General features: G+C 35.4%; 8 protein-coding genes and 1 long non-coding RNA gene across 16 annotated transcripts in view; 4 read left to right on the top strand and 5 right to left on the bottom strand.

Moving 5' to 3' along the window:
- The window catches only part of LOC132092236 (general transcription factor 3C polypeptide 2-like), a 19,778-nt gene extending 3,737 nt beyond the window's left edge, over positions 1-16,041 (top strand). For all 3 annotated transcript variants that reach the window (XM_059498399.1, XM_059498398.1, XM_059498397.1), the window contains exons 8-19: positions 211-438; positions 532-643; positions 811-922; positions 6,656-6,687; positions 7,357-7,486; positions 7,688-7,832; positions 11,463-11,624; positions 11,719-11,806; positions 11,887-12,006; positions 12,087-12,254; positions 14,197-14,304; positions 15,580-16,041. In XM_059498399.1, the coding sequence (XP_059354382.1) occupies positions 211-438; positions 532-643; positions 811-922; positions 6,656-6,687; positions 7,357-7,486; positions 7,688-7,832; positions 11,463-11,624; positions 11,719-11,806; positions 11,887-12,006; positions 12,087-12,254; positions 14,197-14,304; positions 15,580-15,738 (1,564 nt within the window). In that variant the 3' untranslated portion in view covers positions 15,739-16,041. The remainder of the gene's footprint in view (positions 1-210; positions 439-531; positions 644-810; positions 923-6,655; positions 6,688-7,356; positions 7,487-7,687; positions 7,833-11,462; positions 11,625-11,718; positions 11,807-11,886; positions 12,007-12,086; positions 12,255-14,196; positions 14,305-15,579) is intronic.
- A 3,736-nt stretch (positions 16,042-19,777) lies between these two features.
- Positions 19,778-30,616, bottom strand: LOC132091824 (proton-coupled zinc antiporter SLC30A2-like). Its single transcript, XM_059497927.1, has 8 exons — positions 30,311-30,616; positions 25,678-25,886; positions 24,398-24,544; positions 23,742-23,895; positions 23,087-23,306; positions 21,949-22,054; positions 21,647-21,781; positions 19,778-20,747 (listed from the first exon to the last, which is right to left on the bottom strand). Exons 1-8 carry the CDS (start codon positions 30,388-30,390, stop codon positions 20,602-20,604), a joined length of 1,197 nt encoding a protein of 398 aa, XP_059353910.1. The 5' UTR covers positions 30,391-30,616; the 3' UTR covers positions 19,778-20,601.
- A 5,537-nt stretch (positions 30,617-36,153) lies between these two features.
- On the top strand, positions 36,154-58,479 carry LOC132092235 (uridine-cytidine kinase-like 1). Of its 2 annotated transcripts, none has more exons than XM_059498395.1 (15): positions 36,154-36,312; positions 38,212-38,408; positions 39,544-39,650; positions 40,100-40,270; positions 41,713-41,784; positions 43,735-43,924; positions 44,246-44,307; positions 50,194-50,213; positions 53,682-53,780; positions 54,385-54,478; positions 54,712-54,774; positions 55,131-55,253; positions 56,316-56,423; positions 56,858-57,014; positions 57,581-58,479. In XM_059498395.1, the coding sequence occupies exons 1-15, from the start codon at positions 36,227-36,229 to the stop codon at positions 57,655-57,657; spliced, it is 1,626 nt and encodes a 541-aa protein (XP_059354378.1). In that variant the 5' UTR covers positions 36,154-36,226; the 3' UTR covers positions 57,658-58,479. The 2 variants fall into 2 exon arrangements, with proteins under 2 accessions (XP_059354378.1, XP_059354379.1); XM_059498396.1 differs by lacking the exon at positions 50,194-50,213 and adding an exon at positions 49,120-49,136.
- A 1,149-nt stretch (positions 58,480-59,628) lies between these two features.
- Positions 59,629-85,453, top strand: LOC132091823 (protein Mpv17-like). Of its 2 annotated transcripts, none has more exons than XM_059497925.1 (8): positions 59,629-59,771; positions 64,775-64,857; positions 76,721-76,836; positions 78,493-78,585; positions 80,301-80,396; positions 83,870-83,902; positions 83,994-84,046; positions 84,897-85,453. In XM_059497925.1, the coding sequence occupies exons 1-8, from the start codon at positions 59,746-59,748 to the stop codon at positions 84,964-84,966; spliced, it is 570 nt and encodes a 189-aa protein (XP_059353908.1). In that variant the 5' UTR covers positions 59,629-59,745; the 3' UTR covers positions 84,967-85,453. The 2 variants fall into 2 exon arrangements, with proteins under 2 accessions (XP_059353908.1, XP_059353909.1); XM_059497926.1 differs by lacking the exon at positions 59,629-59,771 and adding an exon at positions 60,191-60,435.
- A 5,838-nt stretch (positions 85,454-91,291) lies between these two features.
- On the top strand, positions 91,292-93,915 carry LOC132091822 (UI-like). The gene is made up of 2 exons (XM_059497924.1): positions 91,292-91,337; positions 92,206-93,915. The coding sequence occupies exon 2, from the start codon at positions 92,228-92,230 to the stop codon at positions 92,648-92,650; it is 423 nt and encodes a 140-aa protein (XP_059353907.1). The 5' UTR covers positions 91,292-91,337; positions 92,206-92,227; the 3' UTR covers positions 92,651-93,915.
- A 4,791-nt stretch (positions 93,916-98,706) lies between these two features.
- LOC132092864 (tripartite motif-containing protein 54-like) lies at positions 98,707-107,514 on the bottom strand. Its single transcript, XM_059499288.1, has 5 exons — positions 106,928-107,514; positions 104,327-104,502; positions 101,949-102,111; positions 99,769-99,864; positions 98,707-98,733 (listed from the first exon to the last, which is right to left on the bottom strand). Exons 1-5 carry the CDS (start codon positions 107,093-107,095, stop codon positions 98,707-98,709), a joined length of 630 nt encoding a protein of 209 aa, XP_059355271.1. The 5' UTR covers positions 107,096-107,514.
- Positions 107,515-109,338: 1,824 nt separating this feature from the next.
- Positions 109,339-111,006, bottom strand: LOC132091821 (uncharacterized). The gene is made up of 2 exons (XR_009422136.1): positions 109,622-111,006; positions 109,339-109,379 (listed from the first exon to the last, which is right to left on the bottom strand). It is a non-coding gene; the product is annotated as an uncharacterized LOC132091821 (long non-coding RNA).
- A 60-nt stretch (positions 111,007-111,066) lies between these two features.
- LOC132092234 (dnaJ homolog subfamily C member 5-like) lies at positions 111,067-120,962 on the bottom strand. Of its 4 annotated transcripts, XM_059498393.1 has the most exons (7): positions 120,587-120,962; positions 118,293-118,426; positions 117,443-117,656; positions 116,651-116,807; positions 115,046-115,128; positions 113,524-113,562; positions 111,067-111,766 (listed from the first exon to the last, which is right to left on the bottom strand). In XM_059498393.1, exons 2-5 carry the CDS (start codon positions 118,415-118,417, stop codon positions 115,049-115,051), a joined length of 576 nt encoding a protein of 191 aa, XP_059354376.1. In that variant the 5' UTR covers positions 118,418-118,426; positions 120,587-120,962; the 3' UTR covers positions 111,067-111,766; positions 113,524-113,562; positions 115,046-115,048. The 4 variants fall into 4 exon arrangements, with proteins under 4 accessions (XP_059354376.1, XP_059354375.1, XP_059354377.1 ...); XM_059498392.1 differs by lacking the exon at positions 113,524-113,562 and having other exon boundaries at positions 120,587-120,960; XM_059498394.1 differs by lacking the exon at positions 115,046-115,128 and having other exon boundaries at positions 120,587-120,959.
- A 920-nt stretch (positions 120,963-121,882) lies between these two features.
- Positions 121,883-143,490, bottom strand: LOC132092233 (CAD protein-like). Its single transcript, XM_059498390.1, has 43 exons — positions 143,054-143,490; positions 141,828-141,967; positions 141,575-141,704; positions 141,345-141,487; positions 141,112-141,253; positions 140,745-140,916; positions 139,735-139,920; positions 139,520-139,629; positions 139,238-139,380; positions 138,841-138,972; positions 138,463-138,696; positions 138,059-138,280; positions 137,738-137,926; positions 137,527-137,651; positions 137,283-137,416; positions 136,405-136,517; positions 135,901-136,151; positions 135,502-135,748; positions 135,301-135,399; positions 134,494-134,718; positions 134,224-134,406; positions 132,997-133,215; positions 132,744-132,911; positions 132,486-132,668; positions 131,795-131,899; positions 131,429-131,671; positions 129,708-129,789; positions 129,441-129,607; positions 129,179-129,343; positions 128,739-128,870; positions 128,414-128,615; positions 127,895-128,085; positions 127,666-127,806; positions 127,328-127,417; positions 127,005-127,161; positions 125,583-125,749; positions 125,421-125,495; positions 123,502-123,714; positions 123,014-123,139; positions 122,715-122,870; positions 122,500-122,601; positions 122,317-122,411; positions 121,883-122,196 (listed from the first exon to the last, which is right to left on the bottom strand). Exons 1-43 carry the CDS (start codon positions 143,145-143,147, stop codon positions 122,097-122,099), a joined length of 6,693 nt encoding a protein of 2,230 aa, XP_059354373.1. The 5' UTR covers positions 143,148-143,490; the 3' UTR covers positions 121,883-122,096.
- Positions 143,491-144,179: the final 689 nt, after the last annotated feature.

Raw genomic sequence — 144,179 nt, 5'->3', positions numbered from 1 at the left:
ATTATCCATGTCGAAAACAAATTGCACTATATCATATTTACGTGGAAACCGTGATACATTTTTTGTCAGGGTTTTTGGAATGTTCAAAAGAGCATTTATTTTAAATGGAAATCTAAATAATGCATAATAAAAAAGAAAGAACTGATCCCACATTTTTGAACAGTAGTGTATGTGTACTCCTATACTCCTATGTTTTATGCTAATCTGCAGGTTTGAATCATTGCCACATCATTCTGAGCGTTGGGATGCTCTTTTCTTTGTGGGGGGTCCTGTGCGGTCTTTGGAATGGTGCCCATGTCCTGACGGGGCGGCCACAAGACAGTATGCTGCCATCTACTGCCACAAAGGCATGGATGATGAACACAAAATCAACAAACTGCACACAGGCCCCGTCTTACTACAGCTGTGGGGAATTGGAGATCTTGAGTGTAAAAGCAGGTGACCCAGATAAGACACTTACAGATCGGCTTTAAGAGGAAATGTTTGGTTATACAATAAAATAGTAATTTTTGACTTCTCTCCCCACTTCAGGCCCTCGACTGCTCCTCATCTAGCATATGCTTTGGCGATAGATGACGGATGCATCTGGAATATAAGGTGGTGTCCTGCGGGAGTGTGGGAGCTGCCCTCTACCAGCAGAAAGGTAAGAAATGACATTAGACCAAAAAGTTCCAAAAAGAATATTCAAAGAGAGAAACATTTTATTAAACAACTGTATTAAAATTATGCAAAACAGAAAGTTTTTTTAATTTTATTTGTATTTTTTTTATACAGTGTACATTGGTGTAAATGTATTTTGGTTTTTCTCAGGCTCCACAGATGGCTAGATTAGGTGTTTTAGCAGCAGCTTTCTCTAATGGGAGCATTGGTGTCTACAGTCTTCCACACCCAGAAGCCCTTGCAGCACACCATCAGAGTAAAGGCGAGTAATTGGTGAAATGCATAACCTATGCTTCTTATTTCTTTAGTAAGGTTATATATATATATTAGCATTCTGGTCCACTTGAAATGGCTGTTCCAAAGAAAGTCAAACTTTAGTTTTTCCTTTACTATTTTTACTCTCTGTCTCTTTGACACTTGAGGCTGTTTTTTAGAACATAGATGTCCAATTCTGCTCCTGGAAAAGCCACATTCCTGCAGAGTTGAGCTCCCACCCTGATCAAACAAGCCTGAAGCAGCTAATCAAGGTGTTCAGAGTTTATTGATAATAACAGGCAGGTGTGTCTGAGCAGGGTTGGACCTGAAATCTGCAGGAGGGCAGCTCTGAGGGGTGGGGTTGAAGATCCCTGCTCTGCTGGAATATGGTCACTCATAATTTAGAAACTCCCAGTGAATTAATGTGCAATTTGATGGTCCTTCCAAAAGAGGGCAGCACAAGATAGAAGAGCCTCAAGCCGAGAACTGTAATGGATTTTCCCATTACCACTAAACAAATGCCAATCTGTCTAATTTTCACAAATATTGGAAAACAGTTTAAAACAGAACACATGCAATTTCCTAATTTTTTTTTAATTGAAGCTTAACCGTTAAACTGCTTTTATTTTATTTATTTATTAATAATAAAAAAGTGAAAGTGACATTCAGCCAAGTATGGTGACCCATACTCAGAATTCGTGCTCTGCATATAACCCATCCGAAGTGCACACACACACACACACTGTGAACACACACCCAGAGCAGTGGGCAGCCATTTATGCTGCAGCACCCGGGGAGCAGTTGGGGGTTCGGTGCCTTGCTCAAGGGCACCTAAGTCGTGGTATTGAGAGTGGAGAGAGAACTGTACATGCACTCCCCCCACCCACAATTCCTGCCAGCACAAGACTCGAACTCACAACCTTTCGCTTGCAAGTCCGACTCCCTAACCATTAGGCCAAGACTTCCCATGAAAGTCTGGAAGAAATTAATAATATTAATAATTAATTAATTAATAATAATATTTATTAATAATAAATATTATTATTATTATTATTATTAGTAGTAGTATTAAATTAATAAAAAGATTAATTGGTCAAATCAAATGTTTATATGAACAATAAAAATAATTGTTAATCATTCATTAATTTAAAAATAATAATAAGTAATGATCAGTAATATGTAGTTATTTGTACAAATGATATGATAATGATAATACAATAGTTATTTTATATATATATATATATATATATATATATATATATATATATATATATATATATATATATAATTATTGAATGAATGGATGAATTGATCAAATTATAATAAAAAGAACAATTATAATTAATTCCTTTAATAATAATATCTGTTTATTACTTAAATAATTAATATATTTTTATTATTGTTTATTATTATAATTAATTCGTTTAATAATAACAATATATGTCTATTTAAATACTTATTATTGTTGATATCGAAATAATAATTGTGTATTATTATTCATTCATTCATTCATTCATTTAATAATAATAATATATCTGTTTATTATTTAAATAATAATTAAATTTAAAACTAAAATAAAAAAATTTAATTAAATTTAAAATTAACTTTATGCATTTAGCAGATGCTTTTTTCCAAAGCGACTTATTACAGTGCATTCAGGCTATCAATTTTTACATATCTTGTGTTCCCGGGGAATCGAACCCCCAACCTTGCGCTTGATTATATATATATATATATATATATATAATATAATAATTATGGCCAGCATAGGCTGATTGTCCCATGGGAGCTCACAATGGCCTCTCCTCAGGGAGTGCTGGGAACAGACTGATGACCTGCCATCAGCTGCATCATTCCCTGTTTTCCTCTTTTCTTTCATTCTTTTAAAAACACATTATCTCTAGTGTGTGTGTGTGTGTTTTCAAAAGATTATCCTCCCAGGCCTTCTCATTCATCACAGTCACAGTGAGAGAGCTGGAAAAAAGAAGAGAGGGTCTAGTGCCTATTTGAGTTTCACTGCCTTCAGCCGTTTGATTAGCAGCCCCCCTTTTTCACAGCAGTGAAATGTCGCTTATCTGCAGTCATACTGATCTCTCCACCTAACTGAGTCTGCTTTATGAGCTGTTTACCATTCTGTAAGCAAAAAAGCATATTTTTCCAATGACCATTCAAACATATCTGTGTATTCTGACTAAATAAAATTATTTGCGAGAAACGTGAATAGCAAGCATTTTGTTATATTATGCTGCTTTTGATGTTGCAGAATTCAAATTACAGCCATTTCATGGGAGGTAGGTACCATAGACTTGGTCTAACTATAAAAACCCTTTTGACAATCACAAATGATGATGTAAGAAAGTGAGAGAGACACACTAGTGTGTGTGGCATTCTACCTCTAGTATTGATCTGCTACTACTGTGTTTACTGACTGTAGCCAGATGCCAGCCTTGGGTTAACATGATAAATGCACATCATAATTTAATTGATTGAACATACAGCCTACCAATCCATCATATCTCAAGAGCAGATAATATATTTATACTGAGTGATGTAGTCGGCTTGTTAAAGATCAAAGCTACTAATTGAAAGTTTGCAGGTTTGAACCTGGTAAGAAGCGAACCATTAACTCTTTCCATTATACCACTGAGACCTAATTTGTAACTCGTGTAGCAGTCTTGTTTAAACATGATGGAAACATTTCTTCTTTGTGTTGTGCCTAAGAGCACTCTTTACCTCCGGTGAAATCATTATTTTACAATATAATACATCGTTTCATGATACAGTAATGCAAAATTGTGTTTACTATATTCTTAATTGATTTGTTAATAATCTCAAATTCATATTAATATTTTATACTTTTTTTTTATACTATTTTATACATTTTTTATACTTTGAATAAAATGTTATATTTGAAAAACATTTCTGAAAATACAAATAATCTAAAGTTTGAGGTTTTTTTTGAGAGAGCTAAATTAGTACTTTTATTCAGCATTAAATTTATTGAAAGTAACAGAAAAGACATAATGCTAAAAAAATCTTTCTATTTCAAATAAATGCTGTTTCAAAATAAATAAATAAAATAAAAATAAAAAAGCAGCACAAGTGGCTTTATGGATTTATATAATTTAAATCTAAATATAAAATTTCTTTATCTAAATATAAAGAAAAAATAATTTAAATAACAAAAACTTACCATTTCAATAAATATTGTGTTTTTTCAAAATGTTTAATCAAAAATGGACATGTAAAACCTGAAAATTTCATGCAAGATTTTATATATATATATATATATATATATATATATATATATATATATATATATATATATATATATATAAACATAAACAATTAACTTTTTTTCAAATACAATGTCATGCACATCCTCATCCTCATAACACAGTAGGAGTAATAAACTTTCCCCTACCCTGAATATACTAGTAAGGCCGTTTCATTGCCATCCACACTATTTATCATTCAGACTGTCCTCTTTTGTACTAGATTTCTCTAGTTATTGAGTAATGATATGGTCCATCCTTCTGGTCCCTCTGGGGCCCTCTGTGAGGTAGACTCGGCCCCTGCTCCAGTAGAGATAAGAAACCAACTGCCCACGTTCATTAATGAACCATGTCTGTTTCTTCAGTGCTGCTAGTGTAGTATTCTCTCTGTTTGTGTGCTTCTAATTCATTGATCCTACTCTAAGCTTTAATGATTTCCTAATGACACTTTCCTGAGGCCACAAGGAGCAGTTCGGATGTGACAAATGGTTTCTTTAAAAATCTCTTTCTCAAAGGACTGAAGCTGTTAGCGTCGATTCTTAGTGGAGACTTAAGGGAATTTAAGAGAACGAAATCCTGGTTGAATGTGCATGAGTTTTTGAATGATAGAGTGGATATTGTCCAACTAAAAAAGTGCTGTATGACCTTTCAAAGGCTATTCTTTCTCTCGCTGCTCTTTTATTCCCCTTGTATTCTCCTGATATTACCACAGAAATTGCTTCTCACACTCCACCAGTTTAACATCTCCCCACTGGCCAGGGGATGAGCTCGGAAACTGTTTTCTGTTGACAGACTGTTTGTGGTTCTTGCTGGAATCACTCTTTGGTCAGTGACCCGGCAATGAGCTTTGGTCAAGAACTCTTTCCACCCACAGGGAACTAACCTTCATTACTGAATGTACAATCCTTCACACTGACCTCAGTCCTGCTCTTTGGCTTTTATAGCATGAGTGTTTTGCTTGTTCTCTATTTTGTTTTTGTTTTTTATTATTTTATTTTTTTGTGTGTTGTCTTATTTGTATTTGTTTCTTTTATGTATTTTTTAGTTTTGTCAATATTTATTGTGCATTTTGAATATAAAGGAACATGTTTTTTTTATCATTTAACTTTTTGTTTGTTTTATTAATTTTATCTTTAATTTAGCTTTTTTATCTTTTTGTTTATTAATTTGTATTGTTTCGTTTTTTTATTGCTTTTTTGTTCTTGTCTTTGTTTAATGTTCAGGTTTTTGTTAATTTGTTATTCTTCTAATTTTGTGCAAATCACTGTATTGTATAGAGCACATGTGCATTCATTTAAACATTTTTGTACTGTAGATTGATTATTGGTTTGTTTATTAATCGAAAAGAACCCACAGTAGCAATTATGGGAAGTTTAAAAAGACTAGAGATAAAATGGTTAACCACATTCCCGCTTCCTATTAAGTTCTCAGGTATGGAGGTTTTATGGTAGATAATTATAAATCGGTTTTATCTGAAGTGAAAGCGTGTCCCGTGAAGAGGTGACTAGAGAGACGCAGACTCCTAGATAATTTACTGGCTTTTTTTCATCAGGCAATGATCTATAATTGAAATGACAAAAAAGATGCATCGCAATGCAGTTGTTAGTGTTTGAGGTCATGAATTACAGCCGAATACCTGACTCCTGTTCCCTCTGGGCCTGTCAATCAAAAAGACCTTAGTCAGTCCAGAAAAAGGGCCCCTGGTCAGGGCTGTCTGCCATGCTGCCAGAATGAGTGGATCATAGGTAGGATGCTTTATCGACCTGATCGACCCGTCACCGCTCTGTACGGCTCCAACCTAAAGTCATGCAGCTATATATCACTTTTGCACTCTTATATACACACACAGTGCCTGTCCACAGTCACACACACTTTCATACACGTGACTCTATTCACCACCTCTAGGATTTCCCTTTTGTTTTAGATTGTCAGTTTATTAAGAATATGAATCCCTGTTTAAAGAACTTTGAAATTCTTTGTCTTGTTGTGATGTTGTGTTATTTAGCAGTGCTTTAACAGTTTGCACTCAAAAAAAAAACACTCTTATAAACCATATATATACACAGACATCTGTTTCAGACTTCCAGATTTTGTAGTTTTTAGGAAATTTAGAAAATAGGCAGTTTACACACAAGTCTTAAAGCAAAAGTAGCAAAAACAGCACATTTAATTCTAATGGTCCAAGAGACCAAGTGAAAAATTGTCATAAGCTAAATCATGGCTATTTGTGATGAAAATAATAATAAACTCTGGTATAAGATCAAATGTCCTTTGAATGACCCCTTTAAATGATGATATTAAGCTGAACTGCTGCTTGTTTACACTTCAGTTTATTTCAAATAAGCACGTCATTTTATCCTTGTCCCTTTGATTGTTTTTCTTGATTAAATGCAGTCATGTGTTGACTAGTAATGCTCCTATCTGTAAGTGCACACCATTGAATACATTTATGTGCTTTTCAATAGGTGAAACCAGCCAAGCACCGCTGATATGCCGGGTAGGTCAATATCCACTTCGCTAGCATGCCTCTTATTCTCACAGATAAGACTTCTGTCTTTGTTTCATTCAACACAGTGTTACACATTCATTGCATTAGACTGAAAGTATCTGACATGAATTGCACGAGATCATTGGAAGGTTTGCTCAAATCTGATGTGTAATTTTCACTGTAGCTTAATTTCACAGCTGAAGTGACTTTTCACTAAAACTGTTCTGGTTATGGCTCCTCTGGGCCGTTTTACGGGCAGTCTACATAACGGTTTCACACATCCAAGAGATGATATTAGGGAAATTAGCTGTCATGGTAGAAGGAGCCCCTCAAACGAAATGTTAAGTGCAGAGAGGAGGATTAATTCAAACTTTTTTGGACGATGGCAGAACTAAATAGCTATTTTTAAATTGTTATTATCATGAAATTGAATGAAATTACTTTATTAATTATATATTATAATTTGTGCATATAGATATAAATAGTGTGTGTATATGTATGTATGTATGTGTGTGTGTGTGTGTGTGTATGTGTGTATATATATATATATATATATATATATATATATATATATATATATATAATGCTTTACCCCATTAATTCTTTCATCTTTACAGATGGATTTTGTATTCTAGATCAGTGTTATATGATCTGTTTTATTGTGTTGTGTTTGTGCAGGTGAAGAAGGTTCTGACTTTGAAGATGGGCTCTAGCCAGGCAGATCATAAAGGTCAAAGTGGTCTGTGCTTTGCTATGGACTGGGTCCACGTCAAGCCACATAACCTCTTGGCTGCTGGCTTCTATGATGGTGATTTCATATATTTGGCCTATAGGACTCTTTGTTCATCTAAACAAAATGTCTAATTGTAAATACCTTGGTTTATATATATATATATATATATATATATATATATAGATAGAGATATATATATATATATATATATATATATATATATATATATATTGCAGTATTTTATGTTTGTGTTTCTGTTCACTTTCTCTTTTCCAGGTCTGGTTGGTTTGTGGGATCTTGCTAGTAAATCTATGCTACTGAAGGTCAGGTCTCCAGATGGTGGTGTGTCTCTCTACCCTTACCACTGTTTCCATGCTCATGATGAGAACATCAGGACCCTGTGCTGGTGCAGAGCCTCAAGGTAAGAATCATCAGTGTAGCATCATTTGTAAGATTAGACAGACTGAGGTTGGTTAATTTTTTTTTTTTTGATTGGTAGTATTTTAAGATTTTTCTATTGAACTTTCTGTTGATTAAAGAATCCTGGAACAAAGTGTCATGGTTTTCAGAGAAATATTAAGCAGAACAACTGTTTTCAACATCGATAATAGAAAGAAATGTTTCTTGAGCACCAAATCGGCATATTAGAATGATTTCTGAAAACTAGAGTAATTTCCAATGAAAATTCTGCTTTACAGTCACAGGAATAAATTACATATCAAAATATTTTCAAATAGAAAGTAGATTTTGATAATATTTTACAATATTACTGTTTTATCATATGAATGCAGCCCTGATTAGCATAAGAGAAAAACATTTAAAATCTTAATTGGTTTAAACGTTAGCATAAATTTGTTTAAAAAGGAGATTCTTGATATTACTAAAATATAAACTGTGAAAATATTGTTATGCTAACACCTTTTTAGTGGTTGACCACTAAAACCGATATTTGGCATTTTTCATCGGACGATACTACGTTTTTCTGCTTGGCTGATGTGTTTGAGGCGGGACTTTTATTTTGAAAGCGATGAGAAAGGCAGCGCCTGAGTGCACACAGTGCTCAAATTCTCTCTTGTTTACTGTCATTGTTAAGAGTTCTGTCTAATACAGTTAGAAGTATATCTACTAATCATAGAACTGTTACAAGGAATACATGTATACAAAAAGTATTATAACAGTTACTTTTTATATTATTAGTAATAGAAAGGCAAACATTACAATACAGCATTAAGCAAATATGCATTTATATAATTTAAACAAATCTTTGAATGGCTAATGAATATTTAATTTCACAAACCTTGCAAACTTCTATTCAAATCTAGCTGTGAGATCTTGTGAAGTGTGCATTTTTATCCAGCATGATCGCGTGTTCTCTGTGTGATGGTCAGTCTGTGTGAATTGAATGCTTTAAACTTTAAAAACTTGTGATTTCAAATTATGCTGCACTTTATGCATTTGCCCACTGTCATTTTCATGTTATTTTCCCTGTGTGCTGTATGTGAAATGAGTTACCCTGGCTTTATTTGAAAAATATGATTCCCAATGCACACAAACTTCCCAGAATATTGAGTGCCCTTTTGGTTACAGTGGTTACTTCCTTTTTATTTATATTTGTATTAAATATTTATTTATTTATTTATTTATTTGTGAAAAATACGTTGTCATCTAAAGTATAAGTATGTTTATATTACACATTTATTTTTTAATCCATTGTCAAATTATGTAAAATTTCTTAAATATTAATAATAATAATAAAAAAAAAAAATATATATATATATATATATACATATACATATTGGCTATCGACCCTGCTTTCCAAGATATCAGCATTCAAAAAAACAATATCGGTCGACCACTACACCTTTTGTAATGCCTGATATATTTGATTGTCGCATCCAGTGTTATTTATTTGATTGTTATTCATAGTGTATTTAAATCTTCATGTGTGACATTAGCTGAATGATATTCATGCTATGATACAGTCCACCCATTAAGTTTTCTCATTTAGTAACCGATAAGCAGTCTAGATCAAATACATTACCATTCCAATCAGGTTGTTTCAGCAGCCTGCTCTTAGCACTTACATTTAAAGCAGTGTGACCTTATAAGAGGCTCCTGTAAGTGGCATTAGAGAAGTTCATTTAGAAAATGACATCCTCTCCCACTCACCACAGGGGGCTCGTGAAATCAAGTGGAGATTTCTTGTGTTTGGATATTTTTTTCTTCTTCTTTATACTCTCAAAACGTGACCGCTTGTGTAGAATTCAGATATACCTCAACCTCAGAAAAAGCAGAAGAGTCTCTGTGTGTCATTTCCCTGAGGTGTTGCAATTTGTACACAATGCACAAAATTCCAAGCATTCAAGCAAGAGGGTTGGAGGTGTAGAGAAGTACACATGCTGAATTGACATCGTTTTCTTCCAGATAATCGACAGGACGCTAGCTCACAGCAGCCTTGATTCCTCTTCTTTTTTGGAATGGTGTGGTGTAGTGGTTAAGGCTTGCAACTAGAAGCTTACTAGTTTGATCTCTACATGTTGTAAGCACTTAACTTCAACCCAGCTCAAAGCATTAATAATGTCTAGTTTTTTAAATGTTTAAAAAACGTTAGAGACAACATTAAAGGGTTAGTTCACCAAAAATGTAAATTATGTCATTAATGACTCCCCCCTCATGTCGTTCTCGGGTCTGTTGTGAGTGCGACTGCTGTGACAGTTGACGTACGACACTGCTGACGTGTTATTTTTGTTATCCGGCGCACCAGAAAACACGTCAACAGCGTCTTGAACGCGCTCCCAACAGAACCGGGAGAGAAGACAATGCTGAATAAAGTAGTAATTTTTGGATCAAAATGTATTTTTGATGCTTCAACAAATTCTAACCGACCCTCTGATGTCACATGGACTACTTTGAAGATGTTTTAATACCCTTTCCGGACATGAACAGTATACCATACATAGGTTATCAATAGAGGGACTGAGAGCTCTCGGACTAAATCTAAAATATCTTAAAATATCTTATCTGTGTTCCGAAGATGAACGGAGGTCTTACGGGTTTGGAACGACATGAGGGTAAGTCATTAATGACATAATTTTCATTTTTCGGTGAACTAACCCTTTAAGGGAATGCTCCATTTTCATAACTGTACAAACGTTATGGGAATGTTATTTTTAAGTGTTAGTGCTAGTGAATTAGTACATTTTAAAAATGCTATGTTTTGAATGTTCAATTAAAATTGTTCATAATGTATAAATAATCTTGTGCTGACGTTTTGACAATGTTATTAAAGACAGATAACTTTGAACAAATATTCTGTTAGCTTTACTGGAAGAATTTTTGTTCACAACTTTGAGAGAATCGTGCAAGGACATTATCTAAAGTTCTCAGAATATTCTCAGTTATCTGAATAGTTGCTCCAGAGATAGTTCATGCCATACAAATCAGACAGTGTTCAAAAGTTTGGGTTCAACAGGATTTTCTTAAAGAATAAATACTTTTATTCCGCAAGGATGCATCAAAATGATCAAAATTGACAAAGACATTTATAATGTTACAAAAAATGTATATGTCAAATAAATGCTTTTTTTTCTCTTGTTTATCAAAGGAACCCTAAAAAAATGTCTCGGTTTCTACAACAATATTAAGCAGCACAATGTTTTCAGCCTTGATCAAGGAATATTTTTTCTTGAGTACCAACAGCATATTATAATGTTGGACAATGGACTGAAATTCAGCTTTGCCATCGCAGGAATAAATAAGTTTTCTGTCATTTGCAATATTCAAAATACATTTTTAAATCTATTCAAATAGAAAATTGATAAATATGTTTCAAAACACTGTTTTAACTTTTGAAATGTAGTGTAACTGTAGAGCATGTGGCTAGTTATATTAACAAGATCACTTGCATTTCTGAAGTGTGAATACTAGTAAAAAAAAAAATATATATATATATATATATATATGTGTGTGTGTATGTATATCTCTCTTTAATTGTGATGAGGTATAAAAAAAGCAGGAATTATATTATGTTTCTGTCTTCTGTTGTTGGCAGTAATTTGTTGGTGACAGTCGGAGATGACCGCATGGCAAAAATGTGGGATGTGAGAAAAACCTACGTGCCTCTTCTGGCAGTAAAGCGCTGCTTGTCCCCTGAAGTGTACTGGCCCCTCTTTTGGAGCGGCATCCTGATGGCTCCAGAGTGTTGCTTTGCTACGTCAGTCCACAAACATTTTGCTCTTCTGAATATACTGTATGAGGTTTTAAAATCATATTTTTACTAAATCATCATTTTCTGTTGCTATGTGTAGGTTTGGACAACATGGAGTTCACTATTTTGATTCAGGTTACTTTGGAATCAAGCCTTACTTTGTGGTTTCTAGAAAACCCACTATTTGGGTATGTAGACATTTCACAGTATCTCTATATGGTTTAGTATTGACAAAATGTTTTAATGATGACAAAACAACTTTTTTCAGAGCCTTTCGATGTCTGACTGGATAAATACTTTTGCCATTGCCGACAATGGAGGAGATTGTTTATTTAGTTTGCTTCCTGAAATGGACACCGATCCCAGCTGTATTAGACGACGGAGATATGTAAGTTTCTTTATCATTAATTAAATTCCCACATGTGCAAACCTTGAATTAACATTGACTACTTTGTTCAACCCACATAGTCCGTGTACAGGACTGACATGATCCAGTTTGAACCCGGTCAGAGGCCTGGAGATGAGGAACAGGAAGAGGAGGAAGTGGAAAATGCTGCAAGTAATCCTAGGAAGGAGCCATTGAGCTACAAAGGAGCAATCAGAAAGTACTATCTCCACTTTCATGACTTGGACCTGGTGAGAAACAAACACAAAAAAAAGACTTTTGTGCAGTCATTGTTTAATTCCATCATTGTCAAGGTCTCCGTGATTAGGAATTGATGTAGGAAATCAGATTATGGGAGTATAGATCTCAGATAATGCATTTGGTAGACACTGTTATCCAAAGCAAGTTATGCTTCATTTAAGGGCACACATTTACATTTTATAAGTTCTTGGTTTCCCTGGGAATCGAACACATACTATTGCCATGCTCTAAATTGTGAGCTACAGAAAATTAGGTTATTTTAATATTAATATTCATAGCTGTTTTATTGAAAAGCAGGCTGGTGCTGGCCATATTAGGTTTATCTGGAGGTGTCATTTTATGTGACTGGCTAAATTTTTGACACACAGTTCCCCCCAAAATTACAATTTTGGCATCATTTACTCACCCTCATGCCATTACAAACCCATAGCCTTTGGTTAACCTTCAAACCACAAATGAAAATATTTTTAATAAAACCTGATGAAGTTTCTGTCCCTCCAACGAAAAACCAGGTAAGCAAATCATAAAAGATCCAAAAAGTTCATAAAGGCGTTGAAAAATTAATCCATATCTTGCCATTTAATCCAAGTCTTCTGAAAAGATATGATTGCTTTATATAATTTTAGCTTTTATTAATGTGAAAGCACGCATACATAGATAAAAGCCTCAAATAAATCTGTTCACCATATAAAGGGATTGTATCTCTTCACAAAACCTGGATTAGACCGTCTTGATTCATATAGATTAGTTTTTTGACGCCTTTATGACCTTTTTGTGTCTTTTTTTTAGGTATTTTTATTTTTTTTACTTAGACTTTCAATGGAAGGACAAAAATTTCTCAGGTTTCGTAAAAAAATGTGTTTAGAAGATTAACTAAAGTCTTGTGGGTTTGGAACCTTTATAGTTCAGTAAAATGGGTGTAAATTGCTGAAAGTGGGAAGGACGTGCTGATATGAAAATATGCTTCTGATTTTCTGTATGTTTTTCATGTGTAAAATGTTGACTGCTATGTATGTGTTTGCAAGACCATGTAAAAATCCATTAGTGTCCTCTTTAATGTGTGAATATGATAGCAGCTCTTTATGTATGAGCTGTGTGTGATAGCGACTTTGTACTGCAGCCTGTTCCACAGATCATTACACACAGGCTGTGCAGGTGCCATGGCCAGATTGGATTTATTGGCTTAGCTATTTTCCCAGCACACCTGAGTGAGTGCAGGAGACCCCATGAGTGCAATCTGCATGTTACCATAGTGGCACCCCTCTCTCTCTTTTCCAGCATCATATGTTTAATATGTTGATTAAGTTCTGCACCCTTCATTAATTTAAAGTCATGCCTGCCTGGAGGCCTACCCCCCATCACATAGATGCTCCATCTGTTCTGCTATCTCATGCTCCAGCGCTCCACCCCCATCCGTCTGTCCATCCACGGCACACTGCACATGTCCACTTTAAGGCCACGGTCTGGAACAGGCCAGGGTTGCGTTTCTCAAAAAGCATTGTGAGCAAAGTTGATTGAACAAACCATTGGTGCCAATGGTTCTACGATCTATTTAGGCTTACCATGCTTTTCAAATATAGAGATTATGGTAAATTGTACTTATTTTGTCTTCTGGGAAATATGTAAGGATCTTCTGTAGCTCCTGAAGGGCAGCATTAAATGGAAAAAAGAAAAATGTATACACGTTCAACTTTACTTTTTGAATCAAACTGCGAGATGATAGATTGAAACTAGATGTGCTGGGTTTCAGTAGTGATCTAATTATGATATTGTGACATTTTGAATGTGACATGGATTGTAATGTGAAGTAGTCGGTGATACCCACTATAATAATCGTGGGAACAGTAAAGCTATGTCTACTTATCTAGTGGTCACTTAACTCTGGTGTGGGAGTTCACACCTTGTTTTTGTTTTTTACTCTCTCTATCTCAGGGGACCTTTGCTAAGAGTGAAACTAGGCCCATGATGAAGCACCTGCACCATCATGAGGTCAAAGGTGTTGCTAAAGTGGACCAGATGCCACTGAGCGCGCTCTACAAGGTGAGATTGCATTTATCTATACAGCAGCACACAAGCGCAGCTGAGGCATTCACTGACACCTACAGCACCCTATCAATGTAGAGCTGTGAAATAACCTGACAATCTGCATGCCAGATGCATTTAATGCATGCTTTATGTCAGGATAACGTCTGAAACCCAAGGAGAATTTTTAGCAGTAGTTGACAACCTACTAGACCACAGGGTCTGCCATAGACCAATCAAAATCAAGTATTCAAGAGCGCTATGTAAAAAAATTATAATAATAATTTATACTTTCACCATGTAATATAAGATTTTAGTTCTAAATATGTTCACCCTGTACAACAATCACCCTGTGTAGACTGAACCTGTATTAGCTGTATTGTTACTGGTTTTAGATAAGCAATAGTTATGTGTAGCAGTGTCAGTGCACTGCTGTATTTGCACAGCCCAGTGAAAGAGAAAGAAAGAGCGGCTGGTTTGCTGACAGTTAAGCCAGATGGACGGAAGCTAATGGCCTGTAAAGTTAAGTAAATGTCACTCTGGATCTAGAGTGGATGATGGGAGGAGAGCAGGAAAGCAGACTGTGTAGATTGAGAAGGGGAGTTTTTCTGAATAAGACTGCTCTACAAGGAATAGTTAGAAGGGTCATAATAAATGCCCAGTTGAATTTTATTGATGTAATGTTCACTCATAATGTTATGCTGATATTATAATTTGTAAAATATGAAAAATGAACTGGAAAGTGTTAATATAAAATTTTTAAATTTTTGTAATGCATATAATAAAATTGTAATAATGTATACAGTATACTAGTGCTGTCAAATCAACTAATGCATTTTCAACCATTCTGAGTTCTTAACACTGTTAAAGAGTTGGATTCTCATGCTAAACATGGCCAAAGTTTAGACCCTAACCCTAACTATTTGGATGTACGACGGAGTATTTCTATGCTAAATACACTCCTCCAGGGTTTGTATTTTGGTTGTGAAGGAAAGATAAAGATGTTCAGCTTCCCAAAGAACCCAGGATTATGGGAAGAGTGGACGCAAGTTCCCATAATTCTTTGCATTCTTATGACTCTTAGCTCCGCCCACGGTACGCCTCCAAGAGCTCGGCTGTTTTCACAGAGAATCATAAAGCTGTATCTGTCTTCTATAAATGAGATGAAACTAAAGAATCTTCGGTGCTATGAAGTATGCAATACTATGCTATAGGTACTCAAGATTAACATGAGATTGGCAGAAACTGTGCGTGTTATGTCCCCTTTAAGAAAATGTGTTTTTATTCTCTCAGGTCCGTTTTAACCCAAACATGGATGCATACAACTGGATCCTGTCAGGTGGGCAGTCAGGTTTGGTGCGTGTGAACTGTGCACGTGGACTGAGCAGCTCTTTGATGCTCAAGCAGTTGCGTGAAGCTCAAGCCCAGTTTAGTGCCATGTTCCAGTCTTAGGATCCCCCTGAATCTGCAACAGCTGTCCGTCACAGCACAGCGGATACAGTACAAGTGCACTAGTCTCCACCCTCACACCCTCTCAGCTTTATCCTGAAATGGACTGTGCTGTCTTAATAGGCTGAGAGACTTTTATTTTTAGAAGAGTGAATGCACACTTTTTATCCTTAACTTATATCGAAAGAAGGAAAACTATTTTGATAAGCCTCTGCATATTCCTGTTTTTATAATTTTGTGCATTTTGGTTTTTAGTACTGTACAAAGAGGAAAACCATTTGAACTTCTTTGCACCATTTTCAAGCTCAGATAGAAGGTCTGTTTGTGTTGTTAAGTTTAGTGTCTCAACACGTTGTTTTTTTCCAAAGTATGTTTGGAGAATGAAATCCTCCGCACTTATATACCCGTGTCAATTACAGGGAGCATTATTCTCCGTTTCCTCCTGTTCCAGGTCAGTGCTATATAATGATCAAACACATTCATCTTGACATTTAGTGTGAGAACGCTGGATTGAATCTTTGATATTTGCTAGCCTGTTCTCTTAGCTATCATATCAAGATGTTTTTTTCCCCCGTTACAGCTTAAGCTGTCTTACCCTGAATCTTAATTTTAAAGGAATAGTAACAAAAAAATTAAACACCGTCATCATCATGTCGTTCCAAACCTGACTTTATATCTTTTGTGGAACACGAAAACAAATGTTTTTTCATTCTATAAAAATGCTCATCTACATAAATTCAAATATCGGGCCTTTAGATACAGTATGTTAATTCTGATGTCAGTGCAAGTTGACCAATCATTGACGATTACATGTCCAAACACAGTGCAGCCTTGCCAATAAGGTGAGAAGATTATAATGAACCTAAATTTGGCTAAAGTACTGTAGTAAATTCATTAAGATCTTGTTATTTTCTGAACTTTTGGTCGTTTTGATGCTTTGGAAACCAGATCCCTAATCACTTTCTTTATATGGAAAAGAGTGGCCATTACATGTGTGAAAATGTCACCTTTTGTGCTCCACAGAATGAATAAAGTCAAACAGGTATGGAAAGACATGAGGGTAAGTAGTCAAAATGTTCATTTTTGGCAGAACCATTCCAGAGTTTTCTTGTCCATTATTGTTATTCCTACCCTACTATTTCAAGTCTTTATTACCTGTTTTCTGGCTTATACATTCTTCTTACTCAGGTCTAGCCAGAGTTGTAAGGGCATTATGGACTCTGCTGATAATTTCCTGCATATGAGTTAATGTTGTCCCTGAACCAATAGCACTCTGACGTTAAGACAGGAGCACTTTGATACCCGCCTCATAATTCATCACCTCAATTTTGTCTGAGTGAATGTAATTAACTCCAGTGATGAGAATCTGGAGAGGTGCCAGTCAGTTTAATGCTGCTTTGGTCTGTCAGATTAGATTAAATAAAATAAAATAGATAAAATTGCTTTGCATATTCAACACTAATTAATAGAACATGGTGTAATTATTCTTGTGAAAGACACTGCAAAAGTTTGATTTGCATGATTTTATTACAGATTACAAAGATCATACACATTATGTGACAGATAGAAAATTAATAGCATGTAAAAATTAAATATCTATCATTAGTTTCTGGTTATATAGTGGCTTTTTGTGGTCACATAAAGGATAAAACATTTACACACATGACTTTTATAGACACACGTTTATACAAGAAGCAAATTTATATACTGTACACATACACAAATCTGAGGCACAACAAAAATAATCATGTAAATTATTTCCAGTTTCCACAGAACAACACTATTTTCAGTTCATGAAACAAAATGCAGAATGTGTCAAAAACATGACAATGATGTACAATCTCACACTCTGCTATCGGTTTTGAAGCTTTCATTAGGTTAAGTGCACCTGCATCTGAAAATGATTTTTGATATGTCATAGTCATTTTACCTTGAGTTGTGATGCTGTGTGTGCGATTTTCAAAGCAAGTCTCCGACTTGTTCTAGCAAATAATACTAGGAGGGTTTTCATGTTGTGTGACTATGAAGCCTATGTATTTTACTTGAATTTAAGAATATCTTATTATTGATTGTTCCCCAGAGACGTAAGGTTAGATGAGCTATACAACCGTAGATGTTTAAAAATGCAAGTAGGAAGACATTTTCCTGGATTAAAATCTTTTGTTGGTCTTGCAACAACATTCAGATTAAAAACATTTCAAATCAGAAGTATATGAACACATGCAGGTTATTCCTGTTATGCAGTACATTTTCAGTACATGTGTTTTAATTCTATATATATATATTATGAAAGGTTGCTAATCCCTTTCATAGAAATGGTTAAATGTCCAGCATAACAGAAATGACTCTCTTAATCACAGTAAATTGTCACTGTGGTCCTTCTAAAAGTAAAAATTTTAATGCAGTTTTGGCACATCAACCCCAACATTATCAAAAATATATTACTTATGCATTGGTCCTTTCATAATATCATTTTGTTCACTCTTTCGGTTTTATAAATGGCTGTGATATTCATGTTTAAAATATAGATCCATTTTATTAAAACAAATAGCCAAAATATAGAATTGAATGAAATTTGAGTGAGATTGCGATGTCGTTGGGTTGATAATTTATGAATGATGATTGACCGTCACTTTAAAAAAAGAAAGAAATCATGCAAGCAAACCCTTAAAACTCTCTCACAATGCCACAACAGATCACAATGGCTACATTTTATAAGTACACGCAAGCTTTAAATCACAAAAATTATCAATTTATTGGTCTAAAATCATATTCGGGGTTTTATTTATATATAATGTTCACATGTAGTGTAAATGAAAAATTAGTGAACATTTATGGGCTCTTAAAATTAGAAATAAGAATGGAGAGGAAACCATGTTGTAAAAGGAAAATGTTTTTTAAAAGACATTCAGAAGTAATGTGCTTCATTACTGTATGTTGCTGCAATGACCTCAGTTTTGAACTGCAGAGATATGAGAAATGTTGCACCACTTGCTGGAATGTCATAGAGTCATTGCGGCAGTGTGGCGAGATCAGAGATGGAAATTCTGTGCAAAACGTGTGTGTTTGTGTCCAGAGGCAAAACTATTTTCCTATACCTCATCGCAGACCACAGCTGGACAGATCCTGAAGACAATGTATGGAGGGTGGGATGTCTGTAGAATGTAGCATGCTTGACTTCGACAAACAAGAGTGACCCACAACAGCATCCTAGCAAAGTGAAGTTTGTAATTTCTGTGCCAGTACTAACACGGTCTAATGTGACTGCAAAATTAATGATTGCTTCCAAACAGGTTTTTTCTTCCACTCCTTTTGTGTTGTTGTTTAAGCTTGGCTATATGTTTAGAATGGAATATTTAATACTGCTTTGCAGTATGCACTGTATATTCTAGGGTTTAATTAATTGGTATGTAAAAATGTCTTTACTTTCAACAGTTTCTTCAAGTAATGAGGCAAAAGGGAATTATAAAAATGATAGTTTATATTGCTACCGGTTTGTTCATCACAATGGATGGAATGCTGGGAAACTGCAGTGCTCTGTTGTATACTGCACATTTTGCAAATGTACTACATGAAGATATTCTATACATACAGAATTTTTTTAGTATGTTAGTACTACACTGTATGTATAAATCAAGAAGTGGCTTCCACTTATCTACATATGGTATAAAATTGCATTTTATATTACTTTTGACAGTCTAATACTCAAATAATGAGTCTGGGAAATGTTAAAATATCATATATATCAAGTACCCAACTAATTTTCTGCTGGGGTATAATCCACAAATTGTCAGCTATACTGTAAACCGATATTTGCATACTGCGTGAAGAAAATTTGGGGTTTGTAGAATGTGTGTGTGTGTGTGTATATATATGATTGAGTGTCACATGATCCTTCAGAAATCATTCTAGTATGCTCATTTGGTGCTATAATTTCTTCTTATTAACATTGTTTTTGCTTACTATTTTTGCGGCAATTGTGATTTTTTTTTCAGGATTGAAAAAAACTATTTGGTCCCTTTTAATCAATTACACATTCAAATTACACACTTCACCTTTAATATCACTCTTCGTTGTTTCCTTCATCAGCCATTTTATTTCCACTGTTCTTTAAAAACCACATGAAAACCACAACAGCACCTTCACTATCGCAGCCAGTGAGGAAGAATATAGTTAATCACTTGCCTGCTTTTGCAAATAGTATTGTACCATTAGACAAGACAGTAAGAGATTGCCAACAAAATCCATAATTACACTTGACCATAATCTCTTTTTAAGCCCTACAACATCATGCCGCAGTTTGGTGGACATTCACATTGATTAGAGAACCAAGCTGACAGCAGACGCAAGGCTGGATGGGGCATAATAAACCCCATTTAATTGTTTTTAAGGAAGTCACATCAATACCCATCTTTTACTCTCCCAAGACCATGGGCAATTACAGTACACTTCTGCTGTAATGTACGATGCCAACCGGCCAAGCATAACTTAAAGCAAAGTCACAATAAAAAGGCTCACAGTGATGCCTCCAGGCCTCATATTTATGTGCTGCCACTCAGTTCAGTTTATCTTTGCATACAGTATGTTAAGCTTAACATCACCACTTCATTTTAAAGCTATTCCTTCCATAAACCGATGCATTTTTGATGCTGAAGATGCACTTTTAAGATAGCACAGTGTGAAATATTTTTTCTTTTTTTTTTTGGTAATCAATAGAAATGCATTTGGCATGTACATATTCGTAATGATATGTAGATGATAGATTTGCACAGTGTTTCCATTTCTGGATTGGACCCTCAATGAAGCTTAATATGTGTGCATACATTTTATACAGGCATCCTCCTCTCACCGGTGCACTTGGACAACTCAGTCCATAGGGTCCTGGCACTGGCCGCAGTGGATCATGTCCTCACAATAAGGTTCCACTTGAATGGTTGTGCTGTTAAACCCAAATTTGGCCTGAAGGAGTTCAGTGGCTTCCTTTAAGACACTATGAGGGTCAGCATTCTCCTCTTGGGAGAAAAAAATGGTTATCTAAATAGATGATGCTGAGCTTCAATGTTCATATTTTTATGTCATATTAGTATGCAGATATTAGTATAATATTTCACTATGTCATTAGTAATATTTTGTATAAGAGTATTTGTATCATATTAGTATTAAAATGAATTGAAATGCAAAAGGATTTAGGGTCATTCCCAGGTCTCATTTGTTTGATTGGATTCTCTTTGTCAGCTTTCAGGACTTGATCGTTGGGTCAATGTTTATGAAGAAATATAGAAAATTCTATATAATTTTGTGATCTGTGTAAACTAATTTTGAAATACTGACCTTGATGCAAACATTACTAACCACAAATAATCATAATCAAACAGATGAATATTAAATTCCATTAAATTCCTCATTATTTATATTCTACTCCTACATAAATATGACTGTAAAAGTAAAACAAAATCTAGGTAAAATTACATTTGATTTAACCCATATAGAATGTAATGGTGATAAGTGGGGGGCTATACACATTTATATTTTACTAATATTCACAGAAAACAAACATAAAATATTTGAACAATAAGAATTCATTATAAAAAATATTTAAAATATATATATAATAAATATATAATACAAATATTTTTTAAAAAAATTATGTTTTATTTCACACTTGTAATAAAATAAAATAATGTACCAAATAAAATGTCCAGTAATTAATTCAGTAAGTGTTTTGGACACGCGACACTAAAAGGACACCTTTAACATAGCATTTAATATCCTTATCAATAAATAAATAAAAATAACAATACATTTAGATAACCTAAATTAATAATTTGCATAAAGAAGAATACCAATGAACAGTAAAAGAACTGTGACACTATAATTGTACTGTGAAGCAAATGTTATTAAATGAACTTACCAATAGCTATGTGAACAGACAGCAGACTCTGGCCAATGTTGAGAGCCCATATATTCAGGCTGTGCAAGGCCTTCACTGCTTTCAGAGATAGCAGCACCTCCTTCACTGAATTAAACTCTATTGCTTTGGGGGCCCCTGAACACAGGCAAATGACACTGAATTTACAAGGATAGAGGCAAGACGAGTATCATCACCTTTAAATAGAGAATATTAAACCACATGTATTATGTAACAATACATGCATATATTATGTAATTAAGAATAAGGTAACTGTAATTTAATTATTAAATGTGCAAATTTACCCTCCATGAGAATGCGGAAGACATCTCTCAGGATGGTAATGGTAGTGCCCAGGACGAACACAGAGAAGAGGAAAGTGCAAATGGGATCGGCTACTTTGTATTCTGGCTGCGTGAGAGAGAATAGAAGTTACTGATGCATTAAAGAACCAAATCAGATGGTTCTTTGCAAAGTGTCAAATTGAATTAGATGTCAGAAGAAACTCAGGTGCTTTTAGAGTCATGGAAGAATTCAGTTTCGTCTCCCTTTATAAAATAATGTAAATTGATTTCAAATAAATAAATAATCTAAAAGAAAGGGCAGGCTATATACACTGCTGTTCAAAAGTTGGGGGTCAGTACGATTTTTTAAAGGCTGCATTTATTTGATCGAAAATACAGTAAAAGAGCAATATTGTGAAATATTATTACAATTTAAAATAACTTTTCTATTTTATTATAGAATTTATTCCTGTAATGCTAAAGCTGAATATTCAGTGTCTCATGATTCTTCAGAAATCACTCAGAAATTTGGTGCTCAATTTCTTATTATCAACGTTGAAAAAGTTATGCTGCTGTCTGCTGTATATTTTTTATGGACTGTTAAACGTTCTAAAGAACAGCAATTAAGTATTTTATTTTTATATTAAAGACTTTAACGTATTTAATGCATTCTGCTGAATAAAGTAATGACTTACTGACTTTTAAACAGAAGTGTATTTTCTTTCTCAAAATAATGAACAATAATAATAATAATAATCATTCCTTACATTTATATAGTGCTTTTCTAGACACTCAAAGTGCTTTACATTGTCAGGGAGTATCTCCTCACCCACCACCATAAATATACAGTTAATATTCATGATTAAACTATTTGCATACCATTAAATTAGATTTTTCTAAAACAATATAATTGACCTTATTTGCCTTTAGAAATGACTTTTACTGTTCATGATTCATCAGTGAACACTAATCTAAAAGAAAAATGTATGTATTGCCTCCAAACGAAACAACTTTCACATCTATTATTTACACAAATTATTCTGATTCATTGGTAAATGGAAGTTAATTGGACTGAATTCCATTTTGTATTGGGTTTTAAGGGCTTAAAAGAGACAAGACACATTTTTTAGGATGATCCTTTATAGTAGTGTTCATTTACCCTGAAGTAGATTATGATGGCAGCCACCATCACTCCAAAGCTCTGTAAGAGATCCCCCAAAACATGAATAAATGCAGCTCTGACACTGGTGTTCCCATGATTACCCAGGAGGCTGTGGGAGTGGCCATGGCCCACAGGGCTCATCCCATTCTCATCAATCTTGTGGTAGCCTGAACCATGACTGTGGAAGGTCGTGGAATGGTGTAGAATATAGGCCATTCTGGAATAGAAACAATAATGCACACAAAAGCATATCAATTTATCCAAATTCTAATTTTTAAGTGTCCGTACATTCCACAATTTCTAATTAAATCTCTGAATTTTGACTGTATTTCTAATCAATTGGATTTTATATAAAAAGTAGATTGAAGTTTGATAACATATTTTGATGCTGGATTGAGAAAGCCTTGTTTTAAATAAACTTTGAATAGCTTGAGGTTTGAAGATTTTTCTCAGAGAAAGTCTATATTATGTTGCAAACCCGTTTGAAGCATGATTTATTTAGCATATCGCTAGCATGTTTTAGTGTGTTGCTAAAATTGGTCTCAAAAGAAGCAGCAGCAGCAACCTAAATAGTAGACTTGTCAAGCCAACATAATCATACCTAAACTATTACAACTTTAGCTTCTTATAATTCCAGCGTTCGTCTACTCACATGATGTTGACCACGACTGCACAACCTGAGGTGATGAGCATCACATGGCCTTCAATTTCATAATCATTTTTTACTATCCTCTCAGTGGCAAGGTACACCAACACCCCAGTTACGATCCAGATGGACATCACAGATATCAGGGCTCCCAGAATCTCTGTGAGATGTTCATTTGAGACAAATATGGTTTGACATCACGGCTGGATGTAGCAAAGTCTTAAAATCTGCTTTAAAGGAATAGTTTACATAAAAACAATGGCTTAAAGTTCAGTCAGCTTCTCATCAAAAGCTTTCCTATAACTTTAGAAGATGTAGAATATAGCACAACAATAATGTAATTATGTATTTTTATGCTGATTCTGGGGTTTGACAAACAAATGTGTTCACTATAAACGACTGTTGTATGGAAAAAAAAGTGATGTAATTAAATTATACTTAGTTACATGCATGGAAAACAACAGCATATGGATATGGAACAACATGAAGGTGAGCAAAAATTGTCTTTTTATTTTAAATATATATATATATTTCTATAATATTTCTGTGCAAAATATTTATTTCATTTATATGCATGATTTAGATTTCACATTTTCAGCATCAACAAGGTATGCCACATGTTATTTGATAAGATTGAGGTGGGAAGTCTGGGATGGACTTACCTGATCGGTGCCAGCCAAAGGTCATTATCTTGGTTGGTGGTCTTGAGGAGATCCACAAGGAAAAAAGACTGACCATCATACTGCCAAAATCAGTCAGAAGGTGGGCTGCATCAGTCATAATGGCCAGGCTATGTGCTAGATAACCACCTGCATCACAAGAACAGCAGCGAATTAGAAATAAGTAACTATTAGAGATATACACTCTTAAAAACAAAGGTTACAGTACATATGGGAGCTTTCACAGTGATGCCATAGAAGAACCATTTTTGGTTCCCCAAAGAAGCTTTCAGTGAACAGCTCTTAAAAGAACCATTCTTACCTCGTGTGGAGAACATTTAAAAAAATAAACCTTTTTCCACTATAAAGAACCATTTGAGAATTTGAGACCATTAAAGAATCCATGGATGTTAAAGGTTCTTCGTGGAACCATCAATGTCAATAATCTTTATTTTTTAGAGTGTAGACAAGAGATAATCTGCTGTTATAATCTACCATAGAGAATTAACTGTAAATGTCATTCATTCTGAAATGTCTATATTTTATATCATAAAGTGTTATAGAAATCTTTGTGAAGTGAGGCACAAATTGCTTTGAAGAAAGCTGACACAACATAAATCATTTGTAGTTTAAAAGAAAGAGTGACTCATTATTTTAAAGTGTACTTGGATTGTGAATACTGACTTGAATAAAAAGTGCTGTACAGGCTGAACAAAACAGAAAAGCCTGGTTATCACATTTAATAGATGAGTCAAGGACTGGACAAGTAATTTTGTGCTACAATGACAAATTGCTTAATCCATCATCATTTACTTGATTGTGAAATGCAATCCGAGCATTTATTGTATATAGTTTTGTACTGTTTTTATTTGTAAAAGGTGCTTGATCTGTGCATATTTCCTGATTCTGATGAGACAACTTTTCACTGGAGAAAGCAATAGAGAAAGCAGAGTAGTGTGGATCACTTGTGGATTATTGTGATGTTTATGTCAGCTGCAGGGGATTCATTGAGCAAGTGATGAAATGCTAAATTTCTCCAAATCTGTTCCGATGAAGAAACAGTCATCTACATTTGGATGGCCTGAGGGTGAATACATTTGCAGCTGATTTTCATTTTTGGGTGAACTACTCAATGGTAAAACATTGCCATAACTTTGATGTGCTTTTAATGTAGTATATTATATTTATGAGAAATAATGTTACATTCATGGTAATTATTCAAATATTCTGGCTTCATCATATTAGTAAACCCCATACTTTTTCCAAAAAGGCCCAGTTCTTACCTGTAACTTCTCCAATCATGAAAACCAGACAGACTATGGAGGCGATGAACAGTTTCTTCTTTGCTATGAGTTTCTCATGGCTCTCAATGAATGCTGCTTTTTTTCCATGGCAATGAGTTCCAATGGGCCTCTTCAGCTCGATAGCACCAGCCATGTCGCCATTTCCCAAAAGCAAGTTTGGACAACTTTCTTTGGAACCTGAGAATTCACTGTAAGGACAATGCATGGTGTGTGGTCACACCATTTTAATTTCTTAAAACTCTTACATGTAAATCGGCCAACAAAAAGATACCAACCGTTTTAGTTGCTAGCATATCAGGGAGTTATGCAAGGAATAAAAGATGCAAATTTTACAACATCATATCATGTAAATCGCCTGTAGCCTGAAAAACTAGGATAGGCTCTTATAATTAAATGCATGAACTACCAGTCAAAACCCACCAACTCAGCCTATATACTATATACATTAGTGCTGGGCAATGATTAAATTTTTCTAAATCGCGATTAATCGCATTATTGTCTGCGATTAGTTGCAATTAATCACATTGTTATGCACATAACTAATAATGCATTAAAAAGTAGTGTATTGTGCACTTTTTTCATTTAAAAGTGGGCTTACTGCTATATGAACAAAAGTCTAATAACATTTGTTTTGCAAACACTTTAAACAAATAAGATGCTTTTTACAGCAGTGTTCCTTTTACCTAGTAGGAGTTAAAATAATTATTGTAGCCTAAATCTCAATTTATAACATTAATGTGATTAAATGAAATATAAAACAAGCAACTTGTCACTGCCAGTACATTAACGTTTTTATATAAATATTTTATAGTTTGTTTTATAGAAAATATTTATAGAAAAACAAGTTATGCTCATAGTCCAGAGCCTCAATCATAACATTATATATAACAGGCACCTTCTTATTAGAGACCTGCACGTTCGCGGGACCCATCGCAGTGATGTGTGGCTAGAGACTCGTGTGTCTGGGATGCGGGAGAATAATTAGGGCGTGCTCACACTAGGCAATCTTAACAGTGCTGGAGCGCATTTGACCCCCAAATCCTGGTTCGTTTGATTAGTATGATCGTTCCGTTTAACAGACTCTGGCCGGTTGGAAGAGGTGGGCAAGAGCACGGTTCAGTTATATATAGATCAGTGAGTGTGAGGCTAACCGCACCGGTGTGCAGATCTGATACCTGCTGCATGATTGCTGAATATTTCTGAGCGGCAAAAGCGATAGATCTGTAAAGTAATATATTGTGAGAGGGACGTGTGTTACCGCGTCCCACATGACTCAAAATAATAAACCACAAAGTTAACAAAACAATTCACTCCACTGTGTTGAGCAAGAGCGCTTCTCTGCTGTCTTCACGTGCTATCGGAAACTTCCTATTTCCAACTTATTAAGTCATGATTAGGAGCTCCTTGCATTCTTTTCTGTTAAAAACAACAGTGAACAGTGGATCATTTGTAGAAGGGCTTTGTAGGGGAAAATACTGTGGGTAAATACAAATGCCATGAGGACCTAGAGGACCCCCGAGTTTAAATCTGCTGACATGGTCGTTTTTGCACCTTCTGTCTTGTGTGTTGATGAGAGAGACGCTATGATGGGGCTAATGGGGCGGAAAGCGCAAACACGGCGCGCATGAGATAACCAGAGTACTGCATCAGGCGCGCGCGAGCGCTGCTGCTTATAAAGGAGGCAGTCGACTGGAACACGGCGTCTGTTAAATCACCCCACCGGGACACAGACATGATACACAGGGTTTTTTTTTTTTTTTTTTTTTTTTTTTTTTTTTTTAAAGAGCCATATATGCCATTAAGCATACATACATACAAATCATATTATTTTCTGATCTCCTGACACTATGCAATTTTGTTATGAATTTGCAGCTTTTATTATTTTTTAAATATAATAATAGGTCTAATATAATTGTGCTTGAGAAGTGCATCTCACTGCGTTCAGATTAAATTGCATGTGAAATGTGAATGGGAACACGGTAATCAATTTAAGCTTTTCTTCTGTTCCCAGTTTAGAAAATGATATAAAAAAAAATCAGTTAACCTGACTGTATCTTGACAGTTTCAAAACAGCTCACTAAAATGTGGGTTTTGTAAACAATAATAATAGTAAAATCTTGTGAAAATTGGGTTTTTGCAAGTCAAAACACAAGCCACCTCATATTTTACAGATCATAGAATAATCACATTGATTAGCATATAGGCTACATTAAGTTACGTTTGTTATTATTTTTATTTATATACAGTAGTTTGTTTATTTATTTTTGTAACATTTTATGAGTTAGCCTATTTAGTTTTGCCAATGTGCATGGTGCTTTGTGTTTACTTTGTTAATATACATTAATTCCTGAATTAATAAGTTATTATAAACTGTAAGTTTGTGGTTTTCTAATGTATTATTATGATATTGGTTGACAACCAATAATTGTTGATATTTTCGATATTTCTAAAGTAGATTAGTAACCTTTAACATTTTTTTGTCGGGATAGCTGGCACAAATTGCTGCTTGAAACGTCGAAGTATTTTATAATTATTATAATTGAGATCATGAAACAAAATTAAAACAAAAAATTAAAACAAAATTTTCAAAATTAAATTGAAACAATGAATGTCTGGCAACCACGCCTGGCAGGTTTAATAGCACTTATAGTATATTTTAATAAGACAAAGTATGTACCTCCTCTAATCTAACACAATTACTTATAAAATGATCTTTTGTAGGACAAGGTGAATGTGGAGTTTGGCAGAAGGTTTTAGGCTGAAACATGCTGTCGATCCTGTGGAAATGCAGCAGAGCATGAAATCAGGGCCATGAGCACTTATACACGTCACTGGATCAAGACAAAGTGTGCAAAGTGTTGTGCTGTGATTTCCTGTAATTGATATAACAGTATTTGAAGACTGCAAAGCCTTTTTTTTCTTCTTAAGAATAACGTTCAAACTCTTTATTTAAATACATTTTTTTAACATTATACCCGGAGGATTGCTATAATAATAATAGTTAAAAATAGCGAACATTTATCACATATAGCGAGTCAATTTCCTAATTTTTCTTTTCTCTTAAAGACAATTTTGTTTTAAGCCCGGCATATTTTCAGTTCGAGAAAACATTGCATTACACAGAATACCTACTTCCTAAGTAGAATATTACAGCACCTATCTGGACAGCATCTACTTCTCAGGTGCCCTTGTTCCATGTCCTTCGAAATTTGTTCAGATGACCTGTTGATCTACCATCACCAGTGTACTATGTTTTGAAATTACCTTTTTGTTAATGTAACATGTCTCCAACCTAACTAGGTGATCCTTTATTTGTTTCAGCAGCTTTAGAAATCGCCTGCTCCATCTAAATTCATTTTCTTGAGCTCTCGCCATTTCTCACTCAAGAACACAATCCAACAGCAGGCTGTTCATTGCAATTCAGTGCACACTTGAAAATTATTTCTAAGGCAATATAACATTTGCACAATCGCCAACTATCGTCTGACTTTTACTAATTTTTATTGCACAGTTTTAAACATACAGTATGTTCAACTTAAGCATTTTAGATAGAATAGCTAATCGTACTGTTCCTCTACATCATCTTAAATTCCACAAAAATGCAAAAGCTCCTTTTTACAGCCTTTTTTTAAGGGTTTGTGGAAAATTGTGTGTGTTATGTCACACTTTTAACAAAGAGTGTTTCAACCCATATGCCTTCTGAATGAAAATATTTCAAACTTATTCTTACCATACATTTAAAACACATAATTGTTTTTTGTCAGATTTTCGTATTATTCTTATGATGATTTTTGTTACCTACCAGTAGCTAATCTAATTGATCTGTTATTTAGGTCTATGCCTAATAATGAGCCTAAATCCCGAGTAACATATTTCTTCCCTGACGAAAAAAAAGTATTTACTCTAGGAAGCTGCTTATAATTAGGAGTAGGAATAATATTGAAATTAATGTTTAAATATGTTTTAAATATGCATTGGTTATTATTTCTGAGTACGCGTTTGAATGAACTGTTGCTTTTTTAACAACTCATGTGAATCTGTCCATGCTGCTGAAACTGTTCTATCGCCTGCTTGCATTAGGCCATTGCTCAAACATGCTACTGTCCAAAATGAATTCAAGCACAGAAATTATTTTTTTTTTTTAAATTTAAACTATAAGCATCTCGTGCACTGGATGCTTGACAAATACGTGTAACGTAATTTTAATTACGTGTAGTTTTCAGAATAAACACGGGTGGCTTTCGAGAGGTAGATTGGCGCATATGGCTTTGGAAATACAGTGTCATATTATTAGTATGTATGAAAGTACCAAACGATTTAGACATCCTCAATAAGACCTAACTATTTTAAATCGCCATAGTATTATTATTATTATTATTATTATTATTATTATTATTATTATTATTATTATTATTATTAATGGTGTATTCTCCATAAAATGCAACACATACAGATACATTTTAATCATTCAGATCATTAATTGCGCACAGATTTACAGATCATGCATTTTCGAATAACATTTCTCCAAATTTCTATTAACAGTTATAATAAAATAATAATAACAAAAATATTAATAATAGATAAATAAAAAAACAGCTGAATGCAATTTTACCTGTTAAGTTTTAAGGAGTATACTTTGGCATTACTTTCGTTGATAAGATGCGATTTCTCTGAAGTCGGTGGAGGATCCATGGTCCTGTGCAGCTTCAGTGACCAGTGAAAAAACAAGTTACTAAAAACCGTACCGAATATTCAAATAGGCGTTTTTAATTAGACGGCAAAATAATAATTCTTCCAAGCCATCTTCGAAGGATTCAAGAAATGAGTGAAAGCACTCATTGCATCAGATCCAAAGAAAAGAGTCAACCAGCCTGCAGTCAGTAATTCCGATGCTGTATGCGGAGTCGGCAAACTTGGCTGTGGGTGAGATCAACTGGATCTGGTGCAGAAGATTCTGCAGTCCAGGCAACTCATTTACGAATCTTACTATGGTGAAGGCACGGCTATTAATATTTATGAGCTAAAGGCAGGCCTATGAGAGCAACGTCATCATTACAGATGTAATATTCAAGCACCAGTCGTTCGCCATTGGAAAGCTACCAAGCAACGTCGCCATGACATAAAAATAATAAAAATATGACGAGCCTAGCCTAAGCATTAGTAAGTTTCATAAAAGGCGAGAAGTCTTCGTCTGTTGGGAGTGAATGCTGCGCGATTTTGGCTGCAGTGCAAAGGGGTGTACATGCTTGTATAACAGAAATTGACAAGTTTTTACCATTCGAGCCTGCCAAAATGCCGAAAGGACGTCATGACGCAATCAGCACAGCAATCGAATTTGATTTATTTTAAATTATATTACGCCTAGCTATATATATATATATATATATATATATATATATATATATATATATATATATATATATATATATATATATTAGGGCTGGTTAGTAATTAAAATTTGTAATCTAATTAATTACATGATGTGGTGATTAATTAATCTAATTAATCGCACATCAGATTTGGAGAAATTACTCTGAAAAGATAATTTAGAGTCATTGTTGTGCAAAGCATCAAACGGAGATTACAAAAAGTAGGTTCAGCAAGAAATATTTTGATAAAATTGATTACATATACTCTTTTGGACCATGTGAGTAAATGATTGCTGAATTGTAATTTTTGGTCTGGTGAACTATAACTTTAATAATATAATTTCTTAATTTTATTATTATTACTACGAAAATATTAAATTATTTATTCAATAAAATTATACTCTACGTAATAAACTAAAACTGCCAGTAGGTGGTAGTAAATGTCTTAATGAAGTCATCGAGTCATATATTCGTTTGATTCGTTCAAAGGGCTGATTCATTCAGGAGTGAAGTAAATGGTTCTTTATGAATGGTTCATTGAATCATTAGGCTTGTTGGACTTGAAGCATAGACAGTAAAAGAAATGGACACAGCGACTCCATTGGAACTCAATTGAGACAAATGAAGCCCATTTTTAGCGTTTTTTAGCACTTCCGTTTCTGACGCGCAGACTCAAACTAAACTTGATGACGACAGCAACCTGTCTGACAGATGTAAATCTTCTAGTAGCTGTGCGTGCAAACTGCCATCGTTAATCTTGCAGAGACGGCGAGCTTGAGCAGGGAGTTCTTTGACGTGAGTGAGCAGGAGTAAGTATTCTGATTAATTATTTTTTATAGTATTTTAAAATGTAACGCCAGTATGCCATATTTAGTTAATTTCCTGCGAGCTTCTCCTCCTGTCTGTACGGTAATTTCTCTACTGTGCGACAGAGAGTCGAGTGGTTATGACGCAATCGTTAGCCTATTTTTACAAAAACTGTTTCTACGGGGCCATAATGTAACATAGAAGGTAATGGAGCCCTTTATACATTGTCGTGTATCTTAAAAAAAAAAAAATGGACAAATGGAGTCTTTAAACGCCTCAGATGTAAAGTTATTCGCTGTCAAAGTGACGCCAAAATGAATGGAAGTCAATGGGAATGCTAATGCAAGTGAAGTTCTGCTACAAGATGGCGGCACGCGGCCGACTTCAACTTCCGGTCGACTTCCTTGCTGCCTGACTTGAAGCGGATAATCACCATCAGACCGATCGGTGTGTGACATCAAAGTACCGCGAGAGCTTAGAGAGCAGACAACACCTTGTGCTTTTGAATAGCTCTCGCGGTACTTTGTTGTCATACACCTATTGGTCTGTGCAGTGCCAGTTCAAAGCCAACGTGACTATGGCCAATGGTTCAACGTGCCAAATGGTTCACCAAATTCGTTCAAAATGTTGATTAAGAAATGAAATGCCGCTGTGGGTTGCTCGGGGATGAACAGTTCTGATTTGTTTTTATATTTTGTTTGGCAAAATTGAGCAAAACAGACAACATTGTGTCTAAAATAACACAATATTAACTTCTTAATGAACTGTTAAGATGAGTATCACATTTGCACTATTGTGATATTGCATTTAGCCTACTGCTCATGTGAAATTACTTAACTATGTGATGTAAATATGAGACAAAATTCCAAACGGGCATTTTGCCCCATATCTTGAATTTTAGGGATATTCTCTAGGCTCCAACACGCAGTAACACGCAGTTGTTGCCCTGGCTCAGTCATCAATAGACTGTCTACACCTGTAAACCATAAATTTGTATGTCCACGTGCCCTCAACTTTAATTGCTTTTTTTCCTGCATACTATAAACTAACATATAATTAAATTCTACACAGTAAAAAAAAAACGGACAAATATAATAATATATTAGCAATATATAGCATTATATATAATAATATTTTATATTAAGGATCATGCTTTTTTACTACTCGCCAGGGGCCACAGTAGCTGCAGACCCGCAGTACCAGCAGTTTCAGAACCGCAGCCACAGAACCGGAAGTGAGGGGCGGAGTTATTGACATCGAGAGAGCACGTGAGTAGTCCATAATGTTTTTGCTATCATATGTTTAAAAATTATTGTATATATTACGTTAAACATTTATCTGCTAAGTACTTTATGTGTGCTTGGCTTTATTATCTTATATTGAAGCTCGAATTTGTTACTTTATAGTATATCACTTTTTTCTGTGGATGTTTCGATTAATTTTCAGATGCATGTTTTAAATGGGCCTTGCAGTGAAGTTTTGAAGACGTTTATTATTCATAAAAATAAATAGTTTGCTTTACTTTCCTCTATTATATGCATTGTTTGTGTGTTAATATTACCATATAGTTTAGTTATATTCATCCCATTTGTCATCATTGAGATAACTGTGTGTGGCTTCATCTCTTGTAGAGACATAAAAGGATTCAGAGAGGTGACACATTACCTGAGCTTCAGCAGTGCAACAAGTGTTACAGCAATTACCAGCAATTTTCTGCTTGACCAGCATGTTTAAACCAGCCCAACTGGTCAAATTAAAAAGTCATCTTCAAATCCACTTCAACAAGGCGGTTGCCTGTGAAGATATGATTATCTTGAGTTGTTTGTTTAATATATGTACTTACAATATATTATTGCATGATAGTTTACTTGTATAGTTATTTTTTTTTATTTTAGGCTATACTATACATTTTTGCAACAAGTTATTGGTGTGATTATTTAGTTGTTAAATAAGGAGCAAGGAAGGCTTTGTTTTTTTGTGTCATTTACAGGGAGAATATACTCTTTTTGTTGTTTTCCAGTACATCTATATCTATCTATTATACACACACACACACACACACACACACACACACACACACATTAATAAGAAATATTAAAGTTTCATTTTCCTTTAATATCCAGTAATAAAGGAGATCCCAGTAATCTCAGACAAATGTTGTGAAATGGCTCCATTACAATAGATATCTGCTCAGGGGCCAGTGGAAGAGCTTCTTTTCCTTATAATGGAGGAAGGGGACAAGGAAAAGGCCCTCGACAATTTCCTGGAACAAACAGACGATTCCAGAGTTCCCTTGATATTTCATCTTGTGTCCAGGGGAGTTATTTTTGTAGGATTTTCATAACAAAATGGACCTAAATTGTTCATTTTGTACATTTTCATGCAGGATTGTCATGACAAAATAGGCTTAATAATAAATTGTTCATTTTATAAACTTCAATTTGATTATTGTGTACCTTTTGATTGTTACTTTTAAAATTATGCTGCTGTTTGTTTGTGTGTGTGTTTTATTGAAATGTTCTAGTTTCCATATAGAAAAATGTATGATGCATGTGTTCTTGTAAACATTTATTTTGAATCTTGTGATTAAAGTATATTTCATATAAAATGCCCAGAAGTTTCAAACATTATTTTTAATATCACAGGAAATAACTTGCATAATACAATGAAACAAATAAATAACCGTATACAACTAAATTACATTAATTTTATTGATTAATTTTTTTAAAATTCTAAATATATCATTATAAAATGCATACATACATACATTATTATAATTTGTAATAAAAGCAAATTACCCCTTAAAACTGTAAAGTGGCACAACTCTGTTAACCCTCTGGGCTTCTTCGTAAATGGGTCACACTTAGCTCCCTCCCGCCCGAAAACGGGCGAAGACTTAAAATTGTACTTTACTTTTTCCCAGGATAACCAATCAAATATATTTTTGTTCTATAATGTTTTCTGATTATTATTTAGAATTTTTTGATTTTTTTATGATACTTTGCATTAATTATATAATTTTTATGAGCTATTTTTTCCATTAGAATTAATATATCATTTTTTATTTTATATTTATTTTTTTTTAAAAATTCAATAAATGCAGCATTTCACATCAAAATAGAGTGCTAGCCTAAAAAAAAAATGTTCCAGGAGAAGAACTTCATCTAGTGGCTTTAAAAAATAGCCACTTTTGTGTAATGTCCTGTACCAGCCTGTAGGCTGTCTATAGCTTCCTATATATCCTATGTAGAAAGGCTATTTGATTCCTTTTGTTGTTTTAGACATGATTTCTCTATCTTATTCGTTTTTTTTATTTAGATATACATTTAGATATTCTAAAAGATGATTACTTTATTTTCTTAACAAAAATGTTTAGATAAGTATCAGGTTTTGCATTATGATTACAATCAAACTATAGCATTTGGTTAGAAAGGGAACACAATGTGTGTGTGTGTGTGTGTGTGTATGTGTGAGTGAATGTGTGTGTGTGTGTGTGTGTGTGTGTGTGTGTGTGTGTTGCATTTGAGCGAGAGTCTCTTTTTGTATTTTTTATTTATTTATTTTTGCATATTCTCAAAATTTGCTGTTGCAGTCTTACCAGTCTCTCTCTTTCTCTCTCTCTCTCTCTCTCTCTCTCTCTCTCTCTCTCTCTGTGTGTGTGTGTGTGTGTGTGTGTGTGCATTTGAGCAAGTTTTTTTTTTTCATATATTGATTTTATGTGGAATATTCTACAAATTTGCTGTTGCAGTCGCCAGTTTATCTGTGTATGTGTGTGTGTGTTTGTGTGCGTGGGTGTGTGTGTGTGGGGGGGGGGGGGGATCTTATTTGCACTCTTGATGTTCTAGAGTGTCACCCCTTCATTGCTGTACACTTTTTTTCAGCACAGTTGCTGATCTGTAGCTTGTACCACCAAAAGTTTCTCTGAGTTTTCCTATTTTTTCATATTTCCCATTCATTTCCTATGTCGCCCGTTTTCGGGCGGGAGGAAGCTAAGTGTGACTTTTTTTTTTACGACCCTTTAACATATCAGAATCATCTCCTTGATTTTTTTGTGTGTTCATATAGGTAATACAACAAAAGTCACCAAGTTTCATCCCCATCCGATGAAGCAAAAAAATTAAACATTTAAAAACGTTCAAGTTTTCGCCCGTTTTCGGGCGAAGAAGCCCAGAGGGTTAAGAATGTAAGCTCCGCCCATCACTTCCGGTTCTGTGGCTGCGGTTCTGTGGTTGCGGTTCTGGAACTAACGTTACTGGTGGGTGCTGCGGGTCTGCAGCTGGATACTATGGGGAGAGAAAGCATGACGCAAACGCACTTCCGGACATGCGTTTTAGCACGTTAGCGGCACCAACATGGCGATGACAATGAGCCAAAATGATGTTCAGGTGCAACAGAAAGAAGGAGAGGAGGATGATCAGTCTATATCTAGATCTGACAGGTGAGTAGTTGAAGTGTCTATCGAGCTCAGCTATCGGTCGAGATCAATACGTCATCCAGTTGACAAATAAAGGGCAGTGTTGTGTTGATCAGCGGCGACAGTTCAGCGAGAGTCGAGAGTGTTTATTCAGTGTATGTGCTTTTGTTTCTCTTATTTTGGTTGGTGAGTGTCTAGAGCATAGATAATGAGCAGAACAGACGCGCTCGTGTTTGTGGAGCTGCTGGCGTGGCACATCTGAAGCACGCGTCAGAGGAAAAGGAGGCTAATCAAACTTAGTTGATATTTGTCAAAAGAAGTCATTAGAGTAATTGAGCATGTTTTAAGATGTGCGTGTGAGAGCGAGCGAGCGAGAGAGCGAGAGAATTTCTAGATTGTATACATTTTAGGTCAAAAGCTTGGAATAAAAAAAATTGTAAATGTTTTGTCTTCAACAAGGCTGCATTTATTTGATCAAAAATACAGTCTGTAATATTGTAAAATATTTTTACAATTTAAAATAACTTTTCTATTTGAATATAGTTTAAATTATAATTTATTCCTGTAATGAAAAGGCTGAATTTCCAGCAGCCATTACTCCAGTCTTTAGTGTCACACGATCTTTCAGAAATTATTATGCTAATTTGTTGCTCAGTAATTATCAATAATTATAGGTTCACTGTTATTAATAATTAAATGTTGAAAAGCGTTTTTGCTGCTTAATATTGAGTACATTTTTAAAGATTCTTTTTTTTTTTTTTTTTTAAATAGTAATCTTTAGTAGCCTATTATTGTCCTTTTTGAACCGTGTCCTTGCTGATAAAAGCTATTAATTTGTATCTTAATTATTTAATTTTTTTACTTACATAGAGTATTGAGCTTTTCCACAAAAACATTGTTGCAAAAGCTCTTTTTAATATTGTTATTAATTAAGAAATGTTTCCTGAGCACCAAAATCAGCATTTTAGAATGATATCTGAAGAATCATGTGACACTGAAAACTGGAATAATATCTGCTTAAAATTCAGCTTTTTGTCATCACAAGAAAGAAATGTATATTAAAATAGAAAATGCATATTTTAAATTGTAACAATATTTCAGGATATAACTGTTTTTACTGGATTTCTAATCAAATAAATGCAGCCTTGATGAGCATAAGATACGTCTTTGATAAACGTTTAAAAAGCATAATTTTTCCAAACTTGATGAGTAGTGTATATTAAGGAAAAATGCATCTTTCCATGACCGTTTCACAAAAAAAAAAAAATCGTATTCCTTCTATTCCTTTCAAAAAATCCAAAAGATCAGCAAAATGTGTAAAACACGTCACACTTCAGATAATAGAATTTCATGTGAACCATAATCCATGTAAGCCTAGTCTGTGAGTCAAAGCAAACATCCTCCTGACCTTTTCAGCACTGCCATTGTATAATGGACTGTACTTCACGTTGATGATTCATTAGCGTCAGTGAGTGTCCAGTGTCTGTCCATGTGATGAGAGCCTTACTCAAATGAGGCTCCAGGTTTGCCTGAGCAGATGTGTGGTTTCCTGGACAGGATATGAAGAAAGGTCTTAGTCCCTCTACCACACTAACAGAAACCTTCATGTGAGCAGCTCTTTCTGAGGGCATCATAAAGACCCAGATTCCCTCAAGCTCTCTGTGAAACAGTGTTTAATAGCAATGCTCAGGTCAGATGGGGCTGTTCATGATTTCAAAGGCATTTCTGATGGCAGTGTGGACACTCACACTTACCTTTCTCTCTGTTAATTGACAACTGATCAGTTTTTGATGACTGTTAATGAAGCCTGTGACATTATAAAAATATGAAATTACAAATGGCCATGGCCAAATACCATTGTGTTCAATGGAACATTTAGATTTTTTTAGCATTGTATATATTCATTTATTTTTTTGTTGGTAGTGGTGAGGATTCACTCGATGGCCTTATGAGCCACAGATGTCCCTTGACCCCTTCGCTGTCTCCACGTAAACGGACCACCAGCCAAAGCAAAACAGAGCCTCCACTTCTGAGGACGAATAAGAGGACAATCTACACTGCGGGGCGTCCACCTTGGTACAATGTTACTGGGACCACCTTTAAAGAAGCCTTTGTCATAGGTACCACAGATATGCATGCCTTCTATTCGATAATGACATATCAAGTCTTGTTATATAAAGTGCAGTGAATTATTACATTTGATAGAATCTTACGAAAACATCGCAAAATAATACATTTGTCTGGAACGTTAACTGGGTATAATTTAGGTTTCATAGTATTATTATTGCACTCATAAGAGATATATAATATAAAATGGAGTATGAATTAAAAACACTTGAGACTTTTTTCCTGTTTTCACTACATCGATGAGACATGAGCCATGCACTACTGTTCAAAAGTTTGGGGTCAGAAAGATTTTATTAAAATGTTTTTGAAAGAAGTCTTTTATGATCACCAAGGCTGCAGTGAATTCATTAAAAAATATGGAAAAACTGTAATATTACTGGAATATCATTACGATTAAAAAAACAAATCTGTTTTAATATATTTTTAAAATGTAATTTATTCCTGTGATGGCAAAGCTAAATTACTCCAGTCGTCAGTGTATCATTATCCTTCATAAATCATTCTAATCTGCTGATACTAATGTGCATTTCTTGTTATAAAGAAAGTCATAGCGACTGACCCAAATTTTTTGAACGCATCTTAAAGTGAGGTTTAAATATTTTGTGAAACTTTGCGGAATGCAGACCTGGAGGTTTACACTTTTGTGGTTTGTGAGAACACGAGTTCTGTCAGGACTGAGCTCTGAGGTCATTAGCATGCAATCCATTACTCACAAAGATCCTGTCGTACGGGCTACAATTTCACACTTGGATGTGCTCCAGTCAATTATTCTTAAAAAAAAAAAAGAAAAAAAGATGTGGTCTGGCTGTCGTCCCTGCTCACTCAGTCAGAGAGAAACTAATAAATCCACCAAAGTGGAATGATCTTCCCTTAACAAAGGTCAGAGGAACAGGGAGACGAGAGAGGACTTAAGAACACTGAGGTAGTTTTAAGTAACTTTAGTTCCTATAACAACAAGAAGCTTTTTGTTATTCCCACTGGTTGTGTATCTTTTTTTATGTGGTGTTTTTGTTATGGCCTTTTATTTTGGAGATCTATCTGATAGTTAAAACTTTAGTATCTGAAAATGTAGTGGTCCGCATAATGTCTATTTATTGGTCATAATCAATGCACTGTTGTGTCCTGCAGGTCTTTGTGGAGGAAGTGCTTCTGGGAAAACCACCGTGGCCAATAAGATCATAGAGGCTCTTGATGTTCCTTGGGTTGTTCTGCTCTCTATGGATTCTTTCTACAAGGTACTTCACAACTGTGTTAAAGAAGACCCAGCTATAATACTTCTGCTTTGAACTTCCTGTCCTTTTACACTGAGAAATTTCACTCCAAATCCAATGACATGTTTCATCAGTGGTGTTATTGCCCCTAGTTGCATTTGCAGACAACTGTGGCATTAAAGTGCTTTAAATTAAACTTCTTCATGTGTTATAACCATTGAAGCATTAATATAATTTGCTCTTGCCCCGTTGGGTGTGCTGAAACCCTAAAGGATCTGCTCATCAATCCTTATTTGATTTAATGGCATATCCTCCAGCTTATTACTGGTCTTAAGTGGTTCAATCAGTCAATCTGTTTCTCTCTCTATGGTGGGAAGTCTGCAGGAAAATTTCATTAAATAGTGTGCATCACTGAAAACAATATAATCTGTGCTGTTTTCTTATTTCAACTTTCTTCACTTGACATCTTGCAGGTTTTGAGTAAAGAGGAGCAGGAGTTGGCAGCTAGAAACGAGTACAACTTTGATCATCCTGATGCCTTTGATTTTGAACTGCTGGTAACTGTGTTGAGAAAACTAAAAAAGGGCAAAAGCATCAAAGTGCCAGTGTATGACTTTACCAGTCACAGTCGTCGCAAGGAGTGGGTAAGCCTGTGTGTGATTGTCTGGTTAGTATGCATGAGCCTGTATATATTGCTTATTATCTTTTCTCCTCCAGAATAACACCATGTAGTTTCTGCATCCCTAGCATTACCAAACAGAATTGCAAAAATAATTCTGCAATTTAAATAAACATTGTATCACAGGGGAAATAAACCTAGAAACAGTTTACTTACAGTTGCTGCATTAGGTTGGGATAGGAGAATGATTTTATTTATTTTTTTTTCCATAGAAAAATACTTTAGAGTAACACTATTTTATAGTATGCTTGTTACACATTACATGTACTTATGTAGTATTAGGACTTATGTAATAAAAGTATTTGTGTAATTACAGTAAATTATTCATAATTACATGCAACTAACCCTAAACCTTTTCCTAATCCAGTGGTATGTTTATGTTGTTAATTAAAATTACTCAATACTTAAGGCAAATTTAAAATAAAGTGTAACTACTTTATCTTTAAATGTGATGTAGCAATGCTAATGCAATAACAGTGCATGTTCTAATAATAATCTGTAATGCTTTTTTTTTGCCATATTATTAATTAAATAGACTGTTACACAATAAAGCAGAAGAATATTAACATCAGATTGCCATGTAATATAATTCAGAAATGGCAAACTTTACTGTGAATTAATGTTAATTTAGATTAATTTTACTTTCGAAACCTGATTAATATACAGTTATGTCTTTATAGATTTAATGTAACTCCAAAACCAAACACTCTTATAAAGCTGTCAAATTTCACCCTTTAATTGTTAACTGAAAACAATGTTTAAGTTTGCTTTTATTATTTACAGGCAACGTCATGCCTGATTGAAATAAAGCAGTAGCAGTAACTACGGTTACTTTAGACACACATTTATGATTCCTTAAGAGCTGCGTTGCTTTTTATCTTCCTAAAATTTAAGGTGCATGAGGTTTTTCTCTGTACGTACATGGGTTGTAATGTTAATGAGTGATAAAGTGAGATCTCTGGCTCTGTAGGGTATACAGACCACTTGTGCTGCTGATCAATACTGAATGAGTGGCCATTGATGGGAGGCCTCATGGTAGTGCATTAATGTCTTAATGGGATCATGACACCATCAGGGTTCCCCTCATTCTGAAGCAGGGGAGCATGGAGGAAATGCATCACCACACACTTCCACAGTTTCTCCCTACACTGCCTCAGTTTATTGACATCATATTTGAAGTTGAATTTTTTTAAAGCATTTTTCTGGGCATTTTCTGTACCTTATTTTTGTGTAATTTGATCAGTTAAGGTATAAACCAGAGTTTATATTTATATAAAATTCATTATATGCTGTAATTAATTCACTGACTATTTCATCAATAACTTGTACTTTTCAGTTTATTATATTATATATGATTAAGTTAGATTAGATTATAACAACATTTTCTGTTTATGTTCCTCTGTGCAGAAAACAGTCTATGGGGCCAACGTTGTGATATTTGAGGGAATCTTGGCTTTTGCCAACAAGGAGCTTTTAAAGGTAAGTCTCTTATTAAATTTGTCATACTGGACATTATATAAAAGTCTCAGCTATCACTTTAACTGTGGTTTGTGATATCACTAAGGGCTTTCAGTAAAAGATAGAAAAGAGAGGAAAAATAATGAAAAGATTCATAGCATGAAAAATGGAACGAAAGAGCATCATGGGAGTCATAAAGCAGAGAGGGAAAAATGGGGGTATAAAAGAAAAGGTCAAATGAAAAGAAAGATAGCTGTGTAATGAAAAAAAAAAGAGAGTTTTATATTCCCACAGATTAGTTATGGATACTCAATGACAATAGAACAAGAGGTATAGTCCGCTTATTTTTTCATTTGAATTTGGGGTGAAATGATCCTGGAAATTTCAATGTCTGGTGTGTCTGCTACTGAGTAATGGATCTCATTCCCACAACCCGACTGGGAAGATGAGATGCCCTGTCTATACCGTCTCCGTCTCTCTCTGCAGCTCTGCAGACCTACATATACATGAAAACCCATTAATGGTTAGCTAGATAAAGAGTTTTAGTTGTCTTTTCTATCATTTAAGGCAGTGGTTCCCAATCCTGGTCCTGGAGATCCCTCAACACTGCACATTTTTGGTGTTTCTCTTATCTGACACACACATTTGAGGTCTTTGAGACTTCACTAATGAGCTGATGAGTTGAATCAGGTGTGTTTGAATAGGCAGACATCTAAAATGTGCAGTGTTAGGGGTTCTCCAGGACCAGGATTGGGAACAGCTGCATCTCTGGATGAAGAATAGCTATATAATATCTTGTTTCTACTGAAACTCCACAAGAACTTTGTCCTCCCATTATGTTCTTTTCCTCCTGCATCCTGTTGTTTTCCTCAAACAAGGAAGATGACTGATTCTTCTGTCTCTCTAATGGTGAAGAGCGGTCACAGGAAGTGAATAGGCGGTGTTAATCTACGCCTGCGTTGATGGTTCCCATTGCCAGGTTTCGATTCTTCCTTGCACGTTGTGTCCGGAAATCTATACAAATTAAAATGGGAGTTATTGTGTACGCATTGGCAAAGCAGTTCATCCTGACGTGATTTATGAGCACCGTGCAGCAGATGTGCCGCAGAACGAATGAGACTCAACAAACGCTAGACGTCATTCGGCTAATGAATGGATCAGGGTTTTCAGTTAAACTCTTTCTCATCGCAGGCCTTTGTGAATACAGTGACAGCTCACCTCCATTTTCTTTTGAGAGATGTTCAGGAAGGAAGGATGAGCAATGACTTCCTGTCTTTTAAAACTTGATATACACTTGACCTTTCACTCCATTCATGTACATTTCTTGCACGCCTTATAAGTTATGCCTTGTCGTGTTGGCAGGGCTGCAGGAACTGCTGTTTAAGGGTGTTGGATTGTTTATCGTTACCTTGAAATTTAATGCCTTTGCCATATCATGTCGGTTCACTGAATGATATCCATTTTTAGTGTCAGTGTCAGCACCAGCGGTACATCTTGGCTAGTTGGCGTCACGCTGCACTACATTGCTTTGATTGATCCTGACTTTCCCTTTGCTGAGCAGCTTTTATAAAATTTCTTATCCATTCGCTCCATTGCAAGATCTCACATGTGTTTTCAGTAACAGGAACCATCGAGAAGGGGCGGTAGTGGACAGATTTTGTCTGCCTTGCATGATTTTGTCACTTTGGAGTTGAAAACAATGAGGGTTATTAATCAATGGTAAATGCATCTGTTGAAGTTGTAGGTTTTCTTTTTTTCTCTCCAAAAAAAGTCTTAGTTAAACAGCCAATACTGTTTAAAAGTTTAGGTCTGGTTATTTTATATAGAAATTTATAAATGTATTTTCTGTCACTTTTAAACAGTCGAATACATCCTCAGCTAAATATAAGCTGGAAGATGGAAGCTTTGTCTATAACACATTGTCAGTTTCTTGATGTTTGTGTTGTATTACTGTTTCTATGTGTCCTTCAGCTCCTAGACATGAAGGTATTTGTAGACACAGACTCTGACATCCGGCTAGTCAGGCGGCTAAAAAGGGACATCACGGACAGAGGACGTGACATTGTAGGTGTCATTAAACAGTACAACAAATTTGTCAAGCCAGCGTTCGAGCAGTACATCGAACCCACTGTGCAGGTTGCAGATATTGTGGTCCCAAGAGGTATGTGAAGCTGGAAAATGTTAAAACTGCCAAATATTTTTTCAAGATGTCAGACTATTAAGCATTTTTTACCAGACTGCCTGGTCTTTAATATTGCTAGGCAACATTTATATTCAGAAATTTCATAAAAAGGTGATTTAAAAATGTTTCACCTTGTATAAATATCGAACTGAAATAGGATATTCAGTTAGCCTTTGATGCTAATATGGTAATATATAATTACTGTGAAACCTTCCTAGTTTGTTCAGAACTCAAAATTATGGGAATTTGTATTTGTGAAAGTATAATGGAGATTATAAAAGTTCCCTGGTTGTTCCTCAGGTGGAGAAAACTTTGTAGCCTTGGATCTGATTGTTCAGCATGTTCACAGTCAGCTGGAAAAGGTATGTAGTAAATTGGCTCCTCATTCTCATCTGTTGGACACTGAGTGATAATGATTATTTGGTCTGTGCATAAAGTAGTGCTGAGAATGGCCAACATGCATGTTGTTATCCCTGCTAGATGGTCCACATGCTTCTAAAAACACACAAATATTGCATGCGTGTGCATATGAAGCCCATGCCATGGTATTCACCCTATTCCGCCCCGCCCACTTTTAATACTTCGCATTTCCGCATTTTGTCATTCGACTTCCGCTAAACTGATACGGCACGTCCGGTTACTAGTTCAGTAGTTGTAAGATTGTTTATAGCTAGCTGTAACTGTGGCGAAATGACAAAGAACGTTATGTTATAAATTGGGAGCACGATGAAAACGTCTTACGACGATCAAATGGTATCAAATTGTACCATCCATCGTCGCTGTTAACGTTGGTAATGTTAGACGAATGTTAGCGGTAACCTATATATTTAACTGCACTGTCAGAAGGAGTTGATGGAGCAGCAAGGAAAATTATTTTTTTTAAATGTACCCGAGGCTTACCAGTATTTACATAGTGAGACAGTGGGTCGTGTACTGTTACACAGTGAGGGTTTTATCGTATTTTTAAAATTGAACGTGCAACAACCAGCCAGTCGAGCAGTCTAAACCTCTCAGCATGGTGCTGGTTAGTTTTGTGTGTGTGATGTTAACATACACGAAGTTATAAATGTTTACAAGTATATTAACGTGTTTGATGACCATCATCAAACTAAGTATTTTGTCTAATAACTTAATTGTACAGTGGAGTGAATGTTTATCAATTACACATTAGAAAAGGAGGAGGCTGGAACTTGGAAGTGAAAAACGCCTTATATCCAGGTATGCATAATTATTAGGCAGATTTTCTTTTACAGATAAAACAAGCCAATAAAAGATTATATATCACTTATAAAAGATTAAATGCCAAATTAATAGTTAAGATTGATGTGGTTTGGAACGCACTTCATACGTTTCAAAGGCTTTTATCGACAATTACATGACATTTATGCAAAGAGTCAGTATTTGCAGTGTTGGCCCTTCTTTTTCAGGACCTCTGCAATTCGACTGGGCATGCTCTCAATCAACTTCTGGGTCAAATCCTGACTGATAGCAACCCATTCTTTCATAATCACTTCTTGGAGTTTGTCAGAATTAGTGGGTTTTTGTTTGTCCACCCGCCTCTTGAGGATTGACCACAAGTTCTCAATGGGATTAAGATCTGGGGAGTTTCCAGGCCTTGGACCCAAAATTTCAACATTCTGGTCCCCGAGCCACTTAGTTATCACTTTTGCCTTAAGGCATGGTGCTCCATCGTGCTGGAAAATACATTGTTCTTCACCAAACTGTTGTTGGATTGTTGGAAGAAGTTGCTGTTGAAGGGTGTTTTAGTACCATTCTTTATTCATGGCTGTGTTTTTGGGCAGAATTGTGAGTGAGCCCACTCCCTTGGATGAGAAGCAACCCCACACATGAATGGTGTCAGGATGCTTTACTGTTGGCATGACACAGGACTGATGGTAGCGCTCTCCTTTTCTTCTCCGGACAAGCCTTTTCCAGATGCCTCAAACAATCGGAAAGGGCTTCATCTGAGAATATGACTTTGCCCCAGTCCTCAGCAGTCCATTCACTATACTTTCTCAATCTCAAGATTAATCTGTCCCTGATGTTTTTTTTGGAGAGAAGTGGCTTCTTTGCTGCCCTTCTTGACACCAGGCCATCTTCCAAAAGTCTTGGCCTCACTGTGCGTGCAGATGCGCTCACACCTGCATGCTGCCATTCCTGAGCAAGCTCTGCACTGGTGGCACTCCGATCCCGCAGCTGAATCCTCTTTAGGAGACGATCCTGGCGCTTGCTGGACTTTCTTGGACGCCCTGAAGCCTTCTTTACAAGAATTGAACCTCTTTCCTTGAAGTTCTTGATGATCCTATAAATTCTTGATTTAGGTGCAATCTTAGTAGCCACAATATCCTTGCCTGTGAAGCCATTTTTATGCCACGCAATGATGGCTGCACGCGTTTCTTTGCAGGTCACCATGGTTAACAATGGAAGAACAATGATTTCAAGCATCACCCTCCTTTTAACATGTCAAGTCTGCCATTCTAACCCAATCAGCCTGACATAATGATCTCCAGCCTTGTGCTCGTCAACATTCTCACCTGAGTTAACAAGACGATTACTGAAATGATCTCAGCAGGTCCTTTAATGACAGCAATGAAATGCAGTGGAAAAGTTTTTTTGGGATTAAGTTCATTTTCATGGCAAAGAAGGACTATGCAATTCATCTGATCACTCTTCATAACATTCTGGAGTATATGCAAATTGCTATTATAAAAACTTAAGCAGCAACTTTTCCAATTTCCAATATTTATGTAATTCTCAAAACTTTTGGCCACGACTGTATATGCAAAAGCTAAGGTAAAGGTTTTGGTAGGTGTACATAAAGTCTAATCAATGAATAATGTAGGTAAACGTCAAGTGTAATAATAATGAATGATTCTGAAATAAGACAACTGTGAAAGCTTTAAAATGTATTTTAGGTTTGCCATGTTCTGTACAGGGCTGAGGAGCTGTAAGCTGCTCATCTGGGTTCCATCACAGCAAGTTACATGTGCCACACAATGAGCAATTCTGTGCCAAGACTGTAGCTAGACTACAAACCTTTTATTTTAAGTGTATGCTTCCTCGTGTCAGATGAGTTTCAGGCAGGCGACCTACTGCTTTCCAGAAGATACTTGCAGCTTTGTAAGCAAGCAGGAATGAGAATAATTAGGGTTAAGGATAGGATATTAGGTGATTGGGATGGGATGTAGAGGGTGATGGTGAAGACTGGAACTATATTAAGTTAGTTGTTTTAAATCAGTTGTGTTAAACAAGAGACAGACTGTGATTTGTTTTATAGAACATGGATAATTTAATATAAGTTCTATAAAATAATTTGTGATTTGTTGATCAGTGTTTGTTGTTTTCAGGAAGCAAGAGACACCTCCTACTGACCATCCTATAAAATTTCAACATTTAATTTCCATATGTAATAAACCAAGATGGAATTAACTTGCAAACTTGACATGACTTATTCCTTCAAATCAGAGATGAAAGATTAAAAAAAATCAAATTAAGATAAATAAATAAAAACTATTTACAGCAGGTAATGTCAGGTGACATTGTAAAGGTTCATAAAAATATCTATTACAGCAGGTAACTTCTGGTGACTTTCAGCAAGATCAGGGGCATGTGGATCTGATCACCCTCACAGTTGTCCACTGCATCACTGGCGCTCATCGATACATCTGTGGAAATAATTAAACATTTTTACATTAGTACTTACAATATATCATGAGTATTAATATATGATGGGACCCGAACTTAGAACTGTGTGTGTTTGTGTGTGTGTGAGAGAGAGAGAGATGCATTAGAAACAAAACCAAAACTCTTAATTGTAGTGTTCAAACGTTGGTTCGGTATCTGAATGAGAAATGTAGCTAGCTGGCCTGCTATCACCTGCAATCTCTGTAACAGGAATAATGTGAGCTATTGTAATGTACCATAATATCTTGTACTACCGTAAATATTAAATAAATAGGTGGACAATGCTAATCATGGAAAATTCGTTGTACTTCGTTAACTGCATAGAACGGACTTCATAAATCTAACGTTAGGCGAGCAAACACATACGTTACGTCAGGTCCCTCAGCCGGAAGTAAGATGACAAAACGAGAGCAATCATAGACTATGAGAGCAATGGCGGCACCATTGTTGCCATGGAAAATAAGGTGAATAAGCACAGTTTGCTCATGGTGTAAGTATAGTTTGCCCTCTGGTGGTCATATTGTACCTGTGACACAAGATATTTTGTTCTAAATAATCCATTAGTTAAAACAAGAGAAGGCGGGGCCAGTAATATTGGTCTTCATTTTACAGTCCATCTTCGCCTTTATAGTATTATAAAATTAATTTGCAAATGTAATTTCTGACACAATTTTCATTACAAATGATGACATTAGGAATTGATTGGATCTTGAAAAAATTGGGCATTTCATGCCATAATATTGTGAATTTGCTAGATCAGTGACTAAATAGCCTTTTGCCTGTTGGTTATCCACTCTTTTCTTTGGAATAGCATGCTCTACTGATTCAGACAATATGCTGAGAAACCAGGAGAAAAGAAAATGTGTAGACCGTTTTAAATTTATCTTGCTTTTAGGTGCCTACCAAGGTAATTATTAGAAAGATAAAGATGTTAACACTAATGAACGTTTGCTGAGTGATGTTCGTGTGCATATATTGATGACAGATGCATTACATAGAAAGGCTTTAGAGCCTTTAGAGAAGAATTTATTTCATTAAAGAATCACCCTTTTCCAAAAAAACAAAACCTGGTATAACCTCAAAGCAATTTAAAGTAAGTACAATGGAAAATGTGTTATAATGTGGTATAAATGTTTTATCTAATCAACCCTGTGATTCCACAGAAATATAGTAACACTTATAAAGATTAAATCAGCCTGAAACATTTTCTTTTCAGTGTTGAAATAGAAGCATAAATGTATATTGTAAATCTGCAAGAATGTGATTGTATCAGGTTAAATATAGAGTTTAAGAGTAGCTGATAGTGCCATGAAATATTTCCCAGTATACCATGGAGAGGGTGAGGGCTGACTGTTTGGAATGGCTTTTCAGAGTGAATATCTCATTTCATGAGTTTCTTTTTTTTCTTTTCTTTTTTTTCTTCTCCTCCCTGTGCGTGTTTGTAATGAAACACTTGCTAAACCCTCAACCGATTGCTCTAACCATCCCAGCGTGAAATCACAGTGAGGTATGGCTGCTTTTCCCATCATTCCCTTCCATCTCTCTTTTTCACACATTCTTTAAACCTGTGCTTCATCGCTCCATTCTTTTCCTTAAACCTGCAGAGATGCAAATGGAGACAAAAGGAAAAGCTTAGCTCTGGCTATGCACTATGCTAAACAAATTAAACGTTTAGCGTGGTTGAGGCTGCAGTATAAATGAATACCACATTAAAATCACACTGGTCCAAAATCATAGCTATAATAGAAATCGCTAATACACTACCATTCAAATGCATTAACTTGATGAAAAATACAGTAAAAGACTAAAAATATGAAATATTATAGTAATAATTATGAAATAAATTAATATAATAATAATATTATTCCTGTGATGGCAAATAAAAATTTTACATTACTCCAGTCTTCAGTGTCACATGATCCTTCAGAAATCATTCTAATACAATGATTTGGTGTTCAATAAAGTTTTTTTATTATCATTATTAATTTTGGAAGCAGTTTGGTGCTTTGGTCAATTTAATGTTTCCTTGCTGAATAAAAGTGTTAATTTCTTTGAACGGTAGTGCTTGTTTTGATTTTTACTTTCATATTTTGGCTAAAATGATCTATAAAAAAATGTTTAAGTGGAGACTGTATGCTAAGGACCTGAGTGAGTTGCACACATTTGATGTAAAGACAAAGAATATCATTATAAAGAAGCTTTATAAAAACCATAGCTGGGCTGTGTACCTTTTGTGTCCACCTCCACGATGTTCTTTTGATGCTGTTGCTAACACAGGAATGGGCCTATTTCAGTGGTTTTGCTCTTCAGATACAGTGCAGCCTGTGAAACCCATTGATAATGCATATGGTCTCATTACTGAGACGTCTGTTGTCATTTGATCAGTTTTATTCAGACTCAGTTGAAAAACCACTGACATAATACTCACACCTGCGCTCATCTTGGCTGTGATGTGCCTGTCTGTTCTGTATAGACTTTAATCAGGTCGTGTTCTTTTCTCCCTCTCTCTCTTTTCTCTGTCTCGTCATCATTGTCTCCCAATGAACATTTATTCCCTTCTTCAGAGGAAACTCCGCTGGGATATGTGAGGATAAATTCTTGCATCCTCTCGCCTTTCTTTTTTCTGTTGTTTTCTTCATTTTATTTTATTTTATTTTATTTTATCTGCAATATACTTCCTCATTTGATGAACACATGTTCTGCTCTTTTAGCACTTTTTTTTATATATATATATATATTCACACTGTCAGTCCATCACAGTGTCCTAACCAGCATTGACTGAAAAGCGACATTGTGGCATTGCCTAGGTAGAAGTCTATGGAGCCAAAAGAGTCTCAATAAAGATAAATGCACACACTACATTCACATATGCACACACAGGATCCATACATGCACACACATGATTCATAAATACAAACACAGGATACACAAATGCGCACAAAATTTACAAATGCACACACAAAATTTAAAAAGCACAGAAGATTCACAAATGCATACAAAATTCAGAAATGCGCACAAAATTCAGAAATACACACACAATTCAGAAATGCAAACAACATTTACAAATGCACTCAAGATTCACAAATGCACAGGACAAGATTCAGACATGTATTTCTGATGCACACACACATATATCTTGATTTACAAACTGCTTGCGGTCTGTGAACTTCACTGCATTTGTGTGTGAATTTTGAGACTCCCCTGACTTGGCTCGACACAAATGCCTTTTTTTAAACAAGGAATGATCTGCAACCAATCAGATATCTCCCTTCTTTTAGCGAATCACAAGAACGCACTCCACATGGGGGATTGTTTACTTATAAGCCAATCACATGAATGCGTTCACACAGCGTGATATGCCTATGGTGCGGCATATTATAGCCTACTTATTTATGAAATTGTATGAAAATACAGATGTTTAGATTACAATTCAGGTTTATTTTTTATAATTTTTTACAAAATATAAATTTAAAAATGTCTTAATACATATAGCCCAGTGACTGCAGAAAAAAAGTTAACCATGGATTCATAAATTTGCAATAGGCAATTATTTCATTTTATTGAAATATTTTAATGAAAGTAAAAAAAAATTTTTACACCTTTTTGAATATTTAAATATATCTAAATATTCTTTTGGATGCAATATAGAAGTCACTTTAATCATAAAAGTGTTATAGGGAAGTCGTGGCCTAATGGTTAGAGAGTCGGACTCCCAATCGAAAGGTTGTGAGTTCGAGTCCCGGGCCGGCAGGAATTGTGGGTGGGGGGAGTGCATGTACAGTTCTCTCTCCACCTTCAATACCACGACTTAGGTGCCCTTGAGCAAGGCATCGAACCCCCAACTGCTCCCCGGGCGCCGGTGTGTGTGTGTGTGTTCACTGCTCTGTGTGTGTGCATTTTGGATGGGTTAAATGCAGAGCACAAATTCTGAGTATGGGTCAGAATTCGCTGATTCGCTGTTCGCTGATTGGCTTATAAGGAAACAATCCCACACGTGGGGTGCATTCTTGTGATTGGCTAAAACAAGGGAGATATCTGATTGGTTGCAGATCATTCCTTGTTTAAAAAAAGGCATTTGTGTGTCGAGCCAAGTCAGGGGAGTCTCAAAATTCACACACAAATGCAGTGAAGTTCACAGACCGCAAGCAGTTTGTAAATCAAGATAAATGTGTGTGTGCATCAGAAATACATTTCTGAATCTAGTCCAGTGCATTTGTTAATCTTGAGTGCATTTGTAAATGTTGTTTGCATTTCTGAATTGTGTGTATTTCTGAATTTTGTGTGCATTTCTGAATTTTGTATGCATTTGTGAATCTTCTGTGCTTTTTAAATTTTGTGTGTGCATTTGTAAATTTTGTGCGCATTTGTGTACCCTGTGTGTGTATTTATGAATTATGTGTGTGCATGTATGAATCCTATGTGTGCATATGTGAATGTAGTGTGTGCATTTATCTTTATTTTGGATCCATAGAAATCTAATTGGTCTAATCTAATTGGTTTTTCTGAATGGGATTGTGGGCTGAAGTTTGGTGAAACTGTCAACCACAATGAAGAAAATTTAGCAGCTACATATAATAAATGTCTCAAATCAGTCATCAATGTGGGTTGTTGTGCACTGTAAAGGGCAGTGGTGGCTCTCTCTTTGCTAAGATTTTCACATTTAAAATAATGTAATTAAATGAACAGAATTCAGTCCAATACCATCTTATTGGTTATAAAGTGTCTCTATCATGCCATTTTTTTTTAAGGTTCCTACTATTGTTTTGGGAGTGTCCTACAAATTAGCAAATCATTACATTCACACAGCTAAATTAAACACAGCATGAAAGGCAATATTCGAAATGGCATAATAGGGGCACTTTAATATCACAGTATTTCACTGTTTGAAGAAATGGTTTACTCTAATTTTAAAACTGTCATTTACTCTATCTCAAGTATTGTGTCTTTTCTTTCTTTCATGATATACAAAAAGAGGTTATTACGATGTTAAAATAACAGCGTGAAAATCCTGTCTTTTTTGTAATCTGTGAAAGAAAGAAAGGCATATGTGTCTTGAACGAAACAAGTGAGTAAATGATCACAGTTGTACTGTTTCTTTAATGCCTGTTCATCAGATATTTGGTTGCAAAACCCTTACTTCTGTCTTCTAATTTGAAGGCCTGTTCACACCAAGTCTGATGGTTCACAATGATGATGTACATAGTAGGGATGGGACGATAACCGGTTTTATTGATAACCGTGATAAAATGTGCTGAAGGTTAGTAATATCGTTTAAAAATGAATTATCATTAAAACCGTGTTTGATTATCGCGGTTTTAATAACTCACTATTAAATCATGTCCAGCCAGCAACAGTCTGACGCAAGCGCAGCGCACAATGTTTTTTTTGTTTTTTTTTCGAGAAGGAATGGCGAAAGTCAGTGACTTTTCTATGCTTTTCTATGCTTCTACACTTTTCATTGTAAGGAAGGAAATGCCACAGAATTTAATCTTTCTTTAAATTAAGTGCATAGAGTTGCTTGTTTTATTAGTTGTTTGTTGATTATTAAATATAAAACTTGCTGAAATGTTTTCAGTGTGAGCATCAACTATTTTTGAACACTTTCAACTCGTTTCAACAAAACCGTGATAATATTGATAATCGTGATAATTTTAGTCACTATAATCGTGATATTAAATTTTCATACCGTCCCATCCCTAGTACATAGAAACCTGCGATATTAACAGTTTGTCAACACATAACCCAAGTCAATATCTTATTGGTCAGTGAGGTTTCTCTTTGTGGTGAAAGTGATTAATTCATGTAAAGTATGCAATTGTTTTATTTTAAAATGTATTCATAATTGAAAACTTGAAGTGAATGGGCCTTGACTTTACCTTGACCTATTACCATAACACTTCAAACTCACATCAGCTCTTCAACACCATATTCGCACTGGGGAAAAAAGTCAAATATTGTTATATTTGTCTATTTTCTGTTAACAAAAAGTGTGGTTTCTTTTTTTGTGTGCACCTTGTGGAATGTTTATGTCTCATATCTATGTGCTCTATAGATCAGCCTTGGCATCTGCCCATCAGGGTCAACCTCTACCTGAGACCCTGAGTGTCATGGAGAGCACCCCACAGGTCAGAGGAATGCACACTATTATCAGGTATTATCAGAACCTTATCATCACACTATTAAACAAACTTCTTATAAGATTCATTTGTTGTGAATTGTACTGCTTTAGAGCTGCATGCTTCATTTTACATGGACCTAATAGACATAACATAATAGAAAGACGTATTGGCATTTTTTTCACAGTTTGTATCAGAACATCAGCAAACTGCTAGCTCGCAGCTCAGATAATGCAGTAATTTCAATAACACCGTTATAGACTCATTAAAATTGGTCTGGATATAAAGTTTAGGTTCAAACTCCGGAATCATAACAATTGTACCCTGCACAATATACACCTTGTGTTACTCCAGTGTAGATGTACTTTGTCACATATAAATGAAGAACAGAATTTATCAGCTAAATGATTGATTGTGCATTAAAATGAGTTTGGCTTCAGCAGGCCAGCAACAGCTTGAGTTGTGTTTGTACGTTTCGGGCCACTGATTTGTAATTGGGTAATTAAAATAAAATAGGGATTGTTTTCTCACTTTATCTAAACTCTCAGACCCGTGGTTCCTGTATATAGTATCATAATTTCTTCCAAAACACAAATCATCTCTGTTGTGTATTACTGCCTGTGTCCCCTGTGCCCCCAGGAATAAAGAAACCAGTCGAGATGAATTTATTTTCTATTCAAAGAGATTAATGAGGCTTCTTATAGAGCACGCCCTGTCCTTTCTGCCTCTGAAGGTGAGTGGACCGCCATTAATGACCAACTACGAACTTTAAACTTGATGTTATGAGCTCTGGATATTGGTCATAATACAGTGATACATTCGAGTGTCAGGCAGCACCCCAATGGACAAATTACATTTTTATGGTGTGAAGTGAAGCAAGTCTTCATTCAAGATTAAAGCACTCGTTTATATAAATTTATTTTAAAAAAATCGATCACTGAATCTTATTTCGTCTTTTCTCTTTAGCCGGTGTCTGTTGAAACTCCTCAAGGAACTGTATATGAAGGGAAGAGGCTGAGCGGGAAAAGGGTTTGTTTATTTGAAAGATTAAAATGAGTTACATTCTTTTTTTTCTTTCTTTTTTTTTTAATTGCTCGGTCAAATAAGTTATCTTGGGTATTAATTTGTCAAATCATTTGGTTTCTATGGAAGCCTGTTTTCACCACAGAAAAAAATAAACGATAAATAAAAGTAACTGCAAACTTTTATTTCAGTTTAGACTTTTTCCTCTCAATTCTGCATTTGTATTTCACAAGTCAGAGTTTATATCACCCTATTCAGACTTAAAAAAAACAAAAAACAAATATTCAATGACAGAAACACGTTTCCATAGGTATTGCAATTATCTGTATGGAAGGACTTTATACCTGTGCTTTGTTTGATAGATCACTGGTGTGTCCATTTTACGGGCAGGAGAGACCATGGAACAGGCCTTGATGGCTGTTTGTAAGGACATTCGACTCGGAAAGATCCTCATTCAGACCAATCATGACACAGGAGAGCCTGAGGTATCACATCGTCACCCATCCAACTGACAGACACATCCTTAGACAACTTTTTAATCAGAGCTTGTTTGTGTTATCATGTGTCCTTGTGTTCTCAGCCTTGGTGAGATGGCACGGATGATTTACTCATAGCCTACTAGTCAGGTCATGGTCTGTTTCACTGCTGTGCTTAGTCAGATTTGATATCTATGCCTCTTCTCACCTGACATAGAACATGTGTCGTAATGCTGATGGATGTCAGTTTGCAGGTATTTTTTGTAAGAGTGTTGTGTAGCGCTCGCTCCAGCTGTATGTTCACTTTGCATTAAGAGGAGTCTTGTACTTCTTATGACCGGTGTTATTTTAGTATTATTTATATACTATTATAGAATTTATTAATATTTTGAATTTGATTTAGTTTCATATTTAAATTTTTAGGAATTTATATATACAATATAACATTTTGTTTTAGTTTTTTAGTGATTTTTATAGTATGTTTACAGTTTTTTTTTAGTCATTTGTTTCAGGAAAAAAAATAATATAACACTGTTTATGGCTTGAGTTTTTTTTATTGATATTCCTGATATATTTGTACAGAATCAGTGACGTTAGTTTGATTAATTTTATTTACTGAAATTAGTTCAGACTGTCCGTTTCAGTGAAATGGTTCAGACCTGAACCAAAAATATTATTTCAGTATTGTTTGCATCACTTTAAAATATTCCTGGAGGTCTCTGCATTTTACTGTAAAATTACTGTAAAATGTTTGTAAGAAACGGTTCTGTTTATTTATTTGCTTTATGGTGATATATTAAAGCATAGAAATTAAAATAATTGTACAATAAATTTTACGCTCATTTAGAAGAAAAAAAATCCTTGTTGCTTTGTATAGATAGATAGATAGATATGCTGTATCACTGATCCTCGATACTGTAGTGTTTTCAATAGGCATTTCTTTGATTTCAAAGCTTCTTAGATGTCCTTATTTAATTGCTTTAGAAGTTTCTTGTTTTTCATACATTAATGCCACAAGAATCATTGCTTAGTCTATAAATTTGTCTTATTACGGTCTAATTTCCTCCTCAGCTCCATTACCTTCGTCTTCCCAAGGACCTCAGTGAGGATTATGTTATCCTGATGGACAGCACTGTGTCAACAGGAGCGGCAGCTCTCATGGCTGTCAGAGTCTTACTTGTAAGTCACCTTAGCAGACAGGTCATATTTATTTATTTTTAAGTAAGTTTCCCAAATGTGCACAGATATGCTATATTTTTATGTTTCATGGGCATTGTGGAGTATTTTGGCTCCTTTTAAGATGTGTAAAATAAATATCAACATCTTATTATCCTGAATCTGTAAAGGAAGTGATAGGAGATCTGAGCCCTAGAACTGATGTTGTTATATTATATTATATTATATTATATTATTCATTTATTCCAAAAATGTGTCATTGCATTACAGACATCATTTTAGCTCGGCGATATAGTTTATATTTTATTGTTTTACATCTATTTATTGTGTACTTTTTGTTTTTATTTAGTTTGTTGTTTATCCAGAACTTGATATCCCCATTAGTTAGTGCTCAGTATAGTTTAAATCAGGGTTATTCACGAACTCATCTGTTCCAGGATCATGATGTCCAGGAGGATAAGATCTTCCTGATCTCTCTCCTCATGGCGGAGATGGGCGTTCACTCAGTGGCCTATGCCTTTCCCAAAGTGCGCATCATCACCACTGCTGTGGACAAGAATGTCAACGATGAGTTTCACATCATTCCAGGGATTGGTGAGAGCAGTTTGATTAAAGGAATAGTTCATACAAAAAAGAAAATGAACTCAACCTCAGACAATCCAAGATGTAGGTGATTTGGAGAAATTTTGCATTACATCACTTGCTCACAAAAGGATCCTCTGTAGTGAATGGGTGCCGTCAAAATGAGTGTTCAAACAGCTGATTAAAAACATCACAATAATCCAAAAGTCCCTTAAAAAGTCAATCCCCTGTTGTCCTTCACATGAAAATCCACTGGACATATTTCTGTAAAACTGTTTTCATGTGTAAACGACGTGCATATTTCTCTATTGACTCAGAGATGAAAAAAGCAACACTATGAATAAAGGAACAGTATTTTAGCCTGAAGCAATGGTATGAAGTTAAATCTGATGAACTGGAGTCATGTGGATTAAATGTGGATTATTGTAATGTTTTTAACAAATGTTTGGACTATCATTCTGGCGGCGTATCAAACTCAGTGTGAGTTTCAGCAAATTTTCAGTTTTGGGTGAACTGTTCCTTTAACAAAAATGAAGGAAGAAAAAAATGGATACATTGTAATTGTAGTTGTTTTGCAGGTAATTTTGGGGACCGTTATTTTGGGACTGATGCTCCTTCAGACTGGTATGAAAGTGATGATGGGATGGACTACTGAATTTCATCAAGACCTGTATGTGAGCAACTGTATCTGCACGCGTCAGAGAAGGGAACTTTTAAGCACTTAATCTCATATGATTGTGGACCCATTGCCCAGCCCTATATAAGCCTTAGTTGCAGGACTGCGTTCTACACATAAGTTGATTCTCAATAAAGGTTAAAGCAATAATGGACCCCCAAACATGAGAGATTACTGCTCAATCGCTTTCCTTGCAGTGCCCACATGACCATCACAATTTAAGAATTTTTCATTATTACTTGAACTTCGAAATAAGAGTGGAAAAATAAGGGCAAACCTTAGTTTCTTCATGGGAGTGTTTGAAATGGTATGCTACCAAACTACCTTGTACTGTTTTTCAGTAGTATGAGTAGACAGTATATACTGTGTAGAATACAGTATACTGTATGTAATTGATTGCAAACACCGCTCATACTTGGTGTTTGTTACATGATTTCATGTTGTCTTGACTTATCTTTCATTGGTATAGCATATATAGCATACATGTGCATTTGAAACGCTTGACCAAATTGACATTTCATAGTGAGCAAAACATGCCTGCTTCAATTTAACCTGCCTTTAATGTTGCAGCTTTTGCTAAAAATCTGCGTAAATGTTACTACCTTAAATAGTAACCCAAGCACAAATAGATATCATTTTTTGCTGCAATTCTGCTCATAAACCGTATATCTGTTGTTTAATTTACGTTAACATTGTTGTTTTGCCTTTTTTCCCCCCAATTGACTGGTGTCTTGAAGGCGATACTGATGTGAAGTGCCAATCAATATATCAGCCTACTTGATAGTGTGTGTGTGTGTGTGTGTGTGTGTAAAAATGTGGGCAATTCATGAAATATTGAAAAGGGACTTGTTAATAGAAATTTCAATTTTAAGTCCAAAGGAATAATTTTCCTCTCATCATTGGTTTTAGTATTTAGCACTACAGTGCCAATGATGGGGGGAAAATATCAGGTTTACAGTTTTCAGTTACATACTTGAATTTTAAATTGTAGATAATGTAAATTTATTTTTTCATTGGTTTATTTCCCATACTTGATTGCTGAGAGGCAACAACAAATAGATTTGCAATGACAGAAGTTGTGAAATAATTAGTGAAGAACATTTTGGGAGTCTTTTAGCAGAAATTAAACCAAAAGAAAGCAAAGCATGTGCTTCTCCTGAACAATTTTACTTATGTCATCTAACCCCCCCCCCCCCCCCCCCCCCCCCCCAATTACCTTATTAAACTAATAGTGCCAAAATGCACATACAGCAAACCAAGATGCACTTAAATTTATGTAAGCAAACAGTTTCATCACTTAAAGCGGAGTGTTGCACATTATTTCCGTGGCATTGATTAAGCATTTGTCTGTTTGGTCCCACTTGACATTATGTAATAATTTAAAATTATAAAAAATTATGTCTTTGTCTTTTCTTTTAATGTTTGTTTTCTAATTATACCTGCCATTTGGTTTGTTAAATTTTTTGTACAGTGAATTTATGGCTTGGTTATGTGGTATTCTAAATTAAATCTCAGTGATGGACTTGAGACTTAACTATATTGGCTGCATTATTATAAGGGTAAAATATTTATCTTTCTTATTTAAGTTTTCTTAATCCACAGATGTGTACTGTAATGTTTTTGTTGTGTAAGTCTGGTTTCCCTGGGTTATCTGTTTGCAAGCTTCAAACTGACCTCCAGTATTGTAAGCCATTCCACTTCTGTTGGAACATTTTTTTTTCTGTATGTATAAATAGCGCAATTAAAATTTTTGTGCCTAAGTTTGTCTTAATTTTTTTTTTTTTTTTTTTTTATATATAAGTATAACAAGTGTATGTCCTTTTTGTTTTATTAGTCTTAACCATAGGGTCTTAACCAAAAATAAATTCCAGATACACTTTGCAATAAATACAATTTAGAGGGTTTTAAACTGTGTTTAAAATCAGCACCAAAATATATGGTTGGGTTTTGAAGCGTTTGCTTGCTTCACACCACCTCGAGCATCACATGGTAAAATGAATTATGCATACAGTCTATGGATGTCAAACATCTCTCAGGTTGTCCTGAAACAAGTACAAACAAGACTGGATGAGTTCGTCGAGTGTGTTTAAACCGTAAGGAACATCTTCGCAAGTCTCTTCCCTTTCTCTTTAGATTCAGTGGTCTTTAAAAGCAACAGTCATACTGTTTAATTTCAGCAACACCAACATCTCTGAACACGTACTGTATCCCTTATGTTTGCGTGACAAGGTAGGACTAAGTTACACTTCTGTCTAACTTAAGTCTCCATACGGGATGAAACTGATATCTGAAATTTTAAGTTATAATATATTAGTTTTAATGCGCGTTGCGTAAGCTTTGTTACTAGGCACTTGAGAGACAAATTGTATTAAATTAAAATGTACAGTGGATTACACATTTTTGTATGCCAGGGTTTTTGTGAGAAATCTGGTTTCGTAAAATATAAAAACGTTTTGTTTTTAAGTTTGGAAATTCATCACTTTTTATGGCAGGCACACTGTACGTTGTTTTGAGCATAGACAGTAAAAGAAATGGACACAGCGACCCCATTGGAACTCAATTGAGACAAGTGAAGCCCATTTTTAGCGATTTTTAGCACTTCCGTTTCTGACGCGCAGACTCAAACTAAGCTTGATGACGTAAGCAACCTGTCTGACAGATGTAAATCTTCTAGTAGCTGTGCGTGCAAACTGCCATCGTTAATCTTGCAGAGACGGCGAGCTTGAGCGGGGAGTTCTTTGGCGTGAGTGAGCAGGAGTAAGTATTCTGATTAATTATTTTGTATAGTATTTTAAAATGTAACGCCAGGGCTTGTATCTATGGGCTTCTCTCTTGACGTCTTCCCGATTGCCTGAGAGCTTCTCCTCCTGTCTGTACGGTAATTTCTCTACTTTGCGACAGAGAGTCGAGTGGTTATGACGCAATCGTTAGCCTATTTAAAAAAAAAAAACTGTTTCTACGGGGCCATAATGTAACATAGAAGGTAATGGAGCCCTTTATACATTGTCGTGTATCTTTAGAAATAAATAATGGACAAATGGAGTCTTTAAACGCCTCAGATGTAAAATTATTCGTTGTCAAAGTGACGCCAAAATGAATGGGAGTCAATGGGATGCTAACGCAAGTGAAGTTCTGCTACAAGATGGCGGCACGCGGCCGACTTCGTTCCCGCCTGGTTTTGAGCCAAATAAGCCCCGTTCACACCGCCAGCGACTCTTCGCTGTGTGTCGCTAGACTCTGCTGTGAAGACGATTGTGGGCGTTTCTTCTGCTGCAGAGGTGGAGCCAGGATGGCCAGGGAGGGGCCAGCAAACAGTCTGGGGTGGCACCGAGATCTTCATTATTTCAATATAAAAATATGTTTGTTTATAATGTACTGGACTGTTTTAGTGCCTAAAACACAAATGAGTATAATTAATTTCTACTTAACTGTAATTGAGATATTGTAAATTAGATCAAGTAATAATGAGTGAATATGACAATTTTTTTTATTATTCCTCATCTCCAGGTATTTAAATAAAGGGGGCTTACTATAGCTTTGTTGCTCATTCAGTTTCTCAAAACTCCCAAATGCTTGCTCTCCAACATTGCATACTCATTGATGAGACATGCAGATAGTGACAAAAATGTGAAAAAGGCCGGAAGTCAACAGTAGACATAATAAGAATATAAAATTAATTATTTTATGCATTTAAATAGTTTCATTTTCGCATGAACACACGACACAAATTTACTACGATTTTACAAACTCTGACGTAAGCATTACGTTCACGCCATTCATAAAAATATTCCCAGACAGCAAGCAGTTTCATCCCAAATCTGGCCCAAATTTGTGGCAGCTATGGCTTGTGGCATCCAAAAGAAAAAGAAAAAGAAAGAAACAAAGACGTGGCAAAGACCACTCGAGTCTATTTCTGAATTTCTGCTAGTTTTGCCTGAAATACAACAGGTGTATTCATTCATAAACCTGAACGGCAAATTTGACACAATTCGGAATAACAACAACAACAACAAAAAAAGAGCTGTATAATTAACTTAAATTAGCTACTATATAGATTATTTATATACATAATATGTGGGTTTTGTGATCTTCTGATTGGTCAATTTCAGATGGATTGCCAAATCGTCTTGTTTAACCACGAATTTAAACCGACAGCGTCCGATTTTTTTTTTGACATGTTTGAAAATGATCAGGTGGTCGGGAGTTGCTCAACGTTCTCGGATCAGCCCATAATTATTCTCCCACAGTAGCTACTAGCCACGACTAGTGATGGCAAAATGAGGCTTCCTGAACCACTGAGACCTCGCAGCCCATTGCTTCACCAAAAGGTTCATTACTCGAAGCTTCATTCATTATTGCTCACTAGTGACACCTAGCTACTAAGCAGACACCTAGCAGACCAATAAAAAAATACTGAATCAATGACCTGAGCAGACATTTGTCCATTGCCTGGGTATCAAATAAAATATGTTTCTCTCTCTGTCTGAATTTACTTGTGCAGAGACAACTGTCACACACAGTCCATTCATTATTCATAAATTGTTTGGATAGTGACAGTAGGAACAACAAAAGTGATACTGTGTTGAGTGTAGTTCTTATGGTGGAGGGATTGTAATAACGCAAATTGCAACAGAAAAGTGTGGGGTGGGAAAGGTTAAGACATGTTTCTGGTGTGTTTTGTGCATTAAACTGTTACTAGTTTTAGTGCAGTGTTGTGCTTATGGGACTATGGATTTAGAGGAACAAACTGCAACACTGCAGTTTGGGGTGGGTGAAGGAAGGATCACACATTCTTTTTATTGAGGAACAGAATTTTTTCAAGTGTGTTGGGGCTTAGACGATTCCTCCTTTTGGACAGAATCTCTCCAGCCTCGGAAAAGATCCTTTCGCATGGAACAGATGAATGTCAGTGCCAGCTGGTATAAATGAGGATAGAGTTGTTTATGTTGAGCCCAATATACTAGTGGATCCTCAGATCTTGTGAGATTCACTTTGGATAAATATTGATTTGATTTGATTGATAAAGATTGTTAGTAGTCTGTGCAGTGCTCGATAATGCCTGAGCATGGAGGAGGTGTTATTGTTGTATGTCAGCTCTTTTAGGCACAGCAAGCATTTCACCTACAAAACATAAACGAATAGACATGAAATATAATACAGCCTTATAGTGAGTATTATTATTAGATCAGGACAGTAAAACAATAATAATACACATACCTTATTGTGACCCACCATTTAAAAAAACTCCCAGACAGGGGAGGATTTCCTCTTTCTTGCTGGCTCCATTACAAGGAAAAAGGAAGAGTTCACAAAAAGCAAACAAATCCAAAAGGGCAGTCCAAATCAAAAAGCAGTCCAGTCCAAATCCAAATAACCAAAGCAATCCAAAAAATCTTATCTAATTAATATAACAATACTATAGTATAACTACTTTAATTAATAATAACAATATACTATAACTAATATAACCTGATATAATCTAATAATATACAGCCCTAACACATATATGACACAATAACGATGACGACAAAACTATCTAACTCTAACTCTGACTCTACTACAACTGATTCATCTACTTCTGACAACACCCACAAGGTGGCGTGAGTTTCGAACCCCCTTTATCCAGAACCGACACTCAGACCGAACCGATGACGTGTCCACACCACTGTCTATGGTCCACACAAACCGAGGCCTCGTTTGTCGTCAGTCACGTGATTTCCATGTTAACAACACAAGCCTCGAATCGCGGCTTCGTCTGGCACGCCCCTTTTTTCTCGACACAAGCTCCAACACCTCGGTTCAAATGTCACATCACTAGCCACGACCATGCGAGCTCTGCTATTTTCTCCCGAGAGAAAAAAATCGTATAATATAATGCTATACTGTGTAGTCCAATTCCCGAATATATGACTCCCATGTGCCGATTCTTCTAATGAATCAAAAATGTACAACAAAATAAGTGTAGACTTTTATGAGCCTGTTGTTTTTCAGAGAATCAGAGATTATTTCACATTTTATTATTTTCAATTACTTTTATTATTTTTAATTTTTAATTTACAATTTTACTTGTAAATTAGTGCTGTCACACAATAATTTACATTCAAAATAAATGTTTTTGTTTACTTAATGTGTGTGTACTATGTATATTTATTATGTGTATAAAAATACACACGCAAAGAGTATATATTTTTAATGCATTATATATATTTATTATTTATATTCTTATATTTTGCATTTCTTATACATAAATATATTAAATATATAAACAACATATTTTTCATATATACATGCATGTGTTTGTATTTATATATACATAATACATATACACAGTACGGACACATACATTATGTAAACAAAATCTTTTATTTTGGATACAATTTAATAGTTTGTATATTCTTTAATGTAGCCTGCTTGTTTTTCACTTGTTCCTGTCGTCAAGACAAATTCCATGTGTGTGGTAAACAGGCGTGGCAAATCTCTTTCTGATTTTCTTTTCTTTGTTTTCATTTTTACAATGGGCGCAGAATGCTTTCACAATCTGAATGTAAAAACGTGCACGATGGGATCAATGGCAACAGCTCCCGCCAAAAAGACTTCCGCATACTACGGAATATGTAGCTGAATATGTGACAGCAGAAAAAAATGTAACAAAAACTTCAGGTATGACTGGAAAATGCGTGTCATCAATGCATCCAATCACACTGGAAATCCTGAAGAAAATTATTATTATTAGGTTACTTCCAGAGGTTACAGCAAGATGTTATCAAGTGAACTTCATTTTAAAGTGGTACCGCTCAAATAAATATGCATGTGGGTATGGCTAAATAAAATAAAGTAAAATAAATTCGTCTCCTGATGTAAATGTAACTCCCCACGAATGAATGAAGCCTCTTCATCTACAGGATCCCATGTAAAAAGACATGCCATTTTTGTTACATTTACAGTGTCTGCATGAAGAAAATGTTTCCCAGGAAATAAGATTAAATATTGTATGTATTTAATTTTTTTTATATAGAATAGAACTTTCAGCTATTTTTCGACTATCTCTGAAGCAGTTTTCATTGCAGTAATTTCAATAGTCCTGTGTTTTTCTTAGACTTTGTCAAATGGCGGGCCTTTGGAGATCTTATCAGGCATTGATGACCAAACATCCATGGACACTGCAGATTATAACTGCTGGTAAGTGCTACAAACTCTCCATCCTCGACTCCTCGACTTTTTTAGCCTGTAGTTGATGTTCCCAATTCCCTTTAGGTCAACTCAATTTCAGAAGCTACTGATAAAATATTTATCTTTCCTGTCTGCACAATCACATCTAAACAGCAAGATTGTTTTTGAGCATCAATAATAGATCAGCCATACAAACAATGAAAAGCCCTTCTCAACAACAGTCTGCTTAGCTGTTTGCTAGAACTTTGTGATTGTGGGTTTTACAGGGTTGGAGTATAGATAAAGGGGGAAAGTCTATTTCAAGATGTTGAACTGTTGTTTTAAATGTAAATGTTTTTTAGCTGAGCTAACACTGAACCAGGAATGCTCACTTTATGCATCACCTTGAGACATTTAGTTTTTATTTGGAAAATAAAATGAATTTTCACTGCAATTACATCATTCTACCAGAAGATGGAAGTACAAAACAATATTGTTGAAGTAATTTTTTGTCTTAACATAGATGATGATGTCTGGATTAAAGTGTTCATTTCACGATGAATCAAAATGCCCGTTACTTTTTGAGGTCATAGGTCATTGCACTGTGGAAACATAGTGAATCTTTTATATTGCAAGTTTCAATTATTGAAACCAAGCAGTTGGAGGAAAAGTTTTTCTGAATAATTTAACTTTCTTATTTTGTAGTTAAAACTGAGATTTAACAATATTTTTTCTGAGCAACAGCAGACGCAGGGAGTGTGTGAAGTCTATTAGCAAACGATCACTAATTTTACAGTTCTGGTTTTTGTGTTGCCAGGGGGGCTGAAATTACACACCTCAGCCTTTATTCTATGTGTGATTACTGTGCCTTAACTAATCAGACCCATTGGGAATCTTTTCACCTTGTTTAACAAATTGAGTGAATGTAAGTGCACTTTATTGTTATTCAATGAGCCTGCTTCAGCTGCTGGCTGTATTATGAGTCATTCAAACTGGAGTGTTAGGATTAATTGGTGCTAGACTGGCACTGACAACTAGGCCAAAATGCCTAAAATCATCAGTGGCCTCATGTTACTTAATGGTTGAGAATGTAAGTTTATGTAATCAAGATTACAGACATGAGCTATGATTCACTGCCTTTGTTTTCCTCAGGAGGGAGAGGACTTGAGTATTTATAGAAACTTTAGCCTTATGGGTATATGTTTAATATTAGACAGCAAGATGCTTAAAACATGATGGAAGTAGGGTTATTTCAAAATGAAATAATAACTGGATTTTTTCTCAGTTATGTGGCCCAGCGCTTATTCGCAGAGCAAGGGACGTGATCTTACCTTCAGTTAAATTGAATGCAATAAACTTGGCATTCTTGGGCAAGATAGAAAAACTTCAGTCATGTTATACTGGGTCTACTTTTTCATATGCCAGTTTAATATAAAGAGGCAAGTGTTTGTGGGTTTTTTGAGCATCCTAACCTGCCCAACCAATGGCGTGAGTTTAGGGCGGGGCTATCTATTTGTCCAACAAATGGTGGGCAGGGGAGTTTTCTGTTTGAAAACAGTTTTGAAAGAGTCTTTGTTATTTATATAATATGAAATATTTAATTAATATGATCTGTCATATCCAAAAGACCTAAACTGAGTGCTAAACATCTGTTGTGATGTTTAATTTATAAATAAATCTGTTTTAGATATATTAGATGTACAATACCATTCAAAAGTTTGGTGATTTTTTTATGTTTTGGAAATTAATCTCTTATGCTCACAAAGGCTGCATTTATTTAATCAAAATACAGTAAATTTAACAGTAATATTGTGAATTATTAAAATGTAAAATTATTGTTTTCTGCTTTAAAACATTTTAAAAGTCTTGTGTATCTGATAATGCACCATGTCACAAAGCTCAAATCATTTCAAATTGGTTTCTTGAACATGACAATGAGTTCACTGTACTAAAATGGCCCCCACAGTCACCAGATCTCAAACCAATAGAGCATCTTTGGGATGTGGTGGAACGGGAGCTTCGTGTCCTGGATGTGCATCCCACAAATCTCCATTAACTGCAAGATGCTATCCTATCAATATGGGCCAACATTTCTAATGAATGCTTTCAGCACCTTGTTGAATCAATGCCACGTAGAATTAAGGCAGTTCTGAAGGTGAAAGGGGGTCAAACACAGTATTAGTATGGTGTTCCTAATAATCCTTTAGGTGAGTGTATGTATATATATATATATATATACAGTACAGACCAAAAGTTTGGACACACCTTCTCATTCAAAGAAGTTTTCTTTATTTTCATGACTATGAAAATTGTAGATTCACACTGAAGGCATCAAAACTATTAATTAACACATGTGGAATTATATATGGAATTATATACATAACAAAAAAGTGTGAAACAACTGAAAATATGTCATTTTCTAGGTTCTTCAAAGTAGCCACCTTTTGCTTTGATTACTGCTTTGCACACTCTTGGCATTCTCTTGATGAGCTTCAAGAGGTAGTCACCTGAAATGGTCTTCCAACAGTCTTGAAGGAGTTCCCCGAGAGATGCTTAGCACTTGTTGGCCCTTTTGCCTTCTGTCTGTGGTCCAGCTCACCCCTAAACCATCTCGACTGGGTTCAGGTCCGGTGACTGTGGAGGCCAGGTCATCTGGCGCAGCACCCCATCACTCTCCTTCTTGGTCAAATAGCCCTTGATGCCTTCAGTGTGACTCTACAATTTTCATAGTCATGAAAATAAAGAAAACTCTTTGAATGAGAAGGTGTGTCCAAACTTTTGGTCTGTACTGTATATATATGCCTACATGTCATAATGGATAGTCATCACATGTATCAGAATTAGGCTATTTGCTCACACGCGAGCAGCTCCGTTTCATCTCGGAGACACGTTCTGGCTTTGCGCTTGTCAAATTCTGTCGTGTAAATAGCAAATCTGTCATGGCAAGAGCGCAACTGGCTCTTAAAGGGAATGGAAGATGAGACTCTGATTGGTTTATTGCACGTTTCACCCAAAAAACACCCATTACTCATTAAGAGAATAGGGACAACCCGTTTAGACCATGTGCCCGGTCGCGTCTACCGTTTTTCTGTCGTTAAAATAGCAAAATAGTATTTGGACACACCCTGAGTGCACCTGCGCCATGCGCTTTAAACTTTGCGTTTAGATCATTAAAATAGGGCCCCTAGACTTTGAAATATTTGCCCACTCTTCTTTGCAGAACTGCTCAAGTTAATTTGATGGTGACTGTTTTTGGACTGCAGTCCTCAAGTCATTCCACATATTTTCAGTGGGCTCTGTCTGGGCTCTGACTATAGGCCATGCAATAACATTCCCCTTTTTCTCCTTGAACCACTGTGTGGTCAGTTTTGCTGTGTGCTTTGGGTCCTTGTTATGTTGGAAGCTTAACCTTCTTCCCATTGATGACTTTCTGGTAGAGGGCAGCAGATTTTCCTCCAGAATTTGACAGTATTTTGTCTATTGTATTGAGACAGTATTGAGACAGTACATCTGCCTCAGAATCTTCAAGGTGTGTTTTGGCAAAGCTCAGTTATAACTGCATGTGACCTTTCTTGAGGAGTGGCTTTTTCCTTTGCAACCCTCCCATACAAGCCACATTTGAGGAGAATTTGTGATTTTGTTGTCACATGAACATTCTTTGTCATGAATTCCTGCAACTACTTCAGAGTTGCTGTAGGCCTCTTGGTCGCCTCTCTGACCAGTTTCTTAATGCACTTTCATCCAGTTTGGAGTGACGTCCTGAACCAGGGAGATCTGTGTTGTATCAAATACCTTCCACTTCGTAATAGTAGACTTCATTGTGCTTCTAGGTATTGATAAAGCCTTAGAATTTTTTTGTGTCCATCTCCTAACTTGTGCCTGTTCACAACTTTATCCCGGAGATCCTTTGATGGGTGACCCAAAGTTGATTGTTTGCTTCATTTGCACTACCAAGGACTAAAATGCTCCAGGAAAGCTCTTTTCATGCTGAGATAATCAAAATGACCACAGCTGATTACAGCTGAAAGTCATATTGTAACGACTGGGTGAAGGAGTGGCAGGAAGCAAGTGCGAGGTTAAACACAGTTTAATGGAGACAATGATACAAGACGATACTGAGACACAAAGATGACGATGAGAGGAATACACAGTCCAGGTTGGTGCCGATGGGTGAAGTATCCGGAATGCGGACACAGGAACTGCGGGGAAGCAAGCCGAAGGTAAGTGATATTGCTTGGTGGTGGTATGCGTAGAGTGGACGGGGTTCTGGGGAGACACGGACATCCAACGCAGAAACACACAAGAAAGCAAACATAGGTCACAAACACGAAACAACGCTCTCACGAACACAAGACGCTAGACAAGCCAATATATAGGGATGAGTAATGAGTGACAGCTGTTGCTGATGACAATTAGCGGAGACGCCCACAAACAAATCGGTGCTGACGCGTAACACACAGACTTCACCCACAAAGTGCAAAACCCTGAGACACATATGGCTTGGTGTCCCATTGTGAAGGTGATTAGCTACACCTGATTGACTTCACAAATAATTTTAGGAGGGGGTTGATCAGTGATCTTGTTTTTTTTTCTTTTTCTTACATGTTGGTGTTATATCCTTCACTTGGATTGGAGTAAATACAGCTGGATGAAAAGCTGCAAAGCAACAGAATGTGATTATTTCAAAGGGGGTGATTCTTTTCTATACCCACTGTAGATGTACATTTAAATGAATGAATTCTCTATATTCACTTTGTAGGGTACTACAGGGTGATAAGAATGTACCCATTATTTCTGCAATTCCATTTTTTAGTGGCACAGAAATTACTCCGCTTTAACTGATGCACTTGTTTGAAGTGAGAAATGGATTTATTTATAATAGATACAGATGTGAAGAGGAAGAGATTAATTAACAAATTAATAAATTAATGAAAGGAGGGGATGAAGGTGCTACATTTCCGTTTTCAAGTAATTAGTTATGCATTAACCCCATAATCTGTGCTAAATGTAGAACCGAAAAAATCAATGTCATCCAAATAGGGCAAATCTGAACGTATGTGGCTTGAATGTGTTTACTGTACCCAGGGAACTACACTGCGACCAAAATGGTCGCATATGCGACCTTTTGAAATGACATTGCGACCCTTATTTTTATGACGTTCGCGTCCTCCTGCACCTGAATGAACAAATACAAATCGCAGTTTAAACAAACAGAAAAGGATGCGAAAGAGCTTAATTCAGCACGGCGGTGTTCTGGTGTTCAGGGCGCAAGTAGAGACGTGTCTCAAAGTCTTCTTGCTTTTGTACAGACAACAAATACATACAAAATATGTCAAAATACCTGTCTTGGAAAGTGTGTTCGAATAGTCTGTGGTTATGTCTTAAGTGAAAGTAAAGAGTTGGAAAGAAATCGGATGTGTATCATTATAATGGATGCACTGTCTCTTAAAGTGGCTGTCCTAAGAAGACCCTTTTACTGTTTCATTCATCTTTGGAATCAAAACCATGAAAACTGGTGGTTAAAAGTTATATTCTAGGTCTCTGATTACAATAACAACTACAATTTATTCATATGATGACAGCATTGAGTTGCCCAGCAATTAATGCTATCAATGCTGGAAACAATAAAAACAGAACTGCTATATTTTCCCCAATATGAAAATTTCCCGAGATGTTAAATGGTGTACTGGAGTCTTGTGGATTATTGTGATGTTTTTATCAGCTGTTTGGAATGCAGAGGATCCAATAGTTCTGATGAACTCACCAACATCTTGGATGGCTTTGGATGAGTACATTTTAAGATTTTGGATTTATTTTTTGGAACTACTCCTTTTTGGAGGGAAACCGTGATACAGGTTTTTTTTTCCAGGATACTCTGATTATTAGACAGTTTGAAAGAACACAATTTATTTGAAATAACAAATGATAATTTTTCTTTCATCTTTAGACCACCAACCATGACAAATAGGCGCTTAAAAGTTATATTCCAGGTCTCTGATTACAACGAACTAAAAACCATATATTTCAGAAGCAAAAAGGTCAATTTATCTATATTAACAAAGACGACCCCATCCAACCATAAACATGGTTGTTAGTCATTATGTTGTGCCAAATAAAATGCAATTTACCACACACTCAGGTGCAATCTGTCCTGTATCTTGTGCCAACTGGAGTATGTCACTCATCTATGCTAAATGCATCTTGAAATATGCTGATGTCAGCACAAACTTTTTTCACCGTCTGTCCTTGAGCGAGAGTCTCTAGGGAAGAACAGCCCTGATTGACGCATCTTAGGCTTGGTGAAATTATCTGGGATCAATTTGGCAGGGATATATTTGCAGCCAGCATGTTCTCCACAGGGACCAGCAGTGGGCTCTGGCAACCCTAGCCATTTAGCTGATGAGACCGGTGTGACATGGCTTACCTGTGGTACACAGGGAACTACACTAACTTTTTCCACTGGTGGCACTTGCGCGACTAACTTTTTCAGTTACTGGCGCAAAACATAATTTGGTCGCACAAATTTTTTTATAGTAAACCACTCTGGATAATAATGAAACTGTATTGCATACAGATGTGCTTTTTATTTTACTTGCCATCTTTTAAACCACATGTCTTCTTGTTTTATTTCTTACAGTACACACAGTGCATTGCTTCCGTCTTAGTACTCCAGTACACCATTTAACATCTTGGGAAATTTTCATATTGGGGCAAATTCAGCAGTTCTGTTTTAATTGTTTCCAGCATTGATAGCATTAATTGCTGGGCAACTCAATGCTGTCATCATATGAATAAATTGTAGTTGTTATTGTAATCAGAGACCTAGAATATAACTTTTAACCACCTGTTTTCATGGTTTTGATTCCAAAGATGAATGAAACAGTAAAAGGGTCTTCTTAGGACAGTCTATTATTAACAGATGTTTACTCTTCAGTGCTTATCAACCTTTTAACATCAAGTTGAACCAAAAAGTGGAAAACATAAGTGTTTATTATCACCTCACAACATTAGCTTTCACTCAGCCTTTGCCCTCCTGTCTGCCTGGTTCTGCCTACCATGATCAATAGGTGGGTGCTGTTTTGATAAGATGACCCAATAAAAGCATGGCAAAGGTTCCTACGCTTTTTCCAGTCCTACTATCCTGGATTATTAGTCTTTCCTTGACATTTTATGAAAAGGTTAGGTCACTTAAAAGGGGCTACGTTGCCTCGCAGGGCTCTATCGTTAATGCAGAATGTCCTTTGTAAACCATGATATTTGGGCAAGTGCGAGGAAGCAGCTGTCTTCTACTTTTAAAGGAAGTTGCATTTTTTTATTCATGGCTTTATTTCTCTTCCCTGGCAGTTCTGTATTTGACTGGAGAATCATTTTTTAAGGATCCTGCAATTTAGCCAGTCAAGGTGATGCATAATGAGTGGCAGACACTGCCTGTGTTTAGAAATCAGGGGGTATTGATGTAGAAACACTGCTGTCACCGTAAAAAGCTTGACTTTATATAGTTGTCATTATTTTTATAGTGTATACTGTAGTTAGGCTATAGTTATTCTGAAAATAACAATATTTATAATACAGCTGATAATTGATATGATGGTTCATTTTTATATATATATATTTTTAAATATATTATTTTTGTTATAAATTAAAAATCTTAAAAATAATATTTATATTATTCTGTTGTTCTTTTTACAATTATTATTTTCATTGTATTATACCTCTGTAGAGCTCAGAAGATCTTTATTATCTCAACTTCAAAGGTTTGCAAACTTGTGGCTTACTCAGGGTGTTCTGTGAACTCAGTTTTTTGTCTAAAGAGACCGATAATCTAGAAGCAGTGTTAGTCTCACAAACCCACTGCTGGTACCGTTAGTCCAGTGCCTGTGTACACTTAGTCATGTCATAACACTGAGTCACTATGTCAGTGTTTGTGGTGGAGCAAAAGGACGATGCTCATAAGTCATTGTAGTTTGTAAAATGCAATCGGAGATTCTTCAGAAAAGGCTTCATGTACTGTGTTTGTGTGGGGTTGAGTGAGAGCGTGACACAGTCTTTCTATTTGTGGATCCCCCCGCTGTGTCCGTTAACAACCTGCTGGAGAGAGACCAGAGTTCCCAGCATCCTCCTGTCCAAGGCATTTCATCTCACTGCTCTCCTGCTATGGCGTGCTGTGTACAATAGTGGTTTCTCTCCAGCTCGCTATGTGATTTGAACAATGACCTCACTTATCAGAAGTTGATCCACCAAGGTTCTATTGCATCAGAATAGTTTAGGATATCTTATGTTGTGCTATGTTTTGGAGTGCCTGTTGTTGCCCAATATATTTGTTTTAGTTTAGGTTTATCTTGTTTATTGTTTTTAAATTGTCTCCGTCTTTTGTTTTCCTGTTATTTTATTTTATATACTTTACTGTATTTATTTCGGTACTAAAATATGCCATTTCAGCACTACAAAATTCAGTATTATGATTTGCCAGTAGTGTATAATTATAGTATAATTAAATATACCATGCCCATTACTTTTTACTAACGAGATAAAGAGATTAAATTTTAAACCTATTTCAAATTTGCCTTTTATAGCAAAGATCCTTGAGAAAAATGTGCTACTGTTGTTACAGAGTTTCCTAGATGTGAATAGTAGTATCGAATGACATTTTACTATCTGATGACTCTCGGTCAGTTTAGTGATTTTAGACTTGAGTGCAGCTTGAACAGTACGTGGCCATCTATGGACGTTACTTTAGTTGGTTTAAATCTTTTCTTACAGACAGATCTTTTTCAGTTGGCATTGGAGGCTCTGTGTCATCTGTAGTTCCTATTACCTGTGGTGTTCCCCAAGGTTCCATTTTGGCCCCTTCTTTACATTTGATTATAGGAGGCATGGAGTGTCTTTTCACTTGTATGCAGATGACACTCAAATAATACCTTTGAAACATACTGACAGGAAAGGTTTAGAAACCTTTGCTTGATTGTCTAAACTTTTCTAAACAATATAAGTCCTTAATGCGAGTTTTCTTAAACCTTAATGCGAGTAAAATGGAAGCTATTGTGTCTGGGCCTTCTGTAGTTAAAGAAAAAACTACTGTTAATGTTGCCAGTCTGAAAATCAAAATGACTGTGAATTTTGGATTTGGATTCCTCTTTTAAGTATGACACATATGACACATATGAACACAGTACGTTACTTCAAGCTTTTTCACCTGAAACGTCTGTCTAGAGTAAAGTCTTTTCTATCCCCCACAGATCTTGAAAGAGTTACACATGCTTTCATTTTATCTCGCTTGGATTATTGTAATTATATGTTGGAATATCCCAGTCTTCTATTACAAGGCTTCAGATGGTTCAAAACAATGCAGTCTGATTTTTAACTGCAGTACTGCAAACCTTACGGTTGAACCACTGATGGCAGATGGACTATTCTGACAATGCTTTTCATACTTTTCTGGACCTTGACAGTATAATTTACTTGGCAGTCTATGGGACAGTCACAAGCCTCACAGTTAAATATCTAAAATTATGTTTTTCCCGAAGACGAACAAAGCTTTTACTGGTTTGGAATGACATGAGAGTAAGTGATTAATGACAAAATTTTCATTTTGGGGTGGAGTATCCCTTTAACTGATTGCCAGTGAGTAATAGAGTTGATTTCAGAATACAGTTTTTAAATCTCTAAATGGTCTTGCAGCCTCATACTTGTCTGATCGTGCATTTCCAGTTGTCGGACCTAGGCTCTGGAATAGCCTCCTCTTATCTCTTATCTCTGAGATCTGTGACCTCTGTACATGAGTTCTTCTTGCCCCGACATTTAACAAATCTTTATTATGTTTTCAATTCATTATGTGTTCCTGTTTTTTTTTTCTTTCTTTATCACATTTCTTAGTCTTATAGTTTGTAAAGCTCAGTAGTGTTGTGTTTTTGTGTTATTATACATTTGTACTGTATAAATAAATGAATGAAACAAACTTTTAGAACAATTTAGTATTAAAGTATTTTGTGTTAAAATTGTAATGAATAATTTTTGATTAACATTGAAATCAGTTATGATTATTTTACTCTTCAGGTTATTGTTGTTTTTCAAAAAAAAAAGTTTTTATGGTTTCTTCATTATCATCTCTGTGTGAATATAGATAAATTGACTTTTTTTTGGAAAATGCTGTTTTCTTCATAACTGAAATCAGAAAACTGGAATAACTTTAACATTCCTATTTTCATGGTTATGGCTCTAAAGATGAAAGCAAATGTAAAAAGGGTCTTCCCAGGACAGTAAAGAAAAAAAGGAAAGAAATCTTCTTTGTGGTGAGTTCCATTGGTTTTGGTTTCTTTTTTTGAGGTTTGTATTCATTTTGGGATCCCATACTGGTCAATATCCAGTGAGCTATCTGTTTATGCACACATGCATAATGCATGGCTCTATTTGCTGCCCTCATGGCTTTGACTGCAGGTGATCGAAATGTGTGTGAAGAGAAAGGAGACCTGTGACATTTTCAGGAGTTGGGAGGAAACCGCTCTGTCAATGTGATTGGCACACAGTCTGTGTTTCTTGTGTATGTGTGTGTACCTGTATGTGTGCAAGTGATGAATTGCAGTCTATCTAAAGCTTACCATCACTCATATTCAACAGCTTCTGTTCATTCGGTGTTTCCTCAAGGATGAATCGATAAAACTCTTCAAACTCAAACACTTTCAAGCTCTAGGGTGTTGGAAGGTCTCCCTTGGTTTAGTCGCTTACACTTTGAGATGAAGTTATACATGCTCATATACTCATAGTCTCAGTGGACAGTACTAAAGGATTTTCAAGTATGTCAGAGGGAGCGTGTTTAATTTTATTTTGAAATACCTTGCATCTTTGTCAGGGCAGATTGTGGAATTTTGATACTGGTTTTGATGAATAAATAAGAGTTTGGTTTTACTTTCTGCAATGGCTTAAATGTAGCCGTAGTGATCTCAGAAATATATTGCATGGCTCGTCTGACTAAACATGTTTTACAGGATGACATCTGTCCTTGCTATTAGGAAACAGCCCCCTTTGGTGTTCGTAAGGGGATCTTCATGCAATGTGAAATACACAATGTGACATTTAAAGGTCATTGTGGGGTGAATTTTTGGATTTCTTGAAGTCTTTGCACTGTTGTTTTACTATTATTATTAGTTTTTTTATACATTTAGTAATGAATACGTGTTTGAAACATTGTAGAAGAATAATTAAGGTTTAAAAAGTATTAACATGTAATTGGTAAACTGGCAAAAAACATTTTTTTTTTTACAAATCCAAACAAATTTTAGTATAATTTACAATAACTGCTTAATATATTTCAAAATGTATTCTGAATTGTCAGCAGCCATTACTCAGTCTTTAATGTCACATGATCCTTCAGATCTAATCATTTTAATCTATGCTGATTTAGTGCTCAAGAAACATTTTTGATTGTTATCTTTCTTATATATATCTTATATGTTGGAAACATATAATATTTTTCTATTTATATTTTTTCATTCCTTAATATTTCTTTGAAAAATATGAACTGCATTTATTTGAAATCGAAGTCTTTTGTGACATTATAAATGTATTTTTCTGTGTTCACTTGCATTTTTTTTTGCTAAATAATAGTTATAATATAAAAAAAGACCCCAATCTTTGGGAAGTTAGTGTGAATGATACCATAAAGCTCACAAAATCAAGATTTGTTATCTTTTGCAACTTAGTAGATCAACCAAAGACCTTGTATGGCAAATCTCATTTCTCAGTTAGTGAATGGGGTGGCAAAAATTTGAATGAGTGTTTAGTGTCAGTTGTCCTTGGCGTGGTTACCTGGGTGCGGGCTTTCACGCTGGGCAATGGGGGCAAAAAGATGGCACCCTCTCTCTCTCTCCCTCCCTCATTTTCACTCCCTCTCTTCCAGGCTCTCTGGTGGGTGTGGGTGATGTCATCTCCCAGCAGCTGATTGAGCGCCGTGGGCTGACCAATCACAGCATAAGACGCACCACCAAGATGATGAGCATCGGCTTCTTCTTTGTCGTAAGTCTCCTGTGATTCTGTTCCATTTGCATATGTGTTTCTCTTGAGATTCTCCAGCTTTGTTACTTTGCACTAATGTAAGTTAAATATAGGAGCAAGAGAACACAACTGAGCTTTGAAACTCTGCATGGGTGTCATTCTGTGAAAGTAAAATTTAAGATTTTAAGATTTGTAGATTTGTCTTCATTTGTTATAAAATTGTGATTTTTTTTGTTTGTTTTGTATTTTTTTTATATTCTTAAAAAAAAAGAAGAAAAAAAAAACGCTTTTAATGGAGAAAGATAATTTTTGGCCCAGAATGGTATACGGTATATATATTAAAAGGTATTTTTTTCTGTGATGGCAAAGCTGAATTATCAGCATTATTGCTCTAGTCCTTAGTGTCACATGATCCTTCAGAAATCATTCTAATATGCTGATGTGGTACTCAAAAACAGTATCTTATTTTTAACAAATTTTGAATACATTTTCCAGGGTGATGAATAGAAAGATAAAAAGAAAAGCATTTATTTCAAATCGAAATCTCTTGTAAATTATAAATGTCTTTTTGCTCATTATGATCCTGAATTAATGCATCCTGAATTTTAATATATTTTTATTTATTTATTTTTTATGGTGGTGTATACCACAATATTTATTTTTGTATAGTACATTTTGAATGATGACAGTGTAAAAGATTTAGGGCTACAATAACCTTGCAAACGTTTGGTCAAATTCTGAGATTTTTTCATTCTCCAAAGGGCTTGCTATTTCAACCTTATTTTTTTTTTTTTTTTTTTGCAGATGAAATCATATTTGATTTTATCAACTCCCTGGGGCAACAAGCAAACCATCGGCTCCTTGCTTTGAATAAAATAATAATACAGCTTCAAAAAGGCAAAAAAAAAAAAAAAAAAAATCTTGATGAACTCAAATGATTACAGATCTGTTATTTTATGACCATTACAGATAATATGTGTAGGGGTGTCATTTGTTGGAACAGGTAATGAAGTTGCAGATCGGAATGATTGGCATGCACACAGTTATTGATATTATTGGCAGTTTAGGGTTATAGGCTGTATCAATCAACCAAATTAAGCAGAAGCTCAGTATTAATCATTTTATGTCATATAGCATCATTTTTTCTTTTTTGCTAAAAGGAAGGGAAAGAATACAGAAAGACAATATATAGCTGCTGTATATTCACTTTACACTGTAAAAATTAAAAAATGTCTTCTCAAACAAAGTGCACAGCTGTCAGGGTATGCATTTGCATAATTTGCCATTGGTGGGTGATCTTACACTGATGCTGCTAAACTGCAAATTATAATTGCATTAAAAGAGAGATTTAGCAAAGAATTCAGTTGTCATTGTCACATTCAGTTGGCTAAAACACCCCCGGGAGACTTTGTTTGACACATTTATTGATCAGTTTGCTAATCAGTCCCAAGCTGAAACCACACTGGGAAACAAAAGAAAGCTCATTAATTAAAAGAAAGCTCATTAACAGAGGATTGGAGCTAATTACAGCCTGCTGTTTCATAATCACATCGTGAACAAATGAAACCACTGGCATGCCCTCAAGAATCTGAGCTCGTGTTTATGATTGTTTACTGAAGTGTTTAAAGTGCTACACATATGTGAGATGAGTTTGATGAAGTTTTCTGTGTCTTAAAGGGTCCAGTGGTTGGTGGATGGTATAAGGTGCTGGACAAACTGGTTACAGGTGGTACTAAAAGTGCAGCTCTGAAGAAAATGCTTGCTGACCAGGTAAGGCATGTGCTGTGTATTGCAGTAATGGTTTTGTGTGTGTGAACTACATGTTATTAATTTATTCATAATTACAATGGTACATATTTGTGTATTACAAGACAAAACATTGAAATCAATTCACCAAAGGAATACATTATTCCTCTGTAGATAGATAATCTGAGTTCAAATCTGGCATGTATCATTTTTTCATGCTGTTCTCCCTCTTCACCCCATCATTTCATCTTCTCTCTTCACTACAGTATTAATAAAATAAAGTCAGACCTCAACATTCGGTATATTACAAAATATCTTTGTTATAAATACACGCATGGAATGTTTTCCTTAGAACTGACTGTTGTGTTTTTTTTTTTTTGTGTGTGTTTTTTTGGGAGTATGCAGACACATGTAAAGTGCTTAGGAGCTTCTATTTATTGCTGTTGCTACGTGCTTTATCCCTTTTTGGTATCTCATCTGAGCTCTCCCTTCATGTATGTCAAGTAATCCATCCTCTGATAGGCAGGCAAACAGAGTGTTTGCATAAGTCAATGTTTCCATGATTGGTGGAATGAATGTACAGGATGAAGCGGACAAAGGCACACAAGACAGGCCGTCTCCCCATCACTGGATTACACCCAAACAACAGCGCTTCCAACGCCAGCCTGCTCGCCCACATTTATCCAGAAAAGAGATTCTAGGGCTATTTTTAGAGACCTATTTTCTAAATTTCTTAAAGCCTGTACGGCCAGCGAGAAGTTGTGTGTGTGGTTGCTTTCATCTGTAAAAATAAAATTGTGTTTATTGGGAGGGTTACAAAGGCTGATTAAACCTTAAAGTATTCTTCAGGTGTTATTGGATATTTCACATAGCTATTAAGAATGATTTATTCATAATATTTAAAAAACAAAAAAGACAAAGACTCCCACAGTCAGGTAGCAGGTACTGTCAACATGTTCACAGCTTTATTTAACTCCTTATAGCTCTCTACATGCATTCTGAATGTTTTGCTCAGTAACTTACACTGTTTCACAACAAAATTCCTAAAAATAAAAAAAATAATATATATACTATAAAATATATATATATATATTTTATAAACAAAATAATAATTATATACAGTATATATATATACAATTATTATTATTTTGTTTTTACAATGGGTTTGCTACACACTATACTTGCTATAGTAATAACAATAAATTATGCATAATAACATGTAACTAACCCTAAATCACAACCTCATCCTAACCCTAACCATATAGTTAGTACATGTAGTTAATTAGTATTACTCAGTACTTAAATGTATAATTTCACTCTAACAAAGTGAAAAAATAATATAAATGAATATTTCTACAAAAGGAATTGCAAACGGACTGTTTTCAGTCTGATTGGTTTCTGTAACAAATCTATTTGGGATGTCCTTTGGAAAACCAAACGGGAAAGAATTCCAGTGATCTAGTGTGCTAATAATAAATGGATGCATCAGTCTGTCATTGTGTCCTTGATAACTTTCAACATGTTCTATGCATATTTCATCAGATGTGAAAATGTGAGACAGTAGTCTATAAATTAACAATTAGGCTGGATTTGAAGTATAATGGTATTTATTATGAACATTTAACTTGATGAATCATGTACATTTATGTGTCATCTAAAAATGAATGTGAAGGCTTCTCTGAAGTAGATATAAGTGAGATAGAGATAAGTGTTCTAACCAGATCTTTGTATATCCACAGGTGGGCTTTGCTCCATGTTTCTTGGGTGCTTTTTTGGGAATTTCTGGAGCGCTCAGTGGACTGACCGTAAAAGAGAATGTGGTCAAACTCAAGAGGGTCAGTTGTCATCACAAACTTGAATTAAATACAAGTATTGTGACAACATGAAAGACTAGTATTAAAAATTAAACAACAAAAAAAGCTTTTTTCACAGAACCTAAAACTTTTGGATTGTTATTATATTAATTATTTGTATAATAATAACTTTAATATTTATTTTCTTCTAAATATAGAATAATATAACATATAAAATAAAATATTGGATAATATTCCTTAATAATATAAAACCACTATATACACCAGAACTGTGATTTAAGTTAAATCGACAATTAAAATGTTCTGGCGTAAAGGTGTTTTTTTTTATCCCAGAGTGCCCTCGCTGCCAGTGTACATGCATTGAAAAACCATCAGTGGCCCTTCATAATTAGAGGATATTTCTGCTGATGGGGATTGTGGGGATGGAGGGCCGCAAGGAGTGACTCATGGGCTTGTAGGAACAACAGATGATGCAGCATGGTCTCTTTGAGTGGTGCCATTAATTATTGATGTAGGAAAGGTGTCTGAGTTGAAATGAGGCTGAAAGGTCAGTCACCTAAATGTCAGAAAAGATGGAAATATAATGATAAATGCGCTCATTAACCCAAACGGGAGAAATGCGAGCTGAAAAACAATCACTAAAACACCTTTAGTGATGCTACTTTGTGACTCGTCTTAAAGAATAGCACTCCGATCCATTAAAACATGTTTCATTCCTGTTGGTTATTAGTAAGGCTGTTTTTGGTTTAAACAGGTCCTCTGGTGCTGATTAAAACTCATGGTGTGACGGTGTCCACCTTTGTTTCTAATGACTATAGTTCAGGCAATTGGGTGAACAAGAGTGACGGATCACTCAGATCACAGTTCGGATGATACTTGCAGTAGTGCCCTTTAAGGCAGAGCTAAATGACACTCTGATGCTGGAATGGCAGCTTTTGGTGCTCATTAGTCAGTAACTTAGTGGTTAAGGCTCTGGTGGAGTAATGGAAAGGTCATGAGTTTGATCTCAGGTTGGATGGCCTGTGAATTGGACAGTTCATGTGTGAACTGGTATTCTGATTGTGTCTAACTAAGGCACTTAAGCCAGATGGTGTCTTTAGGGAAACTGCTTCACTTAGTGAACTGAATGTCACTTTAGATCAAATGCACCTGCTAAATGAAAAGAAACCTTAACCTCATTTGTATTTTTCATTGGATGTTGCCATTATTCAATGATCAGTATAATGTCTTTTTCTTTCCTTTTTTTTCTTTTTCTTTCCTTTTTTGCTTCTTTTCCACTTTCATTTTGTTTCTTTTTATTCTTTTTTCTTTTTTTCAGTTTCTTTCTTTTCTTTTTACATCTCCTTTCTTATTCTTGTTCTTTTTTGCTTTTTCTCTTCTTTTTATTTTTCTCTTTTCCTTTCTTTTTTCTTTGTATTCTTTATTTCTGATTCTTTCTTTCCTTTTCCACCTGTTACTTTCTGTTTAAAATGTTCTTTCATTCATTGTTTCCGTTCACATTTTCTTTCTTTCTTTCTTTCTTTCTTTCTTTCTTTCTTTCTTTCTTTCTTTCTTTCTTTTATCTGTTCATTCATTCGTTAATTCCTCCATCCTTGCTTCCAAACTTTCAACTTTCAATCAAGAGTTCTTGGAAATATTCTGAAGTTAAACATTTAGCTATAAAACTGAAATAAAAATATTATGGACTGAATTAAAAATAAAAATTAAACAATTTTTGCCCTGTCAACAAAATGTATTCTAATAAACAGATGATCGAAAATAAATAATGCAATAATGTTTTTTTTAGGGTGAAGTGTGTAATTTTTGTGCCAATAGTGGCTCCAAATTAAACTGCAAAAAATAAACAATTTTTTTCCAATTAAAATAATTATAAAATTGTACACATCATCTTTAAGGAGAGAAAATTAAATGTTAGTCATTTAATTTAATTAAATTATTAGTATTCAACTTACATATTACATGTAAATTACATGAATAAAATACATTATATTTCATAAAAATACACAGCTAATCTCCATTTACTCAACATAACTCTACCTACACTTTACACCAGTGTACACAACTGGCTAAGACATAAAGTCACTACAACCATTTATGTTGCCTGCATAGTCTGTGGAGTCAGGTTAAATGCCATCTCCCCACTTATTACTTTAACCTACTTTAACAAAAAACAAAGTGGATGCAACACCATCATCGGGTGTTAGGCTAGAGAGTTGCCCCACTGTTTTTCTAGACGTCATTTTCATTGGTTATTGTTTATTTTCAAATGTATTCACTTCAGTTATCCTGATTATTTGAAACAATATTTAATCCCTTTTAGCTCCTCATATAGTTTATGTCATGCAGATCAAATATTTTTGCTGTCCCTAGAATTAATAAAGAAATTGGCAAATATTCATTTAAATATAAAGCACACTTTGACTGGAATAATTTGCCTGTTTCTATTCGATCCTCAACTTCACTCCATATGTTTAAAAATGCTCTTGTACATCACTTACAGAACATTTGTATTTGATTTCCTTTTACATATGTTTGTAAATTTTATTTCAGTGGAATGTCATTGTTACATTGTTGAATAATTATTGTAACATTAATAATGTGAAAGATACATACTGTTGTGGAGTTAGACAGCCCTCTGTGTGTATTGTGTGTGTGGGTGAATGACTGTGTTGTCAACAACTCACATGAAAATCATTGTTCTCTTCATGAGCCATTTGACGCTCTATAACCTGGTTCTATAACAGAGATCACTGTCATAATGAAGTGACAAGAATGCAGCACATTTGTGTCTTTGGGGTTGTTCTGAACAATTGCCAACAGCTTTCTATCAGTGGGCAGATTCCAGACCGTTCAGGCTGGTCTTTGATGTTGCTTACTTCTAAAGATACAGCATATTTTAGCATCCCTGCTGTTTTCTGTGTCTTTGTGTATTCCAAACGGTCCAAAAAAATGAAAAGCTCTCTGCTCCTGAGGGGCTAAAATCCTGTGATGTCAAGCTCAGGAGAAACAATATAATGACGTCTCGGCCCCGCGGTAGTTTCACCCCAGGTGGCCGGTTCCTTGTTCATTCTTAATTAGAAACTGTTAAGGCAAAGAGTACAAACAGAAAAAGCACAAGTTTCAAATACTGGCTTCTTTTACACACTCAGTCTCACTAAGTTGACCTTTCAAAAGATGGCACTAGAAGGGAAGGCCCCTCGCGTTCCAGATGACATGATGTTTATATGGCACCAGGGAAAGCAGGGTGTTGACTTGCGCTTGATGCAGTGGGACTGAATTATGGAGCTTTCAAAAAAACTATTTTTTGTCTGGATAACAGAAGATTCAAATGATAAGGAAAACAAGGCGTAATAACCACTCAGAGTGGTTTTATCTATTTTTTCGTCCTGACATATGGCCAATACAAAATAAAAATAATTAAATAATTATTATTATTTAAAATTAGTATTTTTGTCAGTTTATATATTTACTCTGCTTTTTCCAAATCCCAATAGGACTACATGGATGCTTTGATCTCCAATTACTATGTAAGTGTTTTCCTGCTGTGCTTGACACTCTTTTCTTTTGTTGTTCATTCAGTAATGTTCTATGTAATGCAACGTCTCTTCATTTATCCAGCTTTGGCCTCCGGTGCAGATTGCCAATTTTTATTTCATCCCCCTCCACCACAGGTAAAACCACCCTTTTTCACCTCAAAAGTCAAGTGATCATTAATAAAGAGAATGTGTCCATTGTAGCAGGGCACTAATCCAGCAGTGCTGGAGATTTAGGGGGTTAGTTCACCCAAAAATTCAAATTCTGTCATTAATTACTCAGCCTCATTTAGTTCTAAACCTGTAAGACCTCTGTTCATCTTTGAAACACAAATTAAGATATTTTGGATGAATTCTGAGAGCTCTCTGACCCTCTCATAGACAGCAATGTAATTATCACGATCAAGGTCCAGAAACATAGCAAGTAGATTGATTGGTAAAATAATCCATGTGACATCAGGGATTCAATCGTCATTTTACCAAGCTACAAGAATACTTTTTGTATGTAAAGAAAACAAAAATAATGACTTTATTCAACTATTTGTCTCCTCCATCACCCTGGTGCCATTTTGGAGAGTATCCACTGAATGCAAACTGCGTATTCTATTCTGTGTGACGCAGCTGACCTGAAGACGAATTGTTGAATAATGTCGTTATTATTTTTTTATTTTCTCGTAATCTTAGTTTTTTGTTGTTATAACTTGATACTTATTACTTGAATCTATGTAATTGTAAGTATGAGATTTTTTGTAAATAAAAGCTTATGTTAATTTTTTTATTTTCTCTCTCTTTCTCTGTGTATATATATATACACACACACACACACACACACACACACACACACACACAAATCCAGATGGTTTTTAGGTCTGTGTATTGTTTTCTGTATTAATGTTTTAAGACATGAATGTGATATTTGCATTTGGCCACATTCATTCTAAATAAACGAGTTCTAATACAGTTCTATGTTCATGCTTGTGTTTTTCAGACTGGCTGTTGTTCAGATCGTGGCTGTTGCCTGGAACGCTTACCTTTCCTGGAAAGCCAATAAGATTTAATGAAATGCCCGATATTGACCACTACCTCACACATGGGAACATTTTTGTTTGTAGTTTTTTAACAGTTGATTTTTATCAAATAAATGTGGTAGCCTATTCACACACAGGTGCAAAAAGCTTAAAGTTTTCTTAACACAGGTCAAAGTTGACAGTAACGTAATTCTGACCTCTGACATTGTATTAATATTTGAAATTAACACTTTTTTGTGTGTGTGTGATATAGATTCTGAATGTATATTAATTCAGCACATGTCCATTTTTTTTACCAGTGTTTTGATGGTGAATTGTGGTTTGTCAGTAAATAACAGCAGGCCTGTTTATTACAGGATGTGAATCCTTTTTGAGTCATTTTTTGTCTTCTGTGGTCACAATAATTAGGTTTAAGGAACATGTGATTGACAGACATGTAAAGTTATGGATGTTATGTCTTCTATTGAAGCATTGGATTTAGAAACACAATACAAAGCTGTGTATAAAATACATCTTTTATGTAAGCCAGAACATTAATTTCCTTTATTTCTAATGCATTTTACCACTACAGTATATAACTCAAAGTGCTAAAAAATCATGACAAATTCAAAGGACATAAACAATTATGCATCACATTACACACACCACATAACACATCAACACCCTAAATTAAAAGTCAAAGAATACAAATAGGTTTTTAACCAAGCTTCAAAACTAGATTTACTAGTGGTGACTAATTTCAGATGGCAAGCCAATTCATAACTTAGACCCTACATTCTTCATGAAAGTGTCACTCATACCAGAATCTGTTGAAAATATTTTGTGGGTAAAGCCCTTGACAAAGACAGTAAATCTATCAAATATGTCCTTTTTTTCAATTTCTGTGTCTGAATCTTGTTAACCCATTATTATCTCATCCTTATGTCATGTACTTTATCACATTTGTGGTCTCGGTGTAGATGGTCTATATTTCAAAGGAAACACCTGACATTGAATAATTGGCCTGAATTTACTGTAGGTTTTTTATCTTTTTTTTTTTTTCTAGCACAATTTTGACCCAATAGACCCTGTTCTGTGCTGCCCTTGACAATAGGATGCAATTCACATCTTCAGCCTGCAGATCAGCTCGTTGAGTTGACAAAGCTGTGACTGGATAACTCATTTATCTGTCATCTCTCCAAAAACAATAAATCACACCTATAAGAAATATACTGGCTCTCTGTATTTTTGTCTCTTCACACTGATCAGGAATGTAAAGCCATGTTTAGGATTTTCTTTCAAGAGCGTGTCAGGCTTATATATATATATATATATGTATATATATCTCAGCGTGTTCAGCTAATGTTTCATCTCTCCAGGGAATTGATGGGTAGCCAGAAACAATAGTCAACAGTGACTAAACCTCTGCATCTGGCTGATGAATACATTTTTCTCAGCCACTCACAAATGTTATATTTTACAGTCAGAAACCATTTTAATTCATGACTACATGGTGTATTTTTACAAATAATATTAATTTCAGTATTATTAAGCCCTAAGTCACAGGGCCCTATTGTTCTTCTAAGGATTATTAATATTATAAATATTTTATTACAAAGGTTTTTGGGGCCCTTAACATGGTCAAAAACTCTTGAAACTTTGAAACATCAGCAGTTTGTTTATCATATGAGGCCAATCACATAGATTTGACTATTAAGAGTCAAAGTTATAGTGCACCAACTGGCAGCAGTAAGTGTATCATTTTCAAAATGCTTTCAAAGTCAGCCTCTTATTTTTACTTGATTATCTTCAAGCTAAAGCAGAATATTTCAAAACACTGCAGATGTAAAACTCCAAAGGGATTCTTGATATCTTAAATACTGTTGCCATGTGAATACTGTGGCAGTGTGTCAAACTTAAATATTCTTTTCAGATGTTTTTAAGGCACTTTAAATGCTTAGACTTTCATGAAACTGGATACACAAATCAGTCTAAATGATAGACACTGACAAAATGCTCAACAATGGGTGTGGAGGAGGCACTCTATTGTGCCACCTTTTGAGAAAAGTGGGGGAGGGGTAGTTTTTCCTACTGTCACCAAACTCGGTACATATATTATTCTCATCAAGCCAGACAGCTTTCTGTTTTAGGGTGTATTCACACCAGGAAAGTTAACTAGTTCACTTGAAATGGTCTGGACCAAATACAATGTTGATTTTTTTGTTTGGTGTGGTTCGCTTTCACACTGCCCTTTTTGCAAGTGAACAAGAAATCGTAAACAAACCTACACTTGTGCTAAATTCATCCATTTATTGGACAGAAATTCTCAAGCAGGGAAAACAGGAAGTGCAAAAACAGGTATTCATGGAGATCTTTCGTTGTGCAAATTTTATTATTTTACTTATTTTGTGTCACGCAATATGAAGAGACTTACGTGCATCATATGAGACAATGTCATACGATATTTTAATAAGGACATGCCGAAAATAAAATCTATAAATATAAAATAGTTAATACTATTAAATGACAATGTTAGTTTAAAAATTTAACCTCGATAAATGTGCGCTATAAGTTGCATATCCAATCGTTTGCACAGAGGATGGAAGCTGAAGCATTCTTCAGGACATCAGTGGATGTCGCCGTCATTTTTTCTCATAAAGGTAAGAATAATACATTGTTTGGAACTGTAAAGGGTATTTTATTTTGTGCACTCATAACATCAACAAAATATTGTGCTTTTATAAAAAAAAAAAAAAATCCTTTTTTTTGGCAGCCCTTGCTGCCATGGTCTCGAGCAGGAGCGCTTCACAATAATAAACCCAAAATCAGCAAATATTTTCATTGAGAAATATATATATATATATATATATATATATATATATAAACTTTTAAATGAATACAAAACAAAAAAATTGAAATCCAAAACAAAAACTCTTTCATTATGTAATCTAAGATGCATTTCTTTCTAAAGGCACGTCCAATGATGAGATGGTGAGTCAGAATCATAAATTTCATCTTTGTGACACTGACTCAGAAAACACTAGTTTATTAATAAATAATTCAAATATCTCCTTACTATTTCCCCCAACATATACATTTGATTTTACTTTACTTGATTTAACAACATATAAAAGCTTTAGCCTATTTATTATGCTCACGTCACATTAGTGTTCGCCACGGTCATGAAAACTCATCATTTGCATGCATTTTTAAGCATTGTATTTTTAAACCAACCAATTGAAATGCAACAAACAGCACTTCAGACTACAAGCTGTCTTTTTCTGAGTGTGATTTCTGCAATGGGGTCGGATGGAGGTCGGGTCATATTCACACCTTAAATTAACCGTACAAGAGTTTGTTCGGAAGCGAACCGAGACCACCTCTTCAGATGGGTCTCTGTATGGTTGTTTGGTCTACATCCGAGTGCGACTGCTGTATTTACACCTCCCCCAAAGATCTGCACCAAAAGTGGAAATGAAACAAGAGTTCGATTCAATCGAACCAAACAAGACAGGTGTGAATACACCCTTACAGTCATTAGCTACGACCAACAGGAAGTCAGCTATTTTGGTTTGAATGTGGATCTTTGGAAAAATTTGGTTGTAAATTAATGCAGACTCCTCCAAGGAGAATCATGCAATTCACACCAAACTTTGTCTTGAACGGTGCTGCCATGGCGATTTATTAAAAATTAACAGCAAAAAAAAAAAGTTTACAGTAATTTTGTTGCACATAGCAATAATATGAATAAAAATATTTTAAAGAGCAGGTCATATGACATTTCAAAGTGTCCTAATATAGTTTTGGGAGTCCACTGCAACAGGTTTAAATGCATCTAAGGTCAGAAAACATTGTAATTTTTTCAGAATATACATTTAATATTAAAGTAATTTGCCAATGATTCCAAATTGAGTCATTCCTAGTAAGTTTGGAGCAAACCCCTCCCTTCCCCAAGTCTACTCTGCTCTGGTTGGTCAGCTGGCCAAGCCTGTTGTGATTGGCACAGAGATGAGTCCTTGAGCCAGCACTACCATTGACAAAGCACCTTTACATAAAACAATATAGTGCTCCAATCCGTTCTTATAATGACATAAGATACAAAAACACTTATGCAAGCGAATCGTGCCCACAGCTAAAGTTTAGCTGCTAAACTGTGAACACTTAAAACAGTAATAGTGGATAGCCTACGTTAGCCGAGTGCTAACATGACTAACAATACAGGCTAACAAGATGAAACAATACAGCTTGTAAACCAAAATATGTCTACTCTAATGTTTGAAGAATGACAGACAAAAGATGCTTTCTTAACTTTTAATCAGAACACAGAACAGCTGTATCGCATGCCACAAGCCTAACTCACCTGTCTCTCCCCCATTAACCCTATAACTGCCACTGCATCAAAACAAACAGCTATTTCACAATGATTATAAAGTCTGTGTGCTACACGACATTCTTTATTATTAAAGAAGTAATTAGAACAACATCAGTCTACAATAATCGACACATTCTTAGGAAACAGTGGGTTCACAGCGAATTATCAGAACTACTTCATTAAGACTAAGTAATATTGTGCTTTAGCTGGAAACCTAAAGGTGCACTAGGTATACATCACATATTAGCACAAAACTTGATATTTTGAGCACTCAATTGAACATGTACACAACATATCATTCGTATTTACAGAATGTGGTTCAGAGAGCTTGTTAGTCCACTTTAAGAAGATTAGAAGCCAATGAAGATAAAAGCCAAGATTAGAGAAGCAGTCATTGATAAAATGACAAGCACACAACAAAAGGTTTGAATTGTATTTCTGTGGTATCCTTGAACACAGAATTATCTCAACATGATGTAAACACACTAATAGTGGAAGTGATTGTGGTCAGGTCAGATTCTTTTGGTATTTCCCGGCAGGCAGGCACAATATCTTTATTTATCATGCACTTTTTTGCTAAACAACTTTGCAGACTGTTTTCATTTAAGGATAGCTATGAAATAAAATGCAAGAGAGATATTTTTCAAAAACCCATATGACCCTCTCTTTAAGCCTGATCTTGTTTAGCTCAGTCTCCATTTATTAGAATGACAAAGAAATGCATAGAATCAGTTGATATGTACTGTACTTTCGTATACTTTTACATAATTATATTATTATTATTATTTAATTACTATAATCATTAAAATCATTTTCAAAAAATCTTAAAGATGATTAAAATATTTATGTATCCTACCCTCTCTCACTCATAGGATAAGTAATATTTTAAGCCTCACTTACTGCTCAGTTCAGTAAGTTAGATTGGCAAACAAATACATAAAACAAGTGAATATGTACTGTACTGGTATAATATGGTTTTATATAATAAGTTCTCAAATGCTTATAGGTCATTAGAAGTTTTGGTTACACTTTACAATAACGTCTCATTTGTTAACATTAGTTAATGCATTAACATGAACTAACAATGAACAATATATTTTTACAGCATTTATTAATCTTTGTTAATGTTAGTTAAAAAAATTAAATTCACAGTTAATTCACAGTGCATAAATGTTAACAGGTAGAACTTAAAATTTTCATATTGTATTATTTTTAAACTTAACATTAACTAACATTAATATATGTTAATAAAAAATTAATAATATTGTCCTCATTTGTAAGTCGCTTTGGATAAAAGTGTCTGCTAAATTACTAAATGTAATATGTAAATGTATATGCTATATATATAATTATTGTTCATGTTAACTAATATAGTTAAGGTTAACAACTGAAACATTACTATAAAACGTTAGCACAGTTTTATATACAGCTTTATATAGTGATCATTAAAAGTTTTGATAACGCTTTGCAATAATATATTGTATATATGTATGAGCCAATAAATGAAGTCTGTCTGCGTCTTAAAAGAATTTCAGCACCTTGGACAGAGACGGAGCCTTTCTCGTCCCCGTAGAGCGCTTTTTCACTACTCCTGACCACAAATGAGCAGCCATGTAGAAATCCATCACGACAGCAGCTCCTTAGCTCACTTTGCTCAGGTGCATTAAATAATAATAATATTAATAATAATACATAAATAAAAAAACAAGTTATTTTAAACAAATTATTTTAGTCAAAGGACCAATAAAACCATTAACTGATCACCTGTATGTTACAATTTCGTATATATTGTCTTTGAAAGTTTATGACTTTGCAACAGCATCAAGACAAAGAAACGTCACACGTTGTCCTTCGGATCTACAGCTCCTTTACTCCACTCTTCGTTTCACTTCAGAATTGCCTCATTTACAAGCAGTTTGCAGCTCGACTGACGTCAATGGAGCGGTGTGTGATGTATATAACCATTGAGCTCCAGGAGATCCACTCCACTCCAGCCTATCTGCAAACACTCTTCCTTACAAGTACTTTTAAAGCAACAGAAGACAACAGAGTAAGTTACCATATTCGACTTGCTTCCAACTTCGTGACTGTGATGCCATTCCAGTTTAGGCGCGAGGATGAGATCTTAGTGTTGATACTGTTCAGGAATATCATTATTGTTCATTCTGTGATCTGATTGTTCGGTCAGGAGTACATGGTGTCTGATTTCAAGATTCGGTATCTGTAGCTAGTAGATAAGTATTAATTTTTTTTTTTTTACGCATTTTCATTTTAAACAAAATTATTTTTTATTTATTCCGATAGTGGCATGACTATCATAGTTTTTAAGCGTAGAACAGTGATTATGTTTGTGCTTTAGATTTATCCAATAATTAATTAGTTTTTATACAAATTTGCTTCATAAACGAGTTCAGATCCAAACTCTTTATCGATATTAGCTGATGCACGATTGATATTTTAATATATTAACATTTGTTTATAAATGTTATGTTTTTAAATTCTTTTACTAACTCAAATTTTGTTAAAATACAATAATTTATACTATTAATTTATCTGAATTTTTGTCATTTATATTAGCATTTTTAGTAATATTTACTTTAATATATCACTTTTAATATTCACTTTAAAATAAACATTTACTTTTTATTTATATACATGATAAAAAAACATTTACAAACTTTTACTTTACTTGATTTAACAAAAATATACGAAAATCGTTTCATAATCTTTAAGTTTTTCATTTATATTAGCACTATGTATATTCACTAAAATAAACTTTTACTTTTTTTAATATATTTTTTAAAGTTTTTGTATTTTGTATGAATACCTCACAGATGCTTCGGCTGTGTAGTTGTGTACTAAACTTTTGGTTTGGTTAGAAGGCGCGCCGCTGTAACACACCTGTCTGTTTTTCTCAGGAAGCGCGCTGCTGTGTCCAGCATGAAGCCCGTCCCTTTGGTCCTGCTCATTACTTCAGTTTTACTGACCACCCACGTCCCGCTGAGCACCTGTCGACCCCGCGATCTGAGCCTAATAAACAACCAGCTAGACGATGTGCTCTTAAACGGGGCTGGAGACGACGCCATGTACTACCTCCTTCTCTATTTGCAAAGAAATCTCGGAGTGCAGAAGGCAGCCGGTGTCCTGCATCTCCCGCGCATCTCCACGTCGCAGCTGCGCTCTCCTCACAGGGACCACAGCTTAGAGGAGCTCACGGAGTTTACCAAACGGAACGACAATCCTCCGATCTCCATCGACCTCACCTTCCATCTGCTGAGAAACATGATCGAAATTGCGCGGAACGAGAATCAAAGGGAACAGGCGGAACTAAACCGTAAATATCTAGATGAGGTTGGGAAGTAGCTCAATGATGATGCTTTCAATCGGCGAGTAAAGAACAAGCTCAATGCACTCTTTCACATCCCCAAACTCTCGCTAAACATGACTTTCACCAATGCCTCCTGCTCGAGTCACACTCTTAGAAATAAAGGTTCTTCAGTGGTTCCTTACCACTGCAAATAACCTCCTTCTCGTTCTGGAGTTGCATATGAAAAATATAGGTTCTTCAGATGATGCTATTGGTTTTTGAGTTCCTATAGAAAAATAAAAAAAAAAAAAAGTTCTTCAAAAAGGTCACTTGTGGCAACAATGTTATGTGGAACCTTTATTTTTAAGAGTGGCATCTATATGTTCACCTGAAGAGCTTTTGGTGACCTGCTGCTGTCTCCATCACTCCTGGAACATTTCAAAACCAGGAACCAAGAGCCACAACAGACCTACCAGGACCTCAAAACACTGCCCACAGCAAATTATCTGTCAGGCTGGTTCACTTAACCAAATCAAGAAACCAATCAAACTACAATTGACTGGTGCCCTTTAAGTGTTTACAGTTATTGGTCTCCTAATTAGAGTTACAAAACACTCTTAAAGGTTCTTAATTGGCATCTATGGTTCCATAAAAAAGCTTTTAACATCCATGGAAACTTTATACTGGTTCTTTAGATTATTAAAAAAAAATCGTCACACAAAGAATTACCAAATGGTTTCATTGAAAGGTTATTTGGGGAACCCAAAATGGTTCTTCTATGGCATTGCTGTGAAATCCCTCTTTTGGAAGGAGTTTTACTAAACCATTACAAATCCTGTTATTACTTGAGTAACCAGTCCATATATAATAGGGTTTGCATCAGTATTGCTCACTAGTCACTCGAATAAGAGCTATTCTCAATGAAGAACAATAAGGCAATTGCTAAGTGTAATTTCTGTTCAGGACGTTTGGTTGCACCCTCTGGCTTTGCCAATGGGAGTGCTTTCATTACATAAAATGCTACACTTGGTGATAACGCCAGTATTTACCACATGCATAATGCCAGATGCTCATTGTATACTAAGTGCAAAAGTATGTTCTCCTCAAATGCTTGGAAACAACGATCTGTAGCACTTCAACCAAGAGGCTTACCCACATTTTGTGACAATAACGTTGGACAAAACTACAAAGTGCTTGAGATATACTGTACATTGTATATTGCTTATCATTATGTAAATTACATATTATATTGCACCTAAATGCATAAATATGCCTTTGTATTTTGAACATGAATCTGCAAAAATAAATGAGATTACATGCCTTTTACAAGTAACTGCAAACATGTAAACCTCAATATCACCCATTAAAAGTGGTAATGATTATAGCAGACACAGGTTTATAGAAAGTCAGCATCACTGACATTTACACAAGCATTAACATCACACAGAACATAAGTTGAGTGGTGAGGAACAGGTGAGATGCCACTATAGAGATTGCTGTATTTTTTTTAAATGTTAAATGCATATAATGAACTGAAGGGCTGTAACAGTATTAATCCAAAAGCTTTCTTAGATGTGATAATACCAGCTGAACTAATCAATGATTTATATCATTATATATATATATATATATATATATATATATATATATATATAGAGAGAGAGAGAGAGAGAGAGAGATTTTTTTTTAAATAAGACATCTTAATGTTGAATGTATTTGTATAGCAATTCAAATTAAATTTTAAAATATATCAATATTTCACAATCTTACAGATTAACTGTATTTTTAATCATGTAAATGCAACCTGCAACATTTAAAAAAAAAATAACGGCCCCCTAATATACATATATATATTTTTAATTTATTTAATTTTTGGGAGGGGGGTCCTATGTTTTCCTCATTTTAAGATTAAAAAAAGACCAAAACAGTTTTAAACATCCAGTCTGTAGAAACTACAAATCATTTGTAATTCCTCTTACTGAACTAAGAGGAGTTTTAGGACCACAGAATACCAGATGAAAGAAACTCTTGCCATGTTGAAAGGATTAAATAAAACCTCCTCCTTACAGTCTCTCTTAAGTCTGCACAGGAAATACCCTAGAAATGAAAAATAAAATATTTGAGTTAGGTCTTCTATAATCTTCCACTTACACTGAGTCTATTTTAGTCATAAATGGGGCAAGTGGGAGAGGACAGTGTGTGCTTTGCATTGGCAAGGATATATGTTGACTGAACACTCATTGTGCAAAAAACTGCATGTTACGTAAACCGTTTGTTTTTCATATCTAAAGCCATTTAAGCATAAAATAAAAAAAGGAAACTCTAAATGATATATTAAGCTCAAGTAACTGTTAAACAAGTGGCATCTCATCCCACAGATTGGTTCTCCATCCTGCTCCTGACACCCAAAAAATCCTCTTATTCTAGGAAGAATTTGTAACTTTATATTACACGAAGGCCATTGCATCAGCTTGTGACGCACCACATCTTCAAAATAAAATCCATCCTCATCTTGAGTGGACACACTCCATGTCTGCAGTTGTTGAGCACATACTCAGACCGAATTCTGCTCTCTTTCCCTCATGAATTGATCAGTGGGCTGACAGCACGAGTGACAAGGTCAGCGTCTGTGAGCACATACATCCAGTCATATCTCTCCACTGCCATATATCCTAGCTGGTGGCACTGAGACGAGCGGTTATTAAGTAATGGGTGGATGTAGACTCACGGCTCAAGCACAGGTGGGGGCGGACGGACCGTCGGAAGCCGAGAGGAAAGATTCGGAGTGCCTGCCACTGTGATTTAGCCCTGTTCTCAACACTGCTCTTAGAGTAAAAGACCAGAGAGAGAGCTGCATGCTGTCCTGGCCCACGCTACCCTGATTAACTGAGGTTTCTGACCTTTACATTGAAGTAAATGAACGGTTATTTAAAGAAAGCATGCACTGGTGGGGATGGTTTGGTTAGAAGCAGGATGCCCACTGTTTAAAGAAGCAAATGCTATTTTATCAGTTGAGCCCTGTTTTTAGTATGGAGTTTAGAAACAACTTTTACACACTGGTTGGTAAGTTTTGTATGTTTACTCACCCACATGTTGCTGCAACCATGACTGACTTCATTACATAGAAAAAACAAATAATACAGTGAAGGTGAATGGCGATCAGGGGCTGTTGAGCTTCACAAATATCAATCAATCAAATCAATCAATAAATCAAAGATCTTCAGTGAATAATAACTTAAATTTTGGCCTGTTTTCTCATAAAGGAATCATTATAATATGCTTTTCAGATCTCTACATCCTTTGGTGACCTTTAGTGTCGGAATTTTATTTAAATACTTTTAGTTTTGAACTATCCACTATATATAGTTTTATAGTTTAAATTTTTATTTCTTAATAATATTTTGCTATATTTCTTTAAAATTATGTCCTATTGGCTTGAAATGTTGTTATATACAGCAAAGGCATACAGTGTACTTATATTTTTAAGTATGACTCAAGTGTCTCCATAAAGTATGTCCAAAGTATTTTGTGTCTATAAAAGAGAATAAACCAGATCTGAGTGTTTATGGTGGCCTTACAGAGGCTTTAGTCAGCGAATATTTAATAAGCTTTGCTGGGAGATGAGAAATGTACTCAACACAATGAGTGCCAATGTTGCCAAGAATCATCACGTCATCAGAATGGGACGTCTGCATGATCTGGCAGATTCACACTAATAGAGCAGAAACACTTTAACCCTGTAAAGTCTGACGCATAAAATAATCAAACTTTTTGAAGCCAAGCAGTTTTTTTTTTATTATTTTAATTAATTTAATTATTAAAGTTGGCATGTGTTTTTTGTTCAGTATCATACTTGATAGATCAGGCTTTTATGCCTCCTGTAATATGATATAGGAGAATATGGAGCTCATACTTGGATTTTTCATTTGATGCCCAAACGAAGCAAAAATACAGTTTGTTGCAGTTACTGATATTTATTTGGGTAAAAAGATAAGACAGCTTGTAAAGTAAATCAATGAGAAACCATGTTTTTATTTTTTTTTCGAAATGAATAATTAAAAAATGTGTGGATAATCAAGTAAACCTACTAATTTCAGTTCAGTAAGTGTTTATCTTAAAAATGTACTAACAATATGAAAGTTATTCTTACCTTTACTTTATAAAAATCAGTAGACTTCACAACAATATTTTACAGTAAAAAGACACGTGTACCACATCCTGAAGGTGGAACTTTTCAGAAAAATACTTATACTGTATAATTCTTTAAGTAAGCAATAGTTTACTTGCTAAAATGTAAAACAATCAGATGACAAAAGGCATGAAATAAATTGTGTATAAAGGTTTTCAGCAAAGTATGGATCATGTTAATAATTTAGAGGCCTTGTAAATGTGCATTTCAAATAAGATACAACAGTGTAAAAAGGCTAAATCTTTTAAAGGACTTGTTCTGACTTGCTTTCTTCTATGGAATTAAATGAAAACATTTTGAGAAATGGAAGGCAGTGGGCTTCAATGTTGTTTGATCTCAATGTTCTTCAAAATATCTTCATAATATTCAGCAGAAGAAAAAAGTCAAACATTTTTAGAAAGACATGGGGGTGAGTAAATGTCAGAAATCTCATTGTTGGGAGAACTGTTAAATTAAGGACCCATGATTGTATCTTTGAAACTAACCTTGGGTTTCAAAATAAGTTATAAGCGTCTCCCTGATTCGTCTGACCAGGTGAGGGGATCAGGTCTTCAGGGGCTTCATCACACTTGTTTGTCTAGCAGCATCAGTAGAAAACTTGCATTTACTGAAGGAAATACCTGTGATAAAGTTAATGCTGAAATTTCAACTTTCTAAACATATTTTCCCTTGTCAGGCTCAACGTAACCATAAAAACATAAAGATTTGTGCTCAACAAATAAGACTTCAATATCAGATTTTTCAGATATTATCACAAATCCTAAATAAAGTACGTGGCAATGTGGTGCCATGCAAACTACTGTAGTTATATATAGCTATACTTAGAATAGATAAATGTGCTTTAACAAATGACATTTATAATAAAATAATACTTTTATTATATTTTTTTCCCTACTTTTTAGGGTTGAATGTTTAGCCAAAATGGCTAATATAGACATGCAAATACTGCAACACACTACACACACATAATAAACATTAATTTCTGTTAATATTTTTCTACTTTGTGTTAAAAAAAATCTGCATTTTTTCCCCATAACAGATTTAAAATATTGCTTGACAAGGCCATGACAAGAGTAACCATTAACTAGTAAAGAGTGATATAATGAAAAGACTATAAGAGAAAAAGATTCTGTTCTAAAAAGGGTTAAATATGGCATAAAATCTTAAAAAGCCTAAGCCTGAGGGATTTTACTTTTCAGTCTTATAACTTCTTTTGACATGCACTACATTTAACCACACACACACACACACACACACACACACACACACACACACACACACACACACACACACACACTTATTTTGAAAGAAAGTAATACAATTACAAAAATAATAATTTTAATTTGTAATAAAATTTCACAATATAAATGTTTTTATTGTATTTTTTATAAAAATAAAAAAGCAAGTTGAGCATTAGAGACGTCTTTCTAAATGTCTTACTGACTCCATACTTTTTGTATGGCTGCGGAAGTTCTAAGCATTAAGTTTGTAAAAGGCAAAAAACACAGCATACCTAAGGTTAAAATTATTCAATTCAATACAATTATGAAATTATTCACAAAATAAGTTCAATGAGCAGAAAATTAATAAATGATAGAATAAGGGATTTCAATATGTACAGTACAAAATATTTCCCACAATATTGAGCCAGATGAAAGCTATGAACCAATGCATAATACAGTGGGTTGTTAGGGATTGGAGGCTTGTTGAGTCATTGTTAATCATGATTGTCTTTAGAAGGTATCAGTTATTAATGAAGCATACATTCTGAATATGGTTTAGCTTAAAGGGCCAGTTAACATAAAAATTCAACTTTTCTCATTAAGAAAGTCACACAGGTTTGGAATGACATGAAAATGAGAAAATTATTTTTGTGTGAACTATCCCTTTAAGACACTCCTAAACGCATCACTCATAGCTGACTTACTTCTGGAACACTTCCTTTGCGTTCTGTGAACACAGCAAAGAAGAACACTCATTTTAGGACTAGAGGATACAGCAGCTGATTAAATCATAAAACCTGCAGCCCTCTTCATCACAGTTTCACTGCATACACAAAAAAGGACACATACTAAATCACTGGCACTTGTTATGCAGCCTTTGACACTCTGTTTACACTGAGAAGTGTTAGTTAAAAAAAGAGCAGTGCTGCATCTGAGGCTGCCACTTTATAGTGAAATCTGTTTCAAAAAACAATTACACCTCTTACACTTCTTTGTTTAAAGTCTGTTTCCATGGACCACAGTTCTCATGGTGAAGTATTGACCATTTGAGCCACCAGTCAAAGGACAGGGGTCTCCAGCTGTATGAGGTTCTGCCAACACTGCACATACAAACCTTCTCTTTCCTCTTGACAAGACAGATTCTGACAGATGCTTATTTAAAACGTCTGTGTGAATAATGTGCTCTTTTTAGGACAGATTATCATATTAGTTGCATCGAAGACTTTTACATGCACCACCTGTTGTAAATGCCTTTAAAGTCAAAATTTCACAACAGCTCCCATTATAGTGATTCACCCCCCGGTTTTATTTTGATTATTTAAATAAAATTATTCTATGGCATCACTGCAAATAAACTTTTTTGGAACCTCTATTTTTAAGAGTGTAATTACCACCCTAGCATCATGTATATATATATATATTATTGACCCCAAACTTATCTAGTTGTGTTTCAGATAGTATGTATGGATATATTGTATGCATATTTAATTTGATTGATTTGATACTTGTATACTTCTTTCTCTTTTATACTATAGAGCGCTTTTAGACTTGATATAAATATTGATATATTTTGATATAGTCTATGTATTTGGTCTGAAATGGCTAAAAATTGTGAATCAGAGGATCCATCATTTTAACTTCACAACCATTGCAGCCAAGAAGATTCAACATGTTAAAGGCAATAATTAAATCATAATGAATATATTATGAATATATCACCCAATCATATTTGTTGTGGTTTACTGTACCATTTATTTCTCACCTTGACAGTCCTACAAATATCCTCAATCTGTGAGATCAGGGCCTGTGATCTGTCATTTCCAGCCACCAAGATGGCTATGGCATCACTTAGCTCTGTCTATGACAAAACAAAGCGGAATATAACCAAAAGTGACAGAACCTCAACAAAAAATTAAAGGAAGAAAACACATGACCAATGCGAAAAACATGTCATCTTTCACAAGAAAGCCATGTCAGACTTGGCTATGCAACTTGTGAGAACCACACTTACAAACAGAACAGCGTGTGAACTAAAGGCCGAGATTGTAAGAATGTTACCAGTCATGACTTATCAAACTTTGCTGATTTGCATTTCAAATGAGTTATTCAGTGTTTATTGTGGGCCATGACTAAAAGAGAAAATGTCATCATAGCCACCTGGCAGAAATGATGGCTCTTTGGGAGCTGGTTTGGGCATCAACAACCCCTATGACCCTTGAACGTTATATCATACAGTTACTGTACCTCAAAACCAAGAGCTACAGAAGTTGTATTTCCTACAATGAGAACTGACCTTCAGCATAGCAAAACTGCAAATAACAGATCAACATACGGTGTCCACCATGCACATGGTTTTCTATTTGGAAAGGCTGGTAGGTTTAGTCATTGTTCATCTGGTAGCTGCTAAAGGGAGCGAGAGAGCTGAGAAGAACAGGCACTTACAAAGGACTCAAACACAACAGGGAGGAGTGACTCATTTCTCAGGGCCAGTTGCACCCTGATACAAATACCTTCATTACTAGCCATACCACAAGAGATGGAGAAGGTCAAGACCTCAATACCATGTATGTCAAGAATGCATCGAAAAATGAGAAAATTGCTGCGATGTTGCATGTTTTTTTCTGTTCTGTAACATGCAATTTTTGGTGCTTGCTAAAGCTTATTGCAATTGCTTATACTAAGGGTTAGCGATGTGATCAAAACCTCTAACCTGTTGTAAACTTAAACACTGGATCATTTGTGCTACAGACATGAACGTAACCTCAAATTGTGTGGTTTGTTATTGTGTTATTAATACTGTAGTTTTTAAAGTGATTGGATTGGATTTCATAGAGAGGGGGAGGGCTCTTTTAAAGGAATAGTTCACCCAAAATGAAGATTTGCTAAAAATTTACTCAACCTTAGGCTATCCAAGATGTAAATTATTTTGTTTCTTCATCAGAACGGGGCTGGAGAAATGTAACATTACATCACTTGCCCATGCAGCCCTAGCAATGGATCCTCTGTAGTGAATGGTTGCCGTCAGAATGAGAGTCCAAACAGCTGATAAAAACATTGTATGAAACAAAATCAACAAAAGCGTTTCAACTTTTAACCATCGCCTCTGGTCAAAATACTGGTCCATAATCCATAAAAACACTTCCTCTAATGAAAAAGTTCATCCCATGCTGTCCTCTGTCAAAATACACTGAATTGTTTTAGACTGCTTTCATTTATAAACAATGCTTGATCTGCGTATATTTCGCTCCTGATTCAGATGAGATTAGTTTTTCACTGGAAAAAGCAGTATTATGGAGAGAAATATCTTAATGATGGATTTGATTCTTACAAACATGCAGCTTCACAAGTTTTTGGTTGGACTGAAGACATGTGGATTACTTGCACGTTATTGTGATGTTTTTGCCAGCTATCTGGACTCTCATTCTTACAGCACCCATTCACATTCAGGATCCACTGGTGAGCAAGTAACATAATCTGCTCCAAATCTGTTCCGGTGAAGAAACAAACTCATCTACAGATTGCCTGAGGTTGAGCAAATTTTCATTTTTGGTTGAACTATTCCTTTAAACTTGACTTTGAAAAATGTACATGAATAATCGCTTCTGAAATGCAAAATGCTTGTTTTATTAGAAAATTAGAGGCAGAAAAAAATCAGAAAAAGACGGATTGTTGGTTGAGGCAGGAGCCATGGCCACTGATGGTCTGTGAATGTGTGTTTCCATGTGGGTTGGTGTTGATGCTAGAGAAGTTAGGTGAGATCAAGCCCCTTGCAATGTGTGAAAACTGTTGGGCAGCGTGCTATACACACATCTGTCTGGTTCACAGCATCACACCACAGTCTTCATTTAATGTCTTCATTTAATTTCGTCATTTACACCAAACAAACAAAGTTAAACAATGTAAAAAAGCATTGTCTAGTTGACGAAGACACAAATCCTCTACCTTCTGTCTCTTGTAGTTGTCTGGCAGCGGGGCAACATCACAGCCGAACACTTTGCACATAGAAAATGTTGGTGTCTCACAGGTGAGGCAGTATATGTTGATCTTCTCCTCCTCATGCTGGTCACACATCAGCTGCTGTTGTTCTGTTTTGGGCAGTGGTGGTCTGTAGAGTCAAAACAGAAAAAGATTTATGGCATGACGTAAAGGTTAAAGATTTGCATTGGAAAATAAGACGTTGCAAATTGAGCTATGATTACTGTGCCCTTTTGCAAGGCTCTGACAAGAAGTTCAACAACAATCATAAGAGCATAATTATATATAAATACATTATATAAAAACTATATAAATAAATACACATTAATATAATTTATTTAATGACACCACTAACATGCTATTGGAGTTAAACCAAATTGTATTTTTTTCAGGGCAATAACAGCTTCTTACAATACCTTTTTTATAGCTATGACTTTAAGGTGTGTGTCTGTACAGAAACTGACTTTCATATACAGTATACAGTACAAACAAAAGGAAATATTATTTTCTTGACTGATAGAATAGTATATTTCCCTAAAAATGTGAAAAGCTCAATAGCATAAAACAATTTTAAAAGCAATCAAATTTTTTTTTTTTTGCCATACAGCACCACAAAATAAACAGCAGATTGTTTTAACATGGCTTTATAAAAATAGATAAGGGATCTCTTCTAAAACTACATAAAACTCATAGATTTTTTATTAACAATTAAATTTTGAGTTAGAATTCTGCGTCCTGTTTGCTACAATAATATAAAAAGACGATCTCAATTCAATTCGGAATTACGAATGACATTGATTGTTATATCCATCTAAATGTGTATGTAATAATAAACTACATACAACAAGCATACTTTCTTTGTGACAGAAGAGGTACAATATCACATTCCTTGGGGTGACTCACTATAATAGGAGCTGGTGTGAAATTTTGACTTTAAAGGCATTTACAACAGGTGCTGCATTTAAAAGTCATTGATGCAACTAATATGATAGTCTGTCCTAAAAAGAGCACATTACTCACACAGACGTTTTCAACAAGCATCTGTCTTAATCTGTCTTGTCAAGAGGAAAGAGAAGGTTTGTATGTGCAGTGTTGGCAGCAGGCCTGCTCAAAACAAAGTCTCTGTTTATAAAAGATTGCCATCCAGTGGATGTCTGCTGATAGAACAGTTATATAAAATGATATTAGGGTGGAAAGCGAGATCATAAATATAGGTTACAAAGCTATTTATACTTTTTGCCTTTATATTTGTCATTTTGTATGTGATCTAAAAACAAATTCTCAAACTATAGAATATATTTGAATAAGATTGTCTGAAAATTAAGTTGAGACATTCTCTGAATACCTAAGAAAATAAATAAAAATAAAACATTACACTTCCATAACATAATGTGATGTATTTCCGAGTGAATTTATAATAAATTCATGTATAATAGGAATTAATTGGCTGAACGAAAAAAAAAAAAAAAAAAGTGGAGATTTCATATTAGAATGGAGCCAGTTTATAATATTTGTGATTATTGACTGAAATCAGAAACCAATCAGAAAGCAAGTAATAAAGGGTTGTTTAACTTATTTAGATGAAAGATTGCAAACACAAACTATTTTTATTTTATTATACTATTTTTTATTTTAAGGAAATATAGTCACTTTTAATTTCAATATTATTTTCTTATAAAATCCAGTTTATTATAACACACACTTGATCTTTTGTGTCTTTGAAACAACCTCTACATTCTGGTGACCTGCTTTTTGTCAAAGACACTAATAAACATTTTACATTACGTATTCATGATAAGCACCTGAGCCTTTGTTACAAAAGACCTCAAAGTTCTTTTTATAATCTTATTATACCCAATTATGCATATTTTTCACAGGAGGTCTCATGACACATTGTTTATTGCCGCAGGGATTAAGCGTCCTAGTTATATTTAGTGTTTTGGCTATGGATTGGAGCAGTCACCAGAGCCTCAGGTCCCATGTCTCTGTTGCATTTACGTGACGTGGCAGAAAATCTCCCACAAGCGGGTAAATCACAAATTTGTGTCACTACACAGGGTTTAAGCCTCACTAATGAAACAGAACAAGTGTCGGGTAGTGGTGTGTCACAAGACTTTTGAAACACAATTAAAATCTGTTGGCATACAGTGTATTTTTGCTACACCGCTTGGGATATTGCTGGATCTCTATACAGAGAAGACTGCTTTGAAGAATGTACAACAAATAGCTTTCGTTCATAGCAGTGCTTCCAGAACAGAAATGTTTGTTCTTGGTGTATGGAACAGGTCTGAAAAAAAGAAAAGAAAGAAAGAGTGCTTTTGAGATGCATCAAACTTGAAACTGACCCAGTGGACTCATATTTGTAGATATCAATGATATTCTCCACTAGCAGGTTCCTCTGAAGGCCATATACACCGTGCCGGTCCAATACCACCTCATGACAAGATGGGCAGCAGAAACGTCCCCCTGTGACACAGTGGAGCCTCTTTGGTGTCCTGTTTTGCCAAAGAGGGTTGGAGGCCTGAACCAGTGAAGGATAAAAGATGAATAAATATTTATCAGTCAACATGATTTAATGTATAGCATTTCAGAGAGAGAAAAAAATCCCCTAAGACCTGAATTTTTATGTAATAAAGAAAGTAGGAGTTATGAAAAGAGCTTACCTGCTGTAAAAGGCAATACATGTGACCAATTAAAGCAACAATATGTACATTTTTGACGCGTCCCGCGGAATAACACTGTAACCGGAGCTTCTTCTCCAAGTCTCCTATATGGCGATTCACGCAGGTATGTGTTACTCCGCAGCGGTGACGACCCGAACAGGCTACAATAGTCTAAAAATAATCACTTATTATAAATGTAGCGTAGTGATTTGGGATAAGATAAAAAGGCGGTTTGGAAGATTAATTTATGATGTACTCGATCATTATATACATTTTGCACACATAAAAAGTTACATAGTGTTGCTTTAATAGGTGAATGTATGGATACCTTTGCCCAGCAAAATGTAATATGTCTTTCATTTATCTTGGGGTAATTGTTAAAAGTAAAAGATGAGAATTATTAAGGATGGATAGCAGCACTCAATCATGTTAAAGTTTGTCCCAAAGGCACCCACTCCACTCCACTAGAGGGATCCCTAATGGCTCCACTGAAATCTATGAAGGTAATACAGTAGCAAAACTCCAGAGGTTGAAAATCTGAATGTGAGAACTTGTCTTTCATATTTGTAAGTTGAAATTTACACTCACAACTCTGATGTGAAAAGCTGAATCTTTCAATTTGCACACACATACAATGATCAAAACACAAATATCCTATGTTAGCAAATAATTGTGTGGAAGGGATTTTCCTGCTTATCTGAACACATGCAAATGTTTCAAGGCAGAATCAATCAATTACAGAGAGCGTTCAATCACTTATGACAGTGCATTTAAATAGAGCTGAGAGCATTTATGTTTTTGGAAAAGGCAGCACAGAACAATGCAGAAAAAACATAGGATATATGTTTGAGTTATTTCACAATAAACCTATTGAAATGTTACCGTAGTTTATGCAGTAGCATTTATTTAAATTTGAATGTAAAAAGTTCATATTGCTCATGTTCTATTCTGTATTGTTAATATAAATCATACACTCTCCGAATAAAAAGGTTGCATTTTATGCATACAACAGCCTATTACTGGCAGTCCCTTATGACAATGAACCATGGTAAAGTGAACATAGTTTAACCATAGTAACTAAGATTTCCTTAGTTACCACTACAGTAAACATATTTTAACCACGTGTAAACAAAAATATAACCTAATAAGTAGCAATTAAGGCGTATTGAATCTTAAAATGCATTTCAAATATAAAGGTAAGTTGGTATTACCCGTTGTACTCATAATAATTAAATAAATGTCATAATCTAAAAGTTTAGAAGTATCGTTATAGATATCGATGATACTGGCCATTAAAAGTACGCTATCGTATCGAAAACAAAATATGTGGTATTGCCCATCCCTATTGTGCACTTGTATATGCAGATGTGAGAGAGCAGAACTGGGGGTGGAGCTTTCGTGCGAATGAAGAAATTCTATTGGTCGATGCCCAACCAATGAACAACGCCAGCCATCGTAAAGTGCCAAGAAAGAAATTTGTGTTTTATGCATATGTATCAATTATTTGTAAAACACTGCAAACTATTTTCACAGAATATCCTTAGCTTTTATAGGATTTTAAGACACTGCATTCATTTTGTCATTCAGGTATTATCTGGTAGACAAATAGGCTAATGCAATATTCAGCTTTTCACATCAGAGCTGTGAGTGCAAATTTCAATTTCAATTTATTAATATGAAAAGTTCTCACATTCAGTTTGAATCACCACCGTTGCTTGGATAGATGGTTGATTTTGCTATAATTTTGTTTGGAAGTATTTACTTATCAGAGAGAAAATAGATCGCCTAACTGACAACATTTTGTCTAAAATGTTGGTTATATTTTTATTATATTGTAATCATGATGTCCTCAATATCATCACGGCTGTGATTCAGTCTTAATCTGGCTAACAACTTTACATGAGGACTACAACAACTGCCCAATTCATGAGAATTTACACTCACATCCTTATGGTAAATGTAGTTTATGGTCGCTGTATTTGTTGTAACTAAGCAATTTACTTTTAGTCTAATATAAGGTAATAAATGGTGTAGAAAAAAATTTGAAATTCTCTTCAAGTTAATTTAACCACAGAACTTATTTTACTTGTAAATCCAAATCCGCCATTCCAAAAACCCACTAGGAAATCCAGAGGGAATGGATGGCTTTAAAATGTTGATTATCTTCCAGGTTTTAGGACTACAAACTGAACAGCTCTGTTAATGAATTTTCTAGATGCTTTAGAGAGAATGATAGTTCAACATGATAAATAGGACACTGCCACACTATATATTAACCAATACCTGGTAAACATCATTGGCACACTTCCTGCAGAGATTATGTTGACAGGAAAAGAGGACCACAGGCTTGGTGAATATCTCTAGACCGATGGGGCAAATGAGCTGCTTCTTTAATTTCTCCACTGAACTCGAGTCTCCCATCGCTGCTCTGAAGCCCAAAGTAAAGTTCATCCCAGACTGCTTTTTGGACACATTTCAAGTCTATAAAACAAAGATCCTAAACTTTCTTTCCTTCTGTTATTTTTTGGTCTTTACTCTAGCACCAATCTTCATCCAGATGCCCACTCAGTTCCCAACCGAGTGGCTGTAAATATATTTGGGCTGTGTTTGTACTGGCTTGGGTCACTGTCCAAACTGCACACCCTCTGACATCACTAAAAGTCCCTGCTTAGTCCTCTATCACAGGGGCCCAGGGCCAAGTGAGAGGGGTAGGAGGACAGATTCCTCTGTACTGTGTTATCTCTGGTAACTTGAGCAGAAACTGGGAAGGCTGGCAGGAGGAGACAGGGCAGCTGGTGTGTGCGACTTAAAAGCTAACAAGACAACCAGCCCATGAGCCTGAGCAGACGACAATAACATAAGACACTTAAAACAAAACCTAAGTACACTGAACACATGCCCTGAGTTGTTACTGGATGACATGAAAATGACACGGATACCTGCAAACCAAATGTTAACATATTTCATATAGAAAAAAAATTCTTAGTTTGTTACTGCATTTTTTTTTTTCAAAAGAGTTCATTGTTTGTGAGCATGTCCCATTTAGTCATATTTCAATTAATCTCTTATTTACATCGTGTCTATGCTTTGTTTGTTATAGTACAGGGATGTCAATACCATGTCGTTTTCAAATAAGCCGGAAGGACTTGATTAGTTGGATCAGATGTATTTAATTAGGGTTGAATAGGCTCTGCAGGGCTTCACTCCAGGAATTGAGCTTGACACCCGTTATAATAAATGAATCAATTAGCTAGGTGGTACTCTGTTGCAGTTAATGCTTAACACTGAAATTTTATTACCTTTTTGAGATAATTCATTAAACAAGTTACGATTTAAGGAGCGTGCACTAATATTTTCAGTTTAATGTTTGCTCATTGTCTCAAAGGCCATGCCCAGAACAGGTGAACTATGATGAATATTCATATAAACTCCACCCAATGGAAGTTTTTTCACAGGAATTCAACCCAACACAAATATTTAGAACACGTGTCATTGTGAAATAACGTGTCATTGTATTTGACCAAATATATTAACTTGTATTACTTTACCTTATATGCTAATGAGCTCTGCTCACCCCGCCCCTCTCTTCCATGGAAGAGGAAAGGCAATTTGCAAATAATCAAAAATATAAAGTGTGAGACTTACTTTTTATGGAGGTACAGCTGGACCATGAACAGTGGGTAATGATCCATCCTTGACTTATTTTGCAAAACCTACCTTAAATTGTCCCTCATTCAGAAAGCAGTGGGCAGGAAATTGATCATGGTAGGGCTTGTACAATATCACATCATATTGCTCAGAAAATCAAAACGATTATTGAGACCTTCAATGATTGTGGATCTGAGACAGATACAACAAATTTCATACAATTGTTAATTTTATCATTGTAGGGTGGTTGTGTCCACACACAACTAAGACACATATGCAAATACCATGTAAAAATGAATTTTGCATCCTATGTCCCCTTTAAGGCTAGATGGGATACACCTAAAGCCAATGGGCATGCACACATCAATCCTGCTTCATTTTTGTTACAATGAACAATAATTACTAGTGCAGACATTAATAAAATGCAATTTAATTGGTTACACAAGGTAATTAGCACAATGCGACAACACAAAATGTTACGTTGCCCCTCAGATTATGCTTTACTAACACAGCTACCCTAAGCTTCCAGTCAGTAGTGGAATTTTGGAGGTTATGCAATGGATTTCACATGATGATACAATTTCTTTCATTTAATTTTAACTTTTATACGTGTGACATCAAATGTGTAATGTCAAATCAGTTGATGAATTTTTAGAAAATATTTTTTTTCATTATTACTGTTGACTGTACATTTTCATTTTTGTTAATTTGGTCAAGTTTAATTTTAAAATTTTCAAATGTAATTTTTTTATTATTATTATAAAACGTGACAGTTCTGGTCCTGGATGCAGATCTTCATGCTAAAGTGTTATAAAAAATAAAAACTTTTAGGTTACAAAAATTCTTCACATTTCCTTCTTTTGTATTCCACAGAAGAAAGAAATTCATAAAGGTTTGAAATGACAATTACATAAAACATTTTGGGTGAACTTTACCTTAAATATTGATGCAAAAAAAAAAAAAAAAAAAAAAAAGGTACTCCAGGTCATACTATATTGTAAAAATAGCCTTTGATAATGTGGTTGCATGCGGACTCAATTCACAAATTAGCATGGGCTCTTATATTTTATTGCTTGAACAACCAGACCTTCCCCAAACGTCTAGGAAATCTACCAAATAATTTTTGACCCACTCTCTGCAAAGCATTGAAATTGGACTGCAGCTGTCATCACACACCTGAATCTAACCTTTCCACATAACCATCACCTTGGTTAAATCTGACTGTGCACTTATAACAGGGCTGTTAATGAGTGTATGGAGTTGTACGCTAAGCTGATTACAAGCTTATGGGTACAACTTTAGCACATGAAGCTGTAGTGTGATGTTAACGATAAAAGGCCTGAGCATCCATTCATTTCCAAACATAAACAAACAGTACTAATTAAAAAATGAAAACTTGAAAGCATGGGTGTACATTTAAGAATGTAACCTTCATGCAGCAGAAGTAACAATCACAATAAGAATCACCTTAAATGCAAAATTTTACAAATCCCCATTTATTTCATGAATTTTGATTTAATAATATAAACAGACAATGAAATATGTGTTGCATTACGAACCATGCTGAATAAAAACAGGAGGAAAATAGCTGTTGAAAATATGTTGTGCTGTGGTTCTTGGCGTGTTTTTTGCTGAAGGTAAATTCAGACCAGACTTGGCTTTTCCCCCTCATCAAACAGGTTATTATACACAGCATCATAAAACGTAACATGTGCACTGGTGAAGAGGCCAAAACCTCTCAAATTCTTTCAAATAATAGTTATCATTTGAACCCCAAAAAAGTGCCCAAAAATGTAAGTTGTTGACTGCAGAAATGGGCCTTGTGCATTGAAATCAAGTTATCCAGTGAGCATAGCAGATCATATCCCAATGAATGTCTGCTTTCATCTATCTTTCTTTTGGCAAGTTTATTCTCTAAAAGCAATATCCAGTTTTTATGGAATGAAGGAAAACTTCTTGGCTATAAGAAAATGCCCCACAAAATGACAACTAGAATAGACAGATGACCATACACTACTTGAAATTACTACATACATTTCTATTTGCACAAAGAAACAAAATGGTGTACAATCCAAGTATATCCTATTGCATTCAGAACAACAATTTACAGGGAAAACATTTGGCATCTAATGTACTGACTCTAATGTAGTGTTTCTAACATTGGCTGACTATTGTTAAGTCTTTCACATTTAACACAACGGGCATTTTCTTATTGCTAAAATCACGAGGCTCTTGCAAATCCAAGTTTTGAAATGAGTTTACACAGTGCATCGTTTCACTCAGAACAAATCATACACATTAATCTCAATTCTGATATATTAAAAATAAATAAGATCATTAAAAATATTTTCGTTGTCATCATATGTCCTAAGAGCACAAAGAAAGCATAGGTTTGCTCGATGATTTGGCATAGCGCTCACCAAAAATAGGGTTGATCCCATTTCAGCCCCTAAAACTTCACATTTACAGATATTCTCACTTTCGCAGTTGAGAAGTAGTTGTAAGTGTTGAAGCTGTTAGGTTTGCATTAGAAGCCTCCTATGAAGGTAGTTGGAAAAAAGTGTATAGAAAAAAACAACTTTCACCAGCATATTCAAGTTTTCTGATTTTAGGGAAATGTACGACCGTTGCACATGGCTTGAAATACCAAGCATGGCACATCAGCTAACATGTGAGGCATCTGCCTTAACTTTGGTCAGAAAAAGTTGTTACACAGCTATGCGTACGATTGACCATTTCAATCTGCATTATTCTGTATCTGCATTTCATTAAGTGAAATGCATTATAATGCAAATGTAACAGATGACTGCAGAATAACTTGAGAATGGAAAACACTGGCATCTAAAGAAGCAAACTAAAAAAGGTGCCATGTTGTGCATTTGTATGAAGATAAGTGGGAGGGGTTTTTGCACGGTCCTATGCTGTATAGTAGTGGCATGCTGTTATTGCTTTGCATGCACTCACATGATCATTCCACTCATGTCCATGCTTCGAACACATTAAAATAAATAAATAAATAAATACCCAGAACCAAAAAGAAACACCCCAAAAGTACAACTCACTTCCTACCTGAAACACTGCCTAGTGGCATCAGTCTCATAGCTATATTATTTTAAAATGAACGGGTAGTTATATACGCACAGACAGACATACACACCAACGGAGACACAGATGAAGTGAGACTGGCAGAGGCTTCCTTGTCTTTTGGCAAACTGCCACTCGATTCCAGTGGGTCAGAGTCATGGTATGGCTCAGTGGCACAGTTTAGTCCTGGTGCCATGATGCCCTGCGGTCAGCACACTACATCAGGGGCCTTAGAGTCCATCAGCAGGACCCCCTCAGTAATGACTTGGACCAGGACAAGGCGGGTGGCTCATTTCTGGGTGTTGTACATGGACTGTCTGCTTGCGAAATGTGTGGACTCTGAGGTGTTGATGGTGGAACTGGGCTGGATCAAAACAGGGACATTTGAGCCTATAAAAAAATAAAAAAAGGACAGAAAAACAGACAATAAAATAATAAAGGACAGAATTAGGATGCTTTTGCTTTAGCAAAACTACAAAGCAAGGGTCGACCAATAAGAGTTTTGGACAATGTCAGGTTTAGAGTAGCCAATATGAAATACAGATATTATAATATTATTTAATTCTAATAATATATATATATATCTAATATATATCTATATATATATACACTATAATTATATATATATATACTTTTTAATATGTAGCTTTATACATTATATTATCTCCTAATAATATAATTTACAAACTTTATTATTTAAAAAAAATTATCCATTGTCCAATTATCCATAATGCATTATCCATTGGCATGATTGTTGGTAATTATATAACCACAAGAGAAAACTACAATTTCTGTTCAACATCCAAGTGGTCAATAATGTCAAAATGGTCAAATATCAGATGATTTATCGGTCTATTAGCACTATCGTGTTGAAGTGAATTAAGTTGTGGCATGAGTTTATGCAGATAAACGCAGAGTCCATTTGCCTTTTGTTTGTATGAAGCCATCTATCTAGAATTAGAAAGTACAGAACCTTTTACTGGAGATGCACTGCCAGTAGGTTTTGAATGTCTGAGGGATATGTGGGATTTCATAGCAGGAAATATACACACTGGGGTGTAACAGTACACAAACGTGATGGTTCGGTATGTTTCTCAGTTTTGAAGTCACGGTTCGGTATGTTCCAGTACAGCAGAGGGAAAATTAAATATGTTTTATTATTTATCAGTGGTTTTCTGAACAAACAGCTCTTTCTTAAAATAAACTCAACTACAATTTAAATTTTCTTAGGGATAAACATCTACCGAAGCTTAAGTTACTGTTAACTGAGTTTATAATTAACAACTTAAAAATTGTAAACAATCAACACTTAACTTAAAAAAAAAAAAAAAAATATATATAATATATATAATAATAATATATATATATATATATATATATATATGCCAACATGTAAATTGCACATAATGCGGTTTTTAAATTAACTCCTAAATTTTATAAGTTATATTTGTTGTTGAAATATATGAATTCACAGTGGCTCTCATAATAGATTTATTTAAACATACATTAAATAATTAAGACATTAACAGGTAAAGTAAAATGTAATGATTATAAACTAATTATATTTCTCTAGACTTCATTTATAGCGAACTACTGAGCTGTGGACACTGATGACTTTCTGATGCAATGGAATGCTGTTTTATTGTCATGTTTCCGTGGTTGAAACACTGATTGAGCAATTACATGAGTCACAATATGTTCATTCATGTTTATTTCGCTTTAAAACTAGTAGTAAAGGAATGGATGATCGTGCTGACCAGCACTCCAACATGTACTGAGGCGTTTATATGAGATCTGTCACGCCACATCAAAGAGCATCAAAACTGCATTTTTTGTTTGAATTTCCTGAATAAAATGGACATAATTAGAAAAATGAAACTCTGATTCTTATCAAAAGTAACAATATATGAAACTGTAAGTTTCAAATGAATTTCCACTCGTGAAGTGGTTAAAACGTCGCTGTATTTGTTCAGTAATCATGTACCGAACCGAAAGACTTGTACCGAAAATTTTTGATACGAATACGTGTACCGTAACACCCCTAATACATACTAGGCCTACACTGTTCTCTATAGTGAAGCAAATCAGATGTTGTTTCCTTGGAATAAAGGCCAAAGGTGGTCACAGCGCTGCACTAAGAAACATACCTCCCTTCCCTGATGCAGCTCTTCCAATTCACCGCCTCACTAACAGACAGCATCCATGTGTAGCAAAGAATGAAAATAGAGGATTTCTTAAATTGATTTATGCTTTACATTCTAGCATTACACTAAAATGGGGAAAAAGCCCTCATATATAAATATAAATATAAATCTCTTATTTAAAAAATGGAGAGGTAAAGAAAAAAAGTGACACGAAACAGAAGTGGGATGGTAAAATAGAGGTTTGAGGTAAGATGAAGTTGACTTTGCTGAACAGATGGCTGTGTGACAGACCAGTGGCACCTCTGTATGAAACCGCTCATGTTGACTGCATTTCTATCGATGAGATGCACCTGCTTTGACAGCTTTGCTTCATGCTGACACAACCTTCTCAACAGAAATCCCTCTTCCTGCTGACTCATCCTTGCACTCACTAGCCTTCTAACATCCTCTAACATAGTGAGTGGTTTTATTGCTGGATAATAATAATAACTGTTGTTTTTTGTTGTAAAATTCAGAAGAACAGCATTTTTGTGAAATATAAATTTTGCAACAATGTAAAAGACTTTACACAAATGCACTTTTACAATTATATTTTTTATAATATATACTTACAATTATTCTGTTATTATTATTATTGATATATTACATATTATAAAGTTAGTAACTTCTCAACTGTGTGGTCTGGCTCAATAATAAACTAAAGGGTCAGATAGTGTCATTCCTCCTCCTGGTCAACAAACTCCAAAACCTACAAGAGGTTCAAAGTACTTGGCAGAAAAAGGCTTGGCCTGACAACATGCAAAACAAGGACATCCACAGCACGCACATGCAAAGAATTAGTTTATGCACGGGCCTAGTAAAGCAAACACAACCCGAGACCTCAAGATCTGTAATGCAGGTTACTGGCTTTGGGTTTCAGTTCATTGCATAGTCTTTCCTTAATAAGAAAACATTTATATACATAATGAGCTTAGAAGGTACTAGCACAGTTTAATAAGCCTCAGTGAGGTTGCCAAGAGACTGGGTCTTAATATAAGGCTGAAAACCAGATCACTAAATTACATAATGTTTTTATTACATATGTACCTTGTCAAAAATGTATCGTGGTTTTACTACAAATAAATACATTTGAAAAAAACATGGTTATTATAGTTGAACTAAGGTAACCACAAATTAACCATGGTTTTGCTGTACTAAAAATGGCTTAACCATGGTATTTGTAAAAAAACTGTGGTTATACTAATGATAATCAATCCGCATGACTATATGCAATGCACAGATTTAGAGCATGTGATCTCTGCAAAACCCAGACGTACAAAACAGAGCCTCCCACCTCTCTAATGAACATGTTAGTCCTGTCTGAATCGATACGTGGAATCATAGATGCTGGGTGACAAGAACTGTAACTCAACGTTTTTTAGGGGCTAAAGGCAATGCTTGGAATCACAGACAAACAAAAAGGGTTGTGTAGGTAGACAATCACAATGGAGTGACTCATGCTGTTATTGAACATTCAGAGTCTTACAAGTCATTTTGCATCCGGTATAGTTTCACTGCAGATTTCTGGACCAGGACTAGGTATAGGCTGGACAATAATTATTGTTTCACCTGTCAAATAAAAGGGAAACCATTATCTTATATTAGAGGTCACATGAAGGATTTCATTGTAATGTATTATTCCACAGCTGTTAGGATGGCCAAATAATTGGTTTGAGCTTCATTCATGTAAACATCATTTACATTAACTTAGTTTGCACTTATTACACATTAAGGTCAATATCTGTATAATTTATGTATAAAAATGTGCACAAAGGCTATATTTTGTAACAATATTCATAAATATAAAAGACGACACTTTCAAATACAACTTCTAAATACAAATACAACTTTTTCCAAGTTATCATCTTTAAGAATATTAGTATAAGTAAATCTTAAACAAAAACATTTGAATGGTTTGGTGAACCCGCAACGTGCCAGTACTCCTTGTCTACTCAACTTGACAGTCATACATTTGCCAGGGCTAAATTTAGACGCAACAAAATTGACCAAACTCCATGTGCTTGCACTGCATAAATAATAGAAAGGCTATATTAACATCGGGAAGACAAGAGCTGCTCAAAATACCCAATGCCCTTGATGACTGATACATACATCTCTTGAACACTCAAAATGGCCAAGGACAGACAAGTGAAATGAGTCCTTTCTCATCTGACACGTCATTAATTTCAGTATTAAACATGACGTTAAAATGCATATACCTTCAAGTAATTTCAAACACTAGATTAGACCAGAATACAGACCTGAACTATTTATATAAAACGCTGTGCAACATTTTAAGATGATAGGTGATTCTGACTATTCAATTTGATATGAATCTGGATGCAATCTATCTTCTTTTAGACTACAAAACATGTCCTTTGTCATATTTATCTCATAATTAAAGGACTTGAGAGTATGAGAAAAGCACATTTTTACCTTCAGAAACGATCACACTTCTTGTTATTTTTTTAATTTATGATGTTGAAATCCCAAACCTCAAGAATGAGCAAATATAATAAACAACCTCAGAGGGCCACCCAACTAAAGCAATGACATCTATGTATACAGAATCTGAGTTATAAACAGCTGCATGTTTGATGTTTTTGCTTGATCTGTTAAATTTGTTCCTGCTGTTCATGCCACCTGAGCAACATCATGTGCAGAGATTAGACAACGTCTCGAATGCAGCTGAGGCTTTAGCATTGAGTTTCTCCTTGTAAAATAAAGATGTCACATGGCCAGCAGTGCTAGATATTAATAAATGGATTCAGTGTATTTATTGTATTTTAACTAAATGACTGCAAGTTGCTACTTTCAATGATGTCTGCCTAAGAGTTTTATATATTTAAAAAGGTTAAATTATCCACTACCATTCTGTTTGGAGTCAGATACATAAAATACTTTTATTTAGCAATGATGCATTGAATTTATTCATCAGAGCAATTCAATTCGCCAATCCCTGAGTTCAAAAGTCTTCTGAACAACTCGTGACATCAACAAATCATAAGCAATATGTTATCAGTCAACTATCTAAAAAAAGATTGTTACTAGAGTCAGACACACACTCCTTCCCAACCAACTCAAGGCTCACCTCCACCATCCTGCTCTGCTTTGATCTGGGCCTCCAGGTCTTCTGGGTCCACGTACTGGTAGTTCTCCTCCTCTGGTGGTTTGCACTTCCCACAGCAGAAACAGCAGCAGCAACAGCAGCAGCAACAGGAGAAAACGGCACAGCACATGACCATGGCCTGAAGCAAAGACACAGACGTCTCTCTCAGAAAGGCACATTTAATGCCACATCATTGGGAGAAGTTTACAATATGCAACATCCAGCTACTAGTCAGTTTTAGCCATTCATTCACTATGTTTGTCATGCTAGGAAGTTTGAGGAGCTTTCTGAAAGCTCCTAAGCTGAAACATAAGGGAAATTATTGGCAAAAAAACGAAATACATGAGCATTTATTTATAGGTTTGGAGATCAAAACAGGCTGATGCATTTTAATCAGGCTAAGTTGTTTTGCTTTCTGCATTAAGCTTATTTGAGAAAATTATCACATGTTGATCAAAAGTCACTATTATCTGTAAAAATTTTAGTACTTCAAAGACAAAAAAGCACGCTAAATAACGTCTGTTAACCAAGTCCACCAGGTGCCTATAGTGCTAAACACTGTTTATTTTTGATTGCCTTTCCAAAAATACTTAAACAGCAAACTTCACTCCAAGCAAAACTATGTAATTCATTATTTCATCAAAACGGTCTCTCTGGGTAGTTAACATCACTTCAGAATTTCAGTTTAGCTCAACACATTGAGACAATTGGTAACATAGAGCTTTTATTCACTGTTGCATAAAAAAAGCTATTTAAAGTGAACTGAGTTCTCACCTTGAAATACCACTTTGACATGAGAAAATAGTATTTGACACTCTCCTCTCCAAACTGCTCAGACACGTAGAGCCCCATGGAACCGTATTCATCGTAGATCTTGCACTTGGTCTCATCAGTGAGGATTGAGTTGGCATTGTTGATTTCTTTGAACTTTTCTGCAGCTTCAGGGTTGTCTGGATTCTTGTCTGGATGGTATTTCAGAGCCAGTTTTCTGTAAATCAAAGGATTTTGTAAGTCCTGAATCTTCTGCAGAAACGAATTTTGCAGAACATTAAATCAAACAATCTATCAAACTTTGATTTTGTATATCACGGTTATAAACAATACATAATTTTTTTTTGCAGAACTTAATATTATATAACCAAATTTTTATGATTCTCATTATATCCATATACTGAAATAGGTTTTGTCAGAATAAAAACAAACGCTTATCACTTAAAGTAAAGAGAATTATTTTGTTTAAATATAGAAATAATGATACAATGCTGAACATAAAACAAGTTTAAAAAATTTATTAATAAATATTTTAAACCTTTTTTGTTAAATATAATGACATTTGAGGTTTAATTTTTTTAACCATAAAATCACAACAAATAATAAAAAGTATTAAATTAGCACACTGTAATAAATACTGAAAAAATTATATAATATTGATATGCTAAAATAAATGGTACATTTTTAAATTATAGTGCAATAATTCTGGTACATAGTGCAATAATTGGCAGTATGATAGCAGCACTGGTGAATGTGGTCTTGAATTTTTATAAAAAGGTTAAAAATATTTTTCATTCACCATTTCTAAAGTAACCTGAAAAACTGCAAGTTAGCGTGACAGCATTTAATGTACCTGTAGGCTCTTTTAATGTCCTCTGCTGTGGCCCCTTTCTCCAGTCCCAGCACCTTGTATAAACTTTCCCCTGTAGTGGACATCTTCCTCTGAGGCCTGTCAGAGGGTGGCTTGGTGTCTGCCATGATTCAATGCTGAAAAATAGGAAAAAAGAGACAGAATTACGCATTTGCATATTTATATAAAAAAAACAGCATTCATTTTTGTGTCTAATGGGAGCTGCTCTTCAAAGAACTCAGCATCACATTATTGACATATAGAACAATGTACACAGCCGAAGCAAGCAGAAAGCACCCAGCTCACACTGTGCAAACATAAGGTGTGACGAAGCTAAATCCAGGTGCAGTTATCAGATCAGGCTTATCCATCAGGAAATGTTAAACAATACAGACAAAACTTTTATGCAATGCTTCCTCTCATAATCACAGGATGCAATGGTAGGCAACGACTTCTCCATTCTCAATTCCTTGGCTTAAAATGATTATGTTTTGCTGATCACACAGATTACATCATTAATTCGAGAAAAGTTTAGAGGAAGTTAACAGATGATCACACAGCCAGAGGTATCAGAGGCTGCTAAAACAATCAGAGTACAGATTCAGGTTCTTCGTTAAAGAACGCAGTACACTAGAAAGCAAAACAATCACCCGTATCAGACTACAGCTGTGCAAGCTTCAGATGAGCCTCTGTTCACCAAGCTGTAAGGTTATCACAGGCTTAACTATACGGTCAATGTATTTCATATGAATCTAGCAGCTGTGCCTAGTCTAATGAGAATGCACACTAATTACACACTTTCTTCCAGATGATGACAACTGGCTCAATGCTCCTAAAATGTAGCAGTCTGACATGATGAAGCTGATAGAACTTTATATGCCATTTCAATTCAAACCGCATGCAGCTTACGTCAACACTAGTTTTACTGGGCAGCACAAAATTGTTAAAAACTGAACAACAAGCTCTTTACAAGCCAAGGTAGCTAATATAATAACATGATTTTCATAATTCTGCCAGACGTTTGAAGAAGCAGATGGCTCGGAGGTCCTGAAATTTATTCGGCAGTAAAGATATTTAGAAGGTGTTTTTTTTTTTTGTTGTTTTTTTTTTAACCTTTATTTAACCAGAAAAAGCTCTCTGAGATTAAAAATCTCTTTCACAGGAGTGTCCTGGCCAAAATGTGCAGCAGTACAATCGATTACATCATAGATAAACATCACACAAACAGATTAAAAACACTTAAAAGCAGTTGCATATATAGAATGTAACAGAAAATTAGATTTAAAAAAATGCTGTTCTTTTGAACTTACTATTCATCAAAGAATGATGAAAAACAATGTAACATGGTTTCCACAAAAATGTGTTTAACATGATAACACCAAATCAGCATATTAAAATCATTTCTGAAGGATCATGTGACACTGAAGACTGGTGTAATGGCTGATGAAAATTCAGCTTTCCCATCACAGAATTAAATTACATTTTAACATATATTCAAATAAAAATGATTTGTAATAATATTTCACAATAGTATTGTATTTTTGATTTTTTTATTGTTCAAAAAGTATTTATTAGAAACAGTGATATCCTCTCCTCAACTTCATTGGCTTTAAACATCAATAGTTTCGATGCACTTGTCAACAAGTACAATTGAAGAAAAACATTTGCTGCAGACACAACTGGATTGAGTCTTGTAATGTTATGTGTCCATTGATTACGTTTATTTTTATCCTGCCGTGGAGATTTATCTGAGGTATTATCATAGTTATCATATTTACACTACTTGTTGGATGTTGCAACGTGCGTGTGTCCTTGTAAAACTATAATCCAATCTTAATCCAATACAGATTACTATCCCCTTTAGACACCGTATTTTCCTTCAATCTCACAATTTAACTATGACCTGTTTGGTTTGACCTGGACAAGTGTAGCTACAAACAATCTTTAAAGCTTAGTTAACACAGGCAAACATGGAGTTTACTCAACTTTATTCGGGATTATTGGTAAATCTAGAAGGATATGAGACCAAAGCACGAGACGTTACTGGCCAATTCACATATTGGCGTCAACAAAACCACTTCGAATATATAACCCGTGGCAGATTAACATCCATTAAAAACCTATTGTGACACTCACACACGATGTTGACTGGTTTATGAGTTCATTATGAATTTGTAATCACTTTTATCGATGAAGCAAAAGGCTGACTAGGCAGTTAGCATTAGCCCGCATAGCCACAATAGGAGATTTCTGTTGAATTTGGGCCGCGAATTTAAGCATAGTCGATTAAAACTCACCTTGAACTGGGTGATACTACGATATAGTAAATTGTGGCTGAATCATAGAAGACTCAGCCAAGTGGTTCTTTAGATATCCTATGTACAGCTCCTCATTGTTATCGCCGCATGCCCTCTCTCCGAGGACGCGCTTGATTATTGGAGTCGACTCTTTGAACCTCCAACATTCGACTCCTTTGAAAGACTGGGCGCAGTTGTACGATTGATTGATTCAGTGGCGTTGAAGCTTTAGCGGAATCAACTCTCGTTTTATGGATTATGACGGTGGAATTCCATTGGGAGTAATCGATGCTTTGACTTTAATTTACTCAAATTATTCCATAACCGATTCTATGATGAATAAATGGGTAATTTAATCTTTTTAACAGTCAAGGCAAGAAGACAAATTAAACGCACATCACATAAGAAGCAAGTGACTAATTTAGGATTTACAGTTATCCGGAATAAATTCATGTGAAAAATAATCAGGTTTAATGTAGTTAATTTCCGTTTTTCAAAATAAAAGTCTGAAGCGTTGAGTTCAGTAATGACGTAAATTTGTAGGCAGAATTATTTTTCACAAATTTACTCAAAATGATACAAATATAGTACTCAACCTTTTTAAATTTTTATAATGAAAACTATTTATTTTAAATATAAACAGTTTTAATTTTAGACAAGCCTACAATTTCATGCCAGTTACAAAGCAACACATACCCATTTTTTTTTCTCCAGTTTGACAGCCATCATTTGTTTTGTGTATTTCACTTAAAGCAGATTTACTTATGCATTTTAATTGGTACAGGACAACTTCATTTTAAAGCATTATTAGTGTAAAACACAAGAGTTGATTTATTAAATTTTACTGTATACAAACTGTTCAGGTGTTTATGTTGATATTCTCTCCCTTCATTTGTACCAGTACATTGCAGTAGAACAACAGAGATATAGAAGAGAAAGACCTGAGATTGCATTTTATTTTTTTATTGTCTAAAAATACAATTACAAAAGTTTTGCTACGTAATGAAGAACAATCTTCCTACCATACTGTATCTGCACTAGTATTTCCCCAAAGTTGATTGACATTCCAGTATCGGACAACTTTTGTAACTCAAAGTGAACATGATTGCATGTAAAGATGTCTATATTGTTGTAAATGCACATCAAAAAACAACATTTACATTTATACTAAACCAGTAAGAGATGTAGTACAACAGTTTTTTTTTTTTGTATAAAAGTTTGCTAAATTTAGCTGATTTTTGTGTAATTTAATTAATTTAAATGTAATTACCGAAGATTTTCAGGATGAAACTACAGTAGTTTGTGGTTGCTTTAATGGTCATGTTTAAAATCAAATACTCAATATATGGAATTTTTTTTGCAGTCAGTACTGAAAAGAACAATAAATCTGGGTACTCTCTCACCATCTGGAACTATATGGAGAGCACACAGACACCAATCATGGAATCAGTATGTTGCAAACAAAACATTTCCCTTCACTGATGTCCAAAAATAGACTAAGATGATCCCTTCACCGACCCAGCACAGTAGCCAGCAGCGCCATCCGAATATACATCCCATTCTCCGCCTGCCGGAAGTAAGCAGCCCGAGGATCCGTGTCCACTTCCACACTGAAAACAAAATAGGATTATAAAAGACGGCAAACAAAACTCTGTATTCTGCACTCGTTCGTGTAACTTCCTATTAGATTATTAGATTTAACCTGATGCTTTGAAATAAGAACAGCAGACCTGATCTCATTGACTCTGGGAAGAGGATGCATGACCACCATCTTACTTTTGGCTCCCGTCATGATATGTGGTGTGAGGATGAACTGGCCGAAACACTGTCAAAAAACAAGTATACCATTTATAATATGATGACATTTCAGATATAAAAGCAGATCCAACGATCTCCTCAGCAAAATCTCTCACTGCTTTGTACTCCTCTTCAGAGGCGAATCGCTCCTTCTGTATTCTGGTCATGTACAGGACGTCAGTTTCTGGAAGGGCCTCTTCAATGCTGTTAAACTCCTCCTGTGGACATATTTGGAGAAGTTTAGACCCATTTGAGGGGGGCGGGAAAGCAATGCAAATAAGAAAGCACCCAAGTAACAGTCCACTCCTGAATTCATACTTTTGTGACGTACCTGTTTAATGCCTTTGGAGGCCACAAAGTCGATGATCTCGGCAGGCATGCTGAGGTTCTTGGGGGCCACGTAGCGCAAAGTGATCCTGTACTGAGTAAGAAGTCTAGCCAGAGAATGCACAGTGCGACCATGTTTCAGATCGCCTACCATGGTAATCTGAGATTTAAAAAAAAACAAAAAACAACAACATTCGGTTTGGTGATGTCAGTGGCACAGAAATGGCACACTTCAGCTCCAAGTGGAAACCTCAACAAGCTAACAGTATAAGAAGACACAATATTTCTCCCATGTGAACTCACAGTCATGCCATTGACTGTTCCCAGCTCTTCTCGGATTGTAAAGATATCCAGAAGGGCCTGAGTGGGATGTTCTCCGACCCCATCACCAGCGTTGATCACCGGCCGTCGACAATGTCTTGCCGTACTCTACAAAGCAAAAAGATTTCCATTTAGACTGAGACACAGACCAATTATATTTAGCAAACACTAAAACATACATTCAAATTAATTTTAAGAATTAAATACAAAATGCAATATTGATTGAAAAAGTGACAAAGATGTTACAATACATTACAAAGTTTTTCTATTTTCAAAGTTTAATTTTCCATTCAAAAACTCCTCAGGAATTAATGAAAAATTAAAAAAAAATATATTACACAATATTACAGTTTTTACCGTATTTTGATCAATTAAATGCACCCTTGCTGAACATAAGTCACTACTTAAGTAGTTACTTAAGTACATTACTTAAAAAAAAAAAAAATAAATTGCATTAACATGTGACTCACTTCTACAGCTCCAGGTATGGGGTGGCGCAGAACAATGACATCAGCATAGCAGCTCATGGTGTTAACCGAATCAGCCAGAGACTCGCCCTTCTGTGTGGAGGACGTGGACTCGCTGAAATGCACCACTGACCCTCCCAGACGGTGCATTGCTGCGGAGAACGAACTGCTGGTGCGAGTGCTCACTTCAAAGAACATGGAGGCCATGACTTTACCCTGGGAGAAGATCAGCAGAATGGAATTAAATAAAAGAGTTTATAAGAACGTGTTATTTCATCCATGTTCAAGACATCAAGAGGTTCTGTTTCCAAGGGCCACAGAAGCCCATTCCTAAAAGAAGAGATTGATCTCAAACTGACACGTCACAGCCAGATTGAACAACATCCTCCTGACTCCAGACTAATGCTGACTTGAGCAGTTAAATATTCCAGCTGGGGGAGGTTTAAGTAATAAATGCTCAAGATGGGCTGTAATAAACTATAAATAATCCAGTGACATCTTCTCTGTTATGGAACAGAATGATTCTCCGTAATCCAAACCTACTGTGGTCTACAGATTGAATCAAGGTCCAATCTACTTATTCCACATTCTTCTAAAAGTCCTTTAGTGTGAGACTCACCATATACCTTCAGGCAAATAACGCATCCCATCTCTATATACACTTCTGTTCAAAAGCTTGGGGCCTGTACAATTTTTAATTGTAATTTTTTTTTTATTAATGCTCAGTAAGGCTGCATCTATTTATAATTGAATGCATTTTAAAATGCAATTTATTTTTTGTGATGCAAAGATGAACTTTTAGCAGCTGTGATTTGCCGTTCAAAAACAGTTACTATTTTGTTTACGATTACTATAATGATGAAAATGGTTTTGTTTTTGTTGAAATATTTTTATGGAAAAAAAATTGATTTTTTTTTGATGACTAGAAAGTTCAAAAGAGCAGCATTTATCTATCTAAAAATAGTAATATCTTACTAACCCCGATCTTTTGAACCTTACTTCATTTAAAAACAGTTCTACTTTTTGCTAACATTTGAAATAATCTTATGACAGAACTCTGTGTGAATGTAATAAACTTTAACTACACATTGTTCCAGTAAATAGAGAAGCATTCAGTAATTACACTTGCATTTAAGTCTCATGGGTCATTTGTTCTCACAGTAAGAGATTTCGATCACAGAACGTATTGACTTTTGATCCAATAAGACAAGAACCACTATGAATGATTCAGTCAGCCAGAGTCATTAGACTGATTCAAACGAATAACTCATGAGTTAAAGTCTGTGTAAAGCAATATTAAATCACACCACAAAAAAGGAGTGGCTTTTAAACCACCCAGCCAAATTTGAATGATAAAAAAAAAAAAAGGTATCTAAATCTGCCATCTCTCTTAACTGTCAAATGCCGCTACAAACTGAATGGATGTGCTTTCTAGCACTTAATTTAATTTAACTTAATTTAAATGGAGAATGAGCTGCTTTGTAAATTATCACAACCAGGTAATTTGTACTAACGTGAAAAAAATCATAGCTAGCTTGCAACTGTAGGCTGTAAGCTTCAAGTCGAACACACCTATTATAAATGTTAGGAGAGGAGCCATAATTTCAGGCCCCCCCCCCAAAAAAATCCTACAAACAAAAATACAAAAACTCCATAATTAAGTACTACAGTCTTCATTCTTTATAATGTTTCAGCAATACACTTCTTAAATTTAAAATGTGTTTAAAAACAATTGTCGGAGTTGCCTTTACATGGACTTTAAGAGACTGATATAAGCATTTCTGATACAATCTTTAAGAACCAGCTCATGATTCAGAAACGTAAAAGACTAATAAGACATTTTTATTTTTTAAATGTCAAGTGATTTGTAAATTAAAAAAAAAAAAAAGAAAAAGTGAAGAATTTACTAATAGCCCGTATACCTTCAAAATATCCAAGGGTCTTTCTTTCTGCACCATCAGACGAAGATTATGAGCCACATTGAACAAGTGTGACATCTGAAAGCCCAAGACAGACAAGAAAGATTGATGAGCCACTGTAAATACACAAATACAATATTCCTGGATTCGACAACATGATGTCACCTGTTCCTTGCTGAACTGGCGCACGGACAGGATGTGCTGGCCCACCAGCGGGTGCAGCAGCGGGGAGGTTTGGGGGTGGGGCAGGATCTGCTGCTGCCCAGCTGGAGGTGACAGGATCCTGGCCAGGGGAGGAGGGTGTGCATATGTATCCACTGGGGTAGCCAATTCTGATAATGGAAGCAGAACAACGTCACAATCAGCAACTAATACATCACTGCCATGTATCAGTAAATCTCACTTTATGGCAATACACCGGACATGGAGCTCATGGAGATCAACCTGATTCACAAGGAACAGCAGGCAAACAAAGCATGGGCAACGCTGGAAGACAGACCATTATGTCTTGTTTTTATTATGCTTGTGTAAAGACTAAAATAAGTCTATAAAATTAACCCAGGAAAAAAAAAGATTGTCAGAACAGAAGCTAAGGGTGGCGAAGCTCTGGTAAACATCACTACAAATGTCAAACCTGCATCATACAGTGCTCTTAATGACACCTCTTCAGCTGCTCAAACAGAGGGATAAAGGAAAAAAAAACTGATTAGTAACTGTACAGTTATAATTTGCACAAATTTGTAGAAATGTTTATTATAATTGCTGATGCAGTTTTTGTAAAATGTTTAGTTTTCCAAAAAAAAGAGGTTGAAAGTTGGCTGCCTGAAAAACTTGTTGGTAAAAAAATAACTTCAAAAAAGGTGAAACTGCATTCTATAAAATTATTAATATTATAAAGCAAAAGTCCTTTTAATATTAAGGCAGACTTACAAATATTTCATATCCCAACATAATGTGAGATGTGTGTGTGTGTGTGTGTGTATATATATATATAAAACACATTAGTAATTTTATTTCAATCTGGTTTTGGCAGTAATTTGCAGTAATTTGAGTTTTATATTTGTTGTTTATTTCCTAGCTGATTTAAGTTATAGGAACAACATCTCACGGACATTTAGTTCTAGAAGTTTTAAGTCTGTTCAATTACGTTATATGCTTGAAAAATATACGATTGTGAAAATAAGGAAGATGGAAAATATGGATATTCATTTTCAATTCAGACAGTTGCAGAATCATGAGACTTTGATATTGATTTGAAGAAACCATACACATCACATGGACTTTACCCATTGCTTTTTGGGGTTGTATGGTAGATCTTTTGAAACCTGCATATAAAAGACACGTCTTGCTTGAGATATGATGATATTGGACCAGAAAATGGTTCGGCTGATGCATGGCACATGCAAGCTCAAACAAACGAACAACTGGTGCTAGCAAACAAAAGGTGACATCCAAATGAACCACTGTCTGAAATTAAAAATTGTATAATTTTTTAACTGTAAACCAATTATTTGCAGTACAAAGGTTCATTTGGGACACAAACCCATGCACAAGCTCTCAGGGGAATACACTGTATGCCATCAGCACCTGGAGGCAGACCGGGATCAGATGCACGGTGGATACGAGGTGGGAGAATTAAGCGTTCGTCCCCAGTTGAACGGCGTGGGCTCTGGGCACGGCTACGGACCAATTGAGCGGGTGCTGCCTGACGGAGACGCTCAGGAGTCACTGCCTCACTCACACGCTGTAATTAACAAACATGGTTATGTGTTTCCCATTACACCACAGAGGACAAATGGTTTGGTGAGTGGATAGATCGTTTTTTTTGTCAGCCAGTACACATCAGAAAGCAAATGCTAAACCATAAATAATGCATGTCCAGGTTTTTGAAGGGTCAGTTCATGCATTACCTTAGAAGCATCCTTTATCACCACAGTGGTTCCTGCCAGGGCTGCTGCCCATGACTTCACATCCTGACCATATCCTGGAGGTACCAATACCTTATAAAAAAAAAAAAATACAAAATACAAAACTGCTTTCAACACTGATACCAATAAGAAATATTTTTTCTGAAGGATCATATGAAACTAATGACTCGAGTAATGACTTTAAAATATTATTTCACAATATTACTATATTTTATCAAATAAATGCAGCTTTGGTGAGCATAAGAGATTTCTTTCAAAAAACATTACATAGCACTGACCCCAAACTTCTGAACAGTAGTGTATTCAAGCATTAGCTTTACCTGTCCATCAATATAGGCCACCTCTCCTCGGAGCACCACCCTCATGACTTTCCCCTTCACTTTCATGCCCTCGAATGGTGTCCACTTTGACTTGGTGAATTGCATGTGCTTTGGAATAGTCCACTCTTGCTCCAAGTCCACCTGGAAAATTCAAGCATCACTTTGAAATTGGAAAACTTTGTAATTTTAGGCAGCCATTCACCATCTGAACTATGTCAGACTGAAATACCTCTACATAAGTGTCCTCTTGAGCAGGAAGAGAGAATATTTTACTGGGGTTTTCATAGAGCCTCTTGATGACGTCATCAATGGTAAGGCGACCCTCGCTGACAGCCGTGAGCAGCAGAGGCAGCATAGTCTCCAGACCCGGGTAACCCGGAGGTGGTTTCTCAGAGTTTTTCTCCTCTACTGAATGAGGGGCTATTAATTGAAAAAATAAATAAATAAATAAATACAAGCTTCCAAGAACTGCTCAGGTGTCACATAAGTCACAGGAAGGCATGTCTGAAATCAATTGGAAAATATATTGCACAATAGGAAAGAATAGGCTTAAAGTCTGTACAAAAGTTTAAATGCAGCTTGAAAGTTCAAGCAGAATTTAAAATTGATCATTTTGGTCTCAGATTAGGGATTTTGAAACAGGCTTGTACAATTATTTGACAAGCAAACAAGATTAGATGTCATTTTAAAAAGAGGTGAGGCACAGCAAAGAAATTTCATTATAATACACATCATATTTTTTTATTACCATGGTCTGTTGCAAAACAGTCAATGATGTCTAGATTTTCCCACAATGCCTCCATGTCCTCACGTGTACCAAGCATGGGCCGCACTTGTGCCCTGCCGTCTCCAATGGCAGGCACGTTATCGTCACACAGGAAGAGATGGTGAGGTGCCACTTCACAAGTCACCTGGATGCCCTTTTGTTTAGCAGCTCGAATGATCAAAATCTGAGAAACGATGTATGATTTTAGTTACTTACAAGTCACAGGAACGTGTACTGTAAAGAAACTGGATGAAGGATTTACCATGACGATAAAATAAAATGCAGTTGTTAAGACTACTGTTCTTACCTCTTCCTTCTTGGCAACATGGCAGATATGAACGGGTCGCTGATACAGCTGCGCCACCATCAAGATTGCAGCCACCGTCTGCTTCTCTGCATGCACCACAATGGGCAAGTGCTTTGGCCACTTTTCAAAGTGCTGCATGCAAAGAAAATGGTAATCAAATTCTACAATTTGACATGATAATAAAACATGACAGATTTCATTGAAAATAAATTACATTATAACATTTTTCAAATAAAATTTAAAATAAATTTGATAAAAAATAAAAAAAAAGGAATAAAAATGCATTTTTATTTTAAATAGACATTTTAAGTAGATTTAAAATAAAATCACATCAAATTTATAAACTTTAACTTTATTTTACAACTATTTTAAAATTAAGGTAAAAATATAATGAATTAAAATAAAATATTGCTGTAGTTGTTGTATACAGGTTTCCTTACCTCCATCCACAAAGAAACACTGTCCATTTTCAAAGTGGAATAAGTGTCATTTAAGTACATCTTCAGACCAGCTGTAGAGCTTGCAATGGACGGAAGTAGTGTAGCGTTGTCTGATGATGCCCCCACAAAGAGAGCATAATCACAGCGGCACCCGGCCTTGGCGAGCTAGACATATCCATGATAGAAGAGAGTCCATAAATCACAATTTCCCCATTTGGTTGCATGTAAATAACCAACCGAATATGTAATTTGTTGATGTTACCTTCTGTGCCATAGCAAAGGAGCTGGGGTCAATGATGGCAGGGTTGGTATTGGGCATGGCACACACCATAGTGATTCCTCCAGCCAGGGCAGCAGCCGTGCCCGAGGAGAAGTCCTCTTTATGGGTGGCCCCAGGCTCCCGCAGATGCACATGGACATCAATCAAACCTTTAGACATACAAGAATAAATGGAATCAGCCATACCAGTGTCATGTATTAGTTCTGACAGCTCAAATAACAACATCTGAAAGGACGTGGCAATACTCACCAGGTAAACGGATGAGTTTCTGTGAGGTCATGCTGTCTATATGAGTCTTAACACGAGGAGCCTGACCAATTTGCCTGAGCGCCTGCCAACCACACATACATTACAATCTTCAAAAGTTTTATGGGTACAACAGCATAAACAAATACGTCGCCTTAAAAATGGGAGTTTTTCAAAGCAGGATCACGAACCCGATTCACTCAACATGCCACAAGACTAGTCTGACCAGTTTCTTAGAATAAAATAAATAAAACTGTTACACTTCCCAGAACATCCACCAGATGGCGCATGGACTTGTTTTGGAAAAGCATCTCCAATCTGTAATTTTTGATAATTCAAACACGAAACACATTTTTTCCGTCCAGAACTGCTGGTGGGGTATGATGTGTAAACCTTGCCAAATAAACAAACAAACCAAAACAATAATTATCTGAAAAATAAAAAATAAATCCTGAATGTGTCTAAAAATGTAAACGTAAATATAACCTGTAAAATGTAAACAACCGTGACATATCCATTTTTTTCACATAAAATACTTAAAAATGCATTACTACTTATCATAACCTATCTTCGGTGTGTTGGACAATAGAATTAAATGTTTAGAACAGGAAGTGCGTGCTGATCATTTAAGAGCTGTTATTTTATGATGTACAATTAACAGTATTGTATAAACATTGTAATCATGACTACTTGTTTTAAACGTGTTTTTTTTAAATAAAATTATATAATAAAGCCCAACAACCTTTTGCACTAGTAATGCTGATTATTTTTATTGTATCATACTGTCGAACTCACGTTCATGAGCGAGTGGTGTTCCTCTGGATGATGTAGTAGAGAATATGCTAGTCTCAAGAAAACCAAGTTTTGTTTACAGCAAGTTAGCAGAAGCTAGTGATTACGGTTTATACATTTTAAACTACGGTTACCTTTCTTACAAAGACACATTGATTCACTTCAGAAGGCCTTTATTAAACCCCCGGAGCCGTGTGGAGTACTTTTTATGATGGATGTGTGCACTTTTTTAGGCTTCAAAATCTTGACCATCATTCACTGCCATTATAAAGCCTGGAAGAGCCAGGACATTTTTAATATAACTCTTGTTTGAATATGTCTGAAAGAATAAAGTCATATACAGCTAGGATGGCTAGAGGGGGAGTAAATCATGGGATAACTTAAAATTTTGGGTGAACCATCCCTTTAAAAGCAGCCCAGGCTATACTACTTGGATCAATCAATATCCAGAAAAAAGGTGCAGTTATTTTTCTGTTTAACTTTGATTAGTGTTGGTTTAAAATAAAAAAAAAATAAAAAAAATAAATAAATAAATAAAGCCTGCTTTGTAAAATTGTTAAAAATTAGAGAAATAAAGGCCTATACGGAATTTTATACAAAACAGATTTTTTTCGCCTGCAGAACAAAGCGAATAAAACATTTAGCAAACGTTAAGGAATGGGAGGTCAGCCACTGAGGGGGCTAGAATCGCCATACAAGTGTCACTACTTCAGGTGTGATTCTGTGATTTTTAATGGGAAGATTCACGCGTCAACAAGAAACTGGCGAAAAGTAACAGGATTTACCCAGGATTCGTACTTTCATCCTGATGTCCGCAGCCACACTGCAGCGGCGATGATAACCTTCTCTTTCTCATGCATTTTTAATGCCCACATCTATAGCATAAACTTTTAATTTTGTTGGGTTGTTAATGCGAGTTCGTCACAGCTCACCTGAACAAACAACTTTGTGCACTTAATGTCGATGATGAGTGGAACAGAGTAGTCTATGGCCATTCGACGAGTACGGTAACCTTTGGTCACAAAGGAGGACAAGCGTCTTCCACCAGAGTTTCTCATGGACAGATTGATGACCAAGTCAAAATGGTTCTCTTCCAGATAGTCCATGATGTTCCTTTGTTTGTCCTTATTTGGACAGTCACTCTCCTCTTCAAAAGGCCAGTCCACTGCCATCACCTGACAGGAGACAGATAAACAAATAGAATTGCAGTGTTAAATTAGCTGTAAAAGAAAAACGCAGCAGAAATGTATTAACATAATGTATTTTAATAAATTACTATGTTTTGTTATTCACTGTACCTTGACTCCATGTTCCGTATAGAAGTCAGCGGTGCCTAGACTGGCATACAAGTTATAACCCAAACTCTCCAAAGTCTGGACTGTGGGCAGGAGCTCGCTCTTATTCTGAAAGAAGAATTTAAACTGAATACATTTCTTATACATTTCTTTCACTTAAGAAACTAGATTTTCTACATTCTCTGATAAAAGAGTGAATGTGCAAAATGTGCACCACTATACTATTGTTGCTCATTTTTAGGGAGTTGCTATGTAGTTGTTAATGTGTTGTAAGTGGTTTTAAATACATTGACATGCGGATGCTAATGTGATCTGTGATGTTGCTAGAACACTGCTAGTTGGTTGTTTACATGTCCAGTTGAAATAGTCTTTCAAAGGCCCCCCTTTAATGCAAGTCTATACAATTTGCGATATAAAAAGGACATTATTATATACACACCCACATATCTATACACACAAACACACACCAAATGCTTAATGTATAGCTCACAAACCACATGATTTGTGATATTTTTATCTGTGGCAAACAGCACAGGACAATCAATTCACGCCAAATTATAGGGTTACGGATTTGTTAAAAGTCATTGCCTTTTATATGTAATGGAGTAAGCAGCTTTTAGTAATTTGAATTAGATTATGAAACAAATATGAATATAACTCAAATGAATCGACTTGCTGTAAAGTAATCCACTACCTTGTAACTGCCAATAGAGAGGAGAATATTCTTTTTAGGGATTTTGAAGCCGGTGCTAAGCATGGCTTTTAGATAGGCCTCATATCGGTTTTCTCCGAAGCAGGCCACTTCTCCAGTGCTGGTCATCTCAACACCTAAAACCACATCTGCTCCAGCCAGCCGTGAGAAGGAGAACTGCGGAACCTGAGGGTCAAACGCAGATCTTTAGATCTTCGAAAACACTGAGATCAAAAACAGACATCACCAAGAGTTCAATACCTTAACTCCCACAATGCCAATCCCCTTCATCAGCCCAACAGCCTCAACTTCCTCTCCCATTATGACTCTTGTTGCTAGGGCAACAAGATCGACACCAAGTGTTTTGGACACAAAAGGGAAGGAGCGTGAGACTCGCACGTTGCATTCTATCACCTTCAGCTGATCATCCTTTGAACAAACACACAATTTAGTTTCAGCATCAAATATTTAGAAATCCTAGCATAAAAAATAATAAATACACATTTTTACTCACTTTGGCAATGAGCTGCAGGTTGAAGGGGCCAGTGACCTGAAGCTCCTGGCCGATCGCGTGAACGATCATCTTAATGCGCTCCATGGTTTTCTGGTTGATGTCCTGAGGAGGAGTCACCAGAGTGGCATCTCCAGAATGCACCCCTGCGTTCTCCACATGCTCAGACACCGCTATGGCAATGACCACTCCGTCACAGGCCACAGCATCCACATCTATTTCCTGAAAGCAAAATATCACCATCAAATAAACACTGCAAAATTTGACAATGCAAACCATGCAACCACAATAGGTTTAAACCGCTATATTACTAAAGAGCAGATCAGTGCTGTACTTGTTAACTAAAACGACTAAAAATGTAAATAAATTTCCATAATTTAAATAAAGAAAACTTAAAATATAAATATTAGATTAAAAGCTTAAAAACAAGTTTATATTGTGGTAAAATTAATAAAATAAAGCTAGTAATAAAAGTAATAAAACTAAAAAAAAAAAAAAAAGAAAGAAAACCGAAACAAAAAGCTAATTAAAATATTAATAAATACAATATAAATAATACTTAAATAACACTAGTAAGGATGCACCAAAGTTCTGGATTGTCCAATCATTTTCAATTTATGATAACTGATATATGGATAATATTTAAATTCTATAATATTATGTATAAAAAAGAAAAGAAAAAAGAAAAAATTCTAAAATCTATAATTTTAAATGCTATAAGCGAGTTAAGGCATTACAACTGACATCATAATTAAGAATACTGAAAATATAATTTAACAGGATAATTTGAGACAAATGGAAATCTAAAAGGTAAAAATAGGGGAAACCACCATACAAGTGAATCTCAATTGGATTGATATGAAAAAAAAAAAACCTAATACAAGCTGGTAGCCTAATTACACATTCATATAAGCATTTTCATGCAATATTTTTCTTCCATTCTCACTAATTTAAGCAACAGTAGCTACTAGAAAGGCAAAGCAATACTTTGGCATGAAATGAACAGTTATATTGTATTACATTCACATCCATGGTGACGTCGGTGCTGAAAAACATGTTCATCCAGCATTTTGTTTTTTTATGTTATTTTTGTTATTTTGTGCCAATTGACTGTATTTCCTAGTAATTAAATCCTTTCTCTCCCATATATACATAAATGCATTATACTATTAACTGGAACCGCCTGAAGGAGGGTATATGTTTTTACAGACAGTTTTTTTTTTGACTAACCTTGGCTTCCTGAATGAACTTGGAGATGACGACAGGGCGTTCCTTTGACACTGCAACAGCATTTCTCAGGTACTTTTCCAGTTCAGTGTCTGAGTAGGCAACATTCATAGCAGCCCCGCTGAGAACATACGACGGCCTCACTAAGCAAGGATAACCCACGGTCTCACAGAAACCCACAGCAGACTACAACAGAAATGTCAAAGGATATTTGATGTTACAAGCAATTATAGAAGAACTTTTTTAACTAAATTAATTAACTTAATATCTTACCTCAGTATCAGACAGCTCTTTCCATCGGGGCTGACTGATTCCTATGGTGTCCAGCATCCTGGAGAATTTGAAGCGGTTTTCTGCAGAGTCAATGAATTCAGGTGAGGTGCCCAGGATCCTGCACTGCTGTCTATGCAAGGACATGGCGATGTTGTTGGGCAGCTGTCCACCCATGGACAGAATAATTCCCTCTGGGTTCTCCATCTCATATATATCCATCACCACCTGCAAGTAAAAACAGACAAATTCAATATTTAATTTATTAAAATATTTAAATGTAATTAATTATTATGTTTAATATTTTATTATGATCGGATACTAAATATTGATATTAAATATTTTATTATAATTTATAAACAATTTAAATATTATTTTTATTATAAATGTTATTCACATTTATAGCATTTAATAATAATAACAACAACAATTAAAAACATTAAAATTCTGAACTATCCATCTAATTTAAAAACAAATAAATCATTGGTAATTTTAACAAATTCATTTAGGTGTAACAACATTATAATGCACAGTTAAAAAGGTGTATTTTCAATTTAAGATTAGCTAAAGACCACATAAAAAATTTAGTAACATTTATGCGTTTAGGAGACTAACTTTAAGTCAACTTCAAACAAAGACAATCTAAATGAATAAGCAGAATTAAATATCCATCATAAAATCCATAATATCAACGGTTAAATGATAGGGTACCAATACACTGTGTATCCCTAATTCTAAGGAGATTAAAAGTATTTCAGTTATCAGAACAACTGCTGAGAATACACCAAATATCCACATTTAATTTCTTACCTCAAAGGAGATCTCATCAAAATACAGTCTATCGCACATATCATAATCTGTGCTGACCGTTTCTGGGTTGTAGTTCACCATAATTGTTTTGTATCCCATCTGTGAAATGAAAAGTCACAAACACTCAATGAAATAATGAACTCGCATTTCCTGCTTCAATTCATTTTTAAGTCCTTTTCCTCTTTAATCCGCATGGCTCACCTTCCTCAGCTCAATAATACACCCAACAGCACACCAATCAAACTCCACACTGCTTCCAATGCGGTAAACCCCAGAGCCGATCACCATGACATGGGGCTGCTCAAAAACCACATCGTTTTCTGAGCCGTTATAGGTCAGATACAGATAGTTGGTTTGGGCAGGCCACTCAGCTGCCACGGTGTCAATCTGTTTGACCACTGGAAGGATCTTCCAGTCACGTCTCATCTTCCTGACGGCCAGCTCAGTGCTGCGACAGGGGAAAGAGATTGGTCTACTGCAGCCCATATGATCTTTTTCTTGTAAAACAAGTCCAGAATTGACGCTTAAACAGTCTGATTTGGCAAAAGAAATATCAAAAGTAGTACATTTATATCTGTAACTCTAAATTACTCAGGGTACCTTTGCACAGCTTGGGCGATCTGTTTGTCAGAGAAGCCCAGCTGTTTAGCTTTCCTCATGACCTCAGGCGGCATGGCACTCTCATCCTTATTATATGCCTCTAGAAGTTTCTCATGGTTGGTGATATTCTTCATCTTGTGCAGAAACCAGTGGTCTATCTTGGTCAGCTCATAGAGCCGTTCAACTGTGTAGCCGGCACGCAGGGCAGCTGCCAGAACAAAGATGCGCTTGTCTGTGGGTGTCTGCAGCTCCTGATGCGCGAGACAAAAAAAAAAATTCATGTTTTTTTTTTGTCTACTTGCAAAAAACTAATAAATAAATAAAAGTTAGTCTGACATGGGAATGAGATTTAAGATGTGCAACTTTAGAACAAACTAGTGTTGTCAAAAAGTACTAAATGTTGGTAACACTACATTTGCACACAACAAAATGCTGGTGGGAAATGGTCACTTTTTTTTTTATTTCAGTACCGACATTGGTACTTTTGATAACACTAGGACAAACCTCTTCAGACGCTGGTTTGATGGTGTGGTCAAAACCAACACAGTTCTCATCAACCATTCTCAAAGCTTTCTGGAAAGCCTCTTCAAAGCTGCGGCCGATGGCCATCACTTCTCCTGTGATGGAAGAGAGCGCTGAATGAGATACAACATACTGGATAGCCGAGTTCAGAAAAGATAGCACCTTCTGAACTAAATATGCTAATTCTGCCTTTTTTTAATAAACAGAACTTTGCCATATTAAAATTCACAAACAATATTTTTTATAAAAAGATGCTTTAACAATTAAACATTTTAAACTATGACTATTAAATATGCACTAACTTGAATAACTATAAAATGCAAACTGTAACAGTCCCTTTTACAATTACCATCATCTTGGTTTAATATTACAGTTACCAAATTGGATAAATGTTGCTACAGCAATTCTAATGTAACTGGTAAGGCAGATATAAAAATCAATAATTTTTATAATTTCAAAAAAGCATCAAGGAATAGCAAATGAAAAGGCGGTTGTTTGTAAGAAGTAAAAATTGGTAAATTCAACTAAAACATTACTTTTGCCTGTTGCAGTTAACTCTTATAAATCTGGTATATAAAAGACAGTGTTTTTATAGTATTTTACATTCTCTTATTTTTAAATTTTCATTTTAATTTACATTATATTATAATTTAATAGACTAAGTTTTAGTAATTATGTGGATTTTGTATTTTTATTTGTCTTTTATATTTCTATTTAGCTTTACATTTATTTTAGTCAGTTTATCCATCTAATATTTCATTTTATTTAGCTAACAATAACACTGGTTTGAAAATTACAATATACAGATTTCTACTGCAAATTTATCTATTCTTTTTTTTTTTTTTGCATAGGAAGCTCACCGACGCTCTTCATGGAACTGCCGATTTTAGTGCTGACTCTGAGGAACTTGCTCAAATCCCAACGAGGAACCTTGACCACACAGTAATCCAGACTGGGCTCAAAGTTGGCTGTTGTTGAATTAGTCACTGAATTCCTGGAAAACAGTCACTTTTAAGCAACTTTGAAAAGTACAATATGAAGTGTACAATTACTTTCTGTATAATAGCTCATTTCAATAAATAAATAAAAAAAAAAAAAACTCACTTTAGCACAGGTAGAGGGATTCCCAAACTGAGCTTAGCAGCCACATAGGCCAGCGGGTAACCTGTGGCCTTACTGGCCAATGCAGAGCTTCGTGAGAGACGAGCATTGACTTCAATGATGTAGTACTGTCAAGACACAAAGAAAGAGATTATGGGTTGATCGCTGCTTTTTAGAACCAATTTTTCCTGAATGATGTAAGTGACTAAATTACCTGCTCAGATTCAGGATTTAGGGCATACTGAATGTTGCACTCTCCCACAATGCCCAAGTGGCGAATAACTTTGATAGCAGTGCTTCTCAGCATATTGTATTCATAGTCATTAAGTGTCTGACTGGGAGCCACCACTATGGACTCCCCAGTGTGGATTCCTAGAGGATCAACATTCTCCATATTACAAACCTAAATGAGAAGAAATAAATTAGAAAAAAGCAAATGTTAAAACACACACACAAATGTGAACGCACTGTAAGTAAATTTGGATAGGTGTATGTGTAAATAAAAATGACAGAATAAGCTCTAGGTGCTTCATACCGTAACGCAATTGTCATAGGCGTCCCGCACCACTTCATACTCTATTTCCTTCCAGCCTTTGAGTGATTTGTCAACCAGAACTTGTGATGTGTGGGCAAAGGCCTGGGTGACCAGTGTGATCATTTCCTCTCTATTATTGGCAAAGCCTGAACCCAAACCACCCAGGGCAAATGCAGAGCGGACAAGAACAGGATAGCCGAGTCTTTCAGCAGCAGCAACTGCCTATAGGGAAGAGAAAAAAAGGAAAAAAATGTGCCATATATATATATAATTTTTTTTTATAATAATAATAATATCTAAAAATTTTGACTTTATAATAGGCTACTATTTCCTACAGTACCAATGGGTCTGTATACATAAAGATTTATTTTATGGTACATTTGAGATCAGAGTAATGAGCTTACCTGTTCAACAGACATGGCCGCTTCACTGGGGGCAACATGCTCATTGATTTCCTCCATCTTTTCCACAAAGATCTTTCTGTCTTCAGTCATCTCTATGGAAGCCACTGGGGTTCCAAGCACACGCACTTTGTATTTTTCCAGCACTCCTTGTTTGGTGAGCTCCACACCACAATTCAGAGCCGTTTGACCGCCAAATGTGAGCAACACCCCATCTGGACGCTCGTTCTTTATCACCTATTTGTAGGACAGCAGGATGCATGCTTGAACTCGAAAACGGTTTAGAGTCAAAAACTGTTTTAAAGCATTATTTCCATTTTCAAAATCTGTCAAGAAAACTAGACCATGTAAATTACTCTGAGATGGATAGCTTTCTCTTACCTGTGTGACATACTCTGGTGTAATCGGGAGGAAGTAGACTTTGTCTGCCAGGCCCTTTGAGGTCTGTACTGTGGCAATGTTCGGGTTGATGAGAACTGTTTGGATGTTCTCTTCCTTAAGAGCTTTTATAGCCTAAGAAAAAAACAAAATCAAATAACATTGAGGAAAAAAAGTGTTTGCATATAATTTTGGTTAACTTATTACACTAATGATTAGATTAAAATGATTAGAAAAAATGTTGGCTTTCCACTAGCCGACGGTTTAAAACACTCAGTCGTAAGCTTCAATTACTCGAAGATCAAGCAAGTTTCAAATTAAAACAGAAAACTGATAAAATATTACCACTAAAAACATTAGTTGGCTAGAGAGATGCGATTCCTCAAAGTTTGACAATCACCTGAGATCCAGAATAGTCAAACTCTCCAGCCTGTCCAATGGAAAGCCCTCCTGAACCTAGAACCAGAACTTTACGAGGTCGAACAAATGCTTCCAAGTCAGGAGATCCAGGGAAAATCAGGTGCTCTGTTAGTTTTTGCTTAACTGCAAAAATGATGAGGGTTTATGAATAATTAGTCAGGTCAACAGAATTACATCAATAATAATGTCTTTCCAGTTAATGTAAACAATCCTATGAGGATTATGCTTGTTTGACAGGCATCAGTACATCATAACAGATCACCTGATTTTCCAGTTTTGCCCTCTTTAGCATCTTTGACTGTATCCAGGAACACATCAAAGAGACCAACAAGGTCTGTTGGGCCTGCCATGTGTTCAGGATGGAACTGGACACTGAAAATGAGAAAAGATATAAATGATCAACAATTTAATACAACATTTATGCCAATCGATACTGTATTTATGTAATCAAGATGCCAATGAGAAATGAAGGCCAACCTGAAGAGTGGTTTGTGGTTATGAACAATGCCCTCACTGGTTTGGTCATTGGCGTTGGTGAAGAGCACATCCCAGTCTTCTGGGAGAGTTTTGGGATCCACAGCAAACCCATGATTCTGAGAGGTGATGAAACAGCGATTTGTTCCTTTATGGATGCAGGGTTGGTTATGGCCACGATTACCATACCTGAAATATACAAGGCCCATGAATGAAGTTGTACATTTTTTAAGATCCACAATAAGATGATACAATGATTAACAGACAAAAACCATGTCTGAACGAACCCGCTAACTGTCTGCTTCTGAAAAAAAAAAAAAAAAGACCTGTACACTGGCATCTCATCTGGCCTTGAGCACAAGCAAGCAAACCAAATATCCCAGGACTCTTACAAAAACACTACCGCTTATCCCAGAACCAGACTAGACTGCTGAGCTCAGCAACAAGATTTCACACCATGCTGCTCCTTCATGAAAACTGGAATGGCATGGCTTTTTTCCTCTGCAAACCCCTTAATCCACTAACCATAACGTGATGCTGTCTGGTTCAATTACACTGTAAAAACCCTATTATTATTATCCTTTATCTTGTTTTAATTACATTTTACAAAACAAGTACAATTTTCCTTGAGAAATTAAATTGCACAACATATTGAGAATCATGTATCTTGAATATAAGAGCATTATATTAACCTTAATAAAAGAATAATTTAATAAAAGCCATTTTTATTTAATATCTTTATGTAGGTACAACCGCATTACATTTTACAGCATTGAGGAACATAAAAGATAAAATATTTATCTATCTTTTTTTTGTCCGTACAATAAAAGTCAATGGGCTTCAATGTTGATTAGTTCCCAACATCCAAAATCTATTCAACAGAATAAAAATGCATGCAGGTTTGGAATGATATTAGGGTTCGTACATGACAATTTTCATTTTTGAGTGTACTATGTTTATGAAATGTGCTTTAGAAGTCAGCAGAAAGTGTAAAACGTTAACAAGTTGCTTACTTCATTTTGTATGTCTTTGCGCCAATGACCAAAGATAGCAGCTGATGGCCCAGACAAATCCCAAAGACAGGTTTGGGATTCTCCACACATGCAACCTTCCGTATATTCTCTACGGTCTCCTTACAGTACTCAGGATTGCCAGGACCGTTGCTGATAAACAACCCATCAAACTCTAGAGAAACACAGAAGCACAGTGATATAATTTTCTATTGATTATTAGAATTACTATTAGCCTCTGAAGTCTAGTAATATAGCCATGCAAAACATGTTCTAACCCTAAAACAGCAGATTACATGCATCTTTAAATGTATTTTAAAAAAACCAACACATCGTCCAATAATATGTGGAAAACCGTGCCATGGCTCACCATTGCTGTCTAGAGGATCATTCCAGGGGACAACGGTGACCTGGGCACCTCTCTGGCACAGGCAACGGATCTGGTTGTACTTGATGCCACAGTCTATGGCAGTGATTCTCACTGTGCCTTCTGGATTAAAAACTTTTGGTTCCTGTTGAATCAGGCATAAATAACTCGAGATATAAGCTGCCATTCCACAATATTAAACACATTAAAATGAATCTGAGAACACAGACACGTACTTTCATGGAAACTTCCTTAACAAGATTTCGGGTGTCTGGATTATCAAATAGAATGTCATTGGCAGAAGTTCCTTCCACCACAAGTTTTCCCAACATGGTTCCCTTTTCTCTGATCTTTTTGGTCAAGCATCGAGTGTCAACTCCTGATTTCACAGTTAAAACAATTTGTTTTGGATTAATTCTAAAACCTAAACCAAATCACTTACTTCAAAGAACTTGTACTAACTGACCTTCAAGTCCAGGGATGCCTTGCTCTCGGAGCCACTGATCCAGAGACTTGGCGGAGCTCCAGTGACTGGGATTCTCAGAGAGCTCCCCAACAATCAGAGCTGCAGCATGGATTTTGGAAGATTCAAACCACTAGACCACAAAGAGGAATATTTAGAACAAATCATAGCAGTAGTATTAGAACAATCTGTTTAAGAAGCCTTATGAAATGATAAAAGTGCTACAGTCAGTGTGGATACAAGAAAGGAAAAACACCTTGCTGAGTCCAAACTCTCCATCTTCATCTTCTGGAACACCATAATTGCCAATCAGCGGATATGTCAGAGTTAGTATTTGGGACTTGTAAGAGGGATCTGTTAGAGCCTCTGGATAACCCACCATTCCTGTCTGGAAAACTGTGGACACACAATATAGGACTTGGTGATGTCAAAAGTACCGATATTATACATCAGTTACTTTTTTTAATTGATCGTTATTACAGATTGTCTACTTGAACGTTTACATGGAACTAATTTAAAAGGCTACATGCCATTGTTTAAAATGTTTAATGTCTAACCAAATAAAGAAGCCAATAGAATATTAGTTGCGGTGTATCAAAAATGATTTTAAAAATAGTGAAATTATTGTTGTGTTACTGAAATTTCTACATCATGACCATCTTAGTAGGACTACTGGTTGCAGTCAGTATGATATAAGAGGGGTTTTGTCATTCCTAATGCAATTGCCTGCAAATATATGTCTAAAAGAATAATGAGCATGAAATTGAAGGGGAAAACAATTTATAATTCTGCCCTTCAAATGTGTTGGCATTTAATAGTCTGTCTTAGCCTTCAATGAAAAAATGTTATACCTGTCAAACTTTGGGACATTTTCCAGATTTATTTTACATGGAGAATATTATGGACTAGGATGGTCACTTACACAGTTATCATTCAAAAAATTGAATCATGTGCAATATATATAGGCATGGTAAAAGAAATATATATAAATAAAGTAGTAAAATCAATTTTTAATGCACCTGTTAGTTGCAGAATGGGATTTTTTATTGGTGTCATTTTCCCAGCAAAAGTGTTTACAGTGAATATAGTGTTAAGTTATATAAATAAATTATTTGTAGAGAAAACCTCAACAAATTTTCTGGTTAAGGGCGGGCGGGGGTAGATCTTTTCTAACACACACAAAAAGTCAGTGAAAATTGTTAAACCTTGACCAACAAAACTGGGGTGTTTTTTTTAAAACGGTAAGTAAACATTTTAACGATTTACCACGCTACGCCATAAATTATATATATATATATATATTTTTTTTGTCAATTGTCGTCACTGAGCCGAGCATGAACCTAACTGGGGTGTCAGGCATGTTACACATGCCCTAGGAAGTGCATATGGGGTTCACTTTTAAACGTTTAGTGGGAAATCAGACACGTTTAACTTCCTGATCATCAGTTACACATTTATAAGCCACGCTTTCACTGAACTTACCAACTTCACCGGACACTGAGGATACGGCACCGAACAGACGGCCTTTAAATGTTGTCCCGTCCTCCAATACTAAAGATGCAGTTTTCATCAACATGACTGAATGTTAGTATTCCTAACGCAAAAAGAATCTCAGCGAATATCTAGCGCTTAATAGTAAGGTATATGAACAGAACTGGATGGCCCGTGTGGCGCGTTTTCCCTTTTCGCCGAAGTTTCCACGTGAAAAGCACGCTGCACAAGGTGATGATCACCCGGAGACGGATTAAATATATGCGATCTTAGATATTGGTATCTAGGCCAAATATCATGCTGTCTTGATGTAGAAGAAGCTCATTGTCCGATTGCGATGTTTTAAGTGGGTTAAAGGTTAAATCTATGGTTGGTAAATTAGAGATAAGTCCACGCTGTGCTCCATTCACAGCAGCGTGGAGCCGTGCGCGTGAACTTCAGCTGGTTTTATACTAGCGTGCAAAACCACTGCACGTCACCACGTCAGAGGATACAGTCGGCATCTAGTCATAGCTGGGGGCGTGGCGAGGGCGGAGTCGGTGTGGGGGAAAACACTGCGAACATCGTGTGTATCTGAATGACAAAAATGCACATATTGAGTGCTCATTCCCAGAGACACGTAGAACAATTGTAGTCTCTTTTAACTTTAATATTCATATACACTAGTCCATATCGATATTTGATTCATTTTACAGCCCTAATATAGATGTATTCATTCAAAAATAGCCAAAATCCTTGACGTTCTGCTTTATACAGCAAGTTCTATTTGTGACTGGATTCCGCGATTCAATCGTTTCGCAAACACAGACGGGGTGAATTTATGAATGAAGGTGTAAAAGTTCTGACACAAAACTAAGTTGTTACGTGTCCACACGCTTTTTTAAGTGGGTTTATGTTCGACACTAGGCTAACGTTACATAGTTTTGCTTCTTGAAGAATGATAAGGCTAATTATATATGCATGCCACTTTCTGAAACAACCTTACACAGTTTTGATAGCGTTAATAATGAACACGATGTTAATATAGCCTGCCTGTGATGAAATGCCGACTGCACACATACACAGGCTTAGTCTTGGGATTCCACAACTTCCCTTGATCATCCTCACGTCACAACTT

The sequence above is a fragment of the Carassius carassius genome, chromosome 18, assembly GCF_963082965.1.
Source record: "Carassius carassius chromosome 18, fCarCar2.1, whole genome shotgun sequence".
Classification (NCBI taxonomy): domain Eukaryota; kingdom Metazoa; phylum Chordata; class Actinopteri; order Cypriniformes; family Cyprinidae; genus Carassius; species Carassius carassius.
This window is presented reverse-complemented; position numbering and strand designations above follow the sequence as displayed.

What these genes read in the sequence shown, in the direction of transcription:
- LOC132092864 (XM_059499288.1), bottom strand. Translation starts at nt 107,095, where the DNA reads ATGAACTTTACTTTGGGCTTCAGAGCAGCGATGGGAGACTCGAGTTCA. An exon ending in GTGCCAATGATGTTTACCAG is followed by an intron (nt 104,503 to 106,927) that starts GTATTGGTTAAT and finishes TCACTGGTTCAG; the next exon opens with GCCTCCAACCCTCTTTGGCA. An exon ending in ATATTTGTAGGACTGTCAAG is followed by an intron (nt 98,734 to 99,768) that starts GTGAGAAATAAA and finishes CTGTGTTCACAG; the next exon opens with AACGCAAAGGAAGTGTTCCA.
- LOC132091823 (XM_059497925.1), top strand. Translation starts at nt 59,746, where the DNA reads ATGAGTTCGTCGAGTGTGTTTAAACC. An exon ending in CTTTGATCTCCAATTACTAT is followed by an intron (nt 83,903 to 83,993) that starts GTAAGTGTTTTC and finishes TCATTTATCCAG; the next exon opens with CTTTGGCCTCCGGTGCAGAT. An exon ending in TTCATCCCCCTCCACCACAG is followed by an intron (nt 84,047 to 84,896) that starts GTAAAACCACCC and finishes TGTGTTTTTCAG; the next exon opens with ACTGGCTGTTGTTCAGATCG.
- LOC132091822 (XM_059497924.1), top strand. Translation starts at nt 92,228, where the DNA reads ATGAAGCCCGTCCCTTTGGTCCTGCTCATTACTTCAGTTTTACTGACC.
- LOC132091824 (XM_059497927.1), bottom strand. Translation starts at nt 30,390, where the DNA reads ATGGATCCTCCACCGACTTCAGAGAAATCGCATCTTATCAACGAAAGT. An exon ending in TACTCCTTAAAACTTAACAG is followed by an intron (nt 25,887 to 30,310) that starts GTAAAATTGCAT and finishes TTGTCCTTACAG; the next exon opens with TGAATTCTCAGGTTCCAAAG. An exon ending in GCAGTCGTGGTCAACATCAT is followed by an intron (nt 23,307 to 23,741) that starts GTGAGTAGACGA and finishes TTTCTATTCCAG; the next exon opens with AATGGCCTATATTCTACACC.
- LOC132092235 (XM_059498395.1), top strand. Translation starts at nt 36,227, where the DNA reads ATGGCGATGACAATGAGCCAAAATGATGTTCAGGTGCAACAGAAAGAA. An exon ending in GGAATGCACACTATTATCAG is followed by an intron (nt 53,781 to 54,384) that starts GTATTATCAGAA and finishes CTGTGCCCCCAG; the next exon opens with GAATAAAGAAACCAGTCGAG. An exon ending in TGTCCTTTCTGCCTCTGAAG is followed by an intron (nt 54,479 to 54,711) that starts GTGAGTGGACCG and finishes TTTTCTCTTTAG; the next exon opens with CCGGTGTCTGTTGAAACTCC.
- LOC132092234 (XM_059498391.1), bottom strand. Translation starts at nt 118,417, where the DNA reads ATGGCAGACACCAAGCCACCCTCTGACAGGCCTCAGAGGAAGATGTCC. An exon ending in TGTCAAAGTGGTATTTCAAG is followed by an intron (nt 116,808 to 117,442) that starts GTGAGAACTCAG and finishes TCTTTGCTTCAG; the next exon opens with GCCATGGTCATGTGCTGTGC. An exon ending in AGCAGAGCAGGATGGTGGAG is followed by an intron (nt 111,767 to 116,650) that starts GTGAGCCTTGAG and finishes ATTTTTTTATAG; the next exon opens with GCTCAAATGTCCCTGTTTTG.
- LOC132092233 (XM_059498390.1), bottom strand. Translation starts at nt 143,147, where the DNA reads ATGTTGATGAAAACTGCATCTTTAGTATTGGAGGACGGGACAACATTT. An exon ending in CCTATGACAATTGCGTTACG is followed by an intron (nt 137,927 to 138,058) that starts GTATGAAGCACC and finishes CTTCTCATTTAG; the next exon opens with GTTTGTAATATGGAGAATGT. An exon ending in CCTTTGCTATGGCACAGAAG is followed by an intron (nt 129,344 to 129,440) that starts GTAACATCAACA and finishes GGATATGTCTAG; the next exon opens with CTCGCCAAGGCCGGGTGCCG.